General features: G+C 40.1%; 5 protein-coding genes and 1 pseudogene across 8 annotated transcripts in view; 5 read left to right on the top strand and 1 right to left on the bottom strand.

Annotated features, from left to right (window-relative positions):
• The first annotated feature begins 27,536 nt into the window (after positions 1-27,536).
• On the top strand, positions 27,537-33,734 carry CD8A (CD8 subunit alpha). The gene is made up of 6 exons (XM_081068963.1): positions 27,537-27,689; positions 27,787-28,152; positions 28,763-28,873; positions 29,092-29,196; positions 29,798-29,828; positions 31,976-33,734. The coding sequence occupies exons 1-6, from the start codon at positions 27,641-27,643 to the stop codon at positions 32,025-32,027; spliced, it is 714 nt and encodes a 237-aa protein (XP_080925089.1). The 5' UTR covers positions 27,537-27,640; the 3' UTR covers positions 32,028-33,734.
• Positions 33,735-41,235: 7,501 nt separating this feature from the next.
• Positions 41,236-106,556, bottom strand: RMND5A (required for meiotic nuclear division 5 homolog A). Of its 3 annotated transcripts, none has more exons than XM_081068964.1 (10): positions 105,909-106,556; positions 78,507-78,649; positions 64,508-64,642; positions 63,005-63,105; positions 52,182-52,348; positions 51,286-51,451; positions 48,960-49,062; positions 46,873-47,027; positions 45,648-45,735; positions 41,236-45,123 (listed from the first exon to the last, which is right to left on the bottom strand). In XM_081068964.1, the coding sequence occupies exons 1-9, from the start codon at positions 106,048-106,050 to the stop codon at positions 45,672-45,674; spliced, it is 1,176 nt and encodes a 391-aa protein (XP_080925090.1). In that variant the 5' UTR covers positions 106,051-106,556; the 3' UTR covers positions 41,236-45,123; positions 45,648-45,671. The 3 variants fall into 3 exon arrangements, with proteins under 3 accessions (XP_080925090.1, XP_080925091.1, XP_080925092.1); XM_081068965.1 differs by having other exon boundaries at positions 41,236-45,068; positions 105,909-106,547; XM_081068966.1 differs by having other exon boundaries at positions 41,236-45,119; positions 105,909-106,547.
• Positions 94,448-94,935, top strand: LOC308506075 (transcription factor BTF3-like; annotated as a pseudogene). The gene has a single exon. The product of its transcript is annotated as a transcription factor BTF3-like (transcript).
• A 17,272-nt stretch (positions 106,557-123,828) lies between the features above and the next one.
• On the top strand, positions 123,829-130,720 carry LOC308505764 (uncharacterized protein; the record flags this gene model as incomplete). The annotated part of the gene is made up of 3 exons (XM_081068439.1): positions 123,829-123,971; positions 129,594-130,417; positions 130,581-130,720. The coding sequence occupies 3 exons, from the start codon at positions 123,829-123,831 to the stop codon at positions 130,718-130,720; spliced, it is 1,107 nt and encodes a 368-aa protein (XP_080924565.1).
• Positions 130,613-140,652, top strand: part of LOC308506077 (charged multivesicular body protein 3) — a 71,245-nt gene continuing 61,205 nt past the window's right edge. Inside the window, exons 1-2 of the mRNA XM_081068972.1 lie at positions 130,613-130,978; positions 133,259-133,398. Of these exons, the coding sequence (XP_080925098.1) occupies positions 130,753-130,978; positions 133,259-133,398 (366 nt within the window). The 5' untranslated portion in view covers positions 130,613-130,752. The remainder of the gene's footprint in view (positions 130,979-133,258; positions 133,399-140,652) is intronic.
• LOC308506076 (E3 ubiquitin-protein ligase RNF103) overlaps positions 133,259-140,652 on the top strand; it is a 13,702-nt gene continuing 6,308 nt past the window's right edge. Inside the window, exon 1 of the mRNA XM_081068967.1 lies at positions 133,259-133,398. The gene's annotated coding sequence lies outside the window, so the exon portion shown is untranslated. The remainder of the gene's footprint in view (positions 133,399-140,652) is intronic.

Consider the following 140,652-nt stretch of genomic DNA (forward strand, 5'->3'; position numbering starts at 1 on the left):
TATCTCAGTGGGGTTTTGATTTGCATTTTTCTCATGATTTGTGATGTTGAACACCTTTTCACATATGTGTTGGTCATTTGTATATCTTCTTTGGGAAAATGTCTATTCAGTTCTCTGCCCATTTTTTAATAGGACTGTTTGGCTTTTCCTATTGAGTTGTATGAATTTTTCACATATTTTTTTGATACTAACCTCTTATCCGATATGATTTGCTTGACTATTTTTGAACAGCCTAAATCTCACCCTCAATCAAGGCCAGCAAAAGGATGTTTCGTTAACCTTATAAATTCAAATACTGTTGACCTTTGAACAAGGAAGGGAATAGGGACATCAACTTCCCATAGAGTTGAAAATCCAAGTATAACTAGACTTTACCATGCTAGGTACACAGAGGTACTCATTACATGTGATTATTGTATTAACCTTCTAAACAGGACAGTTTAAAAATTTTTGTTTTAAATTATGAAATATGTCAAATATAAAGAAAGTACTGAAAGTTATATAATAGATGTCCAGATATGCCCTGGCAGATTTAGAAATTTTAACATTTTGTCAAAATGTTTTCAGTTATTTATTTTTATTTCATAAAAAAATAAAATGTTAGTACTTATTTCACCCCCATTCTGTCTTCCACTACCACTCACCACCAAGGTAATTCCTAGCTTAAAGTCTGTGGATTATACATATTCAGGCTTTTATACTTTTATACTTGTAAAACTTTTATTAAATAAGTATGTACAAGGTATGACAATTAAGTTTGCAAACTCATCTTAGAAAAAGTGCTACATACTGCATGCTGAATATCACTATGGTCACCTTCGAAGTACTCCCCTTAGGAAGCTATGCACCAACGCCAGCACTTAGTCTACCTTTCAAAGCTATTTTGGAACTCTTTTTTTGAAATGGCCATCAGAGCTTGTATTACCCTTGATGTCCTGAATGTAATCAAAACGTCTTCCTTTCACTATTTCCTTTATCTTCGGGTAAAGAAAGAAGTCATTGGGGGCCAGATCAGGTGAGTAGGGAGAGTGTTCCAATACAGTTATTTGTTTACTGGCTAAAAACTCCCTCACAGACAGTGCTGTGTGAGCTGGTGCATTGTCGTGATGCAAGAGCTCCTTCAAGACCATTTTTGCATACACCTTTCTCATGCCAAGATTTTCAGTTAAGATTTTCCTAACTAAATCTCTAGTGATGTTTACTTGGTCTGTTGTGCTTCTCAAAGTCAGCTGACGATTTTGACGCACAATTCAACAAATTTTGGCAATGTTTTCATTATTTCTGTTAATTACTGACCACCCTGACCTTTCTTCATCAGTGACACGTTCTCTCCCCTCAGAAACATGTTTAATCCATTTGTACACTGCTGTTTTTTTCATGGCATTATTCATATCAGCTTGGACTAACATGTCCCTGAATTCACTTCCACTTTTGCCAAGTTTAATAGGAAATTTAATGTATATTTATTGCTCTAATTCAAGCTCAGACATTGTCCCAGTGGCACACAAAAACATGTGATAACAATAATGAATGCCACTCAGCAACACATTGAAACATGTCGACATGAACACAGCTGTGATACACTGATATACTAAGGCTATGAAACCTTACCGAGATGTTTGTACAGTGCTGACAATGTAAGCACACAGTGGTAAGTTCACGAACCTAATTGTCGGACTTCATATTATAAACAATGATATAATAATAAATATTATTCAGCATTACTTTGTATGTCATTTTATTTTTCATAAATGATATCAGATTGCATGTACACTTAAGAAATTTGCTGGCTACAGGTCAAGATGGTGGAATAGGTCACTGTTATGCTAGCCTCCACCCATGACTACATTAAATTACAACTAAACTACAGAACAACCATCATTGAGAATCACCTGAAATCTAGCCAAACAGAAGTCCTATAACTAAGGATATATAAAAGAAGCCATGCCAAGACTAGTAAAAGGGAAGGAGACACAAAACAAGCTGGTCACACCCACGTGTGGTGGTAAAAAATCTGGATAGATATCTCGGCTGCAGAGATCCCTCCTGAGGAGCGAAGGGTCCCAGCCCCACACGAGGCTCCCAAGCCCAGGGTTCCAGTCCCAGGAAGAGAAGTCTCCATAACTTATGGCTGTGAAAACCAGCAGAGACTGTGGCAGAGTGAGACAGAGAGCTGGTGTAGTTCCAGGTATTCCTTTTAAAGGGCCTGCATGAATTTACTCACTGACAGATTCACTTGTTCTGAGCTCCAGCACTGGGGCAGCAGCTCAAAAGTCACCAGGGACTTGTGGAAAGGAACTGCATTGTCTGGCTTCAGCACAAGGGCTGGAGTGGCAGCTTTCTCCCAGATAGAAGTGCCAGCAGAAGCCATTGTTCCTTTGTTGAGCCCTGCCCCACCCAGCCAGCATGCACAAGTGAGTACCATATCTGAGTCTCCATCAACTTAAATAATACCATTCACCCCACCTTGGTGATTCCCTGAGATCCTGCCCTGCCAACTTGTGGTCCCACCCAAGCCACTTCCGGTGGCTTTTCCATATAAATGGCCTGTCTTGGCTCATGCGAAAGACTTTCCTAAAATCTCCCTAAGGTTCACAAACCCCAAGCAAGCAGCATCTGGCCTTGGTGTGCCCTCTACCTCTTCCTAAGCAACCCCAAGCCCTGCACTAGTGGCAGCCAGCCTCAGTTTATAGCTTAGCCTCTCCAAGGCACCCTTAAGCCCAGCACAAGTGGCAAACATCTGTAGATAACTTTGTAGCTCATACCAAGTGACCCTGGGCAAGACACAGTTAGTAGCTGACCTTGACCTGCATCATAACCCCTACCAAGAGTCCCCAGAAACCAACACAAGTGGTAACCAGCTTTAGACCACACAAGAGCAGCACCCAACCACCTCCACAAATGATACATTCAAAACAAAGACTCAATAGGCTAAAGTGAATCCTGCTCTATAGAATTAGCCCACATGCAACAACTCCTCCACTACAGTCATGGCCAATCCTCACAACCAATCAGTCTCAGAGTCAATCCCTCCCATTAATGTGCCAACAGCAATCAAGGCTCAACTACAACAGGAGACCACACACAGCCCACACAAGGGAACCACCTGGAGCACCCAACTCAGAGGGCCAGGAAGACTGAGCCACTAAGACCCACATGACACCTACTACATAAAGACACTCTACTAAGACACCCTACTAGGACACTCTACATAAGGAAGCTCTACCTAATGCATAGAAACAAACACAGGGAAGCAGCCAAATTGGGAGACACAGAAACATGTCCCAAATGAAAGAACAGAACAAAGCTCCGGAAAAAGAACTAAACAAAATGGAGACAAGCAATCTACCAGACACAAAGTTCCAAACACTGGCTATACGCATGCTCAGTGATCTCAGTGAAAACTTCAGTAAAGAGATAGGAAACATAAAAATGGAGCTAGGAAACATAAAAAAGAGTCAATCAAAAATGAAGAATACAATAACTAAAATGAAGAATACATTAGGGGTTTTTTGTTTATTTGTTTGTCTTGTTCCTTTGTTGCTTTCAGTTTTATATCCCACGTATCAATGAAGTCATATGGTTCTTGACTTTTTCTGTGACTTATTTCACTCAGCATAATAATCTCAAGATCCATCTATTTTGTCGCAAATGGCACTATTTCATTTTTTCTTATGGCAGAGTAGTATTCCATTGTGTATATATACCACATCTTCTTTATCCAATCATCTGTCAAAGAACACTTTGGTTGTTTCCATGTCTTGGCCACCATAAATAAAGCTGCAATGAACATCGGAACACATATATCTTTATGGGTAAATGTTTTCAGATTTTTTGGGTAGATACCCAGGAGAGGGATTGCTGGGTATATGGTAATTCTATTCTTAATTTTTTAAAGAACCTCCACATTTTGAGGAACCTCCACTTTCCATTTTGGCTGCACTGATCTGCATTCCCACCAACAGTGTATGAGGTCCCTTTTTCTAATAAAGAAAAAAATTAGAGAGAATCAACAGTAGGTTAGATGAAGCAGAGGATCAAATCAGTGATCTAGAACACAAGGTAGCAGTAAACACCCAATCAGAACAGCAAAGAACAGAAAGAATCCAAAAAAACAACAGAAAAAAAGGAGAATAGTTTAAGGGGTCTCTGGGACAATATCAAGAGTTCCAACATTTGCATCATAACAGTACCAGAAGGAGAAGAAAGAGAGCAAGAAATGGAAAACCTAATTGAAGAAATAATGACTGAAAATTTCCCTAACCTAGTGAAAAAAAAAGACATTCAAGTCCAGGAAGTTTAGAAAGTCCCAAACAAGATGAACCCAAAGAGGTGCACACCAAGACACATCATAATTAAAATGCCAAAGGTTAAAGACAAAGAGAGAATATTAAAAGCAGCAGGAGAAAAGCAGTTAGTTACTTACAAGGGAGCTCCCATAAGATTGTCAGTTGATTTGTCAACAGAAACTTTGCAGGCCAAAAGGGATGGACACAAAATATTTAAAGTGATGAAAAGCAAGGACCTACAACTCGGATTACCCTTCCCAGCAAAGCTATCATTTAGAATCAAAGGACAGAAAAAGAGCTTTCCAAAGTAGAAGACACTAAAGTTCATCACCACCAAACCAGTATTACAAGGAATGTTAGGACTTCTTTAAGTAGAAAAAAGATCAGAAATATGAACAATAAAATGACAGCAGCTACATATCTAGCAATGATTGCTTTAAATGTAAATGGATTAAATGCTCCAGTTGAAAGATAGGGTGGGTAAATGGATAAGAAAATATGACCCTCACATATGCTGCCTACAAGAGTTTCACTTCAGATCGAAAGACACACACAGACTGAAAGTGAAGGGATGGAAAAAGATATTTCATGAAAATAGAAACAAAACGAAACAAAACAAAAGCTGAAGTAACAGTACTTATACCAGATAAAATAGACTTTAAAACAAAGGCCAAAAGGGATGGACTTTAAAACAAAGTTATATCAAGAGACAAAAAAGGACCCAGTAATTCCAATTCTGGATACTTATCCAGACAAACCCAAAACACTAATTCAAAAAGACATTTGCTCATTGCAGCATTATTTACAATAGCCAAGATTTGGAAGCAACCAAGACTTGGAAATAACCTAAGTGCATCTATTTATCAATAGATGAATAGATACAAAAGAAGTGGTACATATATACAATGGAATATTACTCAGCCATGAAAAAATGAAATCTTGCTATCTGCAACAACATGGATGAACCTAGAAGGTATTATGCTAAGTGAAATAAGTCAGACAGATAAATACCATATAATTTCACTCATATGTGGAATCTAAAAAAACAAAATAAATTAACAAACAAAACAGAAACAAACTCATAGATACAGAGAACAAACTGATGGATGCCAGATGGGAGGGGAGTTAGAAGTACAAATTGGTAGTTACAAAATAGTAACAAAAAATGGGGGTGTAAAGAATAGCATAAGGAATATAGTCAATAATATTGTAATAATTATGTATGGAGTCAGATGGATACTAAATTTATCAGGGTTATCCCTTTGCAAGTTATATAAATGTCTAATCACTATGTTGTACACCTGAAACTAATATAGCATTGTATGTCAACTGTTATTAAAAAATAACAAATTATTTTAAAAAGAAATTTGCTTATTTCATTGAACATCACACTTTCTAAATTTATCTGTTGATAAATTTAGCTCATTCATTGTGTTATTTAATTTATCACCATTTATCTATCTATTCTTCTATTATTCAATATTTAGGTTTTTTCCAATATTTATTATTACAAATTTCCAGTTTCTGTTCTTTGTACCTCCGTGAACATTCTTATGTGTCAAAGTTTCTCTGAGTAATGAACCTGAAAGTGGAAATTCTGGTGTTGGGGGGGAGGGGTTGGAGAAACAGTGAGAATCTTCATTTTTACTAGATATTGCCAAGTTGTCTCTAAAGTGGTTGTAACAATTTAAATTCACATGAACATTACATACAAGTTCTTTGGCCATTTCTCACTCAAGCTTGATATTATCAGTCTTATTAATTTTTGCTAATCTGGGTATGAAGTAATAGCCATTGTTTTAATTTGCATTTCCCTTACCCAAATAAGGTTTAGTGTCTTTTTATGTGGATATGGGCTGGTTTGTATAGTTTGCTCATTTTTACTTGAGTTATTTGTCTTTATCTTATTAATTTGTAATGGTCTTACGTATTATGGATAATGACATTTTGTTGTTTCTATGCATTGCAAATATCATTTCCTAACCTGAGACTTGGTCTTCAATTTTGTACTTACTGGTTTTTGTCCCACAGTCTTTTCTTTTTTTAACTAGATTACCGTATATTACAAAGGATGTTAAGGGGTACAAATAAACAGCCAGAGGAAGAGATACACAGGGTGAGGTTTGGAACAGAGGGCCTTCTGTCTTTATGGAGTTTGGGGCCAGACATGATGGCACATGGAAGTGTTCTAGTTTTCCAATGTGGAAGCTCCTCAAGCCTTCTTCTTTTGGGTTTCTTTAAAGCTTCATTGCATAGACACAATTGATTTATTCATTGGCCATAGGTAATTGATTCAACCTCCATTCCTCCTCTCCTCTTCTTGGAAATCAATTAGTGGGACTGGAAGTTCCAACCCTCTATTCATGGTTGGTTCCCCTGGCAACCATCTTCCATCCCTAAGTGCTTTCAGATAGTCACCTCATTAACATAAATCCAGTTGTGATAGAAAGGGAATTGTTATGAATAATAAGACACTCATCTTACCTTTATGTCTCGGAAGAGTTTTCAGGAATTGAGGACAAGAAACCAAATATTGTAACAAAACATGCTCGCATTGCTCTTATCACTCAGGAAATTCCAAGGGTTTGGGTTGCTGTGAGCCAGGAACCCAAGATGAAGACAAAATATATATGACAAATATATTTTGGTCATCTGAATGATTTAAGAGCCTAAAGTTATAACACTGTTATGTGAATTTATACCAACTCAACTTCAAGAACATAACATTTCTGCTTCTATACAGCTCTGACCCCACCCTTTTTCAGTTGTTGATGTCACAAAATTACATCTTTATGCATTGTGTTTCTAAAAAATAGACTAATAGTTGTTTTTTAAAAAAATACATTAGTCTCTTAAATCAAGTAGAAAAAAAAAGTGGCTTTAAACCAAAGTTACCATCGTACTAGCTTTTATAATCATCCATGTATTGACTTACACCAGGATCTTTCTTTCTTCATAAGGCTGTAAGCTGTTGTCCAGTGTTTTACCATTTCAACCTGAAGGACTCCCTTCATACAGGGCAGATCTAGGGGTAAAGAACTCTCTCAGCTTTGGTTTATCTGGGAATGTCTTAATATCGCCCCCATTTTTGAAGGACAGTTTTGTCAGATATAGAATTCTTGGTTGACAGCTTTATTCCTTTGATACTTTGAATACATCAACAACACTGCCCACTAGTCTCCAAGGTTTCTGATGAGAAATATGCTCATGATCTTATTGGTGAAAATATGATGAAAGTTATCTTCCTCTCAGCATTATAGATGTTGATAATATAAATGTACCTTAGAGAAATACGCTTGTGATCTTATTGGTGAAAATATGATGAAAGTTATCTTCCTCTCAGCCTTATAGAAGTTGATTACACAGATGTATCTTATTCTGTCTTATGCAGCAAAGCATTTTTCTGTAGTATCCTGATGTCAGTTAAGTTGTAGCATCATTTTGAGAACAATCAGTGTTTAAGGAAACAAAATTAATGTTCTAAGTGTAGACACTATGAGGTCTTTTATTAAAGGACAAAAACTTTTTACAGATTTTCAAATTATAAATGAAAAGGCCACTGAAGCATCCTACAGATTTTAATTTCTAATAAAGTAAATATCAATCTTTAATATCTCACATAAACAAAAACTCTTTAGGGTCTTCTTTCTTTATTATTCTAGGTTCTCTTTTCTCATCTTTATTTTTTTCCCCCTTTCTTCTGCATCTCCCCCACACTCTGGTTCAAGCCATTGTTTCTCAGTCTAGTTGTGTAGGACACAGCTCTCTGGCCCATGCTGGTATTATAAGCCTTGCGATCCCCCCTGGCTGAGGCAGTTGGTGGCCAGTCGTCCATCAGCCACTAACAGCAGCTCACTGCAGCTCTCACCAGATGCCGGCCACTCAATGGCTGCCGGCCACTCACAGCAGCCCACATTGGCTGTAGGTCACCGGCCACTCTTGGCGGCACATGGTAGCTCTCGGCAGAACTGAGCAGCCTGCAGCAGCCCGCAGGCAGCCCACAGCAACCCGCAGCAGCCTGCAGCAGCCGTCAGCAGCCCACACCAACTTCCGGCTGCTTATGGCAGCCCAGCTCCAGGGAGAGCCGTTGTTCACAATCTTAGCTGTAGAGAGCACAGCTCACTGGCCCATGTGGGAATCGAACTGGCAACCTCGGAGTTAGGAGTAAGGGGCTCCAACCACCAGAGTCACCAGGCCGGCCCCTCATCTTTCTTTATTTGTTCTTTTTGTCTTTTTCCTCACATTTTAAATTTTATTTTCCTCAATTTTTCTTTTCTCATTTTTTTCTTTTTTCTTTATTTTGTATTTTTTTCCATTTATTCTTTAATTTTTTTTAGCATTGTTAACATTGTTAGTACAGTTAGTATTCTTAGTTTTGTTGGTATAGTGTATTTAGTATAGTTAGTATAGTTTGTATTATTTATTAGCATAATTAGTAATCATAGTTAGCATTGTTAGTATTGGTTTGCACAGGATAGTTGATATTCTTTGTTAGCAGAGTTAGTAAGCATAGTTAGCATTGTTAGTGTTGTCAGTTAGTGTGGTCAGCAGGTCACCATGTAACATGACCTTGTAGCCATATCTGCTTTATGAGAAGCCACAGGAGATATACAGACAGCCATTACACATATGAAAAGATATTCAACCTCACTAACCACAAATGAAATGCAAATCAGAACCACAATGAGATATCACCTCACACCTGTTAGAATGGCTATTATCAAAAAGACAAGAAATAACAAGTGTTGGCATGGATGTGGAGAAAAGGGAACCCTCATACACTGTTGTTGGGCATGTAAACTGGAGTAGTCATTATGGAAAACTGTATGGAGTTTCCTCAAAAAATTAAGGCTAGAGCTCCCATACGATCCAGCAATTCCACTTCTGGGTATTTATTCGAAGAAACCCAAACACTAATTCAAAAAGACATATGCACCCCTATATTCATTGCAGTGTTATTGACAATTGTCAAGATCTGAAAGCAACCTAAGTGTCCATTAATAGGCGACTGGATAAAGAAGAAGTGGTACATATATACTCGTACAATGGAATACTACTCAGTCTCCCTCTGTCCTGCTGCTGGAAAGGTGACCTCTAAGGCTGGAAATTCATCCTGGCCCCTGTGGATGGGGGCAACACCTAGCTCCCAGAGGAGATGCTATGCCACACCACACACGACCACGTGGTGCTACCAGCATCGGTCAAGAGTCAGAGGGAGCAGAGAGAACGGTAAGCAGGAGCCTGTACTGTGGTTTCCAGTGCCCGTGTACTGAGGTGTTACTGCATGCCAGCGAGTGCTAGGCACCAGGGCACATCTGTGGGTAAAGCAGACAGAGGTCTCCACTCACATGCAGTTGACATCCAGTCTCGATGTGGCTTCTCCTTTATGTCCTTAGTTATGAGTTCTGTTCAGCTCGTCTTCAGGTGGTTCTCCAGGTTGGTTGTTCTATAGTTTAGTTGTGATTTTCATGGGGTCATGGGAGGATACAAGCAGAGTGTTTTCCCCACTCTACTATCTTGATTGGAAGTCTCCTCCACATTCTTTTCTTTAAAATTTTAATATGGTAACATATTATCAGACCTTTATGGTTTGTATTTTTATGTCTTGATCAAAAAATTCTGCCCTTATACTATGTCATTAAATTTTTTTCATAAAATTTTAAAGCTTTGCTTTTACATTCAGTCTCTATTCTCCCTGGAATACACCTTTGTAAATGGTTTGAGCTAGAAGTCAAGATTTAGATTTAACCCACATGAAAAGCTAATGGTTACAGTACCACAGACCAAATCCTTTACCCACTGATGTGGACAGCTACCTCTGACATTTTCCTACATATCTTCTGGGCCCTCTGCTCTCTTCTATTGGTCTATTATTGTTTAAATTACTACAATTTATAAATCATGATATTTGGAAAAGTAGGTGCCCCCTTACCCTTCAGCAAAATTATCTTAGGTATTTTTGGTCCTTTACTTCCACATAAGTTTTATAATCAGCTTGTCAAGAATATATTGTTGACATTTAGAGTACAATGAATCTGTATGTTACCTGGGGAAACTAAAATCTTGAAGCTGAGTCTTCATGTCCAATATAATGTACCTCTGAGAGGAAGTTCCCATGGGAACAAACTCAGTGACATTTGGGACAGACTGGCTTGTCTTCCAACCCGAGATGACAATATCAACCCACCTCACAACTCTGCTGGGAGAAATTTTAAATGCATGATGACATGGCCTGCAGCTATAGACCCTTCCATCCTTGATTCCAAACATCAGGGAACTAATTTGCAGGTTATGAAATTCACCTTGATTAACTCAGCAATAAAATCCAGAGTGATGCCCAAGAAGGAGGGTAAAACCCTCACCTCACTCCCCTAAGTGAGATTAACCCGCTTCCTTTGAGGGCATACTGACAATAAATGATTCGGTGTGTGCGATTTCCTCTTTCTGGGGAGAATTCAGAAAAAGAAACAGAAACAGAGTTTTCTGACTTCAAGGTCCTGAATTAAATGAGTTGGATCCCATTGTAATCCTAGGCCTATTGAGTGTTATAATCCTGGCTCTTTCTATGTGTAAGTTGACACAACATCTGACTGGTCAACTGAGTCACAGAGAAAATCATCTGTCATTCCTTAGCAAGTAACCAAGAGATTGCTGCCGATTTGGTGTATATATTGAAGCCCTCTTGTCTTTCACAGTGCCTCAAGGGGAAGATATTTCAATAATTTCTATCTCTTGATGCCTGCCTGGAAATTATCGCCATGCTGTGACCTCACCAAAGCTGTTTGGCCCCCAAGTCCCTGAGAAACAGGGAAGCAGGTCCTTGAGTGGGTCTTTCATGCTTTGCCCAACTTCCCTTTCTCTCCCATCAGGGATCCTCCAGCACCCCACCCCCAGAGCCTTGCCTGCCATCACCATCCCAAATCCTAGGAGGCTCTCATTCTGCCCTGGTGAGCCGTGCCCCCATCTTTGTGAGCTAGAGTATCCACCTTGAATAAATTTGCCCAAAGTTTTAGAAAATGGGGAAATGGATGGTGTTGGGATTGGCAAGCATTTGAGAACATCTTTGCTGCCTGCATCTCTGGCATTTAATCCCCACAAGTATGGTGCACTCATTTCAGATAAGCAGTGTTAACACTGAGGTTAGAAAGCTTACTTGGGGCTGGCATGGTGGCTTGGGTAGTTGGAGCACCGTGCTCCTGATGCTGAGGTTGGCAGCCAGCATGAGTGGGGGGGGGGGGGAAGAAAAGAAAAGCTTACTTATGTCAGGTGAACTTCTCCTTTTGATGAAAAGTACTTTTAAGTTCCTTTCATTTTTTTTAAAAAAGATTTTATTGGAGAAGGGGAAGGGGAACAGGACTTTATTGGGGAACAGTGTGCACTTCCAGGACTTTTTTCCAAGTCAAGTTGTCCTTTCAATCTTAGTTGTGGAGGGTGTCGTTTAGCTTCAGGTTGTTGTCCTTTCAGTCTTAGTTGTGGAGGGCGCAGCTGAGCTCCAGGTCCAGTTGCCGTTGCTAGTTGCACCATCCCCTGCAGGAGTCGAACCGGCAATCTTGTGGTTGAGAGGACGTGCTCCAACCAACTGAGCCATCCGGGAGCTCAGTGGCAGCTCAGGTCAAGGTGCCCTGGTCAATCTTAGTTTCAGGGGGCGCTGCCCACCATCCCTTGCGGGACTCGAGGAATCGAACTGGCAACCTTGTGGTTGAGAGCCCACTGGCCCATGTGGAAATCGAACCGGCAGCCTTCGGGGTTAGGAGCATGGAGCTCCAACCGCCTGAGCCACTGGGCCAGCCCCAAGTTCCTTTCATTTTTAAAAAAATCTTAATAAAAATCTGAATACAATTTTGTTGGGGAAATAATGTAACTAATAATTATTTGCTTTCCCAAACCAGAGCTTTTTCTGTGCATTTACACACACACACACACACACACACATATTTACATAAAAGAATCATAATGTACATATTGTTCTCACCTTGTTTCCCTTAACATATGTTAGAGTTCGTTTTATTCCAGGACATAAGAATGTATTGGCTTACTTTTAACTGCTGCGTGGTATTCCTTTAGGTCAGTGACCTTAATTTAAATTCCCAGTGCCCTATTGATGAATATTGGGTTTTCTCCCAAAATTTGCTTTATAGGCGGTGTTGCATGAACATTTCTCTACCTGCCTCATAGTGGACAAGTGCGCACAGATCTACACACGATGTTACTCAAGCAAGTGTTGTAAAAACATTGATAAATAATTATTTATATGAATGGGGCTGAGGGAAGAAAAAATAACAAGTGCAACAAATAAAAAACAGTTACAAACCTGATAGATATTAATCCAACTACATCAATAATCACTTTATTTTTCTAATATCTGATTTCTTTTTTTATTGTGGTAGAACAGGTATATAAGATTATAAATATTTCAGGTATATAACATTACAATTTGATATTTGCATACATTACATAGTGTTCACCATTGTAAATCTAGTTACCAGCCATCACCATACTGTTGATCCTCTTCCCCCATTTTGCCCAGCCCCGCCCTACCCCCCCTTCCCTACTGGTTACCGCCAATCTGTTCTCTATATCTCCGAGTTTGTTTTTGTTGTTGTTCAATCTTTATTTTTTTCACAAACAGCAAGATTTCCTTCTTTTTTATGACTGAGTAGTATTCCATTGTACGAGTATACATGTGCCACTTTGTCTTTATCCAATCGTCTATTGATGAACACTTAAGTTGCTTCCATATCTTAACAATTGTCAATAACACTGCAGTGAACATAGGGGTACATATATTAGGTGGATGCAAAAGTACTTGTGGTTTAGAAGGTTAAAAATAATTGCAAAAGTGCAATTACTTTTGCACCAACCTATCTTTTTTAAAAAAATTAAAGTTTATTGGGGTGACAATTGTTAGTAAAATTACATAGATTTCAGGTGTATAGATTCTGTATTACATCATCTATAAATCCCATTGTGTGTTCACCACTCAGAGTCAGTTCTTTTTCCATCACCATATATGATCCCCTTTACCCTCATCTACGACCCCCTTCCCCCAACCTATCTTTAATTAGTGTTTTGGGTTTCTTCAAATAAATACCCAGAAGTGGAATTGCTGGATCATATGGGAGCTCTAGTCTTAATTTTTTGAGGAAACTTCATACAGTTTTCTATAGTGACTGCAGCAGTTTACATGCCCAACAACAGTATATGAGTGTTCCCTTTTCTCCACATCCATGCCAACACTTGCTATTTCTTGTTTTTTTTATAATAGCTATTCTAACAGGTGTGAGGTGATAGCTCATTGTGGTTCTGATTTGCATTTCCCTGATAATTAGTGAGGCTGGATATCTTTTCATATGTCTAATGGCTATCTGTATATCTCCTTTGGAAAAATGTCTGTTTAGATCCTCTGCCCATTATTTAATCAGGTTTTTTGTTTTTATGTTGTTGAGTTGTCTGAGTTCTTTATATGTTTTGGATATTAACCACTTATCAGAAACATGATTTGCAAATATCTTCTGTCATTTATATGTTGCCTTTTCATTTCGTTGATGATTTCCTTCACTGTGCAGAAGATTTTTAGTTTGCTGTAGTCCCATTTGTTTATTTTTGCTTTGCTTACCTTGACTTTGGAGTCATATCCCCCCCCCAAAAAAAAAAAAAAAAAAAAACACCAGTAAGACTGATGTCAAGGAGATTACCACGTATGTTTTCTTCTAGTAATTTTATGGGTTCGGGTCTTATGTTCAAGTCTTTAATCCATTTGAGTTGATTTTTGTGTATAGTATAAGATACTGATCTAGTTTAACTCTTTTGCAGGTGGCTGTCCTTTCCCTGTTACATGTTCTTGGCTTTTTGTTGTAAATTAATTGTTCATATATGTGTGGGTATTTTGGGGCTCTCTATTCTGTTCCATTGATCTATGTGTCTCTTTTTATGCCAATATCATACTGTTTCTATTACACTATGTTTGTAGTATAATTTGATATCAAGTAGCATGATACCTCCAGCTTTGTTCTTCTTTCTGAAGATCACTGTGGCTCTTCAAGGTATTTTGTAGTTCTATACAAATTTCAGAATTATTTGTTCTAGTTCTGTGAAAAATGTCATTGAAATTTTGGTAGGGATTGCATTGAGTCTGTAGATTGCTTGAGGTAATATGAATCACCTTAAATTCTCGACACTCTAAAAGAAGAGTTAAAGAAATCCTCCCTTTCCAATTGTATAAGCTTTAGATCCCACAGGACCCCTACCTGCTTTGCGTGCCACACTGAAAGGTCTGCTCTGGTCCAGAGACAGTGGGCAGGCAGGTAGTCAGGGAGAATCTGAGGTATCTGGTTTGATGAGCTAATTTTGTTTTCTTTTTCAATAAGGTGTTTTGAGGTAGAAGAAACATAAACATAATTCCTGGAACGTAAGAAGTGGAAGAGATTAACCTCCTCAAATTAAAAGTTAGAAAACAGAAGCACAAAAGGACAAAAACTGACAATTCACATACAAAAAAAGAGAATTCAACTGATTATCAGACCTACAGGAGAAAAAAGTCAACTTCACTAAATATCAAAGACAAATTTCTTAAAAGTATCCCCATTTCTTACCTCTCTCAAAATAACACTGCCTACTTTTTGTTTTTGTTTTTGTTTTATACCTGCTGATGACCAGGGTTCAATAAAGCAAGAACTCTCATGTGGCAGCCAACAGTGTGCATTTGTCGAATCTTTAAAAGGCCAATTTGACTTCCAAGGCCATTTCCTTCTGAAAATCCAGTCCAAGAAAATAATTCAAAATTGCATAAAAAGATATATATGCCCCCCAAAAAAAGATATATATGCCAACGTGTTTGCTTATCATCTTAACAGCCAAGTGGTTTTTATACTTCATAATATCACTTTAAAATATGGAAATAAAATGGTCAAAGAGTACAAACTTCCAGTTTTAAGATGAAACACGTTTTGGGGATGTAATGTACAGCATAGTGACTATAGTCACTTTTTGAAAGTTGCTAAGAGAGTAGATCTTAAATGTTCTCAATTCACACAAACAGAAAAAAATATAACTTTGTGAGGTGATGCACATGTTAACTAACCTTATTATGGTAATCATTTTGCAATATATACCCCTGTAGCAAATCATCACACTGTACACCTCTTAAACTCACACAATGTTACATGCTAATTACATCTCAATAGAGCTGGAAATTTTTAATAAATAAATAAAATACGTAAAGCACAAACTGTTAGAAATATAAAAAGAAAATGGTAAACCCACAAACATATTCTGAAAACTTACAGTTCTTTCAGAAATTACCAGATCAAGTAGATAAAAATAAAGTACATAGCAGGCATGGATAATATATTTTACTAAGTTTGATCTAATGTATAGAATTTTATACTCAATCATTCATTCAAAACTATGCTTAAAGTTATTTATAAAATCAACTATCAATCCAAAATTCAATACATTCCAAAAAACATAAATACAATCCACATTCTCAGACCACAGGATAATAAAATTAAAAGCAAATGGAGAAAATCTATCCACTTACAAAACTGTAATACATTTTAAGAACTCTTAGGGTAATTAAGGAATAAAAATTAAAATTACGTTGTATTTAAGAATCACTGTATCACAATGAAAAAATTTGTAAACATGACCTAAATGCCTAACTAATTGGGGAATAAATGGGTAAAATATGAACAGAAAGGTATGCAGATATCAGGTGAGAGTCATGAAGAACATGTTACCTGTAAGAGAAATGTGTGTATGATGTAAGAAATTTTAAAAGCAGGCTGCCAACCTGAATAGGAAATATGATGACAATGATGGGAAAAAATTAAAAACTACTACCAGAGGGTAAGGGGGCGGGGGGTGGGAGATGAGGGTAAGGGGGATCAAATATATGGTGATGGAAGGAGAACTGACTCTGGGTGGTGAGCACACACACAATGGGGTTTATAGATGATGTAATACAGAATTGTGCACCTGAAATCTATGTGATTTTACTAACAATTGTCACCCCAATAAACTTTAAAAAACAAAGAAAAAGAAAAAATACGGATATGCTACACCAAAAAACAATAAATAAATAAATAAATAAATAAATAAATAAATAAATAAATAAAAATACATTAAGTATAGGATTGGAACAAAAAAGAAAAAACAAAACAAAATAAATACACGAAAATGTTAATTAATAGTGATTATAGTTCCATATTCGCACTACGAGCGATTATTTTTGCTTTTCTATTTTCTGTTTTCCAAAATATTTTTAACCAAAACAAGAAGGCAAACGTTTTTAGGTTAAATATTGATAGTACACATCGGAAGCAGTGAGGGATTTAGGGATTTGCTAAAATCACAAATTCAGCGCAGGGTCCACTCACCCACTGCACCCCCTGCACCCCACTCCCATTGTTGTGTCCAATCAGCTCAGGACTTGTGTGAACAACCAAAATCCATGATTCACATCAGAAGAAGAAAAAGTCTGGGCCTAATGACTTGTTGGTGAGTGGCTGAAGGCAGAACACGTTTTGACCAAGGGGCTTTGGTTCCAAGGACCACCACAGCGAGCACAAGAGCGGAGTGAAATCTGTGACTAGACCAAAGGAACCTCAGAGAAGCCCTGGTTCCTGTAACCTACCCCCTTAATGCTCCGAGGCTTTCCCCCCCTGCCAGGCCCGCCAGAGCTCAAAGCGCGAAGCTGGACCCGCGGCCCAAACCTTCCTCTTCACAGCGACCTCTGCGTCCTGTACAGGAGACCAGCAGACCGTCCATCTGCCCTAGAATATCCCCGAGCCCCCTGACCTCCTCCTTTTCCTGCCAGATGCTTCCCTCCTCCTCGCCGGGCCCAGAGCCCCTCTTGGTGCAGCAGGTCCGAATTGACAAGGGAGAGAACCTCCCTTCCCCCGGTCCGCGGCCGTGCAGCGCCTCAGCCCAGCCGTCTCCTCCAGGCAACCAGCGGGCAGCGACCAGGTCAGCCCGGGGCGGGGCTCCAGGCGTCCGAGAGGTCGGGTCCTCCTCCCCACACGGATCTCGAGTCTGTTCCACCTGGATCTCCAGCCTGGTCGCCCAGGAGCTGCAGTCGGTCCCATTTCAGTCTCTGACAAGTGAGGAAAGGGGAGTTGGGAGAACTCCCAGCCTGGCCCAAAGAAGAGAAGTTCTCAAACTGGGGACTCCTGTCCACCATTAAAGCGCTGACATTTTAGCTATTTCCACGGACGGTGCATTGCACAGGTGGTTTAGGACTAATGGGTAGATTCTGAGGGGGGCAGAGGAGCTTAGGCGTCTACCCGAAATATCCCCGGTCCTATCTTAGGCCAGAAATTGCATTTTTTATTAAAGTCGTTTGATCCTCCGTCAAAATGCAAATCCCGCCCTCCATCCTCTACCCCACACCCCAAATAGTAACTTGAGCTGCCAAAGAAAAGTAGGACTCGAAGGGCCAAGTAACTCTTGGGAATCGGGATCCTGAGAAAGGAAAGGGCCCGAGCCGCAGCCGTGGGGAGCCCGGGGCTAGGTGGGGACGTGAACGGGGCTGGCACCGGCGGGCTGCAGAGGACCGCGCACGTGCTTCAGTTTTGCGAGCGGTCCCGCGCCCTGAATTCGGATTCTCTCCGGGAGCCCAATGAAGCCCGAACTGGAGCGACGCCGCCACCTGCTGGACTGACGCGCGCTTTCATTTAATTCAGGGCGGGCCCCGCGGGACGTGGTAGGCAGTGTCGTGGGTAGCTAGTCCCAGCTCAGTCGGGGCCTCCTGAATTACGTGTGAAATGCTCCTCCTACCTGGGCCTCCGTTTTTCTTCCTCTATGAAATGAATGTGTTGAACAGAACCTTCTCTGAGTTTACTTCCAAGTCCGGATTCTAGATCTCTCCTCTCTTCTCACCTCCCATCCCCCCGCACCCCACTCCCACCCCCCCACCTCACTCCACCACCTCACCCCCATCTCACTCCACCCCCCCCCAGCCCCGCCAGGCGCCCTCAGGTGCTTCTTCCTCTTACCCCACCCCATGGCCCTGCCCACCGCGCTATGGGACCCCAGTTTCTGCCTCACTGCTGCAGGCGGAGCTCTGTGGCCTACGGGTGCAGCTGCTAAAGACCTGGACCGGGCCACTGTTTCCTGGGGTAAGAGAGGAAATGTGCTGGTGCTTGCTGGGGGCTTGCAATGCACAGAAAAATAACTCCCACTGAGACGTGTTGGGAGGGACCCAGGCCTTGCATCCACCAGGCTGGATATTTCAGACCTCTGCCAACGCTGGCCCAGAGAATTGTGCAGAATGAGCAACTGAACGGGAGAAGGAATGTAAGCGCCTTGCACCAGCTGCTGTGAGCTGGCCCCCACTGCCCTTCCAGTATCAACTCAGCCTCAATGGACAGTTTGTTGGAGCTGCTTCTCCAAACACACTGCACTGCAGCTGACCGTCCTGCCCTTGCAGCAATGCCGGCCTGCAGCCTGGCTCCCCACCCCTACTCCACCAGGCTTGCTTTTCCGGCTCCTTTAAGACTGACTTGGGGCTCAGTGGCCCTAGTCGTCCTGGTCGCCCTCCCCAGCCACCCTCCCCTCCCTTTGCTGAGGGTGTCGACCTGGGCTTGGCTCCTCACTGCACCCACCACATCCTAGCACCCCATAGAGGCTAGTATCATTGTCTGTCCCCACTGCTGGTACCCGCAGAACTGGAATCAGTACCCAGGGCAGCAGCAGGCCATGAAGTAGGGCACCGACTGAAAACCCCACTGGCATCCCAGCTCCATGTACTTCCTCTCAACTGCACAACCACGCGAGGGGTATGGAAACACACTCTCTACAGTCCAAGTAAGAAGCTGACTACGGGGGTAGGGGAGAACCTATTTCATGGCTCTGCCTCTGGACACATGTAGGAACATTCCCGATGAACAGGATACCTCAGCGTCTGAGGTATGGAGGAAGCAGCTCACTTCTCTCCTTTGCTAAATGGAAGAGGTGAAGACAATCCTGAGAACCCCTTTAATCCCCTTCACTCTACCCCCACCCAAAGACAGAGGGAAGAGGAGCTGGAGGACTAACCCTTGGTTTCTCTGTCTTCTTTCCTTCCCAATCTCTGCCTTTTCTGCCTTCCAGTCTGTCTTTGGGGCCACACCTGCCCTCCTCCTCTTCTAAGTGGGTCACTATGCTACAGAATGAGCTGGAGCTTTTTCAGCCACCCCCAGGCTCCGGTGGTTAGCTGGAGGAAACAACTGGCCTCCCCTCTTGCAGTGTTTCCATTGCTGCATCCTCCAGCTTCCACAGTTCACCCCACAGGCACCGGAAGAGAACCAGAGAACTGCTCAAATCCCGACGGAAAGTTGCTTGGGGGTGGGGAGGTGGGGTTTCCTACTGGCAAGGTCACAGTTAATAAAACGTGAGAGTGAAAAGCATGGTTGAGTTGAGGTGACTTCATGGATCCTCAGCCACGGCCTACTAAAGAATGAACCATTTTGAAAAAAAAATTTCCACTGACTTTTTAAAATTTCTGTTTGGGGTAAACTGTTTCAAGACAACTCTCTCTCTCCCCATCCCTTCCCTACCCCCTCGCCCCCACACACAAAGAAGACAAAAGAATGAGCCTTTTGACAGGCTTATTTTATTTTGTCTCACAATGTTTTTTTTGCCAGAGTCTTAACTGTCAATACACAGGACTCAGCATGGCCCATGAATTAAAAGAGCTGAAGGCTCATTTGGTTGCTGAAATTAGAAGTACACAATTTTTGGAAAGAAGTCGGCTTCTCTTAGCACCACCAAAATTTGTATTTTAAGTGATGGGAGTTCTGGAAAGCAGGGACGGTACTTGGTGTGTGGAAGTTACATGTTGACGCCCAACCGAGCGGTGGGCTAAGAATGCAAGCAGGCACTTTGCAGAAGAGGCAAGCTGAATGGCCAACACGTGACAAGATGTTCCTTCTCAACCTTAATTAGAGAAACGCAGGTTTAAACAAAGAGATACCAACTCACAGCTATCAGATTGGCAGAACTGAAAAAACTGACAAAGCCATGTGGGTAAATAGAAACATCCACAGCTGATGTAAGTATGAAATGGTACCACCACTTTGGAGAAAAAGTTGCAAAATAGCTCTGGGGTTGAAGAGAAGCATATGCTTTCAGTAAGTCATTCCTCACAAGGTCAATATCTTCCTTAAGTCATTCCTCCTCCAGGCCGACACCCTAGAGAAGATGTTGCACATGGACTCTAAGGAATATGTATAAGGATGTTCCCTGTAGCATCTGTTTATAACAACAAAAACTGAAACAGCCTAAAGGTCCATCAAGAAGAGGAATGGAAAAATTAACAGTGGCAGTTGTGATGAAATTTTCTCCTCCAAGACATGAAAGACTATGATGTACACCTATATTCACTAAAACGAAATTTTATTGTAGTAAAATACACATATTTATTATCTACTTTCTGTCTCTGATTTTGACTACGTACCTCATATAAGTAGAATCACACATTATTTGTCTTTTGTGACTGCCTTATTTCACTTAGCATAATGTCCTCAAGTTTCATTCATTTTGTAGTATATGTCAAAATTTCCTTCTGTGTTAAGGCTGCATAATATTCCGTTTTATGAAGATACCACATTTTGATTATTCATTCATTTCTCCATGAGCACCTGGGTAGCTTCCACGTTCTACTGTTGTGAATAAGTGCTGCTATGAATGGGGGTATGCTCCTTTATTCAGTTTTAGTTTGACCTTAAACACTTTTCATCATACATACTTGTAAAGCACATAATTTCCAATGTGTTGTAAATGTTGATATTTTAAAATTAAACATTTACATCACTCTTTCTAATTGTTCCTAATAGACTATAAATAAATAATATATCAATTTTATTTCAACTATCACCCATTTTAAAAATACAAGAACAAGTTCTTCTTTAACTTTTGGAAATATTTTATCATTCCTTTTTCTCCTCGAACTTATGAATTCTAAACCATTTCCTCCAAAGAAGTTTATTCTAATGTAATGGATTCTTATGCTTAAAGACATTTTACTGATCATTCTTTTCTGCCAAAAAAAGTATATGTTGAAATTTTAATTTTCTGTAACCATAAATTTCTAAGTATTAAAAATTTATTTAGATTACACCATCGTTACAACTATTAGTAATGCACAATTGTTCAAAAATAACATAAATAAATTATGAATCTTGAAAATTAATTTTTAAATATAAAAAGTAACCCTTGGAAATATTGTACTATAGTTAAGCAAGATATTACCATTGGGAGAAACCAGGTGAAGGGAATTCAGGATCTTTCTGTACAATTTTTATAACAGCAATATCAATCTACAATTATCTCAAAATAAGTTTCATTAAAAAGTAACTTTGAGGAGAAATTCAGCTCTTAGAGTTGAGTAGATCCAATTAGTTAATGAAGCCATAGGATAATGTTACTTATTGCTAGAATGAGACAACTTCTTATTCTCTCTACTCCATCCAAGTTTTGACTAAGGATCCCTGGAACATAATTCAAACATTGTCCCAGCTTCCTCTGGCATCTTGGGATGCCCTCCTCTTTTTGCTTTTGCTTTTGATATCTTGTGGTTCACTTTGGTATGCTCAGAGATGAATATACGAGGTCTGACAATTAAGTTCGTGAACTTGTTACAACGCTGTTGCTAACCTTTTTTGATATCACAGGGATTATTCATTATGAATTTGTACCAACTGGACAAACAGGTAACCAAGTTTACTATTTGAAAGTGCTGACAGCCTGCGTAAAAAAGTTAGACAACCTGAACTTTTCACCACCAATTTACGGCTCTTGCATCACGACAATGTACCAACTCACATGGCACTGCCTGTGAGGGAGTTTTTAGCCAATAAACAAATAACTGTATTGGAACACACCTCCCTACTCACCTGATCTGGCCCCCAATGACTGTTTTCTATACCTGAAGATAAAATAAATATTAAAAGGAAGACATTTTGATGACATTCAGGACATCAAGGGTAATATGATGACAGCTCTGATGGCCATTCCAGAAAAAGAGTTCCAAAATTGCTTTGAAGGGTGGACTAGGCTCTGGCATGAGTGCATAATTTCCCAAGGGGAGTACTTCAAAGGTGACTATAGTGATATTCAGCAATGAGGTATGGAGCACTTTTTCAAGGATGAGTTCACAAACTTAATTGTCAGACCTCGCACTTTTATTTATCTTATTTGGCACTCTGAGAGCACTTGTGTATTTAATTGTGGAAATTCTCAGTCATGATCTCTTCCAATATTCCTTCTCCACATTCCCTTTATTTTCCTCTTTCTGAAATCCTATTGAATATTTCACAGTGCTAAACATTCCACATGTCAACAGCTTTTCAAACTGCTTCTGTCCTTACTGCTTCTGTGTTTATCTCTGCTTTACACCGTCTGTGAATTCCTCAATGCTAGCTTCCATTTTACTAATTATCCCTTCAACTATATCCAATCTAGAATGTATCCTAGTTTATATCTAAAGTTTTCATTTCCAGTATGCTCAGTATTTATCTCTATTTAATTGTTCTTGTTTAATTTCTGCATTTTCTACATGTTCTTGTTCTCTTTATTTTAAACTGTCTTCTGACTGTTACATAATTTGTATCACTTCTGGAGTGAATTCACATCCCAATTTGAGTTAAATGTTCTTATATATACTTTGAATGCATCTACGTTCTCCCCTTCCTTCTTCATTTTCAGCCATACCATGACTATGTGTTAAAGAATGGTGTCAGCACCATCCTGACCACAAGTCCAATGCCTCATTCTAACCAAGCTCTCTCCTAATTCTAACCTCGTCTCCAAACCAGCCACTTTGTAAAGCCTCTCTTGACCACTCTTACCTGGTATGAACTCTCTCTACCTCCTCTGGTTTTTTCCACTCTGCTTTTGCCTTCATTTAGAATTTACCAAACAAGTGTTTCTTGAAGACCAAGTATATGCCACATCCACTATTAAGCCCTACAGTATAAACATGAGAAAGTCAAGGTTTCTTCCTCAAGGAACCAAGGGTCTGGGTCATCAAGCTGAATGAGCAAATAAACCAGTGCTGTGGACAGTAAGTGCTCCAGTCCAGGGATGCCCAAGATTCATGTGACACTGAGAAGGATGTGGTCTATGATGAGACAAATAAAGAGTTAATGGGAACAGGCTTGTGAGCTGGCAGGATGGGACAGGCAAAGAGCTAACAGGAGTGAGATTGCAGGCTAACAGGAACAAGCTTAAACATTAACTGCTTGGCTCTAACTCCCCTGGCTAGCACTGCACCTGCAAGCTCACAAGCACCTTACATCCATCATAGGTAGGAACAGAACAGTTCCCAATCACAACAGCAAACCCCCTGAAAGCTGACATTCATCACAGATGAGAACAGGACAATTCCCAGTAGAAGGGAATGGTAATAGAGTCCCCCAGCAAGATGGCAAGCACCCTACATCCTGCCTGGAAAAATATAAAACCCCAGCACTCCTTCTCATGGCGCAGTTGTCCCCCATCGGACTCTGCCCTGGCTAAACTCCACTTGCCAGTATCTCTCTCTTACCCCTCTGTCTCCACAGCTCTCCCTCTCAGACTGCCCACAAACCTTCTGCCAGTTCCAAACAGAACTCTCTCTCTCTCTTTCTCTCTCTGACTTTTCAATAAATCTTTGTTTATTCTTATAGAGTCTCATAAATTCTTTTACATTCTGCAAACGACCAGGAGTCAATTCTACACCAAGACAGTCTATACTGCACAGAAGTGGGAGGGGGCAAGACGCTGGGCCCCATAAGGAGGAAATCCTTAAGCTGGATTTTGAGAAAGAGGAGTTAACCAAGCAGAGCTAAGGACATCCCAGGTGGAGGGAATAGCATACTCAATGGCACTGAGGTGGAAAGGAGCAAGGACCCTTTCAAAAACAGAGACACCACACCTAGTACATGTGAAGCAGTCAAGCAGGAAAGGCTGGAGATGGGGCTGCAGGGCCTCAGGCAACATTTGGGACTCCCCAATGTTCTCCTAGGAACCGTGCAAAGCCCTTGTGGATTGAAGCACAGGGGTGGCAGGACAAGGTTTTCACTGGAAGGGACCAGAAGCAATGGAAAGGACCAGAGTAGAAGTGGGGCCAGTTAGGAGACCATTGCAAAAATCCAGGCAAGAGATGACAGCAGCCTAGACGAACTTGGATGTCCCAGAATGGAGGAAAGGGAGAGTGGCAGATGTGAGGTAGAACTCACAGGTACATATTCGTGATTAAGATAAAGCAAGGCCTGATAACTCCAGGCCTGGATAAGTTAACTCCTTAGTCAAGGGAAGACAGCAGGCAACTTCCACAGCCATGGTTCCAGGTTGTCCCTGAGTCAGCATCTTAGGAAATGTGGCACAGAGCCCTGATTTATTTCCTACTATGGCCCTGCCCAGTTATGCGTTCTAACTATGTCTTTAATTTGTGTAAACTAAAATTATTTTATTTCTATGTTTGAAGGACAAACACCTTGAAAAAAACAAAGACATGTTTAAAATCAGCATAGAAACCAATTATTCTCTTACCCTGTATCTCTCTGGATGTCTTTAAAAAGAAGGGGCTTGCTTGGCAGAGTGCAGTTGTTCTCATTTCTTCACATCATCCCGTGTGAGTGTTGTAGTGTGGGAGTTGGGAGCTTACCTGGAGGGGAGGGGCAGGCCCCATCTAGCCCTCTGCACACCTGGCCCTAGAGCAAGCAATCATCCCCAGAACTTTCGTAATTGCATCTGCTCTCCTGCCTGCTAGAGAGCGGATGTCATTGTGGTTACATTGAGAATCCACCACATTCTGTGAAAAATATCTTTGGGGTCACAGAGCCTCCTTGGTGGGTTAGACATGTTGCCTTGGCATCCCCCTCACCCTTGGTCGTGCTCTGTACAAAGGGACTGCCACGCCCATGGCTGATACTTTCTTAGCCACAAGGCTGGAAGGTCTCCAGGGCAACAGCAGCTCACTTCCAGGGGACTGAGATGAGGCTACTCTATTTGCAAACATTGGACCCCCAATCTGGTCATCATCATACTCAGAGGCATAGTTCCCAAGATCGAAATATCTACAGGTTGACTCTGGCTCCCGTCCATGCATCCTCTGCAAGGCGAGGTGTACTTTCATAGCCATCCATCCTCTTTACCACCGGCCTGATTTGCATCCTTTGACCAGCAATGTCATTTGACATGCTTTGCAATGGGAACAGAGGTGCAGCAAAATGGGCAGCTGCTGTTTAATATGACGCTGGCCATGTTGGCGGCCTGTTTGGGCTTGGCTGTTACCTTCATTTCTGTGAGTTAAGGCACAGCACTGTGTCTACACAACCAGGGACACACACACACACACACACACACACACACAACATGCCAGGATCCACTGCTGTGTGTCCCATTCATAACCATCATTACAAAGGGTTTCTTTGCTCAATCTCTCTCATCTTTCATTTGAAAGTGTTACATATACTGGTGCAAGTCCTCGGTGATACAGCTGTATTGTATCTACTAGAGCCTTGCTAGTAATTACAAAAATTGAGAAACTACTTAAATGAAAAGGCACCCACTTAGAAGAATGGGGTGGCTCCACATGTGCTGACACGAAAAGCTTCCCCTCTCCTGTTAGATAAGGAAGGTAGTTGCAAAAAACATACACATAGTACAACCACGTGTGCCCCAAATGGTGTACAAACATCTGTTTTGCACAATCCGAGGGACACATTCAACTGTAACAGTGATTTGCTCTGGAGAATGGATGACTATGAGGAAAGCTGAGACACAGAACTTTCCCTGTATTCTTTTTTGTATTGTCTGAAGTTTTTAAAGAATATGTAACTCTTGTAAGTTAAAAGACACTTAAAAAAACAACCTTAGATATAAAAAGTTAAACATTCGATGTTAGAGTAAGCTCCTTGGATGCTTCGAGGGGGGAGGGGAACATTGAAATCAAAGTAATTTTTTTTTAAAGCCCATTCAACACTTAAATTCGGACCTCACAAGGGGAGTGTAGTCTGAAAATACAGCTCAGCCCAAGCTGTGATGTGACATCCAGAGCGTGTCTGGGACACAGTCCCCACAGGGCAGAACTCACAGGTAGGGCAGACACATGGAACAGATACTGCCATGTGGCTTGACTGTAGAATCAAGCAGCAGTGTAAAGTGCATCCAATATAGGATTCAAAGAGGGAAGGCCCAGAAACTCTCAAGAAATGGGAGGAGAGCACTCACTGGCTCAGGAAGGTTTCAGGATAGCAATTGACAAAAAGGAAGGGGACATGAGCGTGCAGGGGCCAGACAGGGAAAACTGCCTTCACCCACGCATTCACCAGGACTGCCTAGCACCCAGAGCTGGGGGTACAGAGAAATGGGGTCCACGTCCCACAGCTCCGGAGCTGGCCGCAGGGCATAAGAAGAAAGCCTTCGAAGCAAAGGGAAGAGCAAAGGCAAGAGGAGTCCTCAAGCCCTGTGAGGATGCAGTGATGGGGGACTGAGTGGAGGCTGGGAGAAGCCAGCACCCAAACTAAGGCTCTGAGCCAAGCTGGGGTCCAGCATCCATCCAGTCCTGCAGGTCCTGGGAGGCAGCAGGAGTGACAGTTAGATCCTTTTATGAGACTAGTGTTTGCAGCCGGTGGTTGGAGGACCGTGCAGGAGAGACACTGGCGTGGAGGCTGTTGCCATGACCCTAAGAAGGAACGAGGCTGTGTGGCAAAGGTCTAGCGACTGAGAGAAGGCCCCGAGGTGGGATCAGCAGAGGACCACCCGCCCCACGCGAGGCTGAGCTGTGACTGCCTCGCGGAAGTCTCCCACGAGGAAGGGCGAAGGCCCTCCCTGAGGCAGCAGCGGACTCCCCCGACCGAGTTCCCAGAAGTGGGCAAGTCACTAACCTCCTCTCCCTTCTCAGCCCTCAATACACATTTTGCCGACAAAGCCCCAAGGTGACAATGCTAGAGACACTTTTTGAGCCAGGGCAAAGAAAGTGGACACTCCTCTCTGCTTTCCTGCTCACTGTCACCCTCAGGTCTTGAATCTCTAATCTCTCTTCATCCTCTGTCACCCCCACAAGAGCGCCATTTCTTAGATACTGTTCCCAACTGCTATTTGCAAGCCTTTTCCTTGGTCCTCAAAGCAGCAGTCCTCGAATCCCCCCGCCGCTGGCAAGGCTGCCCCGACGGCTGCCATTCGCGGGCCCCAGCTCCCTCCCTGGGCTGGAAGGTGACAACCGCGAGAAGGAGGGCGACCCTCCTCGCCTGGGCTTCGGATGACATCACATCCTCCCCACTCGAAATCGGGCTCGGCGGCCGTCGGAAGGGCGCAACTTCCCTGCTGGGCCGCTGTCTCCTGCGCCTCCACTCGGTCTGAGGCGCCAGCTGAGCCGCCGCGGAGCCATGGTCCTGCGGGTGACCCGGCTGTTCCTGCCGCTGGCCCTGCTGCTCTGTGAGTTTGCGACCCTCGTGGAAAGCGGGAGTGGGGTGGGGGCGGCGTGGGTGGGCGCGTGGGGCTCCCGGCTCAGCCTCTCCGCCTGTCCCCGCAGATGCCGCGGTGGCCCTGGGGTCGTCCGCGTTCCGGGTGAAGCCGCCGCAACAGCCCACGTACCCGGGCCAGGCAGTGAGGCTGGAATGTGAGGTGCTGCTGTCCAGCGCGGCGCCCGGCTGCTCGTGGCTCTATCTGCCGCCGGGACCCGCCACCAGCCCCCGCTTCCGAATGTACCTCTCCCAAAGCCGGGTCAGGTTGGCGGAGGGGCTGGACAGCAAGTGGATCTCGGGTGAGAGGACCCAGGAGAAGGCCTACCGCCTCACCCTGAAAAGCTTGCGAAAAGACGACGAAGGCCACTATTTCTGCGCGGTCCTGAGCAACTCCGTATGGCACTTCAGCCCCTTGATGCCGGTCTTCCTGCCAGGTCCGGGCGGCAGAGGGCGCGGCTCCTCTCGGAGTGGGGTTTGGGACTCATCTCGGAACCCATTTTTTCATATAGACGCCCCCCCCTTTTGAGCCTCTTAGCGCCCTTGGGGGTCCACTTAGATACTGTTCCCATTTCACAGACGAGGAAACTGAGGCTAAGCTGTGGCTAGATAGGGACTGAAGATGGCTTTTTAGGTCCGGCCCATCTGGGCTCGAGTTCAGGTGCTTGTGTGGTCCTGGGTACCCTATTTAAACTCTCTGAGTCTGTTTGCTCGTCAGTAAGGTGCGGGTATCAACACAAGCCCACAAGGGAGCGACCCCACCAGGGTCGAGCCCTGGAGCGAGGCTGATGGAGGGGACGTAGCTCCCGCGTTCCGGTCGGTGGCGCCGCGTGCGGTACGAGCCCGCCACAGAGGGGTCGTCGCAGAGCAGGAGACCCTCACCCTATGTCCCCCGCCTTGAGAGCAGAAGGAAGTGCGGCCGACGGGCTGTCCTCCGGTGGAACCCCCGAGGAGGAGGCCCCCGGCGCAGACGCGCGCGGAGCGGTGGGGAGGGCTAAGGTCCACATCCCCAGCCCGGCTCCCAACCGCGCTCTGTTGCTCCTGCAGCGAAGCCCACCCCGACGCCCGAGCGGCCGCCACCCACGCCGGCGCCCACCAACGCGTCTCAGCCCAGGACCGTGCGCCCGGAGGCGTGCCGGCCAGCCGCAGGGAGCGCAGGTGAGGCAGAGGCAGGGTCCGGAGGCGGGCACAGGCCGGGGCGGTGCAGCCCGCGTGGGGAGCCCTGCTGGGGCCGAGGCTGAGCCTGCAGGTAGCGCGAAGGCGGTCCGAGTGGTGGGGAAACCAAGACCCGGAGCCGGGAGACACGCCGGGCTGTCCGGGGTGGGGAGGGGCAGGACCCGGGCCCTCCTACATGTCGGTGTCCTCACTGTGGTCAGCAGACGCCACGCGGCTGCACTGCGTTACCTACATCTGGGCGCCTCTGGCTGGCACCTGCGCGGTCCTTCTCCTGTCGCTGCTCGTCGCCGGCATCTGTAGCCGCAGTAAGTCCTCGGGCATCGCGGCCGGGAGCGGTCCCTCGCGTCGCGCTGCTTGCTCCAGGCCGCCCGTGTGGGGCGACGGGGTTGAGATCTGGGACTCGGAGCTGCACCGCAGCGCCCGACACAGCCTATTTCTTCCTGGAGCCAGGACGCGGGAAAAGCCCTACCGCCCCCCTTCCTTTCTCGGAAGTTTTTTTTGGAAGGTAGAGCCCTATCTATCCCCAAGCGACAGCAGCGGGTAGTGAGGGCACAAGTCCGGGCTTATTACAGAAGGGGGGAGGGGACCTCTGGGACCCTGGGACCCACGAGCGCTGGGTCAAGGCGACCACGGGTTGCGGTTTATCCTTGGCACCCTCCCTGCGAAGCTTTGGGTCCCGCGCAGGTTGATTGTACCAACCGATGTTCACCCACGTCTGTATTTGCAGTGTCTTTGAAATTGATGTAGAAAGGGACGTTTAAAAAAAGCCCTCACTTGGGCTCTCAATAGTTATAACCCTAAAGAAACAGGAAAAGGGACGGAGAAACCGTACTTGGCGACTATTGGCGGAGGTGAGGGGAGAGGCGGAGGGGGCAATCACTTTACCCCTTCTTTTTCCTTACCCAGGAAACCGAAGACGCGTTTGCAAATGTCCCAGGTGAGTCTCTTATAACCGTCTGGGCTAACCCCCTGGACAGCCCTGGGCTCAGGTCTCAGCTTCCCAAGCAGCGGGTGGTGGGAACCTTTCCCAGAGAGAGGCCATGGCTGTGGAGTCCTGGGGACAGGGAGCCAGCATAGTGACGGCACAGGGAGGCAGAAGGCTGGCAACTGGAGAAAATGGAGGCCCAGGTTGGGCTGATGGGGGAGCAGTGTGACTTAAGTAAATCTGCATCTTATTTGGCAGAGCCCCAAAACACCCATCTGAAGGTTTCCCCTAAATAACCCTAGCTTCTCAAAAGACCTTAGGTCTCTTTATCTGGATGATTCCATCTGGGTTTTGCTGTTTTCTTAAGAAAAATTATTTTTGCTACTAACTTGATCTAGTTTTTTTGAGAGAGAGTTGATCTTTCATCACCGGAACTAAATAAGTAATGGCCTTGGTTCCTAATTTCCCTGTGCCGGTGCAGGGCCTTGATTTCCTGCCAAGGACAGGAGTGGAAGAAAGGGGGGACCAGAGGCAGGGACAGTTAGCTATCTGGCAGCTCCAGTGATTGCCCCATCCAGTTCCAGCCCAGGACCATTCTGAACTGAGCACGAAAACAAAAGCAAAAACAAAAACCAGGCCCTCAAGTCTCCTCTCTCCTCGATGAGGCTGAGGCGGTACTGGGCTAACATCCAACAAGCGCCCACCGTCGCCCCGCACTGTGATGGAGGTTCCTCTCAGGATCTGTCTTATCCTCACAGCAACCCCATGTGGTAGACACCATGGTCCCATCCCCCTCACAGATCAGCAGCTCAGAGATCAGGAAACCTACCCCAGAAGGCAGAGATATGATCACACTCAGATCATGCATAATAATGGCCACCATTTGATGAAAGCCTACAGTGTACCCGTTACTTGCTTTATATATATATATATATATATATATATATATATATATATATATATATATACACATATATATATATATAATTTTTAAAAGATATATATGTATATATTTTTTTAAATTTCACATTTCATAACAATCTTTAAAATCGTTACTGTGACCACTATTTTACAGAAGGGAAACTGATGCTTAGGACATGTAATAACGAGTTCAAGGCCATAATGCCAGCAGGTAGCAGAGCTGCAAGTTCTACCCAAAGCTCGGGCTCCTTCCTGTGGTTGGTGGCTAAGGGAGGAGAAGATTTCATCAGTAGATGAAAACATTTCAAATTTTATACCTGGGGTTTGCATTTCACATTTCTTGATATTTCTCTACAGGGATCCAAATTCAACATTTACACATCACTATTTTTAACAATGGAAATGTAATGCATTTCCAATGTGTGTACTATAGGTGATATACCAAAGGGTTAAAGACTCTAAAACCAGAAAAGGATTTTTAACCATTTCAATACTTGGGGTGCAGGGGGAGCTTTTGGAGAAGAATCATCCCTTATCTCATCTTTTCTGAATATTCTCGTTTTGAAATGAATAACTGAGAATAGACCTCTGCCCTGAAATACAAAGCTATGCAGACCAAACATATCCTAGGAATCTACAAACCTGAGTTAACACGCTCAGTGGTATTCGAGGGCAGCTCACCTTCAACAGAAGGTGTTTAGACACTCATGACACATTAGCCCACTTAGGAGGGGCTAGCCCGGTACTGAATTTTTAGTGTGGCGTCATATTTGGGTCACTTAGATAAAGTGGCTCTACTTGGCTGATGGTGGTGGTTTGCTCACATCCTCCCCTATCCCTGTGACCCTCCTGGGGGCTGAGAATCCGGTCAGCTGATGACTTTGGTTATCAGCCTCCTTCTCTCACCTCCATGGGGACCTTGACAAAGGCTCCACGAAATAGTCTAACTGGGTTCAGATCCCGGCTCCACCACCTCCTAGTTATGTGGCCGTGGGCACGTTGTCTAACCTCTCGTTACCAGTGCCTGTCCCTTAGGTTGCTGTGAGGATTCAACAAGATGGCACAAGCAAGGTAGTTGGCAGGTTGCTGATGTCATTCCGCCAATCCCATGCTGGTGCCTCAGGGATAAGTCCTCAGACCCTTAAAAGGCTGGGAGGCGGGGGAGGCTGGGGAGACTGAAATGAACACGGCATCGCATTGCAAGTTGTCTTGCTGCAATGACGGTTCCTCTCTTTTAGGCCCCTGGTCAGGCCGGGAGGCAAGCCCAGCCCTTCGGAGAGATATGTCTAACACGGCAACGGGCCCTGCGCGACAGCCACTACAAGACTCCATACTGAGAACTCGCCTTACAAGGAGAGCAACCGTCCTTCCTTTTTTTTTTTTTCATCCTTCCTTATGTGTTCATTCTCATTATTATTATCTTCATTGGTTGGTGGAGGAGGTGTTACTCTTTCTTTATGTCTTTACTTAAATTGACACAAAACAAAACTAGATAATGTCTAAGGTATACTGTAAAGGTTACAATACCACTGTGCGCACGTATTGGGGGAAAGGACAGGCTGTGTTCTCAGACCAGCCCGTTAGAGCTGGTGGGGGCCTTACAACCATTCAGTCCAAACCTCTCTTCCATCCATTTTACAGAGGAGGAGGCTGAAGTCCAGAGAGGGGAGAAGCTTGATCAGAGTCCCAGCAAGGCTGGGGCTCTTCCTCTACACCATTCAGGTCTTTCTTCTGGAGGCCTCTGCCTCAGCGTGGGGTTCTGTGTCTCAAAGCGCAACGGAACAAGTCATTTCTTGAGCACCTGTGATACACGCCCATTACTGCACCCAGCACCCTGAGAAGGTAATGAAATAAGAGAACTTCTTCTGCCTTTCGCACAACGTAGTTGAACAGTATCAGACTTTTCTATAAGCAAGCATGAAACTGTATAGACGGTAGGAATTCCTCAAATAAAGTGGATAGGGTGAACTGAATCCTAGAAAATGAATAACTTGATCTCTAAAGAAAATCTCTAAGTGGAAGCGAAACTACTGTCCCAACCCTTCATTGCAGAGGGACCCATGAAAGAGGAGAAACCATCCCTTTACAAATACGATCTGAGTATCAGTAAAGGTGAATGGAGGTCCTCTTGAATCTCTAAATTTGAGATGCCATATCTGAACATGCTCCTGGAATCATTGATGACTCTTTAGTTTGTAAAGGCAGAATTGTTAGAGAGCTGCCAGCACCTTCCGGTCTCCCTTCGACATGCAGTTTTGATGACGTGGCAGAACAGACTCTTCTGGCAAGGAAGCTAACTGCCTAAACTGCTGTCCTGCACATGCATTTCTTTTCTTATGGTGTCATCCAAGAAATGTCTGCTCACTGGAAGAAAAAGCTTAAATAGATAAGGAAATAAGAATCACCCATAATTCTTTAGGTATAAACCATTGTTAGTATGATGGTGTACATTCTTCCTGATTATTTTCTATGCATATATGTAAAATATATAGTGTGCTTTTAAAAACAAACAAACATGGGATTGCACGATGCTTTTTATAAAGGGCTTTAATAAACAAACATTTGTGACATATGCTTTTTAATGGTAAAATAACATTCCATTTTTGGTTGTGCCATCATTTATTTAACTATTACTCAGCAATTGTTTCCAATTTTTCACTACTATAATACTGCTAAAATTTAGCACACATCTTTATTTCTTTAAAATAAATACCCCAAAGTAAAATTACTGGTTCAGATCCCTTTCACCTTGGACTCCCCATTTTCACACCAATTAAACCAGATTAGCCTCTTCTTGCATCACCTTCCTTTCTTTTGTTCTTTCTGGTAACAGATGAGCTGATACTCTTCTCACACTAATTCATAGTCTTTATTCTTGTTGTTAGGGTAAAATGGCACAAATCATAAATGTACAGCTCCAAGACACCATTAAATGAACACAGCACCAGGTCAAACACAGAACTTTTCCTGCCCTCCAGAAACTGCCTTCCACAACCTTAATTTAAAAAACTCAGAAAGCAAGAGGAAAAAGTATCCCAAGTATGAAAAAGCAGAAGTGAAAGCTGGAAAACTTCTGATAAGAGAAAGATTCTGAGAGGTCCTAAATGGCACAGGCAGAAAAGTGAGAGAGACGAGTAAATCACCCAGTGAATAGCTGTGGGCCACCTCACAAGACTGCTCACATTCCTGAATGTATGTTACAGCTTTGAATCAACTTCTAGATGGCTGTCTAAACAGAAGTAGCAGGTCCCCAGATGCCACTGCATCCCGCTTACATGTGAACTTTTTGGACTGCTGCCCACAACCAATCAGTAGTAAATCTTTCTTCCTTACAGCCTGTGCACCTATCCTAGCACTGTGCCCACTCCACCTTTTCCTTTATCTATAGCCAATGTACATTCTTTCAAAACAACTTCCGTGTTTCTTCCCCAAAACAAAAAAGCCATCCACTGCAGGACAGCACACGTCTTCTCCATCTAGGCCAGTTGGTGGTGGTTCAGACTGCGTGCCCAAGACCTGCTCCCTTTTCTGGCTGGCATGTGACTCAAGAACCCTTTCTTTCAGAAAAGCTTTCAGCTGCGAAAGTTTTTAATACTTCCTATGAGACAAAATCTTGCTCTTGTCCCCTCCTCCCCCAATCTATCCAGCTGACCAGAACCAGGGCACACCCTCAGGGACGGAGGCTCGGCTTGGAGCAGGCGCCAGGTTCTGAGGCCTCACGTGGAAGCAGGGCCTGAGCTCTGGGCTGTCTCCGGGTTCCCTGCAAAGGGGGAGGAAAAATATCCTGCAACAGGCACTCCCCTCCTGTTGGGCACCAATGTCCGAGAACCTGGGCCAGGGCAAAGACCAAAAAAGGGCATTCCCATCACATGCAGCATTTCCTCTTTCACCTACAGCTAGGGAGCCACACTGAAAAGCCTTCAGAGATAGTGAAAGACTTACTGATTTGTTTTCATAGCCCCTAAAAAAGGGTTTCACTTACCACAAATAAAATGGTACACATGGAGATTAGAAATATCAACACAGGAAAAAGTGTTCATCAGATTGGCCTTCAGGACCAGGGGACTGAAAACCAATCTGCAGGCCGTGAGGTGTAAAGCATGCTAAATGTGGGCTGTGAAGGTGGGCTGGTGACCACAGATATTCAGCGCATTTGCTCGACACATGCAGAAAAGGCACCTAGCCTTTCCGAGCCAGCAGCCTCAAGTCCAACAGTAATATTTCACTTGCCAATCTCTAGCTTCAAGCATTGGTTATACAAACGTTGCTATGTGGAAGATGCCCACAACACATTTTTGGACGCTGAAAAACAGGAAGCAGAAAAACAACTTTTCTATTATGTGCTAAACATAGTATCAGCTGGGTGAAATCCAGCCACAGTGTGGTTCATTGAACAGTCATTCATTTAACAAAAACATATCCTATTTGTGGAAGAAATAAAACATAAATTCGTCATTTTTTTCTCCAGCCGTTAAAACCGTTTTTAAGAGAGCCCAACTTATGCCTGGAAATCTGCAACTCTTCAACCAGTGGGTCAAGAATAGGTCTCCCTTTTCTCCCAGCAAGTAGGCCCCCCGCCCTCCTGCCCTACGCCTGTGTGCAAATCCTTCTTCCCTGCACACAATTTTATGACCAACTAATTATCCAAAAAGCAGGTGTGAGCAATGTTTCTCCACCACAGGGAACTAAAGCAGGCTATGGTTGTCTTAGATTAGGTTAAACGCAGAGGCTGTGAAACCAGCTTCCAGGCTCTATTTATTAACTGTGTTCTCTGGCAAGTGACCTAATGTCTTGATACCTCAGTTTCCCCACTTGTAAAATGGGGGTAATAATAGTCCCTACCTCAAAGGTTGGTGGGAAGAATATATGTTTTATATATATTCTTTTAAGTGCTTAGAACAGCTTCTGGAACACAGTAACAAATAATGCTGAACAAATGAATTTGTACGGAATTTTTCAAAACCAGTGTCCTACCAATTACACTCTGAAGGCTGCGATCTGTGTCTGATTCTCCCTTATTTTGAGTCTCAAAAAGGGGTACATGGTAACCAGTCACAATGGATACAAGTGTTACTATGTAGGAGGTCAGACAATTAAGTTTGTAAACTTGTTGCAATGATGTTGCTAACCTTTTTTGATATCAGAGGGATTATTCATTATGAACTTGTACCAACTGGACACTTAACCAAATTTACTATTTGGAAGAGCTGAAAAGGCTGCGTGAAAAAGTTGGATGAAAACGACCTGAATTTTCACCAACAATTCATGGCTCTTGCATCATGACAATGCACCAGCTCACATGTCACTGTCTGTGAGAGAGGTTTTAGCCAGTAAACAAATAACTGTTGGAACACCCTCCCTACTCACCTGATCTGGCCTCCAATAACTTCTTTCTTTACCCGAAGATAAAGGAAATATTGAAAGGAAGACATTTTGATGACATTCAGGACATCAAGGGTAATAGAACGACAGCTCTGATGGCCATTCCGGAAAAAGAGTTCCAAAATTGCTTTGAAGGGTAGACTAGGCGCTGGCATCAGTGCATAGCTTCCCAAGGGGAGTACTTTGAAGGTGACCGTAGTGATAGTCAGCAGTGAGGTATGCAGCACTTTTCCTAGGATGAGTTCACGAACTTGTAAGAGCTCGTATACCCAGGGACCTGTGTCCCAGTGTGTGGGAGGACAACCCTTCCTCCACATCTCACAAGAGCTCGGTCCCATGCAGCCTCTGCACTATGTCATCTGAAGCTCCACTCAGCCTTGAGTCCTGAGTGCCACAACCCGCTGTACTATTGCTGGCTATGCCTATCCACAGCCCAAAAGAACTTGGCCGTCTTCAGAGCAGTTGGAGGCGTCTGGCAGAGCAGGAAACACGTGCTCGGTCATTTGCTGCCTCAGTCCCCATCCCTCTGGACATCTCTCACCTTTGCATGCCAGTTACTAATTCCCCTTTCCTGGTCTCCCTTAGCTGGTTATGATCTTCATATGTGATGTCTTAGGTTTTATTGACTTAATAAAATAATAGTTAACAGGTATTAACCACTCACCATGGGCCAGGTATCTCATTTCAGCCTCGTCAAAATTATGAGGTAGGAACTATTATCATTCTACTTTACAGATGAAGAAACTAAGACATAAGAAGTTTCTATCACTTGCCCAAGATCACACAACTAGAATGTGGTGGGATCAGGATTTGTACAGGTATAATCCTGTCGGCAAAAGAACACCCAGCCTAAAAATAAGTCTTGTAAGAGTCTATTTGAGCCAAACTTATGACAATTACCAGGAAACAAAATCTCAATGGACTCTGGAAATACTCTGGAGAATGGCAGTTTTGCAGCTTATTCTATACATTAGACTCAAGGGAGGAGCCGTAAGGAGGGTTCCATGAAACACATTGGGGTACATTAGGAAGGTGGGAGAAAGCAAAGCAGAGAAATCTCTGGGATTGGATAAAAAGCAAAATGCAGAAACACACACTTCTTTTACATGTGTGAGTACAAGATAGTTAACATTTACAGTACATAGAGATGGAATGTGGGCAACGATGTGTCCTTGTGCCTGGTGCCCATGGTTGTGCCTTTGAGGTGTCTGGGAAAGAAAGTTACTCTGACATTTCAAAGGTATGTTATCTCTGATGCACAACGACAATAGACAATTTCAAAGGTAAAGATTGACTTTTGTCAAGGAAGCTACTACAGGCCTATGATATGAGTACCCACCACGACCTGCTTTTAGTTAGAAACTTTGTTAAAACCACTGTGTGCGGTTACTTTTGGTCTCTGGATTTGTAAGGCCCATGCAGGTCTCCGAGCTCATCAGGGTAAGTATGTGTTCTTTTGCGTCCATACGCCCATCGCCCAAACTCTACACTGTTTTTCAATACAGCTTTGCTATATTATTTTAGTGTTTTTAATTTTTAAAATTAGGTGAATAAAACACTTTAAAATTCTCTAAAAATCTGTAAGCACCTGTAAGCCAAAGATACTTTTTACCTATGCAGCCCGAGATAGAAAACAAAGGTCACCACCTGCTGTGAAATGAAATAAATGGGAAAGAGAAGGTTCTAGAGCCAGAGGAGAACAGGGGTCTTGTGTCAAGTCAGGCCAAGGCTCTGGCTTCTAACAGGAATACCGCCAGGGTCTCAGAGATGTAGCTGGAGATTTATCAGGGAGCTGTTTAATATCTCAAAGTAGGTGAAAGGCTGCACCGATTGCTGCTGCTGATGGCTTAATTCCATCATGAGAATGTCATTTCATCAATTTCCTGGCTGAGATGCACAGTAAAGCATGGCAGAGAATGCAAGTTGCTTTCCTAACCATCATTCACCTCTTCTTCCTTACTAACAAAATCCTTATTTTATTATAGCTGGCTATGTGCCCAGTAAGACTACATTTCCCAGACTTCCTTGCAGTCAAGTGTGGCTATTAAATCACTGGGTGGAGCTTCCAGGAAAGACTCTTTAAAGGGACTACCTCAACTGAAATCTTATTCTTTTCCCGCCCCATTCTCCTTCATGCTTGGAACACAATTATAATTAGAAGATGAAATTGAGGCCACATATTAAGGCTGTGGAGCAGAAAGATGGGAACCTGGGTCCCCAATGGCATAAAGACACCATACACCCCTAGACTGCCTACTCCACACACACGCTACTAACTGGTACACGCTAGCAAAGACAGAGGCTCTTAGCCCAAATTTCCTGAACCACCTCTCAAAGCTTTCCTTACCTAAAATAACTAAAAGCAACAAGGTCTTGTGCTTAAGAATGAAAGAAAACCTAAAATGCATTTCTAAACTGTTTAGCAGGGGAAAGCTCTCGAAATGATTCAATTTGACTGCTACATTTTTGCTCTAGAAGGGAAATGACACCCAAGTTCTTTATTTGGATGACAGTACTTGCGCAGTCACTGAATGCAGTGTTTAGATGGAGTACAAATACCAATCCCGACTGAAAATTGGCAAAATACCACACAATGCACAGTGCAGGAGACCAATATGAGCAAGGAGAGTATTGTGAAGTTAGAAACCCACCCGCCTAGATAATAAACAGGAAAATACTTTAGAAGACTAGAGCAAGGAAGCCCATCACTTGAGAGAGACCACCTAATGCTTCTCTAAATTACAAAGGGTTCAGAGGACTGGATGTGACAAAAACATTAACGTGCTGTTCTTTTCATTCCATTTCTCACTCTCGGATTATCTTGATCTTCACCTGAGAGTAGAGACTAAGTCTGTGTTGCTCACCACTGTATCCCAGGACCTACACTGCTCACCAAACACTAGCACTCACCTTAATTGCCTCCCTGGCTCTAACCTCATCCCCTCCCCAACCACCTTTCACCCCACTGTAACCAGAGTGGGCCTTAAAAAAACAGCTTATTGCATCTCTCCCTTCTCTTCCCTCCCATCATTCCCAGTAGTTAGGTCACTGGAGGAATTAACCACACTACAGGGTCTTGGCACTCTGCTCTTATGTATCTCTCAACAATCCACAAGCCCCAGGAGGCCAGGGACCCTGTTTTTCTCAGTGCCTGGCACTTTAAAAATCCAGTTAAATCACTAAAGGTACTGTGACACGATGTTATTTTCTGCACTTGACACACGTTACTAAACGATTGTACTGCCAAGCCAATATTTAGCATGAAGCACTTTGCGTTTTTCTAAGCTGGAAGCATAGCTAAGCAAGCTCAACAGAACCTGACTGACAGGAGCTTACACAGACAATACTTCTAACGTTTAGATATATTTATTAGCAGAGAAGACTCACAGGAGTATAATACCCCACTGCAAGAAAAGCTGTTTTGGAATTTTTTTGGAAAAAGAAAAAATACTTTCCATCATACATATATTGACAGAGATTTCAAAGTAGCTTTATGAATGGATTGTTTTATTGTCCCTTAATGCAAGGTTTTTTAAATGGTGGATCTAGACCCATTAGTCATGAAATCAATTCAGTCTTGATGAGCATTAAACAAATAAAAAAGAGATGGAAAATACAACAGTGCATCACACATTGTAAGGATTACAGTTTTGTAAAACTTGTTTCTGAAATATAACTTTATGTGTATACAGAGTAATGATATTCATTTCTTACTGGGTGCCAGAAAAAATGTCAGGAAAGCATGTCCTCTGGGAAGTGACATTTGTTTGCCGGGATGTTTATCAAGCTTCTCTACTGGGAGGGTGAGGGGCATCCAGCTTACTGTTTTGTCTTAGGTGCATTTTCAGTATTTTGTCCTTATAAAATTCCATTATTTTACACTGCTGGTGCTTGTCCTTCCCCATTTTGGTGGGGTGGAAGTGGAAAATACACTTTATCATGCTGCAAATCTAACACTCTTTCAAGTATCTAGATGCTTAAAGAAATCCACTGATTTTTAAAATAACTGTGCACTAAAACAGAGTTCAAAGCACACTAAATTTAACCTTTTTGATGACTCAGAACTCAGTCATCAAGAAAAAGAAAATATGCACTCCTCATGTTCAGCACATGAGATCCTTTTCTGCCACATTTAAGAGGAAGGATACTTCATAAAATATAACCCAGGAGACTCCTTGTAAGGAAAGCCAGTTTCTTCATGAACATGCAAATTCTGACTCAGCAGATCTGGGCTGAGGCCCAAGATTCAGTATTTCTCACAAGCTCTCAGGGGGTGCCAATGGACCCATTGAGAGCCCCAAATGCTATTGGGGCTATGGACCCAGAGAGCCCCAAATGCTGCTGGGCTAGGTGGTGAGACCTTTGGCCCGACCTGTCAGGCCTTGTCTCTGCCATCTCGACCACAAGCTCCAAATGTGCCTGAGTGGTACCTGCAATGGTTCCCATAGGTAGGAAACCTAAAATCGGATGGATTTCTCTAAAAAATATATACAAAAGCACAAATAGATTCTTAGTCTCTGTTACCTTAGCTTGTTACTGAGTAAGAGACTCTCCAGCCTCTTCTCCTCCCTGGCAATGCCGGGTGTCAGCCCCTCCACTGGCAGCCTGGGCAGAACTGTACTGAGGGGTCTCTTCCCAGTCAGATACTATCACACTTGTCAGAATGCAGGACAGGGTCCTGGCCATCAAAGGATGGGTGTTACTGGAAACACTAAGGCAACCACCTACTTAGAAACGGGACTGTGCCCAGTCACTTTCTCTTCTCACACTGCTAGTGGCACAGAAACAGGAAAAGATGGTGACCAAGATATTTTCTTAAATTGTGTACATGCAGGCCCTTAGGCAAATGCATTCAGCAATGTTTTTACAACTGGCACCTCCCTCCTACCTCTGTCACATATTACAGACTGCTTCCACAAAACTTGTAAAATGTGCATTTCTTTAATTTTTAAAAATATACACAGAAGCCATGTGTTTGACATAGGAACACACATATTAACAAAGCACTTCTTTGTTTCCCCAAACTCTAATATATCAAAACTTTTAAAATTAAATCCCAGAAACTACTGAATAGTCTAGACTTTTTCCAAAATCAAATGAACAGAGAATATGAATATGGTGTGTGTTAAATAAGTTTTATTATTAGCTTTATTGCCTATAGTCTATAATATGCAACTTTATTGTGCCTTTGCAAACAGGATACATTTCTTAAAAAACTGATCAAAATTTTCCATACATATAGCTCTATATAATAGATTACAGTGCAACACTATTCTTGTTACATAATTATAGAAATACTATAGAACCCAAGAGCACAGGGTAAGCAAAAGAAACACAATCCTGAGCCATCTGAACAAGATGATTTGATGAATCCTTTTAGTGTAAGTCTAGAGAATGCGGAGGAGGAAAAAAAATGCACATGCACACTGCAGTCATGAGCAAAATACATTAAGTACCTGTTCCTTGCTAGACACAGGTGGGGGTGATGGTGAATTTCAGAGACATGCACGCTCACTCACACTCCCATGTTTTTCTCCTGCTTCCTTCCCATCCCCAAAACATTCACTCCTACCCCTTCCCCAAAAAAAGATCAGGCACTAAATCTTCATGAATCTCACATCTGCTTTGTTGGAGAATGTTAAGTGACTGCTAAAATAAGAGTGGAGGTCCTCACCCATAACATGAAACAAAGCATGTGCTATAAGTCGATTCCAGCTTCTTTTGCCTCTTTGGAAGTAAATGAAGCATATGCTTACTACAGTTTAAAACTGTAGAGGGTAATGTCTTGAAAACAAAACTTTGTTTTCTCTCCCTATGTCTTGAAGTAAAATCAACAGTGGCAAACTTGCCCTACAACTCGCTGTCTCATCTGCTACTAAAATACACTTGTCATTTGATTTTTGGTTTTATCTATTCAATTATAGTTTAATAAACAGTCCATGAAGTTTGTACCTGCGTATGGTAAACACTATTGTACCACAGAAAACCCAGCACAGCTGGACGGGCTTCTGAAGGAACGAGGGTGTGTGTTTCTTGCTAACATACTTAAGTATGCTAACATACTTAAGAATTCTTAAGACCACAGAATTCTAGTGTTACCAAAGATAATGTACGTAGTTATGAAAGGTATTTGGTTTGTCTTCACCTTATACATCCTAGTGACGAAACTAACCAGCCATGCCTCCATTCCTTCCCTGAAAATAACCTGAGTCTTCTGACTAAGCAGGCTGACCAGCCTGACTGGCAGTCCACTTAATCAGAGGTTGAGCTGGAAACCAGAGGGCTAATGTCTACCAGCAGCTCATCCTGTGCGGATAACCGAGAGTTCGTGGTTTTTGCACTATCTACTATCCCAAAGGCTGAAATCACTGAGGTGGAAATTACTCACAGCATAAAGGAGACTGAACGTAAACTGTATAACCTACAGCACTACCTAGAGAGAAAAAAAGTATCCTCATTCCCCACATAATGTGGCGTGGGTTTCAGTGTCTCTGTATACATCAGCTGCTACAGAAAAATCGAAAACAGAAGATTTAACTTTCTTATTTTCAATTAAATGCTCGTGCACTCACAAAATATACCAACACACCCTATGAATGTGAGGTGGCTCTTTTTTTCAAAAGCTCTAAAATCAAGAGGCACCAATACCCGTTCATTTATGCATTAGAAGTCTCATATAATCACCACTAAAACAACAGAAGTGGCGTCTCTGATCATCACACAAAGGAGGGAAAGTTGAAAAGACAAACCTTAGTCACTGTATTTCACACGGTACTTATCAGTACTGATTCTGTCGCTAAATCAGAACCAAAGAGTCAAGTAAGGTTTTACTGGTTCAGCAGAGCCCACGACTGATCAACGGAAATGTCCTAAACGAGTTTAAGAGACCATTCTGAAATTGTTTTCAACGTACGTACATTATTATAATTAGTCTGATGGCCAAAACCCTGGCTCTGGGCAGAGGACGATGATGAACACGCCCCCGATGGCTGCCATCCACAGCCGCAGTGACAATGTGGCCCTGACACCATCAGTGAAGGTGTTTCTCGAGCACTGTTATATTTCAGCATCTTTGGTTAAGGTATGGCCTCTTCAAACCTACCTCTCCTTCACATTTAGTCACCAATGAATTTTAGGTCCATGCATTTAGGTAAAGGTCATAACACATAATTTTCATGTTAAATTGTCAGATCAAGTTTCACATTTGTGGCCCTAACCCTGCCCAGCAGTACTACAAGGATCTTGTACAGGAAACTGTAAAATCAAATGCTTCAGTTAAAGTATGTTCCTTTTAAAGTTCGATGAGCTGCACAGAAAACTGTCAACAGATTCCCAGCACTGGGGCAGAGACAGAGCAGAGCTCTGGCTTTTATCCTTGAATGTGGCCTGAGACAAAACTATGTGGAGCTGCTGGCCACCAAAAATATTTTCCACCAGCCTCTAGAGCAATGTCTATGTTGTTCAAACCTTGTGTGAAGCCTAAATGCTGTGTAGGTGTTTGAGGTGAAAAGGTGAGAATAAGTTGTAAATAAAGCTAAATCTGGCCTAGTGAGAAAAAAGATTAAAAAGAAAAACAACACTCTAGGTTTTAATTCAAAGGGAAAATACGTAATAAACCAGTTTTACATCCTAGACCAGAGAGTACTGTCTTGAATTCTCTACCTTCTCTTTTGGAGTCCAAGGAGCTTCTCTCTGCTTTTTTCCTTCACTGCTTTCGTGGAGAGAAGGGGAACCTTAGAGGGTTCCAACAGGAAAGCAGAGACGGGGCAAAAGTCGCTGTGAGGCTGCCTGAGGTCGGACAAGGCGAGTCCTCTGAGCAGGCTAATCATGATCCCTGGTGAACGAACCCACACGGCACACAGTGGCCCGCAACATACGCCCGATCACACAGGAGTCAAGCAGGGCTCTCTGCAGTCCTGCTCTACTTAGAAACAAACCCAGCTCTCCCAGGTAAGCATTTCAGGATAAGCCATCCAGGCAGGCCCACTACTGCAAATGCTGCCACTTTCCAATTAGCACCAAATCTGTTCTCTCCCTCCCCCCCAAAATAAGTCAATCTGTAGTTTAAAATGTGAAGTGTCATGGTTCTCTTTGATTCTGCATTTTCTTCTTTTTTCATTTTCTTATGACAGTGATGTTCAGTTCCAAGTCAGATGAAATAAAGTTGCAAAATATTTGGTGATTTCCATAACATTCTTCTTATAATGAAGTTGACTTAATGGAATTAAGTCAGAATAACGTCCATAGAAGTCTTTTCCATGTAGTTCATCATACAGAGAAAGACTCTTACACATGGCTATTTCTGGATAGTGCATTAAACGAAGATACCTCACAAGAGAAAAGATCATTCATTATGTGTAGCCATTAGAATAATATACAGATTCACAGTCAATGAGATGACACACGCTGCAGGAGAGGCATGGAACAGGCTACTATTCAAATACAAAAACAGCAATAAACATATTCTGCACTACAGAAAATTTGCTAGGTCCTAACTATAAGGATTTAAAGTAATGAATCTGGTAACTGCATTTTAGGACTAGAACATGCTTCTTCCCTTCCAGATGCACAATGTCTGATGCTGGTGTACACACACACACACACACACACACACACACACACACGCACACACAACACCGTGTCTGCAATGATTACAAATGCAATAGACAGCCAACTCCTGAAGGCAAATTTCAGAGAATAGGGCTCCCAAGACCAAGAGAGCAAATATCAACTTATGAACACTTCTAACTTCAGAATTTCATTTTATTGAACACACTGTTAAAACAAGCACCTCTTGGCAATAAAAGCAAAGAAACACTAGTACTCCTTCTACTCTGTTCTGGCGGAAGACTTCTCACACCAACCTGCTAAGTTCATGATGGAATTTTAAAGAGGCAGCGAGGCTACCAGCAGAGCTCAAATGCAGGTCTGCTGACTTCTCAGTGAGAGCTGGAGCAGAGAAAAACATCAAAAAGCAAATTTGGAATCTATCACAGCTTTCTTCCTTAAGCAAAAAAAAAAAATGCAAATTAGTTTTATAACCACAATTCAGTTTTTCAAACTTTTTCTGAAGAATTTTCAGTAAATTATGTATATATATATGCATATATATATACATATATATATATAACAGGAAATAAAACTTTTTCACAAACATTCTCAAAGCTTACAATTATCAAGTAAATGACAACAGTAAAAGCAGAAGAAATACTAAACACATGGCAGACAGGTCATTTTCCGTTTCTGCTCTTAAAAAGTTAAAAAAAAAAATCACCATAGAATTAAGTACAAAAACCTGCATTGAATGACAACTGCTGGTGTATTTTATTTACTTGATCAGAAATGCAGACCAAGAATATAATAAAGCCCTATGATAATATTCATCTGGAGCACTCCCTCGGTGTGTGTGCACTAAAATGTTCGCCAAGGTTCTGGAGCGTTAGCTTATATAAACACGGGAGTCCTTGGTTAGCTGCATTAAATGGAACGTTCTCTTCTGAAATGCACCCACAATTCATTTTCACTTACAAACTGCAAACTAAAATCGTTTCTTCAGAAAAATATCTGTTTGGCATCTCCAGGACTTTGTTCCATTGGACAATATGGACATTTTAATCTAAAGACGAGGAAAAACAAATGAATCAAGGAACAGGATCAGTACTGAGCATTCAACTTCACCTAACAATTATACACACACAGACTTATACACAAACACTTACGCCTGTAATTTTGAGGGTTAGCTGTGCTTTCCCTCAACATAACAGGCAAGCTCTGAAGGGTCCCAAATAAATGCCACGTAAGCCAGACCCCAAACGAAAGGTCTCTCTGCAGTGGAAATCAGTAAAAATGGTTTTGTAAACAAAACAAAGACAACTGTTCTGAAAACTGCTTTTGGGGGTTTCGGAAGTAAATTCAGTTTTTCTTCTCCAAGGTTTAAGCTGCACTTGTCTCCAAATGAGTTTCAAATCAATGGGTCACAAAATTCACTCACGAACAGCAAATCAGATACCAGCTGCTGAGCCTACAAGACACACAACTTACCAAGAGCAGCCGACATGCCCTCTAGTGGGCACACGAAACCAGCCAGATTGGCACAAACACCTTCGTTACATGCCAAGGCCTCCTCTTAAACAAAAAGGCTTTACCATTAGGTCTGAAAGGAACTCCAGTGAAAAACTGTCTAGCTACCCCAGCTAGAAATAGGCTTTTGGGACTTTTTTTTTTAAGTTGGACTCATAATGTGTAAAAATTATAAATGTACATACCCTTTGAATTAGCAATTTCAAGTCTATGAGCTTACATATCACATATAAAGTAATTCACTTTACAATAACAAAAGTGAAATGCTCATCAATAAGAAACTGGCTAAATGATCATTATTTCCATATAGTAGAATTCTCTGCAGTTTTAAAAAGAGAATGAGGGCTCTTTCTGTAGCATATATTAAGACCTGTAAGATACATCACTGACAGAACAAGTAGCATGCTACATGCTACCACTTGTATAAAAAAGGCAGGGGGGGTGACATTGAACCGCCTAATCAACAGTTAAAGGTCACGCTTATAAACCTAACCACCAAATCCATGAACAAATTAAAAAGACTGACAAATAATCAGAAACTACCATGCCAAATGAATAGTTATGAAATCTATTTCTAAATTCTAGCAATATTTACTTATCCTCATTACTTCTTATCCTCCCACTAAGTTACAAAAGAAAATTTTTACTAACATTTAAAAAATCAGACACTTACTTGCTACCATTAAACATTTTATTCAGGGCATCTCTTGATATAATATGACCACAGACCAATTTCATGGGCGGATTGTTATCTGTTGTTTGCTGACGAAGAATGGGACAGGCAAATATAGAGTGATACCAGCACTTTTTACCAAGGTCCACTTCAATCTGTTAAAAAAAGTAAAAAGGCTCAAGTCCTATCTGGGAACACCATCACGTTCGTGTGCATAGTGCGGCAAAGGACATTTATCAAATCTGCTCATCTGAACGTACCTTTTTATAGCATTCTTCTGGCTCATTAGGGACGATCTTAGGGATTCGAACATTACTTCATAATTCTAAATCAACCTTCAAAATTATTTATAATGCTTCTTTCAAACCAAATTCTGATGTCTGAGAGTTAAGAGTCAAAGGCAAAAGCACACTCTAAAAATCAAACACTCCTGAAAATTCATCAGGATATACCAACAGCAAAACCCATCAGAAATCCTGACTGTTCTGCAGCACACTTAGCGAGGTGATACAGTTTGCTGTAATTATTAATCCCTTTAAAGGCAGCTGTACATGGTTTGCTTCCGTGTGAGCTTCAGATCTGAGTTTCCCATGTTTTGTGTGTCATGGTCCAGAGAAACCACCTAAAACAAGGGTTTTAAGCTAAAGTGCAGCAGGATCTTTCACAAGTTGTACATCAGAGCTCACGACACTTACATCAATTATTTCTCTTTGCAGGGAACAAAACAAGCAAAAGGTATGAAATCACCTGGCACAGCAGTTGGCACATGACAAGAGGCTCCACAAATGCCAATTCTGTTTTCTTTCCTTCTAAATCTAAAATGACTATCAATATAAAAGCTCTTACCAAGATTCTTTCAAGAACGTTGGCAAAGTGTAACAGAATAATTCTGAGAAGTAATGGCCAGACTGTCACTTCCAATTGCTTTATGACCCTGACACACAAGCTTTAGGTGAATTCAGATTTCCGTGTGCTCTCTCTAGTGCACAAGTGTCAGAGATGCTTACAACACAACCGGGAACTGCCAGACTTGCAGGCACGCGCCCCAGCAAAGCCCGTGAAGGCTCCAGTTCTCTTCACTTGCTCAAATACGCAGCCGCCCAGCAGGGGGGCCACAGGCCTGTGCCCTGACCACACTCCCACTGGGGATACACCTGCGCTTTGAGTCAGACCAGATCTCGGAGGAGAAGGGGGGGGGCAGCCAACAGACAGTTACCAGCTGCAAGAACAATGTAACTACAGATAAACTTGTGCACAGGGGTCGCAGAAAAGAAGCCAAAAGCCAAAAGTCAAAAGCAGAAAGCCCCTGAGCCTTTACGGTCTGTGACAAAACCGTGCAGCAGTAATTCGTCAAAGCTGCAGTGCCTGTTGTCAGAGGCCTGGTGGAAACAAACACACCTACAATGACTGTCACTAACATGACAGCAAAACTTGAGTACCTACTATGTGTCCCATATTATTCAAGCATTCCTATGTCATCTCTAGCCTTTAATAGTCCCAAAAGAGAAAGATGGTCTCCATTTTAGAGACGACAAGTGACTGGAGCTGATGTTTAAACACATGGCCAATTCCACAACAGCAAGAGGCACACGGCCCTGGAGGGCCACTGATGACTGCAGGTGTCACAAGGGCGACCTCTAATAGCTATGCACTTATTTTAATTGGTATTAGACAACTGTAACCAGCGGAAACGCATGAGCTCACAAATATCAATGCTTAAGATAAAACCCGACCCAATCATCCTAACTCACTGCTTTTACACCTTCAACAACTCAGTGTGAGTGGTTTGTCGACTGCACTGAGAACCCACTGCACGCTGCAGCACACACCCCCACTTCTGTTTTCCTTCATTAGCTTTCGCTGCCACCCTAAGTCAAAATTTTCAGAAAACTCCTGCAGTGCCTTCAAAATGTACTCGCTCCCCACTTCTATTACTTAACCACGTCACCATATACATAAAAGAAGCCCTGTCAAACAGCTATGATAATGTTTCCCAGTTAAAAGGCAAGACTGACACTGTAAACCCTTAACATCCGTGTTCTGCTAATGGCAGGAAAGGTAAGTAACCCATAGAAAACAGAACTCACAGGTAATTCATCTTTCTGGTTCCAAACTCCAGTGCACTGCCTCTGTTCAATCACAGCTTTAATGTTAATTAAAGCTGGCAGCGCCACACAACCTGCTGAGAAACTGGGAGAACAGAAGAGGAAATGTCAGTGTGGTCCTAGAAATATCCATTCCTCCAGACTCCGTGTGCAGAGGGCCCTGGACACTGGGCGGGGCACAGAGCCCTCTGCTCTGCTAAATCAGCACGTGCACACACACACGCACACACACACACATAGGTCTTAAATTTGATGAAACCACCAGATTTCATGGGCTCTGCATATCAGTCATTAATGACATTAACGTTAATGTATTCGGTAGCATTTTCTTGCATGGTTCCTGCCAGACCTGGATTCACCCGTCCAGGACACAAATACTCAGATCTAGAAGCTGGCAGTCAACTCTCAGCTGCAGAAAGCCACCTGACTAGGGTCACATCTGACTGATACTCCACGTGGATACAGAAGCCCAGCCCTGCCGTCCCAGGTGGGGACAACTCCACACGCCCATCATACGCCCCATCATACCAGTAGCTCCAGAGCTCCTGGGGGATGGGTTGAGGCCTTTGGCGAGACTGCATCACATTCCAGTTTTGCCCTCAGCCTAATCCTGCTGCTTTCATCCCACCACAGGGGCTCATTCCAATAAATGTCCTCCTGTCAATCTTCATCCATTTCAGTCTGTTCCCCAGGGAATCTGACCTGCAGCCTGGCCATGCATTCTAGTTAACTGCATGAGTCCTAAGCTCGAATGGAATGCAGATTGTACTTTATTTATCTTTGGATCCCACATGTTGCCTGGCACACAGCAGGGATTCAAAAACACTTAAGGAATTAAATGAAAAGAGCTAAAAATGTTATTTTCCTAAACTTCTTGGTTTCAGGACCCCTTTAACATATTTAAATATAAAGGATATCAAAGAGCATTTGTTTTTGTGGGTTATGTCTATCATCATTTATTGTATTAGATATTAAAATCACAAAAATTTTAATATATCGACTCATTTAAAAATAATAAAATATCACATTACCATAAATAACATTCTTACCAAAAACCCCGTATTTTCCACCAAACGTAATTATGTGAGAAGAGTGGCAATGCTTTACATTTTTACAAATCTCTTTAATCCCTGACTTAACAGAAGACAGCCGAATTCTTAAATATTCCTTTGCATTCAACCTGTTGCAATGTATTCTTTTGGTTGAAGTAAATGCTCTAGCCTCACAAAGATACACAGTAATTTAATTGCCTTTTCAGATAATTGTGAATATTTAACGCCACACCAAAACTCAACAAGTAGGGTTTCTTTAAGGTTAGTTGCACAGTGAAATCTGAATCTTCACCATTGAATTTTTTGTACCGATACATTAAAACCCAATGATCTGTCTAGTACTTTGAATGAATCTTTTTACTCATGCATGATTTTTAAAAATCATATTGAATTAGGATCTTCAAAGTGTAAACACAACTCATTATATACAATACCAAAAAAATCAAATTCATTAATTATAACCACAAATCTCATCAGAAAATCTTAAGTTTTAGGAAGCTGTCAAGCTCACAGCAGCCATACAAGTTTTCCAAAATTTCTATTTTATCTTAAAATCTTGAATTTTAACATTATAGCAAAAGACAATGTCAGTTGCTTTCCTAGATATGATAGGCTCACTCTGTTCATTTGAAAAAATGTCTGCCAAAGACCTGAGTATGAAAAACTGTAGTTTGTCTTTTAGTGATTCTTTCAAGTAAAAACTATGTTCCATAAAAAAAAAAAAAAAAAAAATCAACCAGCTTATTAGCTTTTTCTTGAGATAATAATACTTTGCCGTGAAGCTGAAGTGTTTTATAGGAACTTCCTATTCTGTGCCATAGAATATTAAAAAGATGTGTACTGCAAGGTCAAAATTTAATAAAACTACTCATTTTTAATGAGTAGTCAAGAACATTCTTGAGTGAAACTAGCATGCCTTAAACTACAAGTGTGATAGTCAGGAATACAGTGGATTTTGAGACCACTGCCCTGATCTGTGCTAAGGCTCAAGCAGTTTAACCCACCATTGTTTCTGCACCATCTGTGCAAATGTCAACCCAGTGGAAAAGGCTCTCGGAGAACATAGACTACACTTTGAGAACCACTGCTCTAAAATGGTGTCACTGTCAATTGTCACAATCTGTTGAAATACCAACTGCATTCATCTTCAGAAAGATAAACCTTCTCTGGACTTTAAACATCAAGAACTAGATAAATTAAGAAGAACCGACCAATGTGGTGCATATTTCAGTAATATACAGGACCTATTTCCATACCTGACACTGAGAGGGGACTCCACGGAGAGCCCCAGGAGGGCACAGGCATCCCGAGTAAAGATGTCACAGATGTCAGCCCACTGGTTTGCATCAAGCAGGTGAACATATGGTGAGTTCTCAATCCCTTGTCTCAGGTATACGAGGCTTCCCATCAAAACTTGAATGTCTAAACAAAAGCAGCAGCAACTTGGAGATGTGAATGACTATACCTGAAACTGAGCTGGCTTGCAGACAACAGGCTGAGAAAAGCAAGAATCCCCCCCACCCCCACCAACTGACAGAGCCTAAAATAATTTATTAACAATTCTTTCAAAATTCTGGTCCTCAAATTTGGTTTCTCCTTTCACACTAAATTAAAGAAACAGCATAGAGAAAAGGGAGAAGAAAAGGAAAGCGCTAAATATTGAACTTGCAGTTATTATATTCTTATGCACAGCACAGTATAATTACCAGTATCTTGAGCAGTAATAATTATGTTATAAATGGGGCCATCACATACTTTGGCTGTAGAACTAGCCACTACTCCCACACTGATACTGGGGGCTAACTGCTACAACCCTGGTGCACCCTGAAACACTTTGCTGTGGCAATAACAGCAGCATGGGTCAGGGTGGGGGACCCGGGTAAGCAAGGGCATACTCCACTCTTTCTCATGTCTCCTCTTAGTTTACTATGGAATCCCCCAAAATGCAATGTCTCTGACTTTTCACTTATGCGTCTTTAATATTTTATTTTTGTTCTTGATCCAGTCAAAGACTTTTCTGTTAGGTGATTATAATCTATAATTGTTTTAGTTTATTAGCAAATATGTATTAGATCTAGTTAAGATAAACTTAAATTCCAGGGGTGGCTACAGGCCTATTCCAAACATTAAAAATATCTGACTCTGGACTCACCTTTTTGATGATTTAGGGCAAATGGTTGAAAATTTTTAGCATATTGCAATGCTTCTCGCTGATTTGTAGTTCCACCCATTAATAAGCTAATAAAATACAGTCTGTGTAGCTTAAATTCCAAGGAGCTGTTTTGGGCTATAAGCATTTCTCGGTTTGATACCGCCCATCTAAAGAAAAAGCAAAAAAGATTTTAACAGTAATTAAGAGCATAGGCAAGGTGTGTTAAAAACTGTTTGAAACCTAATAATATGAAAAAAAAAAAAAAGGTTTGCTCTGCCATCTTGTGGAAGCCAGTAGTAACATCACTCTCTAGGCCCAGAGACTTGTAAAGAAAGTAAATCTAACTACTATTACACCTAAAGAGACTTTCCAGCCAGTAAGAAGAAGAAAAAAACATTGTTAGATGACAATTACATATTTAGTAAGGTTTTACACTAAGGCAAGACTGACCGATGAGCGCACGATAGATTTGGAATTGCACAAGGCCACACTCTGAAGCGGGGGTCAGCCATGAGATTCACTACGCAATGACTAGAGCCAATACTCTCCTGTTAAACTGGCATGTTTATAAATGAACCACAAGATTCCGCAGCACAAGATTCTGAAGAGGTATTATCTATCTTTAAACTTTTGTTAGGTGCAAGATTTTGCGCTACTCACTTTGGAATTAAAAACAGTAAACACTGGTCTTTACCCTCAAGGTGTGTTCAGTCTAATCAGGCAAATAAAGAAAGCTACATAAGCATCAAACTGGGCCAAAAAGATCTGTACAAACATAGTGCTCATGAGAGAAAGAACAATACTCAATTCTGAATGACCCGAAGTACAGTGACTCAGGCCTCTACAGTACAGCTGGAATACCCACTCTTGAGCTGGGACCCCCAGTTCAGGTGAGCACTAAAGCAGAAAAGAACACCGGCCAGCTGTTAAGTTCAATTTTGCAATCAAGTGATAAGAAGCATTACTTTATTTCTTTAAACATATTACGATGTAGAAGCTGTTAGTATCATATACTTCTTTAATCTGACCTTTAGTGGGACAACTATTCCCCCGCAACCCAATTCACCAAGGACCACTGGAATCTGAATTGGGTATGGATACAAACTGAGTCAGTCTACAACTACAAGAGTAAAATGCTTCAAGTTATTCATAGTGAAAGAGCTGTCAGAGATCAGACTTTACGGAGCATACATTTCACAGGATCCTCTCCTTCCCAAAAAGGCTGCACGTGCATATGAATATTTGTCAGTTTGTTCATGCATCCACATCTTAGGGTCAAATCATGAAGCTTCTCTGACCTCAAAATCAAAGTGATTTTTAAAACTATTAATTTCCTGAGTCTTAGAAATATTTACTTAAATTTAAGCCACCCTTGGATCCTTGCCTGGCACTCAGATGAATGCAGCTGAGTTGCAACACCAACTCTGATAAATCCGCTGACACCAACAAGGTACTTCAGCAGCTACTGTGTTTCCCCGAAAATAAGACCGGGTCTTACATTAATTTTTGCTCCTTAGAGCTTATTTTCAGGGGATGTCTTATTTTTTTCATGTACAACAATCTACATTTATTCAAATACAGTCATGTCATCTTCTGGAACATCGTCATAACGTAAGAAATGCATCCATCTGGCTGAAGAGCTTATTTTTGGGGTAGGTCTTATTTTCGGGGAAACACGGGCTAGCTACCTGTTGTGACTGCCCGACACGGATCATCAGCACCAAAAATACTGTGCTTTCGGCAGTCTCTACTCTTGCAGGCACCTTCTTGACTTCCAGGTCAAAGGCGTGCATATAAATCAGGTCACTTACTTAAAGCTGATCCTACCTCCTCTCTCTCATAAAAGCATGAGTATGTTTTCCCACTACCAAGTAAATGACAGGAAGCTTGTTCATTTTTTCTGTTTCTGATATGAGGTAGATATGCAAAAGCTTCTAGGGTCAAAGAAAAGAGTTAATAGAAAGTAACTCCAAATTTTAATAAATGATGAAAGCCAACAGAAAAAGGGCAAAGTCCACAGTGGGAAATTGACAAAAGAAAACATCTATTTTATTTTCATAGGCAAACGTTCATGGTATAATGTTAAAAAGGGTGTGGCATACAGGAAAAAGTAACTTCCAGTCACCAGCATTTTTAATAGTAATGACTCCCAGAAAGTTGGATTTCAAGCATTATGTATCAGTCACAACAGCATGGGCTATGATTAATCAGAACAGGACACCAATTGTTAGACCCGCACCAGGGGACACACCAATGAACAGCAGCTAACAGCGATCCAGATGACGGTGATTTTTGTAACAGTCTATGTGTCCTATGTTTTCTAATAATAAACACATATTACTTTTATAACTTCAAAAGATAATGAATTTTTAAGCTCATGCAAAAGTAAGCAAAATTTCTTCCCCTTTTCATCAAAAAGCTAACAGAGTAACTGCAAATTACATTTCCTAGAAGTAATTCAAGCTATGAATTGTGAATTCAAGCTTTTCAACTATAAATATCTGTGCCCCATTTTTTTTAACTTGGCGAGGCGTTTATTTAGACAATTCCTTAATTTACTATTTGAATTGATTTTTACACATTTTCAAATTCTGTTACAAACAAGGCTACAAAAGAATCAGAAAAAAAAAAAACACCCAAAATTAGCATTTCTAATTCCCACGCCCCCCCACACCAAAAAATTTTTGGAAAAGTGGATACCCACTACACAAAAAGGATCTGAGGGAGTCGAGGGAGAACGCAAAACCCAAATTCATAGAATACAAGTTTTCACGTTTCTTAAAGTTGTATTTCTTACCATTCTATTCTGAAACAACGTATTACATATTCATTTAACTTCTGAGAATTACAGTAAGCCTAAATAAATTTCACAAGGCAAGGGATTAGAGTAACCATTTCTAAGCTTCTCCCTCTCTGGCAAAATTTCATTTTCTAAACTAAGGATATATCCCATTTTTAACCCCCAAACATGTAAGCACATTTAAGCATTAAGGTGAAACCCTTGCCTGATAGGACTTCTCCATTATACCCCCCAGGATTGTACCCAGACAACCACATTTATATTTTCTTGACCTCAATTCCTTGGCCACCATTAACTGCCCAGATAAGCACAGGTTTTAAAGTCACTCTGCTGCCTCCTAATAAGAAAGTTCATTTATCTCTTTATCTCTCTTATGACCATTTGCTGATCCTACATCTTCTGTTGTATAATTTTTGATAGGGTTGCCTTCCTTGACAATCATCTTAACACCAACCTTAACTAATCTTTGGAATCTGGGTAAAAATTTCACAACAGAATTCTTACCCACACTAACAACCTCCAACAGATAACACCAGTCAATTCATGATGACTTCTGAAATGGTGAAACCATCTTTTATTGATTGGCATTAAAGTTCTTCCATCTCCTTGTAAATACTGTTTTCTATCAGTGAGGCAACTAACTTCATCAATACTTTGGCCTGAATGTTAGCCAAACTAATGGAGGTCTTTCTTTTTTTTTTTTAACAGTCTTCAATCAAAAGTAGAAGTAAATGTTCCATCACTTAAACCGTAAGCTTTCTATTCCCAGTGCAATTTAAATTAAAAGATGTTGAAGCAGCTTTACCTTAGTTTTTATATTCATAAAACTTTTTCAATATGCTTCGTATCATAGCTTTAGTAGGCCTAGGTCTCATCCTAGTTTCACTTTGCTGTCATCATTTTCAAATCTTCTTAAATCACATTCAATTCCATTTCTAGCAATTCATCTTTGTTGACCAAGTCCCTCTCTTTCAATTATCCATTTCTGTCATATGTCACGTGTGTTTATCACTGGGAGATGAGGGGCCAACACAACCACACACTTGCTGCCCAAGGGTGAAAAACAAGAAACAGATGCACAATGACCAATCACTGACAGGCGTGGCAAAAAGTGATGTGATTGGTTATGATCATGATGTACACCTGTTATTAATGTAGTGATTTGTGGATTGAGGAACTGGCAGAGAATTTTGTATTTTACGCAATTATTCACAGTTAATATATTGTGGTAGCTGAAACTTGAACCATGTTGTTGGGGTATTATTTAAACTGAGGTAAATGCAATTTGGGCATGTCGGAATTGTGCAGAGGACTGCCAAAAGGTTCAACAAAAACTGAGTAGGAGAAAAAGAACACAGGGCTCTTAGAGGCAGGAGGTTACTTTATAAAGACATGGAAGGCTCACAGTGGTACAACAAAGAAAGAATGTAAATTTGAGGAACTGAGCAAGTCAGAGTGTCTATGATCTATTATCACAAATCTTAAAGAATCAGAAAGAGAATGATTTTAGCTTTCTATTTTTCACCAAAACCTCTGCCCTCTACTCTTCTTTTTTAAGATGAGGGAAGGCTAGGCTGGAAAATCAAGGAATTTATGCCAGGAAGGGAAGTTATACAACCACTGGGTGAAGAAAGCAGTAGCTGGCCAATACATTAAATGAAACACATTTGTCATGTGGTATGAGGAATTAAAGGAGGAAAACAGGCCCACTGAGAATAGAGTGGAGGTAGAAAAAGGTGCAGGCCAAGAAAATCATGCAAACGTATTCAGATAATCTGATCTAGCAACTCACATTACCATCAATAGTGACGTGTCCAGGTTAACTAAAGCTAGTCCAGACAGAAGACTTGCTCCCTCCATGAAATTAGAAGCCTTTCTCCCAACGTAGGTGCTATTAATAGTTAACTTTTGCAAAAGTACAAACACAAATTGAGTACGTGAGAAGAGAGCTGAAAAATTCAAGGCTCAGGTTCAACTAGGCTAGTACTGTCTACAATTTTCCTAATAATCTCTCCATCCACTGAACTTTAGATGTTCTTTATTTGAACCGCTCACATGGATCATTGCACAATCTACCTGGTAAGATAGTTTCTGGTCTCCTAAGGTGGGGGCTGTGTCTTGTTCATCTTGGCATGCCCCCTACTTTGGGATATACAAATAAGTACAGGTTAGCAGTGTCAACTATGCATGGACTTAAATCCAGCTCTGCAGTGCAAATTTGGGCAGTCTGTTACTTAATTCTCCAAAAATCTGTCACCTTACTGTAAAATGGGGGCACCTCAAAGGTTGTGGACATTACTAGTTAAAGCACTGCACACAGAGACTGGCACAGACATTCAATAATAAGCTACTTAAGATGTGTTTACTGAATGGATAAACTGTGACTGCTCTTCAAAGTCATATTTTCAATAATTAAATTATACTTAAAAGAAGACTTACTTGGGCACTTCCATGTAATACTCAGTGCCACTTATTTTTACAGAAGCAGCTGGGTGAGAATATCACAGTATGCTTGTATCGATTAATCCTCTACAAAAAAATTTTAAGTTTCTTAGCTAGAAGTTCACACTGAATGTTTGGGTATTTGATTCGGAGCAGGAATAGGGGTACGAAGATAGTCACAGCCTTAATTCACCTGATAACAACCAAATCCAAAACCTACAAAGCACATGAAACTACAAAAGCACAAAACTAGAATCAGCACCAAAACCTTAACCCACTGTCTACAAAGCACTAGAAGATGTGTGACCAGAAAAAGAAAAACTAGTCAGAGATACTAGGGTATGAGATGCTGTATTCTGGATAATGGCATTTCTAGCAGAAAACTTTTAATTTTTAATTTTTAAAAAACCAACCACTGCTATATACTACTAGGAAGCTAACTAAACATTCAGTTAAATTATAACTTTACTGTGATTTTTTTAGAAGAAATTCTGCTCCCAAATCTCCAGTGTGGGCCATGAGAACACACCTGCCAGCTTTGGAATCATTCCTTGTTTCCAGACACTGTACACACACACACATACAAAACGACACAGTAAAGCCACCATTGTCACAATTATCTCTGTTCACTGCCACTGCCTCTTCCAGCCTTCCAAAACAATACTACTTACTGAGAAACAGCCCACTTCTACACAATTATCCCACAGAAACATTAAGCATTAATTATCCTAATTGTCAGGCCTCTGAAAAGACTTGGTACATTGTTAGTTCCATATTTAGAATATCCATGTTATTCCAAAAATAATTAAAACAAGATTCCACCTTCAAAGTTAGCTGTTTTCCCCCAGGAAGCTGACTAAATTAGTCTATCTCTCTCCTCCCAAAATCTTGCCAATCTGCATTAGTGTCTATTTCTGATAATACTGAAATAAAAATGCCTCTTGCCAATGCCCACAGCACACTCCACTACAACCTTTCATATTTTTAAAGGCTTACAATATCTTTTTCTAGTCTCCTTTAGGGCTGATCTATATTCTTGAGGGTAAAAGCTGAAGATCAGGGACGTGGGTGACTTTTATTTACTCCACAGGTGTGAACTTGGCTGTGTGTTATTGGTGACCGAATCAAGTACTTAATAAATTCAAAGAATGGCAAAAATAACAAAAATCAAAGTTCAGCCAAAAAAGTTAATTAAAAACTCTATATCTTTGCTTTAGAGACTGGAAAGGATAGCCAACATTTCATTTCTGAGATATTGTCAATTTCTCAGATATGGGTTGAGTCTATCAATGGAACTACTGACATTTTACTCATCTCAGAACTGGTATGAATCTTTGTCTTTCTGAGCATGGTATTTAAGAAATCATACAAACAGTAGTGTTACACATCTGAATCTACACACACACTTCCAGCTTTCCATGAGGTTCTCAGTAACGCAGTCTGGTAAGAGTGCCCAATAGCTCTGTGTGGTAGTGGCCAGCACCGTAGGCAGCACAATTCTACAGATTGGTGATTTTTCATAGAGTCCTTAAATATGCCACTGACTTAATACCTGCTAGTTTCCTACCACAAAACCAAGAATTTTATAAACCTAAATTAATAAAAGATCAGCATTTTACAAGCACAAACTCCAGAGTCTTTCCTCTTAGTTCCTCCCCTCCTGGCTCATTCTCGCTCCTCCTGTTGAACACAATCTCATGGATAGTTTATGAAGATTCTCAATTTACCTACAGTTATGGCTTGCCCACTCAATTCTTTGGTGAGGATGTATCCAGATAAGAGATTGCCATGTCTATTCTTCCTGAGGAATATCTACTGTCTTGCAACTTCATATAAACTTTACCAGCAACAAACATGAAACAGACAACAGAAAATGACAAAAAAAACAGACAACAGAATATTATCACCCCAAATATTTTTTCCTTTTTGTCCTTTAATATATTCCATTCTGTTATCTTCTCTGTATCCATTCCATTGGACACCTTTTTTCATTTTCAATTAGTTTCTCTACCAGACTTAGCCCAGGGGCTAAGAGTTAAAAATGTATCCCTCGTCTCACTTCTTCCACCTTTTCAGAATTAAGAACCCTAATAAAACAACAACAAACAAAAACTCAAACTCAGGGTCAAAATCCAACTTATTCAAACCTTGATTCCTTTTATCCAATGGTACATCTCTCAGAGCCGTCTGTCTTCTGTGATTCTATGCAGCTATTAAAAAATGTCTGAGTCAGCAAGACTTCTACCTCCAGGAAACCAAAACTGAGAACTAGACAAGAAGACACCAGACACTGCTTAATCATTGTCACCCTCACACAGTATCATACTCTCTCATGACGCTGAGCGGCAGCAACAAGATGATTTTGCCCAACTGTAGGCTAATGTAAGTGTTCTGAGCACGTTTAAGGTAGGCTAGGGCTAAGCTATGATGTTCGGTAGGTTAGGTGTATTAAATGCACTTTCAACTTACGATATTTTCAACTTATGATGGTTTATTGGGATATAACCCCATTAAATGCGAGGAGCATCCGTAGCTATTTTTGGCTTTGCTTCTATCTGCCATATGAAGGAGGAGGTCCTGTTTGTTCAAAGTTCTCCTTCAAACTATATCATCATGTATTGAATGCCTACTATGAAATAAGCACTATGCTAGGTGACAAAAGGAATTTTAAAAAACGGATAAAGTAATCTGGATTAAGAGAAAAACCTGTACAGAAACTCAAAAATAGAAGGGCAGGAAGGAACAAAGAGTACGCAGGGTCCTGACTAGATCTGTATTTGTAATTAGCTATTCCTCTGCCACTTCTCTCTGCCGTAGCACCATTCTTTTCGGCCCTCTTTCCATTGTCCATTGTCTATTATTTGCTAACACTCCCCAGACTTCCTTCTCATCTAGTCCCTCCACTGCTTCTGTCCATATTCACGTTTTTGGTTAGCCTCTGTCTCAACGGCCTAGGCTGCCTGGAGAAACTGGGGTAACCCCTCACCTTTCTCTTTCCCCTCATGGGTGGTTCCATGCTTCCTCCCAGCGTGTACAAACAGAAGATGCCACACAACTGAAAGATATTTTCCCCCTGGTATCTGAACCCAAATCCCCAAACTGATGTCCTACATTTTTCAACTTTTGCTGTCAGTTGAGTAGTGGATTTTCTGTACTTTGCCCATAAAAGATACTGAGTAAATATGTGCTTGCATCCACCAGTAAGAGGCAAGAACTGGAAAAGTATGAGTTGTTGTAATAGACATATCTATTAAATTATCACTTCCCAAACATCTCTACAGAACTAGTTTTGTGGGTTTTAATAGGTGTTATGGGGAGTCAGAGGGTGAACAAGGATTCTTTGATCAAATGTGCATGGGAAACACTGGGCTTTACAAAGGTAAATGAGTTTCTTTACTGTAGGACTGCTGATGGTCCATCTAACATGCTAAAGTAAATCTCGTAGAAGAGAGTATTAAGGAAATATGTGAAGTGTTTCTCATATAACCTTTTGACTCCATATCCTTTTTTTTTCACGGAGCATCTTCCAGACCTCAATTCCTCCTCTTCAAAATGAATACTTACTTTATAGGATTATTATAAGCATTATAAATTGATACATGTAAAATACGTATGTTAAAATGTTAAAATATGTTAATACATGCAAAATGCTTAGAACAATGCTAGAACAATAAATACTCAAAATATAATTACCACTACATTCCCCTGTGCTGATATTTAATATGGCAATATTCCCAGAAAAGTGAATAGAAAAATTTTTACTGTGTAAGTAATTTCCACTGTTACTACCTAGTGCATGGATCGCGTCCTCCCTTTGCCTGAAGGGCAGTGCTTGAAGCTACAAATAACAGAAAACATTTATGGAAATAATTGATATGTATGATATAGTTACCACTAAGAAATATAGATCTTAAAGAAAAAGAACAAAGTTTTAAGGGTGTTAGGAATTTTCTTCATTCCAAAAGGAAAAGGCCTTGAATACTTCAAGTGCTGAGGCAGTCCAAAAACTCAACCCAGTCTCTGGCACACAGTAAGCATTCAGGAAGTAGAAGTTTGATGAAAAACCTGATAAATTAATGTATACTACTTTGAATAACTCAAATATTATTTCTAAATCACTATAAATCAACTGGGAAACCCATTACATTCTTACTTAGGCTGCCTCACTCTCTTTTATAAATGTTTAATCTATATGGAATATAAAAATAGAAGAATGGTTGCCATACTTTGTTTAAGAGGTGTTAGAGGTATTGCATTGAGTTTAATCTTCCAGGTAAGTCACAATCTAAAATCTGCTAAAATAATTAAATAAATAAATAAAAACTGAAAAGAAAATTATAAAGGTACTATGCATCACATACAATGGTACTGTTTAAGTGACATCTATCCTTAAAAATATAGTACCTCTGTACCTCCTAATTTCTACGAGAATTTATAATTTATAAATGTACACAGGAATCTACCTCTACCTGTTCATCTGGGCTGTTTTTAGAACTCTACAAAATTCTTGAGAACTGAGAAATGATCAGAAACGGAAAACTAAGCTATAAGAATTAAATGGGTTAGTGGAAGAAAACAATGTGCATTTTATAAAAATCAACAAGGATCTTCCCAAAAATATTTTTTTCTGGTAACAATGATCTCAAATTCTGCCACTTTTTAAAGACCAAGATTCTAAGGTTCACAACAATATCACTGTTTCTATCATACAAATTTTCCCCTTTATTTTATGAGCTTCTCCTTCTTCTCCTTCTCTTTCTCTCTCTCAAATAACCCAGTAATCTCCACATTAAAAAATTCTAGGACGGGTCAGCAAACTATGGCCAAAAGCAAAATATATGGCTTGCTGCCTGTTTTGTATGCCAGATGGCCAAGATGGTTTTTTCACCATCTGTTGTAAAATAAAGCAAAGAAGAATATGCAATGAAGATTGCAATTGTGGCTTGCAATGCCTAAAACATTTACAATCTGGCCCTTTACAAACACTTTGCTGACTCTGCTCTAGGATGATCTTTATCACAGCTTACTCAGTAATTTCAGATAATTCGTAGTATCAATGACAATGTCACAATGAATCATTAAATTTTACAGTGGTAATTAGAATAAAACTCCACCATAACAATATTTGATCTCTTCATACATACCACTTAGTTCCAATGAACAATTAAATTGTTGTTGTTTTTTGGCTAGCACAGAACCCGGCACACTGGGAAACTCCAAATACCAAACTCAGCCCCCATGAACAACAGCACTTCAGTTAGAACGCTAGTCTAAAGTGATGGTACAGCCTAAATACAGGAAACCCTTTCTTTCATGGGAAGTCAGACCAATAATTACAATAAGTGAAGTAAGCTCTACCCATTTCCCATGTTATACAACCCCCATATTCACTTAGCTAAAAAAATAAAATAATTCTTCCTTAATTTCTCTGAAGTCTACCACTGGTGAGATATATATATATATATATATATATATATATATATATATATATATATCAAAATCTCTAATGTGTTTTCTAATTAAATTTCCTTACAGAGAATTCTCTCAAAGTATTCAAAAGAAAATAAACTCAGTAACTCACTCCAGAGCAGGTCTCAGAACTCTGACTTTTAATGCTTCTAATATCCGATTCAACTCCACAAATGGTTCTTTCTGACTGGGATCTACAGAAAGACCAGATTCCTAAAAAAATAGAAAGAACTTTCATTAGCAGTAATCAGGGTAAAGAGATATAGTAAAAGTATATTCAAAATTAAATATGGGACAGTCCATTAAAAATAATTTCTTTTTGGGGTGGTCGGTTAGCTCAGCTGGTTAGAGCATGGTGCTAATAGCACCATGGTTGCTGGTTCAATCTCCGCATGGGCCACTGTGAGCTGTGCCCTCCTCATTCTTTCTCCTCTTCCATAGTAGTAGAACCCCTCAATTTTTGCTGGGTCTATAACCATATAGAATAAAGCTGGGCATGACTGCAGTGTAAGTTCTGGCCAGTGAAATATAAGTATCTACTCTTTGCCCCTTCCTGGAATACCAGAAGGTATAGTTAAGAGTTCTCCCTGGTACCATGAGAACAGGGGACACCTTAGAAATAGCAGAGCTACAAGGTGCCCAGGTCCCTAAGATCTCCATGAAGCACAGCTACTACACATGCTGTGGATGACTTACTACCTCCTATTTCTAGAGAAATAAACTTCATTTTTGTTTAAGCCACTGGTATTTTGGGTCTTTGATACTTGTAAACAAACTTAACCCTAAATGACACAATTTATTTTAGGAAATTTATATGGACACCTACACAATTCCCATGTGGTACAGATAAAGACCTGAGTTATATCTGTTTAAAATAGAAAAGGCTTAGAGGTTTTGTTTGCAGACTAACTTTAAATCATTTAATCCCTATAGTCCTTAAACAGAAAATGCAATAGCACATGGTAGCTGACGACAGAATTTGAAGACGCAGGACTTTGGGCGTGAATCCTAGTTCCTTTATTAAGAATCTGTATGGCTTTGAGCAAGTTACTGCCCCAGACCTCAGATTCCTCATTTGGAGAATGGGAGCGATAATTTCCACTTCCCAGAATTGCAGTGAGGAATAAAGGCGGGGCTTGGCTGGGGTAAATACTTATGTAGGTGGTATTTGGTCAACTGTTCTGAGATCCCTACACTTATATCTAACAGACATAAAAGACAAGTGATGCTCACCTTAAGTAAATTTTAGTTTGAAATTCATTTGACAAACACAATCCTAAAGTTGGGCCAGAACAGAAGAACAAACATAAACCTCTTTGTCCTTCGCTGCTATACTAACCTTCTCTATCAAAAGAGGAAATGGAGAAAGTGGTATCACTACTGACTCGTTGGTTGAGGACCTGAAACCAACGTTATGGGGCAGGAATAAGGAAATAATTCAAATAAAAAGTGCTACGATTATAATTTTCACACACAAAAAAAAAGACTTTCTAGTAAAATGAGGTCAGCCCTGATCACTTAAATATTAAAAATCTATCTATGGCTAAAAAAAGACTCAAACCCTCTAAGGAGTTCCCTTGTTTCCTTTTCATCGTCTGGCCGTTGACACTGTTACCTGGCAGAGCTCCTCGGCCACATCCAGCATTCCTTGTCGAAAGAAGTGTTCCACCATCACCTCATTCAGAAGCCTCTGGCTGTCTGCCTGCCAGCAGCCATCTATTCCCACGCTGCTAATGTCAGAATCAAAATTCTGGAAAAAAAGAAAGGAACTCATGAATTAAGGTATGTGACTTTATATGATTTTTACTCCATGTAACAGAAAGAAAGGCCTTCGTTTCACCGAGATACCCCCAGTAAGACCCAATTCAAACTTATTGGTAGCTTATGACAGGAAGTAGTTTTTCCATCACTCCTTTCCAAAACGTATCACTCTCACTGATTATTGTTGGAAGAGTAAATAGGTAGTTTTTTCGAGGGCATTTTGTAAAACTATGTAAATTTAATAATGGTTTCTGTGAATAAATTGATTTCTAGGCATTATACAACAGCAATTATTTTCAGAGGTGTGCAGTGATACCAGTAAAAGCGTGTTCAATGCAGCATTGTCCAACAGGAAAAAAAGAGCGAAACCCCTATGTTCAACATAGGATTAGTTAAATTATCCATGGCACATCCCAACCACTGCAGTGCCAAGGCAGGGTGGGAGAACGGCCAGGTGCTTAAGAGAGCAGTTCTGGGGCCAATCCACCCAGGTTTGAATCCTGGTTCTCTCTCTTACTCGCTGGGTGATCTTGGCCAAATTACTTCAGATCTTTGAGCTTCAGCTTCCTTATCTTAAGAAGAGAAAATAACAGTACCTTCCTATTATGGGCTGAATTGAAACCTCTCAAAATTCCTATATTGAAGTCCTAACTCCCAGTACATCCCATTAAGTTAAAATAAGGTGTTTAGGGTGGGTCCTAATCCAATAGGACTGGTATCCTTATAAAAAAGAGGAAATTAGGACACAAACAGGTGGAAAGGGGAGACATGTGTAATGGACTGAATGTCTGTGTCCCCCCTCCCCAATTCCTACATTGAAGGCCTAACCACCAATATGACTATATTTGAAAATAAAGTCTGTAAGGAGGTAATAAAAGTTAAATAAAGTCATAAGGGCGGGGCCCTAACTAATCCAGTAGGGCTGGTGCTCTTAAAAGATAAAGGAGAAACACCAGAGTTCTCCCTCTCTCTCCGCCATGTGAGGACACAGTGAGAAGGAAAGAGGTTGTCCACCCTCTACAGGAAATGAATTGGCCAGAACCTTGATCTTGGACTTCCCAGTCTCCAGAACTGTCAGAAAAAATGTTGATGTTTAAGCCAACCACTTTACGATATTTTGTAATGGTAGCCTAAGGTCAGATACCACATGAAGACGCAGGGAGAAGACGGCAATCTACCAGCCAAGGAGAAGCCTCAGAAGAAAGCATCTCTACCAACACCTGGATCTCAAACTTCCAGTCTCCAGAAGCGTGTGAAAATAAACCTCTGTTTATGCCACCTAATCTGTGATACTTTGTTATAGCAGCCCTAGCAAATTAATACACTCCTTAATTGGTTAAATAAAATGGTAGTTGCTATTATTTCAGTATTATTACTTCTCACAAGCAGAAAGTGAGGTTCATTACTCTGTATCTACTAACATGGAAAAATGTCCCTAACACCTTAGGTGAAAATAAACAACTTCTATAAAATTGTGACCCCATTTTTTGGTTGTGGTTTTTAAAAAAGAATACCTACAAATGCTTAGGAAAAAAATCTGAAAGAATGTACACTAAAGTATTAGCAGAAGTTATCACGGGAGATTAGCATGTTCCATACAAATGACTTTTGTAATAAACTAATAAACTTACCCAGTTCTGGGTAAGATCAAGTAAGCATACTCCCCCACTGAATGCAGTTATAAAATCAGGACAGAATAAATGGAGCAGCTACTTGGGGACACTAAAAAGCAAATAGTAGTAAGTGGATTGAGGAAGAAGGTCACAGAATTGGTGTGTTTATTATTTTTCTTTCTCTAGTATCTGTCAGCCTGGATGCAATGCTGCCAAAACTTAGAACAGGGCACCAAGGACATAAAGAGAGCTCCAGAAGAAGCCCTTTAATTCTGCCACGAAGAACAGAAATGGGTTCTCCTACTACTCAGAGATTAGGAAAAAAATCTCTTTCCCCCTTCCATTTTCTTGCACCTCTAGGATAAGACATTCTGTAAGTATATACGTTTTCTACTGCCACTTACAACAACACAATTTTATTATCTCAGGTCCCTATAGCTCAGAAGTCAATAGGCTCAGGTGATTTCTCTACCCACAAAAGTGTATTCGGCATACAAAGAGTCAGGAAAATCTAAACTTGCATTGGAAAAGATGTTCAGCAGACACTAATGCCGAGATGACAGAAACGTTGGAATCATTAGACTTTAAAGTAGTTATAAAATGCTCCAAGAACAAAGGGCAAACACTTGAAAGACAAAAGCAAAGTCTTAGAAAAGAAACAGAAGATAACAATATTCAAAGTAAAAACTCATTGGATGGACTTAATATAACAGCAGATGCAGGTGACAATGCAGAAAGTCAGTGAAGATCAACAGAAATTATCTAATTTGAATAACACAAAAAAATGTTTGAAAAAAATGAACAGAGCTTCAGGGACCTGTGGGACAATAACAAAAGATCTAATATTCATATCATAGGAGTATCAGAAACAGAGATGATTGTAGTGTAGAAAAAAATACTTGAAAAATATTTCCCAACCTTGGTAAAAGACATAAACCTACAGATTCAAGAAGTTCAGCAGGCTCCTGAAAGGATCAACTCAAAAACATCCAACTGCTGACAACTAAAGACAAAGAAAATTATCTTCAAAAAAGCTAGAGAAAAGGGATGCATTCTTATAGGGGAAATATGATGCAAATGACTGCAGATTTCTGACAGAAACCATGGAGACCATAAGAAGTGGCAGAACATTTTTCAAGTACTAAAAGAACTGTCATCCCAGAATTTTATAAGTGAAAATATCATTTGGGAATGAAGATGAAATAAAGACATTCTCAGATGAAGGGAAGATGAATTTGCGGCCAGAAGATCTGCTCTGAAAGAACTGCTAAAGTATGTTCTTCAGATGGAAGTGAAATGGTACCAGAGGGCAACCTGAAATATTAAGAGTGAAGGAAGAACGAGTCTACTTTGTAGTCTGAAAGCTTTTCCTGTCCAATTTTACTTTCGGCCCCTTTATCTTTCATAGGCATTACCGCCTAATAAACCTCTTGCATTTTTTTTTCAGATTTGCTGAAATTACAGTCCTAGTCAATCAATCACTGCTTAAATACAGTCCAAGTAACACAGGAACGTTTTATAGTACTTACAAGAACAGGTAGAAGGTAACCTGCAGGAGAAACTACAAACCACTCACCATTTACATCACCACAATACAGGCGAGTTCTCTTCTCCAAAATTAAGCACATTTTTCTTTAAAGAGCTATGTACCCTGTTCTTAGATATCAAGTCAGTAGCTTAAAACTAAACATGTACATTAAGATTTGGAAATACTCAGACAAAAAAAAAAAAAACCAGCAAAATTACTGTCGGGGTCTTAATTTTTATTCATTTTCTTTTTATAGACATCTTTCTTGGTCTAGTACATACTTAAAGAATGGAAATAAGAAATAATACACAGTACCTAGATGCTAAAGACACAGCTTCCATGCACATACTGAACAGGCTATCCCCAGCCCTGAAAATAAGAGACGCAATTGCCTGGGTAAGGTTCTAAGTTAGCATCTGCCCACCAGATTCTGCCTGCTGAGAGATGATTTTATAATGGTTCATTAGTGCTTTTAAGCAAATTATTTTATCTTTATGCTATCTATGACAACTAGAACACGAAATGGAGATGCGGCTAATATTTTCCTCTTCTAGGCTAGGGTAGAGGCCTAGAAGGGTGACTGCTGTCACAGATGTTCTCATATTTACTCCCCTAGAGACAAATGATCACTCCAGTGAATAAAAGAACGGGTATGTGAAGATGACAGAATTTAATACAAACTCAGGAATCTGCCAACTCTAATGTCTAACTAAGTGCACCCCATAAGCAAGAATCACTGAGACTAATTAAGAAAGATTCCTCATAGACCTATCAACCTTATTCAATCCAAATACAACCTTCAGATTTCTACTCGTTTATTTAATGCTTATTCTTCAACCCCATCAATCCTGAACAAATTTATCAGGTATCTGTGCTGCAGGAACAACTTTGGAAGGCATTACTGCTCAGCTCAAAGCACAGACCTTGTTAAAACAGACAATTTTATTTGGCAGTATGTATTAAGTCAGAATTGTAATGGCTACACAACCAGAGAGTAACTGCTCAGATCGAACAGAAAAATTCTTTCAAATATTTCCTTAACATACATACCAAAAGGAAATTTTGACCATCTAGGAAACTTTAAAATATAAGAGTCTAATATTTCAACAAATTTAAACAGTTTACAATGATGCTTTTCATGTACCTTTATTTCCATAAGGTGTACATACCATGGCCACTACCATACAGGTAAGAAAAATCGAGTACCCTTAACACTCAGGATATCTCTATTACATTCAAATAATATAACTTACTTGCTAGCCTTGGAAAATATTTGTACAACTAAATATGAATAAGTAATGCATTCGATGAAAATTTCTGCGCTCTGTTCTACCATTCTGATTTTCCAGTTTAAATCACTGAGGTAGATAAGTAAACTTCTTTCATAGCTTATTTTCTGCTCACTTGTATAAAAATTAAATCAAAAATTATAAAAAGAGGTTGAGAAAATGTAATAGTGTCAGAACTCCTTTTGTTGTAACTGCCCGTTCTTACTATTGCATCAGAGAGAGCTAGGATCAGTTCCAGCTGTTGCTAGGCGACCAAACTCGTTTGCAAGGCTACCCAGGAAATCAGCAGCACTGCAAACCAGCCAAGAATCGGCTAATGAAGAGAAATACCTATCATTAGTACTTGTTTGACTATATCTTTTCCTTTTAAAAAAAGGAAAAGTGTTCTTAAATGTAAAAACAGGATTCTTTTTACAGAGAAGAATCAAAAGCAAAACACGCATTCAAGGGTCTCTCTGCCTGGAGGAGATGTTATGGTTTGGAAAGAAATCCAGGACACACTAATTCACACGCCATCTCTGTACTTTTAGTGTTATCCAAATTTTTAATTATTGAAAGTTTTAAAATCTGGAAGCTGAGGCAGAGGAGGAGTAAATTTATGAAACTATGAACTCTAAACAGACCACCCTATCACTTTTGCCACATGAACATGCTTACAAACTTGGTTAGACCTTAGGACTGGCTTTCATTGTTCACTATCCAAAACCAATCCATTTCTGAAACACATTTTCCAATCAATTTCTGAAATTATAATTATTGAGCACAGTGGTAACAGTACATGATAAAACCCAGTATTTATTTTAATTCCTAAGTGGCAATTCTTTAATACTGTTAATTTTTTCTAACCTTCCCCATCTACTTTTGAAAAAAAATTGTTATGTAAGTCTAACAATGGGCTACTGTTGCACCTACCAGGCATCAATTTCCCTTCTAAGCATCCAGTTAATCTGGTTTAGGAGTGAGAGGTATACTGCAAAGGATACTTGACATACAATAATAAGACCTGGATTCTAGTTCCACTCAGTCTAGGAAATGATATCTACTTCACGTATCATACAAAGAAGATTAGCATACAAGTTTTTTTGTTTTGTTTTTTTTAATCCTACCAATCAAAAATAAAGACAAACAACATAATAGAAAAAAAGAAAAGGTCCAAAAGTAAGAAAGAAACTCACAAAAGGGGCAAATTCTAATAAACATACGAAAAGATGCTCCACCTCAAAGATGAAGGGAATGCAAATTAATACAACTAGATACTATTTCATATCCATGTGATTAATTTAAAATTTTAGAAAAGCTGATCACACCAAGTGTACACAATAACTGAAGAAACAGAAACTGTTATACACGATTAGTAGGACTGCAAATTGGTATAAACCCTTTAGGGAAAAATTTAGCAAGCCTAGTAAAGTTGGTGAGGCACAGGCCAGGCCCTGTGATGAAACAATCCATATTTAGGCATATACCAGACAGCAATGCTTTGCAAACTATGGACTGGAAATTAAATCTAGTAGTGTGTCATAATCAGCATTTACAGATGCATTTTTAGATGTAGATACTACCTTTTAAGAATTCCATTATCTCCATTGTACGATATTCATACGTCTGGTTTTCAAAGCAAGAGAAAGGTAGACAGTGCCAGATCAAGGGGGGGGGGGGCGAGGGAGGGCAGAGAAAACCACACCAATTAAGTTTTTACTTTATAAACAAAGGGGGGTAATGTGGCATGGTCCGAGATATGCCAAATTACTCTGCTGGGCTTTAAAGATTCTTAAAATCCTCCAGTCACATTTGCGTCCATATCCCCTCACAGTATTTTGCATATTATTTTATATACCTTTAGGCTCTGGGCAACATGCTCTTCTGACTGCCTCATCTGAAAAGACTACAGAAATCTGAGTGACTACCGTGTTTCCCCGAAAATAAGACCTAATGGCACAGACACAATCAAAAGACTCTAATGTGTCTTTTGGAGCAAAAATTAATATAAGACCCGGTCTTATTTTACTATAAGACTGGGTCTTTAATATTATATTATATTACATTATAATATACGTTATACAATAATACATTACAATACAATATAATACAATACAATAATACATTATAATATAATACCCCGTCTTATTTTACTATTAGACCAGGTAAAACAAAATAAAATATAATACCGGGTCTTATATTAATTTTTGCTCCAAAAGACACAGGACAGCTGATTGTCCAGCTATGTCTTACTTTTGGGGAAACATGGTATTTTACCAATTCTCCCAAAGATGGCACATACTTACCATTCTAGATGCACAGCGGAGAAACTCATGCATACAGTGGGAGCCTTAGGGCACTAGGGATGGAGTTCCTCAAGGAAGTCCAGTTGAGAAAAAGTCTTCAAACTCTTAAAATTGGGATTTTTATCCCAGCTTTTCCAGTGGCTTTCTAGTTCTGTGATCTCAGGCAGGTTACTTAATCAAAGTCTTAGATGTGAAAACATCTGTATCTGTGGACAACCATCCCTACCTTACAAAGCGTTGGTAAAGACTAAATTAAATAATGTACACGAAAATATCTACAGGACCTATCCCTCAGTAAGCCTGCGACACACAGTATCTGAATCTCAGAGCCAGGCCTTGCCACCAAATCTTCCATTCTGCATTTAAAAGAATCATTTGAGAAAACACAAATAAAACAAAAATACAAAAGCACATTAACAGAGGCATTAATGATTCATTAATTTAAAATCACTGAGTACAATAACAGACTGGATTAATTGGCACAGCTTAATAGGGTATAAGGTCCTTTTCCTCTCTCAACCCAACCTGACTTTTGATGCTAACCCAAAGCAAGTTATTTCATTTTGTAGCCTCAGGCAAAAGTGGGTCTGCACCACCTTTATGTCCACTGGGGTCCTCTGATCCTGCACCCTAACATAAGATCTGATAGCAAAGATCCAGGCTTTCCTCTGAGGATTGGACTACAATTCAACAAATAATTATCATTAGCATTCTGCTCAGAATAGAAGTGGTAAGAACAATATAGGCCTATAGCTTAGAGCTAATGTAATGTAACAGATGGCAGAGAAACCAAAACTCATCTTCTGAGAATGCTCTTCAGACTAAAAAGGGCAAAACCAGTATTGTTTCACAGAAATTGAAGCCCACTATAAGTGAATAGACCCAGAGAGCATCCAGCTGCTTGAAGGAGTCAGGAGTCTTGGTTCCCACGAACAGAAAATCTCTTTTGCCCAAACAAGCTGGACTTAGAGAAAGGCTCAGGTAACCAGGGTCTCTCAGATTCTCTTAGGGGCCACTTGTAATCACTCCTAGGCTCACATTCCCAGCCCTCCTTTCAGTTTGCTCTAATGAGAAGAAATCCTAGGGAAGGACTTGGGGGTGCCCACCCACCCTACAGCAAACAGCTGTGGCCAAACCTGGGTAGATCAGGCCCATCCTCAGACCACGCAAAGTGAACAGTGTGCAGAATATGACTGCTCCGATTTAAACCCCATAATTTAAAAAGGAACATCTTCCATCTTGACCACAAAGATATGAGATTTTTGTAAAATGCTTTGCAAAAATTTAGACACGTCATCTACTATATTTTCTTAGATTACTTGCTAGTAATTCTTGGGGGAGAGGAGTTAGTTTGATATATTTCATTTTATATTTAGGGAACACGTTCTTGGCTTTTTACATCACTATTGTCTCTTTATAACTTTGTTAACTAATCCTTTTTAGTAATTCTTAAAATTCCACCCAAAATACGTATCAAATTATCTGTCTATATTTCAGAATTCAACTTAGCTCTATTTCTTCTTAAGCAGAGTGAACTTTGTCTTTTTAATTTTTTTCTTCATTAACAGTAACTTCTCTCTACTACATCAGGATTTATCCATTACATAACAGAGCTTTAGAGCTAGCACACATCTGACTTACCCACATACTCCATCTAAACTGCTATTTTAGGCTAAACCCAAGACATTATCTCCCACTGGTACCTTTTTTCCTCTCATACCCGTCATATCTACATGAAAGGCAGTTCCAGAATGCTCACCAAAACTGTCTTAAAATATTCTATATTTTACTTTTTATAGCATTAATTACTCCATTCTTTTAAAAACATAGTCAGCATTTGCCTCACCAATGTAGATGTGCCATCTAGTGGCAGATCAGTTCAGGCAATGTGGTTTAAAAAATGTCTGTAACCATTATTTTTATTCTCCTCCTCAAAACATTACCAGCCCTGCAATGGCCTCATTTCCTATTATAACACAGTGTTTAAAAACAGGCTGTTGAAATTTTTTGCCATATCTTGATCCATCACTTCCAAGCTGTACACCTGGAGTGTGTTACTTAGTATCTGTGAGTCTTGGTTTCCTCAGGTGTAAAATGGGAACAATGTACCTGCAGCATGACAGAAAAATTACGCCAAGCGATTGGCTCAGTGTCTGGAACATGGTCAACAGTGAATAAGTGACAGCTATTACCTTCCTACTCCTGACTTCTCCTTAGTCTAATATCACCCTATTTAATGAGGCCCGCAAATCCTCAACTGCTTTTTTTTTTTTAATTTATTTATTAGTTTCAGGTGTACAAAACAAGGCAATACTTAGACGTTCATCATCCACATTCCTCACACTGTGAACCCCCCCCCCATCCACTATCCCTCCGACCTCACACTGAACCATCACATTATATATATAAAATTATAGTTGGCATTCATTAATGTTTAGCTTCTGGTGTACAATGCCATGATCAGGTATCCACAGTATCCCTGAGGTGGTCTCCCAAATAGGACGCATGTCCATCGGATACCCAACAAAATCTTTACAACATTATAGAATACCTTCCCCAAATTAATTTTCAAAAAAACCCTGAGGCCGTCTTGTGGTTACCAGCTGCTTCCAAATCCCTTCACCTTTCCCCTTATCCCCAACCCCCTCCCACACACCCATCTAACCACTCTCGGTTTTTTCTCTGCGTCCCCAAAACTGTCTCTGATTAGTTCATTCACATAGTCTTTTCTTTAGATTCCATATATAAGTGAGATCATATGGTACTTGTCTTTCTCTTTCTGACTTATTTCACTTAACATAATGTTCTCTAGGTCCATCCATGTTGCTGCAAATGATAAGATTTCTTTCTTCTTTATGGCTGCGTAATACTCCATTGTATAAATGTACCACAGCTTCTTAATCCAGTCATCTACCGATGGGCATTTCGGTTGTTTCCATATCTTGGCTATTGTGTAAAGTGCTGCAATAAACATAGGAGTGCATACAGATTTTTGAATTGGAGTTTTGGATTTCTCCGGGTAGATGCCTAGGAGTGGAATTACTGGATCATAGGGTAGTTCCATTTTCAGATTCCTGAGATACCTCCATACTGTTTTCCATAGTGGCTGCACTAATCTGCAGTCCCACCAACAGTGCACTAGCGTTCCCTTTTCTCCACATCCGCGCCAGCATTTGTTGTTTGTTGATTTATTGATGATAGCCATTTTGACTGGAGTGAGGTGGTATCTCATTGTGGTTTTTATTTGCATTTCTCTGATGGTCAGTGAGGTTGAGCATTTCTTCATATGTCTTCTTGCCTTCTGTATGTCCTTTTTAGAGAAATGTCTCCCCAAGTCCTCTGCCCATTTTTTAATTGGGTTGTTTGTTTTTTTGGAGCTCAACTGCTTTTATCATTCACTCCCTTTTCCCCCAGTCTCCTCCGATCAAATCCTTTAGCCTTCCATCAAGTCCTTTAGCCTTCCATCTGCCGTCCCCCTACCCCATCTTGCCCTCTTCCCAACAGGGACAGCTACTCTAATCAAATCAGTCCCTGAGTGTTTAACAGGAGTCAAGCATATTCTCAGGTGTTGTTCAGCACCTTTCCTGGCCCCACAGAAAACCACACCTCACTGCTCTACGCTAAATCCTACCCATTCTTCCAAGTCAAAATTAAGATACCAACTCCACAAACCTTAGATTAATCAAGAACACTATGATTTTCCCTTTACTTTATAGTAAGCAGAGTCCATCCCATGCAAACTTTATTTTATGTTGCCTCAGAATTTTTCTCAGTTCTTCTATATATTTACAAAAAGCACTCTTACATCACCAAACTAGACCAGAATCTTCTAAAGAATGTGTACTATGTTTCACTTTCAACTGTCCCACAGCAAATTTTAAACACCTTAAAATCTTAGCACTATTTAAATATACACAAGTCTAAAGCAGTAATCATTTCATTGACTTTTCTTACTTAGGAAGTAAACTGAAGAAAAAAAAAAGTCAAGTAAAAGACTGAATAAAACACCCTAAACAGGAGAGAATTCTAGATATTCTTAAAATGGGGAAGTTAAAAATAGGCCAACATACACACACAAAAATAGACTAACAAATTATTTGTTTAAAAAAAAAGCCACAGAACCCAAAGGCTGATATTATATATTTTAAATAGCGATCATAATACTATGGACATCTGAAAATAGTCAACACATTAAAGCAGAAATCTTCAACAACATTTTACCTTTACAATAATTAAAAGCCACAAAATACCTTAGCTAATACCACAAACTTTTCTGCTTACATTTTCAGAGAAGTATGACTAGAGAACTTTAAAACCCAAGAAGCATTAAAACACTAAAGGAAAAAAAATCACCTAGCATGTCAACAATGTACGAAGTTCCTCGCGCAAAACCAGCCTACTCATAAAGGAGTCACCAGCTACTCTGACTGCCCTGCCCTGGGGGGGAGGGCTGGGAACAAGTGGCCATAAAATGGTGCTCACAGGCTGCGGGACAGCATTCCAGTTTATTACTCAAGTCTATTTGACTCAAGTCTTAAAGACTTGTGCCACAGCGGCGTCAGATTCATCCTGTTTGTTCACCACCAATGCCTGAGTCCACCAAACCAATACAACAGGTGGCCCTGGAAGCTTGTACAAATGTACCAGATCCAAACTATTTTTTAAAAAAAGGACTTTACAAGTCAATGGAGTCTCGTGTGACAACAGCCTACACAGAAGTCCTCGTACACGTGAGAAGCCTGTGCAGTGTCTAGGTAGTTCTAGTGGGGTTGGCAGCTTTCTCTACAGCTGAGGCCAAGTAGATGCCAAACAAAACTGGGAGGGAATGCACTGAAAGATGTTAGAGAACTGGGCTAAAAGATTCAGGCTTTGTGTGTGTGTGTGTGTGTGTGTGACCCAGGGCTATAATTCAACAAATACTTAGCTGTATCAAGTCAGTAACATAATTTCATATGATAGATCAGAAGAATCCAAGGCACCTGGAACCTAAACTACTTTCACAAGAACATAAAACTATTTAAAAAATTACTTGAAAAAGCCCTTATAACTTCCAAGTACATAAAAAATGTTCTCAAAAGAGAAATGAGTAAATGAGCCAGAATTTAATTACTCACGACTACGTGTTTCCTTGGTATCCATTCTCAAGGATATTGCCATTTCTAGCACCAAATACATTTAAATGCTTTGTCTCAAAGATTAGCCAAGATAACTGACAACCCTTAACCGATATTTGTAAAGACTTGCTAGATCCGGTGGAAGACACGCTCAACAAGTTACCAGTAGCTAGAGAGACAAGGTAAAAGAGGGTCCTCATGACAAATACAATAGGACAACATACATGAACCAGGAAACGGGGAAATCAGTGATAAGTGCAAAGCGGGTGAGTTATTTGCCCAAATACTCCTGATCCTGGTGGCCAGTAGCCCACACACTTAAGATATGGTTGCTGAGGCCGTCCCCACCTATTCCCATCTGGGATTTCTTCTCAGATATTTTCTGATTGGCTGCTTTGGAAGCTTCAGCTCTTCTCATTGTCATGGCATCTTCTGGTTCTAATTTCCCACCCTCTGCCATAACTGCAAGCAGCCTCATAGTCAATCAAATGCCTCCAGGAACCTTCTGGGGTTGGAACCACCAGAAACACTAGAATGCCTTCGTCACTACCAGCCACCAAAATCTGAAGCATCACCAGTAGTTACACCACCCTAGAGAAACCAAAATCCTAAACATCACCAGTAGTTACACCACCCTAGAGAAACTGAGGGTTTCTCGCTCACAGTAATGTAAGATCAACTCTAAAGTGCCCCACTACCATTCCACTCAGTCCTTAAACTAGTCCACACCAACAACCACTTCAGGTACCAAATGAAGACTTCCAATGCTATGGCCGCAAAAAGTTTGATGCCAAAGCCTCTTCCAAAGCTGTGTTTACTCCCTGGGTGTTACCAAACAGGTGTCACAACCTCAAAGCTATTCCAAAGCTATGCTTTGCTGGCAATGGCCATCACTGATCCAAAAATGGGGCTGCTGCTGCCAACACCGCTTCTCTGGCCTGTCGCTGAGTTGAAGCCCTCAGCACTACGGGAGAGGTCAGAGCTCTCTGAAAGGTGACTTACACTTCTGTAAGCCACAGCCACCCAGTCCCAAGCCGCTGCCACTCACGGCCCTGACATACACACCTACCAGCTAATGATACCTCCTTAGAAGCATATAGTTCTGGCTTAGGCCGCCTCCACTGTAGCCTTTCAATACTGCTGTTCCATAGGATAATTTCTAACAGGCTTTCATCCACGAGTTAGAGCCACTCTCTAGATTCCAGGAGTTTTTATCTACATTCGAGTTATCGCTCTTGTGTGTACAGACTAGACAACTCATAGGACTGATTAGGGGATGCCTTTGCTACACCCAGAATTTTACAGTGTGCAAACAAAAATGTCCATAACCAGTCACAAACTCCCCAGTGGCTGAAGTGGTCAGAAGTAACCTTAGGCCACTTCTCTTAGGCCCCAGTAGGGCTATGAATTCCAAGGGCAAAACTGGCCCAGCACAACAAACGATAGCTCTTCTATGTAAGCCACGAAGTCAAAGCTTCAAGAGACGTTTTGAGAAAAATCACCCACCACAACTGACTGGCCTTGCTGACTAGCAACTAACCCCCTCACACATAAAACAGCTCTGGAGAAAAGCTACTAGCATGCCGACGGGAAGACAGAGCTAGGATAACGTGGGGCAGATGGATACAAGGGTGTTTTCTTAATCGTTCTGTAACAGACAGAGGCACAGCCAGGGAATTACTCAGGAAGCAGGAAAACTTACTTCTGTAAGCCAACCCCTTCACGGCAGGTTAAAATTTCTTGGGAAATTTACTCATCATGACAGTGGGAGCTGTACTCATATAAGCAAATGGATAAATAACAAGGCTGTAAAAAAAGTTTTTTTGGTTTGTTTTTAATTTTTTAAATAATAGCAATAGGAAATGTTAAGAATAACACAGTAAAACCAGATCTGCAAAAGTTATTAAAAGCAGGAATGAAAGGAACAGCATAAAATAAGTTGAGAAAGCCAATGTTATCAAAGCAGTGACAGGAGATGGAGGATGCTGCTTAACAATAACCGAACACTTCCTGAGACACCATACCTTATCGATGGCTTTTCCAACCCGAGAAACGCTGCTGTGGATGTCTTTGTGGTCAGAGGCCAATTTCTGAACAGTGTCCTTTATTCTTTTACAGCACTGGGTCAAAACAAGTGAAAGTGTCCCTGATAATTCAGTATCTTGGCCTATAAAAAAAAAAAGAAAGAAAAAAAAGATTCGTTACTTACAAAAGCAATCCCAAAGATGGCAAGTTTCAAATAGGCTCTTTAGAATAAGAAAGATGGAAGAAAAGTGAAGAAAAATCAGCATCTGCTTTGAAGCAGATGGTCACATTCATGATAATGTTTTTCAAGTGAAAACTAAGAAAGTTATCTTAATATTTTTTTATTGGGGGGAAGAAATAAGAAAATTTTATTAAGAAAAAAACCCACTTTTGTAATTACTAAAATCAGCATAGACTGAATAATACTGTCAACGCATCTTTCAGAAAATGTCTCAGCAAATAAACTCACTTACTCAATTCACTTAAACTGTTCAAGTCATTCTCAAAACATTTTGATTATTACTAAATTTCCTAAAGAGAGAGTATTTAGTCTAGATATTTTATATTCTATATAAAGTAGAAGGAAAAAAAATAACTTCTTTGGTTATTTGCAAAATAACCACATTCTTTGGACGTGCAAAAATGAGTTAACATAACAGGTCTGAGCCCATCTTGAGAAAGGCCTGCTTGCAAGGCTGACCCTTTGGCTAGTTATCTGGGAACCTGGATTTCACCACCCTACCTGAAAAGCATGGTTCACTGTGCCTAAACTGTTCGTACAGTGCAGTTTATGCTGAACTCCTGCTTTCCTTCTGAGTCTGGAATCTTGGTACATGCTAGGCAGAGGGTGCCCATATGACCAGTACCCAGTAAAACACCCTGAGTTCAATGTCTATAATGAGCTTTCCAGGTAGAAGACACTTCGTTCATGGTATAATTTGATGCAGAAGGAATTAAACGTGTCCTATGGACTCCACTGGGAGAGGACTCATAGATTCACATGATAAATCAACTGAAAGTTACTACCGTGTTTCCCTGAAAATAAGACCGGGTCTTATATTAATTTTTGCTCCAAAAGACGCGTTAGGGCTTATGCTCAGGGCATGTCATCCTGAAAAATCATGCTGGGGCTTATTTTCCGGTTAGGTCTTATTTTGGGGGAAACAGGTAGTTACAATGCTCCCTGTCCCCCTGCTTGCCGATTACAATCTCTATGGCCTAGAATTCTTTCCAGGTTACTGTCATCACTGCTCCTGGGTTGATGAACACGTTGGAGCCACAATGCCAGAGGGAAGGCTCTATGCAGACCCCTGGAACCATCACACCACCCAGTGTGCCTTAGATATCCCAGGCTGGTCTGAGAATAGTAAGGCAGGTTTTGGAGATGTTAACCCCCTGCCTTCTCAGACCACCGATGCTCTAATCATAAACGCTTATTCTATGACCCATGTCCTGTGTGGGTCTACTGGCTGAGCGGCACAGGCAGCACGAGCCCTGGACTGGTTTGACCTCCTGTTTCAGGACAGGGCCCAAGAATCTGAACAAGCCCAGAAGTACAGTAGCCCTAGTATATTCATTCATTCAACAAGTATCTCTTGAGCACTCATTACGTGATAGGTGTAACACTGAAACAAACCACCAAAAATCCCTACCCTAACACCTGCTGTCGAACAAGATGAACAACACACAAAGTAAGTCAATTATATAGTATGACAAAAGATGACACATGCTGGGGGTGGGGAAGGAGAGTAAAAGAGACGGGAGCATATGTGGATTTAAGTAATTGCAATCTGAAAATGGGTAGACATGGTAGGCTTCACTGAGCAAATGACATGAGCAAAGGCTTGAAAGAAGGGAATCAGCCATGTGGCTACCTTAAGGGTGAAGGGTAGCAGAATATGCCACTCCAAAATATGCTTCTTTAGCATAAGGTTTACTTTGAGAAACAGCAGACAGAGGAAAACCTCTGAAAACAAAGAAGTTACTCTTTTTAAGTGAAATGTACGTCTATAAAAGAAATCTCCATTTGTAAGGTGTCTCCCTCTCTGCACCAGGAAGAGAAGGATGGCTCTAAATCACAAGAAACTTTTACCAATGGAGAAGGCACGACTTAGCTGTATAACAAATCATACTTTTGTTTATGAAGCGTTTCCTGGTAACCTACCCTTAGCTGCACTCCCCATACCTTTCTTTCATGTTTAGCTGAAGATGGTATTGAAGCCTCAATTTTAAGCCACTTCTCTGAGTCACTCATTTTTCCCTAGGTATCTCCCTGTATACATGAGGTATACAGGTTCATAAATTTGTTTTTCTCTCGTTAATCTATCTTTTATTACAGGGGTTGCAGCCAAAAACTCACAAGGATAGAGGGAAAATTATTTTCCTCCCCTACAGGAGAACGCATTCCAACCTGAGGGGACAAAAGCCCTACTGCAGAAATACACCAGACCATTCATGGAATAGTGAGGAGGCCAGTGCGGCTCAAGTTGATCTCCTGCAAAGGAAAATAGGAGGACAGAAGCCCAAGAGATAATGGGGTCCTGATCTTGTAGGGCCTTTGTGCACTGTAAAGACTTTGGCTGTTACTTTGAGTGAAAGGGATATCCACTGCCAGCTTCTGAGCACAGCAGGCACATACACTGATGGAACACTTAATATGGTCATGCTGGCTGGTGACAGGAGTGTAAGAACAGAAGCAGGAAGGTAAGTCAGGAGGTGGTGGTAGCAACCCAGATGAGATGACAGGGGCTCAGCCCAGGATGTTAGATGGGAAGCTGGTGAGAAGTGGTGGGTTCTGGATACATTCTGACAGCAAAGCCAGCAGGCAGCCCCGACTGGATGTGAGGGAACAGAAGGACTCACTGATGACTCCAACGTTTTCACCCTGAGTCAGCTAGAAAGATGCAGTTGTCTTCAAGTAAGATGAAAAAGACTCTAGGCTAAGCAGGTACAAGGGGAATGGAAAGATAATGAGTTCAGTGTGTGGTTTGTTGTTATATGTGAGGTGTTGAGTGACAGTCACCCCAGTGTATCCGTGGAAAAGTCAGCTATGAGTTAACATAACAGGTCTGAGCCCATCTTGAGAAAGGCCTGCTTGCAAGGCTGACCCTTTGGCTAGTTATCTGGGAACCTGGATTTCACCACCCTACCTGAAAAGCATGGTTCACTGTGCCTGAACTGTTCGTACAGTGCGGTTTATGCTGAACTCCTGCTTTCCTTCTTTGAGTCTGGAATCTTGGTACATGCTAGGCAGAGGGTGCCCATATGACCAGTACCCAGTAAAACACCCTGAGTTCAATGTCTATAATGAGCTTTCCAGGTAGAAGACACTTCGTTCATGGTATACTCCTTTGTTCATGTTAACGCCTCCTGGAGTTCAGGAGGAAGGGCAGGGCGGGATGTACAAACTGGTGAGCCGTGGCACACAGGTGATAGTTGAAGCCATAAGACTAAATGAAATTACCTCGAAAGCCAGTGTAGACACAAAGAAGTGATGAAAGGAGAGTCCTGGGAACTCCAAGTTTACGAGCCCAATATGAAGGAGAACTGGAAAAGGAGACTAACAGAGACTACGGCAATACTGCGACATAAAAGGAAAATCAAGGAAGCATGGTTTGGGGAAGGCAAGTGATGAAAATGAGTCAAGGAGGAGGGAGTTACCAACTGTGTTACATATGCTGCCATGTCAGTAAGAGTTGGACTGAGAACAGACCACTGGATTTACAATGTGGAATTATCAGCGACCATGTCAAGAACAGGTTTTCTAGGGTTTCAAGAAAAGAAATCCTAGAAGGTTGCAGGGCCTGTGAAGACAGAATATAGAAACTCTGGCTCAAAGACAAACACTGAGAAAGTAACAAAATAAGCAAACACAAGACAAGACCCACAGGTAACCAATCCAATACGGGGTGACCAAAATAGAAACTGCCCTTATCTCTAAGTATAATTGCACAAACTATGTATCAGGTGCTTCCAACTTCTAACAACATAATTTAGGCTAAGTGAAGACTTGATAATTTAGGACAATCTCAAAATCTGTCTAAAAGGTATTCCATAGATACTTTGGGCCAAACAACAAAAAAAATCTAAGTGCTCCAGTAGCTCTGCTCTGACCATTTGTGGTCTTTCTGTATCTAAACCTTACCTAACCTGATGGCTTCATCTCCACTATGAAACTCTCTGCCCATAGACTTACTCAGTCTTCTCAATTCCTAATGAATTCTGCTCTCTCCACCACTCTTCTGGCACTGAATTGTATACCATTTAACAACCTCATGTATCTATCCTATCAGCCTCAACTAGATGTAAGTCCTGAAGGGAAGACAAGGTTCTTATTGAAACTGTATACTCCACATTCTTATCACATGTCTTGCCCATTTGCAGGCACTGTTAACATAAGTATTTGGATTGATGGTGAATAAAGGGAAAAAATTTAAAAAAGAAAGCCATATTCAACAAATAGCGCTGGGATAACTAACTAGATATCCACATACAAAGATTCACAGCATACATGAAAATTAACCCAAAATGGAATAAGGAACCAAATTTAAAAGCTGAAATCAAATTAGAAGAAAATGGGTGTATTCATGACTTTGGATTACGCAGATATGAAACCACAAGCACAAGCAAGCAAAGAAAAAAATAATTAAATTGGACTTCATCAAAACAAAACTTTTGAACTTCAAACATTATCAAGAAAGTGAAAAGACAACCTACAGAGTGGGAGAAAATATTTGCAAATCATTTACCAGATAAGGGTCTAATATCCAGAACATATAAGTAACTCTTACAACTCAACAACAGGAGAAATAACTCAACAAATGAACAATGGATTTGAATAAACATTTTTTTCCAAATAACTTATACAAGTAAACAATAAGCATGGGGAAGATGTTCCACATCATTAGTCAACTGGGAAATGCAAATCAAAACTATAATAAGAGGGGGAAAAGGTGGTAAAAATGAGGTCAAATATATGGTGATGGAAGGAGGACTGGGTGCTGATAACAATGTGATACACAGATGATGTATCATATTACAGAATTGTACACTTGAAACCTATGTAATTTTACTAACCATTGTCACCCCAATAAATTTTTATTTTAAAAAAAAGAACTACAATAAGTTACTTCAGATCCACTGGGATAGCTATAATGAAAAAGATAAATGACAACAAGAAGTGTTGGCAAGGATGTGGAGAATTTAGACCCCTCATACACTGCCGGTGTCATGTAAAGTGGTGCAGGTGCTGTAGAAAACACTTTGACAGTTCCTCAGAAAGTTAAACAGAGTTACCGTATGACCCAGGAATGCCACTCCTAGGTAGGTATATAACCAAGATAACTGAAAACATGTCCACACACAAACTCGTACGTGAAGCATTATTCATACTAGCCAAAAGTACAATCTAAATGATGAATGGTTAAACAAAATGAAGTATTCCACACAACGGAATATAATTTCAACCATTTAAAAAAAATGAAGCACTGATACACGCTACAACATGGATGAACTTTGAAAACATTATGTTAAGTGAAGGAAGCCAGACACAAAAGGCCACATATTATGTGATCCTATATATGAAATGTCCAGAATAGGCAAATCTACAGACAGAAGTAGATTCATGGTTGCCAGGGGCTGAGGGGATGGGGGAAATGGAGAGTGACTGTCAGGATGAGGTTTCTTTGGGGAGTAATGAAAATGTTCTGTTTATAGCTAAACAACTCTGAATACACTAAAAGCTGGTTAACGTGTACTTTTAAAGGGTGAATTTTATGGTATGTGAACTATAGCTCAACTTAAACAAGAAGCTTTAAAAAGCAAGCCATAACTCCTACTCATCCAGACATGTTTGTTTCTACAGTCAACAGACAACAAACAACAGCTTAGAGAAAAAAAAGCAGAGACCAAACTCAAGAAGAGAGGTTCTTTGAAATTTACCAACTGAATTTCTATGTCCTGACCTTGAAATCCATAGATATTTTCAAATCTTAGCAACGTATATATCTGGAGTCTGATCCTGCTGTTATCTCTTCTTCCTTTACTATCTACAAATCCCTATACTTTTTGGTTTTCAAGTTTATAAATGATAGATATTAGTAGTATAAGGTCAATTAATTACCTTTGAGAGTTCTCAGTATGCCCCAAGGAAAAATAATTTTACAAAGTATTTGGAAGCACAAGGAAAGTATAATGGAATAATCTGAAAGAGAACCCTGGGAAAGCCCTGTTCAGAGAGAAAGACTCCACTAATGCATTTTCAAATGGATTCAGTGGAAAAGAGCCAAAGGTAAAACCAGGTTTGAAAATCACTATAATAACCAAACTGAGTAAAACCAAACTTCTAAGTCCTAAAGGGAGAGTTCCAATGTTCTTTTGTCTTCTCTGTCTGAAAACAAAACCTGCTTCTAGGGGAAACTTTCTGTGAAAGAAATCTAACTGGATTCAATTCCTAGAAGTAAAGCTGGGAGGAATTCCCGTGACAGTCATCTTTCCCGTAACGACACATGATCTGAAGGTGAATGCTTGAATCCAGGATGATGGCCACTGTGGTGGTCACTTTTCCCAGGATGAAGTCCTGTGCCCACTGTGTCTTTCAATGCAATAAACCTCCCTGGACTCGGGACCTATACACAATTCTGAATGAAACGATTCTGAGGCAATGCTCATCATTTATAGTCACCATTAAGTACTTTTTTTTTCAGTACTTTATTTTTTTTCAAAGCAGTTTTAGGTTTGCAACAAACAGAGGGAGGTACAGAGGTTTCCCATATCCCCCCAGCCCCCACACATGCACAGCCCGCCCCCATATCAACATCACTCAACACCATTGTAAAGTTGGGGAGGGGGGTTATTTTTTTGCTAAGGACGAACCTACATTGCCACATCATACTAACCCAAAGCCCTAGTTTCCATTAGGGTTCACTCTTGTTGTCGCATATTCTGTGGGGTTTGACAAATGTGTAATACATATCCATCCGTATAATATCATGCAGAGCATTTTCACTGCCCTAAAAACCCTCTGTGGCTCTGCCTATTCATCTCTCTCTCCTCCGCCCTACCCCTGGCAACCACTAATTCTTTTTATTGTCTCCCCAGTTCTGCCTTTCTCAGAATGTCACATGGTTGGAATCATACAGCCTTTTCAGATTGGTTTCTCTCACTAACATACATTCAAGCTTCCTCTACATCTTTGCATGTCTTGATAGCTCATTTCTTCATAATGCTGAATTCCATTGTCTGGATATGCTGCAGTCACCTACGGAAGGACATCCTGGTTGCTTCCCAGCTTTGGCAATTATGACTAAAGCTGTTACAAATGCCCATGTGCAGCTTTCTCTGTGGACACAAGCTTTCAACTCCTTAGGGTAAATACCAAGAAGTTTGATCACTGCATATTATCCTGCTAAGAGCAGGATCAGTGCTGTAAGAAACCACCAAACTGTTTCTCAAAGTGGCTGCACCACACAAGTAAGGTCCCTTTTATTATGACTTGATTCAACAGGTAAAACAATTACCATGTCAATAAAAGATTTTAATTCCAAGCAAAAAACCAACACACATGGTTGGTCTAAGTTAAGTTCCTTCCAATAAATAGAATAGGAACTTTTATTTTATAAACAGGTTTTAAGGGTGATATTCTCAGATACTGGAATAGCCATGGCTCCCTCCAAAATCAGACATTTGCCAAACTGAATTAAACATATCTGAGTTAAATCCCAAACTGTTCTTACAGAGTTTAGCTAAGACTTGAAGCTCTGCCCTTGGGCTTCCCTGCAGAGCCATTTCAGCATTTATATCCATAAGTTTCAATGAAACAACAAATTAGAAAAATTATCTGTTTCCATAGCATCCTGCACCTCTCTGTCAGGGCTTCCCATTTCATTATAAATACTTCCTTAACAGGGCTTCACATTTCATTGTAAATAATTATTTGTCTATCACCTCCCACATATTAATTAAAGATAGGAAATACGATTTTTAATCCCCATGTTTAACATGGTAACTAGAACATATTAGGCTTTCGGTAACTACTAACTGAATGAATAAAAAAGTAGTAAGTTGTGTACGACACATTTTCAATTTCAAGGCCAGCACTGGACACTGGCACTGCCGACGCACTCCGAACCAACACCCTCTGAAACTGCCGACAGTTTCACACTCAGCAGCTCCTTGAGCCTTCACTCTTACGTGGATGTTTACTGAGCATTACACAACAGCACTGCAGCCTAAATTTTCCCAAAAGCAAACAAATACATTAGTCAACATACACACACACCAATTTTCAAATAAAACATACTCACAAAATAGAGTTACCCCAGTTATAAGTTCCTTTTCTCTTCTAAATAACAACTCCCCGCAAAAAGAAAAGAACGACTTTAAACACACAGGTAAAGATTTGGAATAAAAATTCACAGGCTTGTATTTTGAGCCAGTTTCCTTGTTGTGTAAAAGAAGATTATCCCAACAATTGTCAAAGAAATGAAATACATCTCAACTTTAATACACAGTGTGTTCCTGTAAAAGTGTATCCCAAGCCAGAATGTAGGAAGGTAAAACAAACTTACACGTTAAAGGGGGTGTCTGGAATCATAAAGTTGGATGGCATGTGGTGGCAATACCTAAAAGGAACATGGTTCTAAAAGTGAATTAAACATCATGGGAATGGCGGCAGCGAGGCGCACTTTTTGAGTTCTCCGGATCTTATCACAAACGGGACATATGACCCATCAAAGAACTCTGCTCATCACACAGAACAGCTAAGAGACTAATGGAAGGATTACTTAAAGAACAATATATACAACACAAGAGTCACCTTTGGAGCACATGCAGAGGAGAAGAACAAAGTAGTGCAAGTCAAATATAAAGGACACATATTACATAAGATAACCCAGCAAGAACTAAGAACTCTAGGGGATCTACCTAATACATCAAAGCAAACACAGAGTCAGACAGAATGGGGAAACAAAAAAACATGTCCCAAATAAAAGAACAGAAGTAACCTCCACAAATGGAACCAAATGAAACAGAGGTAACCAACCTATCAGAGACAGAGTTCAGAACACTGGTGATAACAATGTTTAAGGAGCTTAGAGAAGACATAAAGAAGGATATAGAAATCATAAAGAACAACCAGTTAGAACTAAAAAAGATGTGGAAATCTTAACAAACAACCAGCTAGAACTAAAGAACACAATTACCGAAATTAAGAACTTACTTGAAAGAATGACCAGCAGGTTAGATGAAGCAGAGGATCGAATCAGCGACGTAGAAGACAAGTTAGCAGAGATCACCCAAACAGAACAGAAAGAAAAAAGAATAAAAAACAATGAAGATGGTTTAAGAGACCTCTGGGATAACATCAAGCGCAACAACATGTGCATCATAGGAATACCAGAAGGTAAAGAGAAGGAGCAAGATATTGAGAACATATTTGAAGTAATACTGTCTGAAATTTTCCTTAACCTGATGAAAGAAACCAACATACAAGCCCAGGAAGTGCAGAGAGTTCGAACCAGGATAAACCCAAATAGGTCCACACCAAGACACATTATAGTTAAAATGGCAAAGCTTAAAGACAAAGAGAGAATCTGAAAAGCAGCAAGAGAAAGACAGAGGGTTACATACAAGGGAACTCCCATAAGACTATCAAATGACTTTTCTACAGAAACATTGAAGGCCAGGAAGGAGTGGCAGGAGATACTCAAAGTGATGGAAAACAAAGGCCAACAACCTAGATTGCTTTATCCAGCAAGGCTATCATTTAAAGTTGATGGAGAGATAAAGAGCTTCCCAGAAAAGAATAAGCTAAAGGAATTTATTACCACCAAGCCAGCATTGCAAGAAATACTAAAAGGACTTCTGTAAATAGAAGATGAAAACAATCTAACTACAAATTTAAAAAGGGCACTAACTACGTACCTATCAATAATCACTTTAAATGTAAACAGATTAAATGCTCCAATCAAGAGACATTGGGTGGGGCGGCCCGGTGGCTCAGGCGGTTAGAGGTCCATGCTCCTAACTCCTAAGGCTGCCGGTTCGATTCCCACATGGGCCAGTGGGCTCTCAACCACAAGGTTGCCAGTTCAATTCCTCGAGTCATGTAAGGGATGGTGGGCTCTGCCCCCTGCAACTAAAATTGAATACAGCACCTTGAGCTGACCGGCCTGCCGGATGGCTCAGTTGGTTGGAGTGCGGGCTGTCAACCACAAGGTTGCCCGTTCGACTCCCATAAGGGATGGTGGGCTGCACCCCCTGCAACTAACAACAGCAAATGGACCTGGAGCTGAGCTGCGCCTTCCACAACCAAGATTCAAAGGACAACAACTCGACTTGGAAAAAAGTCCTGGAAGTACACACTGTTCCCCAATAAAGTCCTGTACCCCTTCCCCAATGAAAAAAAAAATCTTAAAAAAAAAAAAGAGACATAGGGTGGCTGAGTGGATAAGGAAGCAAGACCCTTGTATATGCTGCATACAAGAGACTCACCTCAGATCAAAAGACACACACAGGCTGAAAGTGAAGGGTTGGAGTAACATATTGCATGCAAATGGAAATGAGAAAAAAACTGGAGTTGCAATACTTATATCTGACAAAATAGACTTTAAAATGAAGAACATGTTAAAAGATAAAGATGGGCACTATATAATAATAAAGGGATCGATTCGACAAGAGGACATAACCCTAGTAAATATTTATGCACCCAACATAGGAGCATCTAAATACATAAAACAGATACTGACTGACATAAAGACAGAGATCAACAGTAACACTATCATAGTAGCGGACTTCAACACACCTCTGACAACTAGGGACAGGTCTTCCACACAGAAAATCAATACGGAAACAACAGCCTTAAATGGAACATTGGACCACATGGATTTAATAGGTATTTTCAGAGCATTTCACCCCAATGCTGCAAAATACACATTTCTCTCAAGTGCACATGGAACATTTTCCAAGACAGACCATATGTTAGGCCACAAAACAAGTCTTGATAAATTTAAGAAAATTGAAATCATACCAACTGTCTTCTCTGGCTACAGGAAAAAACTGGAAGACACACCAATTCATGGAGGCTGAATCACTTATTACTAAATAATGAATGGGTTAAGCGGGAGATCAAGGAAGAAATCAAAAGATATCTCGAGACAAACAAAAATGAAAACACGACGGCCCCAAATCTATAGGATGCCGCAAAAGCAGTCTTAAGAGGGAAATTCATAGCATTGCAGGCCTACCTGAAGAAACAAGAAACATCACTAATCAACAGTTTATCTTCACACTTAAGGGATCTGGAAAAAAAAAAACAGCAAAATAAGCCCAAAGGGAGCACGAGGAAGGAGATAATAAAGATCAGAGCAGAAATAAATGAAATAGAAACCAGAAAAACAATACAAAAGATCAATGAATCCAAGAATTGGTTCTTAGAGAAGATAAAATTGATAAACCTTTAGCCAGACTCATTAAAAAAAAGATAGGACCCAAATTAATAAAATCAGAAATGAAAGAGAAGTGACAACAGACACGACAGAAATACAAAAAATTTTAAGAAATTACTATGAGCAACTATATGCCAACAAATTTGACAATCTGGAAGAAATGGACAATTTTCTAGAGGCGTACAGCCTTCCAAGGCTAACTCAAGAAGAAACAGAAAACCTGAATAGACTGATTACCACCAGGGAAATTGAATCAGTAATCAACAATCTCCCAAAAAACAAAAGCCCTGGACCAGAGGGCTTTACAGGGGAATTTTACAAAACGTTCAAAAAAGAATTATCACCTATTCTCCTCAAGATCTTCCAAAAAATCCAGAAGAAGGGAAGACTCCCAAACACTTTTTACGAAGCCACTATCAGCCTGATCCCAAAATCAGACAAAGACACCACAAAAAAAGAAAACTACAGGCTGATATCTCTAATGAACATAAATGCAAAAATCCTCAATAAAACATTAGCGAACAGAATTCAGCAATACATTAAAAAGATCATACACCATGATCAAGTGGGATTCATCCCTGGTATGCAAGGGTAGTTCAACATCCGCAAAGCAATTAATGTGATACACCACATTAACAAAATGAAAAATAAAAATCACATGATCATATTAATAGATGCAGAAACAGCATTTGATAAAATCCAGCAGCCATTTATGATAACAACTCTTAAGAAAGTGGGAATAGAGGGATCATATCTCAACATAGTAAAGGCCATATATGATAAACCCACAGCTAACATCATACTCAATGGGGAAAAACTAAAACCATTCCCCCTAAGATCAGGAACAAGGCAAGGTTGCCCACTATCTCCACTTCTATTCAACATAGTGCTGGAAGTTCTAGCCACAGCAATCAGCCAAGAAAAAGAAATAAAAGGCATCCAAATTGGTAAGGAGGAAGTGAAATTATCATTATATGCAGATGCTATGATACTATATATAGAGAACCCTAAAGACTCCACCAAGAAACTATTAGAGCTGATAGGTGAATTTAGTAAAGTAGCAGGATACAAAATTAATATTCAGAAATCATTTCCATTTGTATATACCAATAATAAAACATCAGAAGGAGAAATTAAAAAAACAATCCCATTTACAATTGCTCCAAAGACTATAAAATACCAGGGAATAAAATTAACCAAAGATTAAAAGATTTCTACTCAGAAAATTATGAGACACTGAAGAAAGAAATGAAAGAAGATATAAATAAATGGAAACACATACCATGTTCATGGATAGGAAGAATTAATATAGTTAAAATGTCCATACTGCCTAAGGAAATATACATATTCAACGCAATTCCTATCAAACTACCAATGACGTTTTTCACAGAAATAGAACATATAATCCTAAAATTTATATGGGACCATAAAAGACCCCGGATAGCCTCAGCAATCTTGAGAAATAAGAACAAAGTGGGAGGTATAATGATACCTGACTTCAAATTATACTAATAGGCTACAGTAATCAAAATAGCATGGTACTGGCATAAAAACAGATACATAGATCAATGGAACAGAATAGAGAGTCCAGAAATAAATCCATGCCTATATGGCCATTTAATCTACGACAATGGAAGCAAGAATGTACGATGGTGTAAAGACAGTCTATTCAATAAATGGTTCTGGGAAACCTGGACAGACACATGCCAAAAAATGAAGCTGGACCACCTCCTTACGCCATATACAAAAATAAATTTAAAATGACTTAAATACTTAAATGTAAGATCTGAAACCATAAAATACCTAGAAGAAAATATAGGAAGAAGCTTCACAGACATTACCCGGAGTAAGATTTTTACTGATATATCCCCTCGTGCGAGGGAAATAAGAGAAAAAATAAACGTGGGATTACATCAAACTAAAAAGATTTTTCAAAGCAAAGGAAACCGTCAATAAAACAAAAAGGGATCCTACTGAATGGGAAAAGATATTTGCCAATGATATATCTGATAAGGGGTTAATATCACAAATCTATAAAAAAACTCACTCAACAACTCCAAAAAAACAAACAACCCAATTAAAAAATGGGCAGAGGACTTGAAGAGACATTTTTCTAAAAAGGATACACAGATGGCAAACAGACATATGAAGAAATGCTCAACCTCACTAACCATCAGAGAAATGCAAATAAAAACCACAATGAGATACCACCTCACCCCAGTCAAAATGGCTATCATCAATAAATCAACAAATAACAAGTGTTGGCGAGGACGTGGAGAAAAGGGAACGCTTGTGCACTGTTGGTGGGATTGCAGATTAGTGCAGCCACTATGGAAAACAGTATGGAGGTATCTCAAAAGTGGAACCACCTTATGATCCAGCAATTCCACTCGTAGGTATCTATTCGGAAAAATCCAAAACTCCAATTCAAACATCTTTATGCACTCCTATGTTTATTGCAGCACTATACACAATAGCCAAGACATGGAAACAACCGAAATGCCCATCAGTAGATGACTGGATTAAGAAACTGTGGTACATTTATACAATGGAGTATTACGCAGCCATAAAGTAGAAAGAAATCTTACCATTTGCAACAACATGGATGGACCTAGAGAACATTATGTTAAGTGAAATACGTCAGACAGAGAAAGACAAATACCATATGATCTCACTTATGTGCGGAATCTAAAGAAGAGAGTAAGTGAATGAACTAATCAGAAATAGTTTTGGAGACAAAGAGGAAAAACTGAGGGTTGTTAGATGGGCGGGGGAGTGGGGATAAGAGGGAAGGTGAGGGAATTAGAAAACAATTGGTAACCACAAGATGGCCACGGGATTTTGAAAATTAATTTGGGGAACGTAATCAATAATGTTGTAAAGATTTTATAGGGTATCGATGGACACGTGTCCCATTTGGGAGACCATCTCAGGGAAGATGTAGATGCCTGATCAATGCACTGTACACCTGAAGCTGAGCAATAATGAATGCCAACTATAGTTTTTTTTTATATATATACATACATGTATATATCTATATATATGTAGGTATATACTTACATGAAGCGGAGTACAGCATTAGGAATAGAGACAGTGGAAATGTAATGGCTCGGTGCGATGTCAGAGCGATAGTGGATGCGGGGAGGGGGGTCCACACAGTGTGAGGGATATAAATGATAAACGTCTAAGTATTACTTTGTCTTGTGCACCTGAAACTAATTTAAAAAAAAAGGGGGGGGGGGTGTCTGGTTCTCATAATGTGAAAAATCATGAAATTCCTAGTTATACACTGGTTTTATAAACAACCTTCAAATAACAGTTTAGCATTTTGTACATATGTCTGTTCAATTATTTTCCTATATTACTGATCACACTGACAAGATAATCACATGTCCAACTATGTGACAAGATTTATTCATTATTTTGGGCCATCTAATATAAGCAAGACAAAGAAATCACTAACATTAAAAACAGTTTCTCATCCTTACTCAGTAGTTGCGTTTTTAATTTTAATGCTTATTTTTATGAAATGGGAGGGAACCCTCAAATGATTGTGCACACACTGTTAAAGAAAGATAACACTGCTAAAACTAAACAGCTGTTTGATAGGCAGCTGATACAGTTCAGCTACAACACTGATATGTCTGCTCATTGGCAGATAATCCTAAATTCTAATTTGGTCTATAAAAGGCAATTTAAAGGTGTGAATTACACCATGAAGTAATGGTGTCCAAGAGTCAAACACATGAGAGATGAGACGCACTATAATTAAGAGCACCCTATAAAAAAATATTGAGGAACAAGAGAGAAACATATTGCTATGACGATAATTATTCAGATTTCCAAAAGGGCTGAAAACCTCACTCTCTAAGACTAGAGAATTTTGGTAGAAATAAATAGCAGGAGTCTCCAGAAATCAAAAAGACCTGATTTTACATTATTATGAATATTCTGGAGGCAGGAAAAATTATAAATATACTAGTTTATAAATATTACACATACTGCGTTTTAGCTCTCTTGAGTTATTAAAAGCTAACTCCATTTTGAGAAAATGGACAGAGAACTTAAATTTGGAGTTAAGTGGAAAGAAAAATGGCACACAGCTTTGATGTAGATAAATACAAAGAAATCCATTTAGTAAAGATAATCCTAACTGTACCTAAAAAAACTCAGATCTCATAGAGCTATATCCAGAGTCCATTCTAGTTAATCCCTTTAAAAAAATTAAAATAGAAAAAGCCAAACGATTAGGCATCACTACGGGGGAAAAAAACATCTACCTTATCCCACTCCTATAAAAAGAAAAGTCTTAATATCTTAAACAAAATAGAAGACAAAGACAAAACAGAGAAAAAAAACCCTAAGGTCAAAAGGAAGGGAGAGCTCTAGCTGCCATCCTGTGTCCCTGCATGTGTGCTTTTATTCTCAGCTGGTCTGCTCAGGACCCCGAGTGCCAACGCTAGTCCCCTGCGCCGCCCCGTTTCCTCTCCAACAAGATGAAAGCAACTATCATGAACCAGGAGAAACTTGCCAAACTGCAGGCACAAGTGTACATTGGTGGGAAAGGAACTGCTCGCAGAAAGACGTTGGTTCACAGAACAGCTACAGCAGAGAGACGATAAATAAACTTCAGTTCTCCTTAAAGAAGTTAGGGGTCAACGATATCTCTCGTATTGAAGATGTGACTATGTTCACAAACCGAGGAACAGTGATCCACTTTCACAACCCTGAAGTTCAAGCCTCTCTGGCAGCGAACTTTGACCATCACAGGCCACCCTGAGACCAAGCAGCTGACAGAAATGCTACCTGGCATCTTAAACTAGCTTGGTGCAGACAGTCTAACCAGTTTAAGAAGGCTGGCCGCAGCTCTGCCCAACCCATCTGGGGATGGAAAAGCACCACTTGCTCCGGGAGAGGATGACAATGGTGAAGTTCCAGACATGTGGAGAATTTTGGTGAGGCTTCCAAGAATGAAGCAAACTGAACTGAGTCAACTTCTGAAGAAGATAAAACTTGAAGAAGTTACTGGGAGCTGCTATTTTATATTATGACTGCTTTTTAAAATTTTGTTCATGGATCTGATAAAATCTTGATCTCTAATATTTTTAAGCCCAAGCCCCTTGGACAACTGCAGCTCTTTTCAGTTTTTGCTTATACACAAATCATTCTTTGCATCTAATTAACGTGAAGAAACTCTGGAGTGAAGTTTAAAACAAAGGTTAATAAAGTTCTTTGCCTAGTTAAGGGGGAAAAAAAGAAAGGAAAGGAGAACCATGACACTTAAGATTCAATTAACACTGAATTGAGCATAAATGCCTGTGTTCAGGGTGCAGATTGTATTCTAGACAGATTAAGCAATTTAGGATAGGAGTAAAATTATAAAAGGGTCTAAGATTGAGTCTAAAGAAGTAGTTGACAAGGTGGACATGGATATGCTTGTAAAATATTAAAATAGAAAAACTTGAAACTTTAAAAGGTAAGGTTAGTATTTAAAAAAAAATACAAGAACTATTTCATACTGTGATTAGCAAACTAAACTGGCTTATTAGTTTCATGCTTCTTATGAGCTACCTCATAAGGACACAGCAGCTGCTCAACTGAGATTTATTCAGAGGAAGGAAAAGGCACAAATAGAACATACTCATTTTTCTACAGGCAACACACACTGAAAACAAACTTTTTTATGTTTTTTTTCAGTATGTTAATAACTAAATTTTTTTTAGTAAGTTAATAGCTAGTAAATCTGCAAAGTATAGTATTTGTTGGTCAACTCCTAACAGAACAGTGGATTCAGATGAGTATTCTGATCTACTGCACCAAATCACAGCCTAGTGTGCTGCAAAACCAAGCACGAGAAAGAAAAGTTTGTATTTAAGAGCGAAATTACATGGTACAGATTAACAGTGCTCCTGGAGCAGAACGCGAGACCAAAGTGACTGGTGCTGGGAGCCTTCAAAAAAGTCGGCTATGAGGCAAGAACTGGAGAGAGAGAAGAAAAAGATGTAGGTGCAAAGTTTTTAAATGTCTGTAGGATAGTCCACTTTAGAGAACCTATTCACTCCCTTCAAATTCAAAATGGAGAGAATTATCTCTAGGTATCTATCTCTTTATCTTTGAAGTGAATGGCTGAACTGCATAAGGTTTTAGCACTGAAATGTGGATTTCGTATTTAAAAATCAAACTCAAATTTCTACCTTCCCCTCTCCTAAACTTCCTATTTCTTTCCTGGTTCCATAACTGTCTACTCATGTTTAAAACCTTAGATTATCAACCTTTGGTTTTTCAAGCCTTTCTCTACCACTCCAGCAGACTCCATCCATTCCAGGCACAAGTCCCGGTATTACCTCCCTCAGGAGGAAGTCTATGCGTGGGTTCCCTTTACATCTCTACCCCGACTACCCAAAGACAGGTCCCTATTGTACCAGATCTACGTTGACATTTGACCTTACCTTAACTAGTTTTCTTGCCAAACCTCACTCCCAACTCCAACCAGCTTAAATGCTGCTGACAACTGGTCTCTAATCAAAAAGCACTCCCCCAACCTCAGTCATTCAGTATCTTCCCAGCCTAACTTTCTCTGGTATCCATAACTATATAAAACCTGACTTCAATTTAATTTTAATTCTCTTACCCCATTTCTCCCTACCCTGGTCTTCCACTGTTCCCTGAATGTCTCTTGTACTCCCAGTCCCCTGCACCTTTGTTCTTACCAACCTCCTCTCCTGCCACCCCATCCTATCTTCCTACTATCCACATTCAATCTGTTGTTGAAACTTACCACAGTTTGGAAGTCTCTCCCTGTCTCAATTCCTACCCCGCTTAGTCTGTACCACTCAATGAACATTTGGCTTATATACAGAGGCTCCTCAACTTACAATGGGGTTATTTCCAGATAACCCCCATCGTAAGTTGAAAATATCGTAAGTCGAAAATGCATTTAATGCACCTAACCGACCGAAAGCCATAGCTTAGCCTAGCCTACCTTAAACGTGCTCAGAACACTTATATTAGCATACAGGTGGGTAAAATTATCTAACACAATGAATACACTGTGGAGTATCAATTGTTTACCCTCGTGATCGCATGGCTGACTGAAACTGCGGCTTGCTGCTGCTGTCCAGCATCTTGTATCTTAACACATATCACCAACCCAGGGAAAGATCAAAATTCAAAACTCAAAACTTGAAGTACAGTTGCTACTGAATGTATATCGCTTTCGCACCATTGTAAAGTCAAAAAAATCCTAAGCTGAACCATTGTAAGTCGGGGACTGTCTGTTTATGGCCTTGCATTACAGGGCATTGTTTGTTTGTGTTTGTTAAAAACATACCAGTCTCAGATCCCTAACTAGATAGAAAGTTTTTAAAGCATGAGAAAAATTGCCTGTCCTTTTTATTAGGTTGGTGCAAAAGTAACTGCGGTTTAAAAGGTTAAAAATTGCAAAAACCACAATTACTTTTGTACCAACCTAATAACTCTCAAAAGACTTCATCTAGTTTCACCTATAACTGGTGATTACTGTTGACCAGGTGCCCCATGTAGTTCTTCCTAAAGGCTACTTCTCTTCCCATTTCTCTGAACTGCTAGTATTTGTGCCAAACAAAAGCACTGTTATATATGCTGTGCCGCGGCCTTGGTTTTTCCCCCCCTCAAATGTAAGTCTGGTCTCATTATCCAACTGAAGTTTCTTGAAGATTCTGTTTCTTATACATTTTGAGTATTCCTTACAATGTTAAGCAGGTACATTCCCTGGGCACAGAATGGTATTTAACATACACCAGTAATAAATATACCTGAAGAGTCAAAGTGTTTCAATTAAAACAATGCTTAACACTGATTAAAGGCACAGACCTTAAAAATAACAAATACATTTGTTTTACAGATTTCAAAGCCAGTTCACATCTATTACCCACTTAATTCCCCTAACTGTGTTATAAGTTATCAGTTGACTGAAAAGGAAACAGGTTAAGCAAGATTGTAGAACCAGTAAACGGCAGAGCAAGGACTCAAACCCAGATCTCCTGAGCTCAAGGACAAAATTGTATTTTATTCCACAAGTGCAAACTCATCTTCTTATCTCCTCAATTAGTCTCCAAGTTCTCTAAGGTCCTAATTTCTTTTACAAGAAGTCTCTCCTATCTCATCCCAAATGTCTTCATATATCAATGATGATATTAAATCCATATGGATTCCACAGACACAGCAAACTCATCAAAGATAACACACCAGATTGTACCCCAGTACAAGAAGAAATTACTACTCAGGCCTCAATCTTAAATGGAGAAAAACTTGGCAATATAAGCCTTATTATGGACTCCCCGGTGTTCCCAAAGAACAATTTTGAGCTCAGCCATACAATCACCAAATCCAAATAAGATGAAAGTATAATTCTAAAAGACTCAAGTCCTACTGGAAATTCTAATCCCAGTTCTTTAAGGCTTTAGACTAGCACCTAATCTAAGAGAAAGGCCAGAAGTTTCCATCACTCTTCAACAAATTCGTGGAGCTTTCAAAGAAATGTCCAGTTAGAGATCATCACTTCCCTGGTACGTATCAACTTCTGGGAGTCATACAGAGTATCATGGGGCTCCAAGTACGTACGTCAAGCCAGGACCTTCCACAATTCTCCCCCAAACTGCATTTTCGGGTTATTTTCAAAGATGAAGAAGCAGGGCCCTAAATAAAAAGTTTTAATATCCCAAGTGAATAGTTTGCTTAAACACCATTTTCATCATTCTAATAATAGATTAAGACACAAAAAACAATGGACATTTCTCTATAAGCCCTAGTGTGATAGTATCACGAAAGTGCTGGCAAGTTTCTCCCTATTATCTACAATTAGAAATTACTTAAAAGATAAAATAACCTTAGGACAATGATTTTATTATGTCAAGCATTAAAGCAATTTCAAATAAGTTCCCAAAGGTAACATGAATCAAATCGTTTTCTCTATTCTACAGATTAAGTCATACTAACAATTCAGTATTTAAATTATACAAACATTACAATTAGGAGGCAAGACAAAAACTGAGAAATAAAGGTTAGACTAGTCAAGAAAACATCTCAAAGAACAATGCTATTAATGTACCTCAATTATAATATATATACATACATATATGTTTATATATGTGTATATATATGTGTGTGTGTGTGTGTGTGTGTGTATATATATATGTATATATATATATATATATATATATACACCTAAAGTAGACTTTTATCCTAGGTACAAGTTTTCCTTTCTCTAGAACTCTCCTGTCTATCTGATCAATAGTGGATCACAGGACCATACATCTACTGACACAGGGTAAGCATAGACCAAGATGGCTCATGAACGCCAAGCTCTGGTCCCAGTTACTGATTCAGGGAGAGGCTTACATCACCCAAACCAAGACAATAAGGGTAGTCCTTGGTACTTTTGTTGGAAATGCAGACGAAAGGCATGTTCCTGTCTTTGAGGTCCCTAACAGTAAGGATGACATGAACTCCACTGGCCATCTTCACATCCATATGGAGAAAGCTCCTTTGAGAATGAGCCAACAATGGTGAGAAAAGAAGAAGACCATCACATCACATCCTCATCACATCCCTGGAGCCAGCCTGGCCTAACCTCAGCCTATTTAGTTATGAGTCAACAAATTCCATTTTAATTAAAACTATTCTGCCACCTTCAACCAAAAGAATCCCAAGTACCATACTAGTCTGAATTAATAAGGTGCCAAATAACAAAGAAATATCTCTTAAATGAGCCTGGAAAGGAATGGCTGAAAAAGTTAAATCTACTTCTAAACCCAACTGGAAACACCAACAATGGCCTATTATTCTCACCATCTAAAATAACTCTAATTTGGTTACTAGTCTATTCTCCTCTTAAAGGAGTATTTGAACAATGGCTTCTGTTACCCATGCAAACTTTTCTGACCTATTTACCTGCTACTTTCCAGACTAGACATTAAACGTAGATATCAAATTTTATTCAATTCAAAACTTAGTCATTATTCTTGCAACAGTGTCTTGTTAGTATTTAGCAAAAAGTACTTAGCAAAACGTTAACAAACAGGAGACCAGACTATGTACCCTACCCCAAGTACATCAAAGAATAAGCCTGAATAAGTAAACAAACCACTAGTCCACAAAACCCTGATCCTTTTACATTCATTCAACACTGGTAGGCTCTGGAAAGCACAAAGAATATATATATATAAGCATACTTTTCAATACATATGTATAATATATACAACCCAAATTCTAGAATGAAAAGTTACACCTAACATGTGACCCTGGACCTTTGCTTTCTGTCTGCTGATAATACAAGCCCACATCACAGAAATTTAAAATGTGACCACCATAATTTGTTTTTTTCTTTCATACTTAATTGCCTACTTACCTTCTCATTTGTCACCCTCCAATTTTTTAAAATATTTTTTCAATTATAGCTGACATACAGTATTGTATTAGCTTCAGATGTACAACACCGTGACTAGACATTTATGTAACTTACAAAGTGATCACCCCAATAAATCCTGTACCCATCTGACACCATAGCTATTACAATACTACTGACTATATTCCCCATGCTATAGTCTACAGCCCCATGACTATTTTGTAACTATCAATTTGTACCACTTAATCCCTTCTTCCCTTCTTCCATCCTCCCAAACCAACCCCCCAGTCTGGCAACCATCAAAATGCTCTATGAGCTTTTTCCGTTTTGCTTGTTTGTTTATCCTTTGTTCTCTACAATCCACATATAAGTGAAATCATGACATTTGTCTTTCTCTGTCTGACTTACTCCACTCAGCACAATACCCTCTAGGTCCATCTATGTTGTTGCAGATGGCAAGAATTCATTCATTATGGTTGAGTAATATTCCCTTGTATATATATACCACCTCTTCTTTATCCATTCATACATTGATGGACACCCAGGTTGCCTCCATATCTTGGCTACTGTAAATAATGCTGCAATGAACATATGGATACACATATCTCTTCAAAGTAATGTTTGGGATTCTTCAAATAAACACCCGGAAGTGGGATTATTGGGCCCTCCTTTGTCTCTTGTTATAACCCTTGTTTTAAAGTCTATTTTGTCTCATGTAAGTATTGCTACCTCAACTTTTTCTTTTGTTTCCATTTCCATGATACATTTTTCTCCATCCCTTTACTTTCAGTCTGTGGTCTTTTCGATCTGAAGTGAGTCTCTTGTAGGCAGCACATATATGGGTCTTGTTTTCTTATCCATCCAGCCCCCGTGTCTTTTGAGTGTAGCATCATTTTATCCACTTACATTTAAATGTTGATATGTAGTTATTGCCATTTTATTATTCATCTTTTTGATCTGTTTTTTTCCTTCTTGTTCTTAAAGAAGTCCCTTTAACATTTCTTGTAATACTGGTTTGGTAGTGATAAACTCCTTTAGTTTTTTTGCTGTCTGGGAAGCTCTATCTGTCTGATCTAAATGATAGCTTTACTGAGTAATCTTGATTGTAGGTTCTTGGTTATAGGTCCTTGCTTTTCATGACTCTGAATATTTCCTGCCAATCCCTTCTGGCCTGCAGTTTGTGTTGAGAAATCATCTGACAGTCTTATAGGAGCTCCCTTGCTTTTCTCTTGCTGCTTTTCAGATTTTCTCTGTCTTTAACCTTTGGCGTTTTAATTATGATATATCTTGGTGTGGGCCTCTTTGAGTTCATCTTGTTTGGGACTCTGCACTTCCTGGGCTTGTATGTCTATTTCCTTCACAAGGTTAGGGAAGTTTTCCATCATTATTTCTTCAAATAGGTTTTCCATTCCTTGCTCTCTCTCTTCTCCTTCTGGTACCCTAATGATGTGAAAGTTGGTATGCGTGATGTTGTCCCACAGCCCCTTAAACTATCCTCATTCTTTTCTCTTTTTGCTGTTCTGACTGGGTATTTTCTGCTTCCTTATCTTCCAAATCTCTGATTCAATTCTCTGCTTCATCTAATCTACTGTTGATTTCCTCCAATGTATTCTTCATTTCAGTTATTGAATTCTTCATTTCTGACTTTTTTGTTTTCTACCTCCATTTTTGTATCTCTTATCTTTATTGAAATTCTCACTGAGATCACTGAACATCCTTATAACCAGTGTTTTAAACCAGTGTCTGATAGATTGTCTCCATTTCAGTTTAGTTGTTTTTCTGGAGCTTTGTTCTGTTCTTTCATTTGGCACATGTTTGTCTCCCCATTTTGGCTGACTCTTTGTGTTTGTTTCTATGTATTAGGTAGAGCTGCTAAGTCTCCCGGTGTTAGCAGAGTGGCCTTATGTAGTAGGTGTCCTGGAGGGCCCAAGCTGTGAAGCTAGGCCAGCTGCCATTAGTGTCGGGATCGGGGCTGCTCAGCAAGTGGTACAGGGGATGCCAAGGCCAAATGCTGCTGGCTTGGGGCCTGCGAACCTTTGAGAGATTTTAGCAGTCGGCAGCGTGAGTCAAGACAGGCTGTTTGTATGAAAAAGCCACTGGAAGAGGCGTGGGTGGACCCACAAGTTGAACGGGTCCCACAGGTTGGGTGGGAATCACCAAGGGCAAGGAGAACGGTGTCAGGTTGATAGACTCAGATATGGAGGCCACCTGTGTGTGCAGGCTGGATGGGGGAGAGCTCAACAAAGGAACAATGGCTTCTGCTAGTATTTCTGTCTGGGAGAAAGCTGCCCCTCCAGCACTTGTCCTGAAGCCAAACAATTCAGTTCTTTCCCCTAAGTCCCTGCTGCTTTTCAAGCTGCTGCCCCAGTGCTGGAGCTCAGACCAAGTGAGTCGGTCAGCGAGTAGGTCAGAGAGTAAGTCCGTGTGTGGGCCCCTGAAGAGAAATGCCTGGGATTCCAGTCACCACAATGTCTGCTAGTTTTCACAGCCAGAAGTTATAGAGACCTCCTTTCCTGGCACTGGAGCCCTGGGCTGGAAAGCCTGAAGTGGGGTTGGAACCCCTCACTCCTGCAGGAGTGCAGGGATTGGAGGGCGCCTCTTCAGCTGAGATATACCTCCCGATTCTTAACTACCATACACCAGTGTGGGACCAACTTGTTCTAGGTCTCTGCCCCTCCTACCAGTCTCGAAATGGCTTCTGTATATCCTTAGATATAGGACTTCTGTTCAACTAGACTTCAAGCAATTATCAATGATGGTTGTTCCATAGTTTAGTTGTGATTTTGATGTGGTCGTGAGAGGAGGGAAGTTACGGCCTTGACTTTCTCTACCATCTTGGCCAGAAGTCCCTATCACCCACAAATTTTTAAGAAAGAAAACAGTTCTGCAACAATTCTCTTTGATTCACCAAAGAGATAAATAAAGGTTGAGGATCATGATTTAAATGAATTTAACTACCAGGAGTACACACAAAAAAGGAGTTTTAGAAGCTTCCCACAATTGAAGCTGTTTTTACCAACTTCCAAATTGAGATGATACTAAGCCTAAATCACAGCAAGTAGAATTACATGTCCAGTGTTTCAAAGTAAAAATGAATAGTGACAAATTATTATTATTATTTTCCTGAATTCCCTTAAATTTTTCCTGGAAATCAGCGTCTTTGTCTGTGAGGTGGCCAATTAAGTCATCCAAGAATAAGAAAGAGTGGGAGAAAGATTTTTTTTTTTTACTGGTTATCCTTTTTATCATTTGAATTCATACCATTTGAATGTATTATCTACTCAAAATAAATAAAATTTAAATTTAGAAAATTCCTTGAGAATTACTTTCAGAAACCACATTAGAACTCTTTTGGAAAATAATAAAAAATACTGTACACACTTTACTCTTACAAAAATTGTAATTTTCCCAAGTACACTTCAAACATGTCATAAAACTGTTTCAGTCTACTCTTCTTTCACCAATATTGCTGATACTTAGAATATCAGCAGTACTATATAGTTTTCTGTTGTCCCTTCCACCACAAAAGGAAATATATAAATATATTTGCCAGTAGGAAAGAAAAACATGCTAAAAGGTATATAATCACAAGTCAAGTCACCAAAATTTATCCATACTATTTATCTTAATCAAGGGTTGTCCAAAATGTGGTTCCCACAACCACTGATGTGAATGGTGATTTTACCTGTATGTGAAATAATACTTTAATGGTTATGAATTTATTTTTCACATGTAACTTATACTATCACACCAAACCTATGACTTCACAAATATTGTTTAGAATGAGGACAAATCTACTTAAGTAAAATCATAAATCCATCTGAAAAATAACAGTGCACATGTGTGAGTGAAGTTTGAGAAACAGCAGTGCATTATCCAAATTAGGTCAAGGGCACACTGGGAATGAAACAGCATCAACCATACTGAATTTTAAATTAGACCAATTTTCATGCTTACAGGGAAACTCTCATTGAAAGCCTGGTACAACTAAATGACAGCAGTGTCTTCTCTTCCCTCAAGTTGGGGAAATTAAGTGAATCTAAAGTTTAATCCAAATGATTAAGGATAAGAATCAGAGCTCAGTACAATCCTTGAACTTCTGGCAAATTTTTTAAGGTAAAAAATGATATTTCTCTCCCAGACCAACACCTTTTCTCCTGAACACCATTTATGCATCATCTCCCGCCACCAGTAAACATTAATCACTTGACTCTATATCCTCGTTGACCCTTCCCTTTATCTCACATGTCCAAAACCAAATTCATCAGAGCCTTCCCAGGATTCCCAGACCACTTCACCTCCATTCCCCTTCACAGGCAACCACCTAGGTCTGCTAATTTTCCCATATTAATATTTCAACTCCTTCCCCCACTATGGTTGCAAGTTTGCTTCTTCCCTGGAGTTCAAAAATGACGATGAAGTCCAGAATGAGATGATGTTATGTTATAAGGCTCCCTTACCATGGACTAGCACTTACTCTAAACTGAAAGCCATCGGGAAAGGTAGGTGTAGAAGAATGGAGAGGAGGAGAGAGAAGCTCAGCTCGTGCCTTCATCTCCCCTGCCACAAGTATCAGCATTTCACCCCAGCTACTAAATCTTCCTTTACATAAATTTCTGTTCAGCCTACAAGTTTGAAAAGACCCCCCCTATGAACCTTCTGAATAAACCTACTAAATAAAAAGTCCCCTACTTCTTGATCAAAAGGAATCATCACAGTGAATATTTTAATGTAAGGATACCAGACCTTTAATGTCACTGAAAAAAAAACAAAAAACCTTCCCAACCAGCTTCCACAAGTTAACTTTGGCGAAGTGTCTGCTCCAGGCTCCGGGGCAAGAATGAAACAACCTAGGTAAAATACCTTCTAAAGAAAACATGTTTTCTAAAAGGAAAACAAGTAAACACTTGACCAAGTAAGGCAAGTGACTAACAACTTGTGCCACAATTTGCTTCAGGAAGAATTCCCAATTGTTCCCATCTCATCATAAGCTACACTACAAGAGCTGACCAGTTTGGTTCAGCTAATCCCCTTGCAATCAAGTCAGCGCTGTCGCGGAGTTGAAGAGCTGCTTCCACACAGCAAATTCTGAAGTTGCAGAAACGGCTGTTCTGTTAACCCACAGCTAAGAATAACACCCGACTTTCTAATTTAAAAAAAAAAAAAAAAGTCAATCCCCCGAAAAAGGATTTGAACCAGGGGAGGAGGAAAGGGCTTCCCGCAGTTATCCTCATCACCTAGACCCTCCCGGTCGGTCGGGGTAAGGGGCACCCACCCGGAGGGCGGCGACTTGCAGGTGCGGCGGACCGACCCCCCACGCAGGTTTAACATGGCTGGAGCACGCGGCTCCGGGATGGGTTTCCGGGTGGGATCGCGCTCACTCTTAATTAACCACCAGGTCGGACAGGTTCGAGTCAAATCCAGAAGAGAAGGCAAAGTCACGGGGCTCTGAGGATCTCCGCGCCTCGTGGAGGCGGGAAACGGCCCTCCGAGGGCAGCCCTCCCGGCCAGCCATGGCTTCAGGGACGCGGACCGGTGGGCCCGGCCCCGCGCGCCCAACGCGGCCGCCCTACCGTGGCTCTGCAGGATCTCGTGCTTGAGGCCGCCCGTGTAGTCGATGAGCTCCTCCAGGCCGCGCTCGCACAGCTGCCCGTAGCCCGAGAACTTGTGCAGCACCTTCTCCAGCTCGCGCTCCACGGTCACGCACTGATCCATCTCGGAGGCGGCGGCGGCGCTCGGCTCCTCGGCGCCCGGGTGTCCGCAGCCGTTCGTCCCGGGCCCGGCCGAGGCCGCGTCCTGCTCCTCGTCCCCCAGGCGGGCGGCGCGGGCTGCTGAAGCGGCGGGCAAGCTAGCCCCGGCGCCGGCGGAGCCCCGTGCAGCCTGTGCCCGCCTGCCCCATGGCGCCCGGCGCCCCGCGCGTAGCCTACGCTCTGGGTTGCTCGCCCCACCCGGCCCCGCGTCCCTGTTCCCCGCTTGCCGCGTTCGGGAGCCCGCGGCCGCGCGGCCGATTGTTTTTGTTTTCACGGGAACCGGCCGATGACCTGGTTCTCCAGGGCGGCACCAACAGCCGCGGACCCGCGAGGGGAGGAGCCACCCCAGCGAAGGAAGGAGGCGGCGCGGGCCGTACCAAGCGCAGCCGCGAGGGGAAGCAGCCCAGCAAGCGCGGGCGGAGGAACGCGGCGGGCGGGCGTTCGCGCCGCCGCTCTAAAGGTGAGGGCCGCACCACGCGAGAGGCGTGCAAGGGAGAGGTGGAGGGTGGAGCAGAGACCCAATTGGTCCGAGGAGCTAAACAGGGAACTTTGGAGGCAGCCCCAGCTCTCAGGGAGCGCTACAACTACGGGCTCCGTAAACAAGAGGGTGGAAACCGTCCCTAACCACTCCTCCCAGAAACCGGGAAAACGAACCAATGGGCGCGGTGCATACGTAAGGAACCAACGTCCTCCAATCCCTGGCCTAGGCGTAAACCTTCAGCCAATCCGAGTCTAGGGGCCAAACCAATAGTCTCGCTGTTGGAGGGGGTGACTTGGAGAGCAAACTGGGATGCAAGTTATTTCTGGAAAACCGTGCGGAAAAACAAGACAGGAAGGAAAAGGTCTACGTTCCATAGGACTTCGCCCTCGCCATAAATTATCTTATCTCCCTGTCACTCGGGGGTACTGTCATTCCTAAGTTTTGGAACACGGACTCGTCGCCGGGGTGGAAAAACCAAGTCAGGCCGGGCGGGGGTCACTAACGGGAATTAAAGGCGGGTTGAGCTACTTGCTAGTGGAGCGGGGCCCGGGTCAGGGAGAGCGTCAGTGCTACCTAGACGCCTGCAATGCCAGTAGCAGGTCGCAGTCGGCGTCCCTCACGCCCATCACACCTCGCGGGCCTCTGCACTTTGGCGCCTGGTCCTGGACCCTTTCTTGACCGGTTGCTTCACCCAGGTGCCACGTGCTGGCAGTTTCGCGGAATGGAAACTCGTTGCAGAGCCGGACAGCGTGGTCCCTGCCTCTCAGGCGCCTTATTCCATTGATTGGGACTGAGTTCCTCCCTTTGCATAAACCCTTCCCGACTTGCGGTTGGCGCCTCCAACCTTGACCTGTGTACCCTTCCTCACTAAGCTTCATTCAGCCACATTAACCTTAGTGTTGCTTCAGTGGCCAAGCCTGTATTGCCCGAGGGCCTTTACACTTAGCCTTTTCGTTGGCCTGGAAAACTCTTCCACTTTTCTTGTCCTAAAGTGCTCAGCTCACTTGTCACCTCAGAGGGTCCCCGCCTGACTACACTGATGTAGCCTCTACGTGCCAGCACGCCTTCCTCCATGGCTGGATTATCTTTATTACGATATCAATTACATCACTAGTTTTATTATTTTCTCACCACTTATTAAATCTGATTCGTGTACTTTTCTGTCTGTACAACCATCAATAAAAGTTCCACGAAAGCAGGCCCCTGGCCTCTGGTTCTGTGCCCAGAACAGAACATAGTAGGCAACTTTTTTTTTTTTTTTTTTTTTTAATAATAAGGCAAAACCTTTTTGAGCCCCAATTTCCTTCTTTATAATTGGAATTAATAGTACTTCATTAGATTCTTAGGAAAATTAAATGAGATGATATATGTAAATGCCCATAATAAGCACATGATAGGCACGTGATAAATGGTGGTGGTCCAGGTTATTACTATTGTCAGTTGCCAGCAGTGTATCTGGGTTGACAATGTAGTCATGAAGTCACACTGGTCTAGTTCCTAATCCTTTCATTCATTTCTTGATGATTCTCAAGGGCAGTCCCAGCTGTTCTGTTACATATCTCCTTTGTCCTCTGCATTTAATCCACTTTCCTTTCTCTCCTCTTTCTTGGCCAATGGCCCTGATTCGTGAGAAGATAAAAAAACAACATCCAGCTCCAGCACCCTCTGCCACTCATTTCTGTCCGTGCCATCCACTTTGTGAACTATTGTCAAGAACCCAAAGGAACAGGAGTCCCTTGTCCCTTCCAAAGCTGCCAACGCTGGGGCCTGCTGGCTACGTCTCACCTCTATCCAGATTTTCCTTCCCTCCTTTGCACTAGGTTCTTACTTTGTCCTTTCAGGGTGAATGGGTCTGAGCTACCTAAGTGGTCGGGTGAGGGAAGAATCTTCATTTAATCCTCCTCAAGCTTCACCCAGTTTCCTCAGTTCTTCTACTGAGGACAAATCCTCTACACTTGTTCCTCCCTTTTCTCCAGAGATCTCCTTGATAAACTCAGTCACCTTTTTCTCACTCTTTTGTGTTCTTTGACCTCACTGCAACACATGAAAATTCTGACTCTCCTTCATGTTTAACATTCTACCTTGACCTCTAGGGTATTGCTCTGGTATGGTTCAGTCACCCCTTCTCCCTTGCTCGCTCTTCTTTCTCAGCTTTCTTATGTGGATGGGCATTCACCCCAGGTTCTATCCTCAGCCTCTTTTCCTTTTACCTGCTGTCCTGGGAAAACATATGACAATTGCCCCTCTCCAGCCCTGATCTGCCTAATAAACTCTAGTTCCACATTCCCTCCAACCCACAAGACATTATAATCCAGAGGACTCATTATCTCTAACCAACATGCCAAAAACAGAATTTATATTTTCCTTCCAAAACCAACTTTCCTCCCTTTGCTCAATTTTTATCAACATTACCTTAACTCTCCCAGGTTCCTCTGCCACTTCTCCATCCTCATCTTTAACTTACCTGTAGGATTCTTGAAAAACTTTTCTATCAGATTCCTCGACTCCCACCAAATTATTTCCATTGCCACCCATTTACATCCCTCTCAAGATCCCTTTCCTTTGAGAAGTCAACTGCCTTGATTCACCCCAGAATCATCAGTGTTCCCCAGGATTTTGTCCTCCTCAGTATCCCTAGGGATAAAGATTGTCTCGCTCCCTTTTTCATTCACCCTCTACATGTAGTCAGACATCAAGTTCTGTTAAGTCTAACTTCCTAATGTCTTAAGCGAGACTTTTTAATTTCTGCATCCTCACCTTCATTAGTATCTTTGACATGTTAACAAGATTGTAATTGCTTCACTTACCTGCCTTTGATCTCTTACCCTTACAAAGCCACCAAATGAATCTTCATTCCCCTCAAAAGGTTGTTATAATAATTAAATGAGATGATACATGTAAGACACTCAACATAATGCCTGGCACATGGTAAGAGCTATTATCCACTGATCAGAAATAATTGTACAAATATCAAATCATGTTATATACCTGAAACTAGTGTAATGTTATATATCAATTGACATTATACCTCAATTAAAAAAACAAAAAACAATGACTACCTATTACCTACGGCTTCAAATCCTAACTCGCAGATACATAGTCTGCCCAGTATAGCAACCGATCATAATTCCCCATTCAAACACTTTCATAATTTCAGTGTTAATTGAGCACAACGTGTTCATTTTTATTCTCCTGGAATGCTTTTCTTTATTAGCTATTCAAATCCTCCCTTTTCTTCAAGTACCAGGCCACATCCTGTTTTAACTATTGATACCTTCTAGAGCTTTGCCTATCTTCTTCAATGTGGTAATACCAATTATAGATAGCCATTTAAATTAAATAAAATTAAAAATTCAATTCCTCAATCATACTAACTACATTTCAAGTATTCAGTAATAACATGTGGCTAGTGGCTACTGTGCTAATGAGCACAAAAGGAATATTTCCAGCTCTGTAGAAAGTTCTATTAAACACTGCTAATCTAGACCATAACTATACAGTAAATTACCAGCCACTCCTTGAACTTCTCTAGGACTTCTCTGTGTAAGTCAAATCACTTAATGCCTAGGTATACACTGCCCTTCTATTTTTGGTTAACTTTTTAAATATTTGCCTTATTTGCTCAGATTGTTAGCTCTTAGGTCAGAGCTGACTTCTTTTTCTCTCCCACGATTTAAGGAGCATAGAAAAAGTACTCTAGGTATTTGTGAAAGGAAAGAGAATTAACAAACAGGAGGAGAAGAGGCCTCAAATTCAAACAAGGAGAGAATAGTACTTGTATGGGCAGAGATCTTTATGTTCTTTCTTTACTTTGAATTGGCCTTTCCTACCCAATGCATAATTGCTTTAAGCCTAAAACTTGATTTCTCAGAGAAAGGGCTCTAGAAGCAAGAGGGGGAAAATTCAATTTTCAGAACAACTACAAATTATTTTTCTATGATTGTATTTCACACAACAAAAAAGAATTAACACACACAAACAAACACCACTCCAGTATCAAATGGACTCCTGCCCCACATTCTGTTCAGTCTGAAGAAACTTCCACTCCAAATTCGATTCTCTGTAACACTTAAGTAAACATTTAAAAAAGGAAAAAGGAAACCCTTTGTCTTCTGTCCAATATACACATTCATTGTAAGAAAATTAAAAAATGCAAATAAGTAAAAATAATCCCATGAAATCTCAAGACCCAGAAAAAAATCATTTTTAACATTTGGGGTGAATTTCCAGAGTTTTTCCTGTGTATACACATAAACGTACATCTATACAGGCATTTTTATAAAAGATAATTGTCATTATATATAACTAGTTTGTAAACTGCTTTTGTTGTCCACTTAAACATTTCTCTGACCAAGAAAACAAAAGTTTATAGAGCTGCTTTTGACATGTTTTTGAAACGTTTAATAGCTATTACGCGTAACTATAGCTTAGCACTCATCCTTATTCAACATATCTTATATATGCTTTTCACTTTGATTTATTTTTAGGGGCAAGATAGAACATCAAAACTTCATCTTTCAGATTTCACAATCTGTTAAAAATTGCTTTAGAAATGTACTTTTATGGAAAATATACTTTCCAAAAAGGGTAAGAAAGACTATGTTTATAATTATAATTGTAAAAAAAAAAAAAAGATCTCATAGAAAAGATCTTGCTAATTTACTGACTATTCCAGCTGAGGGCCAATATAAAAAAGTAAGGGTAAAATGACAAAATGTGTTATGAAATACTGAGTTATGAAAAATAATCATTCCTTGTCATCATTTTTTTAAAAATCTAATTTTCATTATTTTCAAGCAAAAAATAAATATCCATATGAGACATTTCTGGAAACTGCTGCTAAGACCAGTTTAAGAAATGGGTTAAAGCACCACAAACATCAAAAAATATTAATCTGAATATTTTCTACTTCTTTTATTATATCTCCAGTATAGTTTTGGGCACATAGAGGCTTAAAGGCCTGTTTGCTGGCTGGTGGGATGACACTTTCCCACCATTATGACCTACTGTTAGGAATTGTATAGACAGTGTTGACAATGATAACTTTTCTTCTATATCCACTACCCCTTTCCTTCAGCCCCACTAATGTTTGTTGAAGTCAGCCTCTCTCATCTGCAAAACCCTTCCTATGTAGCCTTCACCACTTCTAATTGGTTGCCTACCAGTTGAGCTACCCCCTTATATACCTCTATGAGGATAGTATGCGGGCATTGCCCTGTACGCTGTAGGACAATTAAGATCACGAACTCATCATAGAAAAAGTGCTACATACCTCATTGCTGAATATCACTACCATCACCTTTGAAGTATGTACTTGGGAAGCTATGTACCTACGCCAGAGCCTAGTCCACCCTTCGAAGCAATTTTGGAACTCTTTTTCTGGGATGGCCATCAGAGCTGTCGTCGTATTACCCTTGATGTCCTGAATATAATAAAAATGTCTTCCTTTCAATGTTTCCTTTATCTTCAGGTAAAGAAAAAAGTCATTGGGAACCAGATCAGGTGAGTAGGGAGGGTGTTCCAATACAGTTACTTGTTTCCTGGCTAAAAACTCCCTCACGGACAGTGCGGTGTGATCTGGTGCATTGTCGTGATGCAAGAACCATGAATTGTTGGCAAAAAGTTCAGGTCATTTTCTTCTAACTTTTCACACAGCCTTTTCAGCACTTCCAAGTAGTAAACTTGGCTAACTATTAGTCCAGTTGGTACAAATTCATAGTGAATAATCCTTCTGATATCAAAAATGTTTAGCAACATCATTGCAACAAGTTCACGAACTTAATTGTCCAACCTCGTATATGGTACCCAGCCTGTAAAGGGGTAGTATTTATACTTTTTGAAGCTGCTCCCTCAGGTTTTATTGGTCTGAATCTTTTCTTTTTCTGGAATCTGGTGTGTCTTTCTATACTTTGTTTCCTCCTCACTCATTTGTGTGGTTTACTAGGTGGAGCAGGAAGGGTGCCAGCACCGTAACCCTAAAATAATTCATTCAACCCCACCCAGCTTTAGTTTTTTTATCTATAAAATGAGAAGCTTGAAATAGATGACCTTTAAGTCCCTTCCAGTTCTAACATTACAGAGATGCCAGTGTTTATTAAGCAACATGTGAGGTGCTACACAACCAAACAGGAATGGACAGATGAACCCTTCCTGCTTTCAGAAGCTTTGGGTCTGAATCATTACTTCCTCATGGAATGCAGTAGGTTTTTTATGCTTTGTTTATCTTTATAATCATAATAGCTACCTTTTATTCAGCCAGGCACTTTGCTTTAAATCTGTGATTATCCAAAGCAACCTTTTGAAGGGTTAATTAATATTGTTATCCTCACTTTACAAAATGAAGAAACGGAGGCACAGAGTGGTTAAGTAATTTTTTAAACGATTACACAACTAATACATGGTGGAGTTGGAATTTGTATTTGTCTGACTTCAAAACCCGTAAGCTCCTGTATCTCATAAAGACAAACTTATTCTGCATGATTTCTTATTAAGCATGGTATTTCTAATAGAACAAAGGATCGTTTACCCTAGATAGTGTGTTTTGGTAACAGGAACCCAGGGCTAAAATTCACAAAAATCATAACACTTCTACTTAACCAGCTTTTCAACCTTTGGCGAGAATTTTAACCAAACAGGCCTTTTTAAAAAAAAAAAAATAACAATACCTACTCCACCTATCTTGCAACATTGTTGAGAGTAATATGTACACAATATACACATATACACACATATGTATATATGTCTAGTAGTAAACTATAATTTAATTAGTAAATGTATATGAGTATATGTACATATAAAGTGTTCTGTAAACCCTGAAACCCTATAGAAATTTAGGGTGCTTTCATTTTCTCTTGTTAGGTGTGCATTTGACTCATCAGTTTATGTCTGTTACTATGCATCTGCTCAGGATAGAGTCTAGGCTGTAAATCTGTGAAATACAAGATTCATAACTTTTGACAACCTGGGGGGAGACTCCAGGTAGTAAATTAAGCAAATTTTTAAAAATGGCCTATTGAAGACAATATCAGTTCCACTAAAATGAAGTACTCCCATTCCTCCAGGTCATTATCCCTAAAAACACCAGACATAGCACAAAAAAAGTGGGAATATTTTGAAAGGCAGAAAGAAGTTGGGCTACGTACATAGGGTTCTCGGTACTTAAGAATATCACAGTGGTAAAGTTCCCAGGTTTCTTTATTTTCTTTCATATCTCAGACAGGGCACTATAAAAGCCTCCCACCCAGCACCACAAACAGGGACAGATAATAAGGGCTCCAAAATAAGCCTGTTTTCCCTAGCCACAGGATGGGGGTAAAGGGTAGCCTTACAAAGTAAAACTTTAGCTGTCTCACTCCAGCCAAACACAGAAAAACTGCACCCTCTCCCCCAGCATGGTTTCAGCAGAGCTGAGCAAAGAGTTATGTTTCTACTCAATCCCCCTAATCCGTGGATGGGGGAGGCAGCACTCCAATTCCACTGCAGACTGGTTTTGGAAGAGGTTACCTTCCTCTCCTGCCTGACAAAAGCAGGTGGTGCTCCAATTCCCCCATAAGGTGGAATCAGCAGATTGAGCAGGGAGCTAACTTTAGACCCCTACTCGGGCAACAAGATAGTGGGAACTGGTGCCTCACTTTCACTGGGAAGTTATCAGTGGAGCAAATGGAGAACTGAACTTCAACCTCATTCATTTGCTACAAGACAGTGTGACTCAGTGCTCCACTTTGCTAAGGTGGTATTGGCAGGACCCAGAGAGAATCTAAACACACATCCAACAGCCCATGTGCTTAATCTCAACAGGGGCTGCCTACTAAAAAAACAGAAGATTAAACAGGATTCAGAGCCTTAGACTATACTATCCACAATGTTCAGGATACAGTTAAAAACAAACAAACAAACGAAAAAAACCTCTGTTCCAAGAACCAGGAAAATCACAACATGAATGAGAAAAGACATTCGATGGATGCCAACAATGAGATAAATCAAATGTTGGAATTATAATTATGTTAAAACAGCTATCATAAAAAAACTTTACCAATCATATACAAATTCTCTTGAAACAAATTAAAGGTAAATAATTCAGCAAAGAAATAGAAATTATCAAAAAAAACTAAATGGAAATTATAGAACTGAAAAATACATAAGTAAAATATTGCTGAATGGGCTCAATAATAGAGTGAAGATAACAGAAATAGAATCAGTGAACTTGAGGAATAGACCAATAGAACTTACCCAACCTGAACAACATAGAAAATATAGCCTGAAGTAAAATGAACAGTCTCAGGGACTATGCGATTTTTTTTAAGGTAACAAACATATCATTGTAGTCACAGAAGGAGAGGACTATGAGAGGAGGACTGAAAATGAATTCAAAGAAATGATAGCTGAAAATTTCCCTAACTTGGCAAAAGACATAAACCTACAAATTCAAGAAGTTGATCAAATCTCAAATAAAATGAATTAAAAAAAAATCTACTCCAAGACATATGACAATTAAACTTCTAAAAACTAAAGATGGAGCAGCCAGTTAGCTCAGTTGGTTAGAGCACAGTGCTCTTAACAACAAGGTAGCCAGTTCATTCCCCACATGGGCCACTGTGCGCTGCACCCTCCACAACTAGATTGAAACAACGACTTGACTTGGAGCTGATTGGTCCTGGAAAAACACATTTAAATAAATAGAAGTTAAAAAAAAACAACACTAAAGACAGAGAAAATATCTTGAAAGCAACCAGAGAGAAATGACTCATTACTTAAAGGGGAACACAAATATGAATTACAGCACCTGAATGTTGGGGAACCAGAAGGAAGTAGTGTAACACTTCAAGTACTAACAGAAAAGAATTGTCAATCCAGTATCTTATGTCCAGTAAAAATACTCTTTAATAATTAAAAGGAAATTAAGATATCCTCAGATGAAGGAAAACTAAGAGAATTTGTCACCAGCAGACCTACCCAAAAGAATGTTTTCTAAACAGAAAGAAAATAATACAAGAAGGAAACTTGGAACATTGAGAAGAAAGAAATAACACTATAATAACACAAAAGTATTATTATGTACAATGGACTTTCTTTCTCTTGAATTTTCTAAACTACTAAATTGACAGTGGAAATAAAAAACGTAATAATGTGGTTTTAAATGTATGTGGAAGTAAGTATGTTCATGTAAGAATGTCCAATCCTGTAGAGACTATTTATAAACCTTTATTTGAATCAGAGGATATGCAGGGAATCAAGATCTCGACAGACTGAGATAAATGCTTCCAACAAAATGACAGCTTCTTTTATGCATTTGGAATTAAGAAGGGAATGGAAAGAAGATTATATGAAAAGCAATTTTATACATATATATAGTTACAAGAAGCGGAGTACAGCATTAGGAATAGAGACCATGGAAATGTAATGGCTGTGTGCAATGTGAGAGGGATAGTGGATGGGGTGAGGGGGGTTGTCACTGTGTGAGGGATATAAATGATAAATGTCTAACTATTACATTGTTTTGTGCACCTGAAACTAATAAAAAAAATTTTTAAAGCTAATCACAAAAGAAAAAAATATTATAGATAAGGGGGAAATGGGTAGTTATTGTTTAAGGAGTACAGAGTTTATGTTTGGGATGATGGAAAAGTTCTGGAAAGGATAGTGGTGATGGTTGCACAACATTGTGAATATAGTTAATGCCAATGAATTGTATATTAAAAATGGTAAATTTTATGTTATGTATATTTTACCAAAAATTTTAAAGTAGGTAATAAAAATGGTAATTATTTTGCAATATATAAATTTACAAATCAACACTTATGCATCTTACACTTACACAATATTATATGTCAATCATTTCTCAATACAGTGAATAAAAAAACACTAGTGGGGATGAAAAAAGGGGTTTCTGTTGAAAGTAACCTCACAGGGCGACCTGATCATTAATTCCTAACTGAGTGGGTCACGGAGGGTAGTCACACCCCAGGCACATAACTTTTTAGTAAAAAGGTATCTTTGCCTTAAGTAAACCCTATCCATTGTTTCTGTGCATCTAAGTTAACACACCTTTGAAAGAACCACATTCAAAAGAGCACATAATCTTGTTAACTATCCTTTAAGCCAGTTCCGGACTTGCTTTCTCCCTCTTCCATGTAATCTTTACATTCCCTCCTTAATTTTAAATGCATAAAAGAAACTGCAAAACTGTTATTCTCTGGTGCATTTGAGATCTTGCTCCCTGGCATATGTAATCAGTTTGGCTCAAATAAACTCTTATAAAAAATCTCTATGGGTTTGAACATTTGTTATGTCAACAATAGATAAATCAAAATAGGATTCTTCAAAAATGTTCAAGTAACTCACATGATGGCAGAAAAAAAGAAACTAGAGAAATGGGAAACAAAGAAAACACATAGAAAGCAAAAAATATAACGGGCGACAACTCTAACATATTAATAATTACATTAATTGAAAGATGAGATTTGCATAGTGTATTAAAAACATGACCTAACTACCTGATGTCTACAATAAGATCATTTCAAATATAATGAAAAAGCATGTTGAATGTAAAATAATTTTTAAAGACTTACCATACAAATATTAATCAAAAGAAAGCAGAAGAGGCTATAGTAATATCACATAAGGACTTCAGGGAAGGAAAATTACCAAAGATAAAGATAGCCGTTATATGATTATAAGAGAGTCAGTCCACCAAAAAGACATAATATTTCAAAATACGTATGCACTAGACAACAGAGCTTCACAATATGTGAAATAAAAACTGATAGAACTAGAAGAAGAAACAGACAAATTCACAATAATAGTTGGACTTCAACACCCCTCTCTCAACAATTGATAGAACTAGACAGAAAATCAGCAAGGATATAAAAAAACCCAATATCACTAACAGCCAGCAGGATCTGATCAACATTTATAGAATACTCCACCCAATAACAGCAAAATACACATTCTTATCAAGTGTCTGTGGAACATGTACCAAGATTGATCACATCCTGGGTCATAAAACAATTCTCACTAAATTTAAAAGAATTGAAGTCATACTGAGTTTGTTGTTCAAGCATAATGAAACAAACCTAGAAATAAATAACAGAAAGATAACAGGAAAATCCCAGAACATTTGGAAACTGAACAACACACTTCTAAATAACTCATGAGTCAAGGAAGTCTCACCTCAAGAAACCAGGAAATGAAGTGTAAAATAAATTCAGAGCAAGCAGAAGGAAACAAATAATAAATATAAAAGCAGATATCAATAAAATTAATAAACAACTGAGAAAATCAGTAAAAGAAAACTAATAAAAAAAAAAAGAAAACTAATAAACTACTAGCAAGACTGACAAAGAATAAAAGAGAGAAGACACTGATTTTCCAGTCAAGATGGTGGAGTAGGTAAACACTGTGCTTGCATCTCACAACCACATCAAAATTACAACTAAACTATAGAACAACCATCACTGACAATTGCCTGAAGTCTAACTGAGCAAAAGTCCTGTAAGTTAGAAAAATAGATCAATGGGACAAAGTAGAAAGTCCAGAAATAAACCCAAACATATATCTGGGCAACTTCTTTTGACTAAGTCACAACGGTAATGCAGTGGAGAAAGGATAGTCTTTTTAACTAGTCTTTAATTGTGCTGGAACAGTTACATATAGATATGAAAAAATGAACTTAGATCCACATCTCACACCATATGCAAAATTTAACTCAAAATGGGTCATAGATTTAAATGTAAAACATGTCTATAAAACTGTTGGGAGGAAATAGAAGTAAATCTTTGTGACTATGAGTTAAGCTGAGATTTCTTAGATATAACATCAAAAGTACAATTCAGAAAAGAACAACTTGATTAATTGGGCTTGGTTAAAATTAAAAACTTATACTCTTTAAATGGCACTCTTAGGATAATGAAAAGAAAAGACAGACTGGGAAAGAAGTCTTTGCAAAACATATATTTGATAAAAAAAAAACAAAAAACTTGTATCCAGAATACATATTCTCAAAAGTCAACAATGAGCTAACAAACAAATCAAGACAGAATTGAGTAAAAGATCTGAAAAGAAAATTTAAGATACAGAGATGGCAAACAAACATAAGAAAAGATGTTCAAAATCAGTCAATAGGAAAATGCTAATTAAAACCACAAAGACATAACACTACATAGCTATTAGAATGGCTAAAATTTTAAAAAACCATTCTAAGTGTTGATGAGCATGTGGAGGAATGAAATGCTTGTGAACTGCTGGTGACAATGTCAATATTACAACTATTTTTGAAAACAATTTGGCAGTTTCTTAAGTTGAACATACAAGGGACATATGATCCACTCAATCCACTCCTAGGTATATACTCAAGAGAAAAATAATTTTTGTCTATGCAAAGATTTGGACACAAATGTTTACAGGTGCTTCCTTTGTAAGAACCCCAAGCTGGAAACAGCTCAACTGTGCATCAATAAGTGAAAGGATAAACAAATTATGGCATATTTATAAGAGAATACCACTCAGCAATAAAAAAGGATAAACTATTGCTACTTATAACAACATGGATGATTCTTAAAATTATCATGCTGAGTGAAAGACGCCAGCCAAAGAAAGAGTACATATTGTAAGATTAAACTATAGAGAATTCAAAACTAATCTGTAGTAACAGAAAGGAGATTGGTGGCTGCATGGAGATAGAGACTGGGAGTTTTGGAAAGGAGGGATTACAAAAGTACAAATGAAAACTTTTGAAGGTGATATGTTTGCTATCTTGATTGTAGTGATGATTTCATGGGTGTATACACACATAAAATTGTACACTTTAAACATGTGCAGTTATTATAAACTTTATATATAAACTTTAGTAAAATTTATATGCATATAAACTTTGTGTATAAAATTATACCTCTTTATTAAAGTATAATTGACATACAATAAACTATATATAAAACTTAAATAAAAAAAAACAAACACTTGGTCCCAGAAGTGAAAATGTCATTTCCTGTCATGTTTCATTGGCCAGTGAAAGTCATATGTCCACACCTCATTCCGAGGGACCAGAAAAGTGCATTCTTACCACATGCCTGGAAAGAGTTAAATATTTGTGTATACCGGTAGGCCTAAATGACTGCCATACTCAGCAGTAAGCATGCTGGTTTTTTTATAAATGTAACACTTATCCCAGTTGTTATGTAATATAATTCACATTTATTTGCAGAACCACTAAACAACAGTAGACTTAGCAGCCCTCATTTAAAAGGCCTGCAAAGATTCAATTGTTTTGCTTATAATAGTGAGAAATACAAGTTAAATCAAATTGGCCACATAACCCAGACCTTTCCCTACTAATTATGAAATTAGTGCTTCTTAGAATTGAAGAAAATAAATAGAAGTAGGAGAAAACATGAACAACCATTTGGTCTAGCTCCTGTCTCCTAGATTATCAAGTATATTGGAAACCATAGAAGACAGATTTCATAATGATAAATTCCTTTTCCAGAATTTATTCTCTTTATGGTCAAGAAATTGTTTCTCATGTCCAACTAAAATACATATATATTTTTTCACTAATCTCTTTTTGTTCTGTTCTTATCAGTCACTTTGATGAATTGGTCAGAAATATTAAAGCAAAAGCGCTATGGCATAGCGTCCTTATTGTAGAGAAAAACTCTTGATATCAGTATGGAAAAAAAAGACAAAACGTTTTACTTCTTTTTCTAGCAACATGGCAAATTGTGTTACTACAGCCTGTAACTCACCCCTAGCAGGCCTTCTTTCTGAAAAACACATAGAAATGCTGTGTCTGTTCTATTATTGTCTGTATTTTTTATATGTAATTTTAAATATTTCTAATTTTTAAAAAGAAAAACAAATATCTTAACTAAAAATAGTTTATGGACAAAGGCTATTCAAAAAGGAAAATTTATATGACCAATAAGTACATGAGTATAAGATGAGGAAAGAATTTATTATTCAAAGAAGTAATTTAAATAAAAATCGCAATGAGATGCCATCTTAGCTGTAAAATTGGCAAACAGATTTTTAAAATGAAAATGTCCAATATCATCAAGGGTATCAAACCTCTATTTACAGTAGGATAATCAATTGACACAAACTTGTTCATTGTGGGAGTGTGCATATTTTTAATTTTTTCTTTTTGCTAATATGTATTTTCTAAGTTTTCTATAATAAACATGTACTACTTTTGTAACAAAATGTACACTTTCAATTGAAAGCAATATTGCTACTTTAAAGTTCTTTCTTATCCTTCTCTTTTCTGTATTAACCCACTCCAATTTCTTCCATCTTTTTTTTTTTTTTAAAGATTTTATTGGGGAAGGGGAACAGGACTTTATGGGGGAACAAGTGTGTACTTCCAGGACTTTTCTCCAAGTCAAGTTGTTGTCCTTTCAATTTTAGTTGTGGAGGGTGCCGTTCAGCTTCAAGTTGTTGTCTTTTCAGTCTTAGTTGTGGAGGGCGCAGCTCAGCTCCAGGTCCAGTTGCCGTTGCTAGTTGCAGGGGGCGCAGCCCACCATCCCTAGTGGGAGTCGAAACTGGCAACCTTGTGTTTGAGAGGACATGCTCCAACCAACTGAGCCATCCGGGAGGCAGCTCAACTTAAGGTGCCGTGTTCAATCTTAGTTGCAGGGGGCAGAGCCCACCATCCCTTGTGGGACTTGAACTGGCAGCCTTGTGGTTGAGAGCCCACTGGCCCATGTGGGAATCGAACCGGCAGCCTTCAGAGTTAGGAGCACAGAGTTCCAACAGCCTGAGCCACCGGGCCGGCCCTCATCTTTCTTTACAAAGCCTGTTTTCATTATGAAATCATATTTATCAGGGTGATGACATGGAAATCAGTTGAGCTGATTTTTTCCATGTCATCAAATCAGTTGAGCTTCCTTCCTGAATTATTCTATCACAACAGGTTTGAATTTTTGAAAAATGCTTTCCTGGTTTCTCTTTTAAATCGTAAAGTAACATTTGCATCACATTTCACCTAAAACATTCATTACCTAGACTGACATTTAAAAGAATATTTATATTAACTGTATTCTTTTGTCCAAAAAATACTTCTTAAGTACAATTTATGTACTCTGTTACTGTCCCTATGTGTCTAGCTGAGGTGTCTGGGTATCCATGTGTGTGGGTAAATACTACCTATATACAAGGTCTGACCATTAAGTTCTTGAACTTGCTGCAACAATGTTGCTAACCATTTTTTTTAATATCAGAGGGATTATTCATTGTGAATTTGTACCAACTGGACAAACAGTTAACCAAGTTTACTATTTGGAAGTGCTGAAAAGACTGTGTGAAAAAGTTAGATGAAAACAACCTGAACTTTTCGCCACCAATTCATGGCTCTTGCATCACGACAATGCACCAGCTCACAGGGAACTGTCTGTGAGGGAGTTTTTAGCCAGTAAACAAATAACTGTATTGGAACACTCTCCCTACTCACCTGATCTGGCCCCCAGTGACTTCTTTCTTTACCCCAAAATAAATGAAATATTGAAAGGAAGACATTTTGATGACATTCAGGACATCAAGAGTAATATGATGACAGCTCTGATGGCCACTCCAGAAAAAGTTCCAAAATTGCTTCGAAGGGTGGACTAGGTGCAGGCATCAGTGCATAGCTTCCCAAGGGGAGGACTTCGAAGGTGAATCTAGTGATATTCAGCGATGAGGTATATAGCACTTTTTTTAGGATGAGTTTGTGAACTTAATTGTCCAATCTCATATGTGTATGTCTATTTGTATAAAAGATGCGCCAGTCACTGGGCTTATAGTACCATATTAGCTTTAATTCATTAAGTCCTCACAAGAATCTTATGTGATCATTGTGTTATTTCTATTTCATGGATAAGGTTTAGAGAGGGCTGTACTATGCCAGAGAATAGTTGGAAAGAGTGGGAGTTAAGCCTTGCAGATGGCATCCAGGCATGGGAGAAGACAGAGAAATGAAACTGTGTACGAAGCCATATAATAAATGCCACAAATGTAATAAAAAAAACTTTCTGGACTCTCATTGATTTCAATAATTTTATCCCACAGGGCCAGCTTCATGGGTGTGTGGACAGAGCAGTGGCATAGGATCCCACGTTCAGATGGACCCTCTGCTTGTCGTTTAATACTCTGCAGTTGCCGTCTTGAAATTCGAAATATTTTTTCTTTGAATTTGCGTTTTGTAAATAAAGTCTGACGAACATTGCAAATGAAGTCTTGCTCATCGGCGGTCTGCCTGCTGTTAGCTCCCTACTTCCCGGCAGGTGGCTCTCCATGGCCTGGTGCCCCAGGGCTCTGCCCAGCCTCACCCTCTCCACACCTACCCTCCCCACTGTGACCACTGCTGCCTTCCACTGGTGGTGGCAATCGGGTTGTTTCTCCAGTGCGGACGCGAGAAGGCCCAGGTTTTGCTGTGACCCTCTATACCCAGTGGGGCCCTGGGCTTAAGCCCGGGGATGCTTTGCAGCAAGGTGTAGGTGACAGCAGCGGTCCCTGCCAGGACTGGCAGCAACATTGCTGTTTTGGGGGGTATTCATCAGGGGCAGGTCTCTCGCCCATCCCCAATCTAAGTTCTGAGCATGTCCTGAGATTGCAATCTTTTCCGGGACCCACTGTCTGTTGCACGGCTCTGTGGCCCGAGGATTGGGGTCTAGGTGCCTGTCAGGACCTGCACTTACCCTGCAAGTATCCCCCGCCTAAGGGAGAGTTGTATTAAGTAGCAAATTAAAAAACACCATGATAGGTCAAGAGAGCTACCGTGAAAGAAAGAAAAAGCTTCATATAATACCTTTAATGGTATTTTCCCCCTGCTTTTTAAACAAGGGGAGTGTGCTTTCATTTTGTACTGGGCAGGACAATTATGTAGCCAGTCGCACTGGTCAGACAAAATGTCATTGTAGCTGCAGGTGATCAGAGGAGGGAAATGTTTACTCCAAGAGGAAAAGTGACTTATTTGCTTACTCCACCCTTATTCACCTTTGTCTTCAAAGTGTTTATACAGAGTCCTACTGCTTGCTGTTCCTGGTGTTGGAAGATGAAAGCACTGGTGACTGCTATCTGGCTGACTGGCCAGAGGAGAAGGGTTGTTTATTATATGGAGGGCAATGTACAAAGCAGAGCTGTCCCAGGGTGCATTCCTTTCAGTTTTATTGAAAGCTACTTTCTGCAGGGATTGCTCTGGTGAAAAGAGGTTCCCACTTTTGAAGATTCCTGCTTGAGTGACAAATAGGTCTCTGAACACTGCTTTCTGGATATCACTTATTCCTGCAGGTAATGGCCTTAATGCACTGGAAAAAGCAACTTGATACCAATGCTGTGGTGATAGTCAGTGAACAGGGTCATCTCCACACAGAAAGGACAGGACACACAGTTCTCACAATCACAACAGGGCACGTTCCTGGAGAAGGCACTCTTGGGTAAGTCTGATTTTCTCACACAAACACTGTAGTTAGGTCGCTACATGCCTAAGGAAACCCTTAATCTGAACTCTTCTCTTTTAACAACCATAAATGCCATATTCAAATCAGCTATAAATTATATAACTGTATAATAGTAAGCTTTCAAAAATGTAAATCAGTTAGTCTGGTAATAAGGAAATAGATCATGTAAATTTTCAGTGAACTTTGTTTAATTGTTTGGGAGATTCCTCAGGAAGGGAGCTTGTGCAAGGATGGGAAGTATGGGGAGGACAGGGCCAAAAAAGGCAGAGAGGGGAGAAGACAGGGGGACAGTAGGCGTCAAGGGTGGTACGTATGCACTGCCTGGCATTACTTCCTAACAGCGTGTATCTGGCCAAGAGCTCCCTGGGGAAACTGCTGAAGGGTGAGCTGCTCTAAGGCAAGAGCTGCCCTATCACCCTTTTATCATTAGTTACTAATGAAATGAACATTTCTGTCCTTGAAATGGGAAACATCAAATATGTTTCTATGCTGGAGACAGACTTTACCTACCTCAGATCTATGCTTCGCTGTGTATAACCAGACATAAGATGATAAACACCTAACTTTTCTACATGGGTCTTAGATTTTGAGCCATTTTTTAACCATTTCCCACCATTTTAACCATTTTTTCCAAAATGTGTTCTTGATAATGGGGTAAGAGAACAAAGTGAAGACAATGGTGTTATTTCCTTTCCATTTATCTGCCACTCTCTTTGTTCCTACCAGAAAACAAAGTAGCAAATGTTTGGATTCCTTTTCCTATGCTCCCTGTCTATCATTTTAAGGTCCTTGCAAGTCCCACCCTTGCTCCTCTGGCTGTGTGGAAGTGACTGTGTCTTAGATGCAGAGAGCCTTACAGTTAAAAAATGGAGGCAGAAGGTCAAAACAAATCCCAGGGGCCCCAGGACCTGCTATAGCACAAAGTTCTCAGGACTGTTCTCTGGTCCACCTCCTGGCTATCCAATCTGGAGAGGGCCGGCCTGTTTACATGGGCCATGCCTGAAAGAGCTGCACATCACTACTTGCCTCCCACTGGCCATGATTCAGTCACTTACAGAACCTAACTGCAAGAAGGCCAGAAGCTGTGGTCTGTGGCACTACCTCTGCCACACTAAAAAAACAGTTGGTGTCACAGAATCTAGCAAATGTTTAGAAATTGGAAGCACACCACTTTGGAAGCCCAGGATGCTGGGTGGGACTGAAAACTGGAAGATTTGCTAGAAGTTTCATAAAGTACAGTTGCACCCTATGGAGCCAGGCACTTGCCCCTCTCCCACCCCAGAAGAAGACGGGAGGTTTATCGTTTGAAGTGGATAGGCAGACTCTGGACTTAGAAATACCAGTATAGTTATGTCAGGGAGATGAGGAACCCTACTGAAAACTATGGTATTAAGCTCAAGCCTGATGGTTGAGATGTGATAGTCCCAGCCTCCTTCTCCCACTCAGTCCCAGGATGCTGACACCATATTTGAAATTTCAGGCAGAATTCCTCTTCGACAAAAGCAAACAACCCAGCAGAAAGGACTTACAGACCCTCCTAGTGAAATGCATGGGCCCTGACCATTCATTGTACAGTGAGCCGCATTCACTTTCAGAGAACTTCAATGAGCTTTTCAGTGCCTCACATTTATGAAACTATGAACAAGGAGAAAGCCAAGAATCACCTGGTAATTGAAGACAGCCTCTAACATGAAAGACAAAGTCCAAAATACACAAATAGAAAATGAATCCAGATCTAAGAGGCAATAGAAAGAGCAAAAGAAACCTCAGGAGGAAAACCATTATTAATTAATATCTTCAGAGAGATATGAGAATGTACTACATACACAAAACAAAAACAAGGCTGCTATAGAAAAGGTACATCCCTATGACAAGCAAGAGCTTTTGGAAGCTAAAAACTAGGATAGACAAAATAAAGAATTCAGTAGAAGGGGTGAAAGATAAAGTTGAAGAAATCTTTCAGAGAGTAGAACAAAAGGCAAAGAGAGGAAAACTAGAGAAATAAGAGAATAAAATTGTAGGATCAATTTAGGAGTTTCAACATCTCACTGATGGGAGTTCCAGAAAAGTGAGATAATGGACACGGGAAATTATAAAGAATTTCCAGAACTGAAGGACATGAGTTGTCCTAGTGAAAGGGCCCAGTGGGCACTGAACACAACGAAGGAAAAGAGACTTGCCCTGATGCACAGCATTGCAAAAGTTCAGAACACCAAGGAAAAAAAGAAGAGTTGAAAAAAACAAAAAAGAAGAGTTCAAGAGCTAACAGAGAGAACAAACAAGTCACAACAGAAGATGGAAGATAATGGATTGACATTTTCAAAATTCTGAGGGGAAATGATTTCCAATTTAGAATTCCATACTTGGCCAAACTATCATTCGAATATGAAGGATGATTGCAACTAACTCTTAAATGGTTCAAGAAAAAATATGCATATACAATATAGAGAAAAGACATGATAAAGCAAATACAGCAAAAATGTTAACTGGCAAATTGGTGAAGGGTATTAAGGAGGTTTTGGTAATATTCTCGCAGGTTGTTAAGTTAGGGGGGGAAAAAGAATGAGGGTTGGATAAAGGGAGTTTTAGATATGTAAGGTCTCTAAAGTTTATCTCCATGTTTACTTTCTTACTAAACCACTGTAGAATGGGATATGTTCCATGCAAACAAGGAAGTGAAAGAACAAAGTGCAACCATGGGATCAAGAAAACAGAATCCAACATAGAAGAGAAGTGAAGGGATGACAGCTGTGTAGTTGGTCTGAAGAATAACCAGTGTAGCCTGGAGCAGGAGGCCAGGACAGAGGTTTATTTCCAATAAAATATAGAATTGATAGATTAGTCATCAGAATAGTTTTATAGTTCAGACAGGGCCCTAGAAAATAGAACAAACCAAAATTTGAGTTAATTGTTAACTCCAGGAAAAATGAACAATTGCATAAAAAAGGAAATATAAATGATGTGCCTCAGCCATGAATAAGATTTGTATGGTCATATTAATACAAAAATGAATATATCATATAATCACATTGGGGATAAGTGAAGGGAAATGGTGTGTGAATGGGTGATATAAAAGAGATCATTCTTCATATTCCATGGTAAGAAATCAATAAATAATGTATAAAAATGAAAAAATCAAGAAAAGCAGTATAAACCTATTATTGGAAATACATGGGTATACATGAGAAATATGCTTAAAGAATAGTCTTTGAGGAATAGGAATCAGATTGGGTAGGGATAAGAAGAGGATCTATTTTATAATAAGTAGGGTTTGTCTGGGACAAAGTTTATCCTTGTTAGTCTGGCATACTTTTATTACCATTGTTCTTGCCACAATATCAAATGATAAGGCATTTAAGCCATCCCACAAACTAACAGAATCTGAGATGGAAAATCAAGAAACCAGATTAATAGCTTAGCTATTAGAAAAACAGATTATGAAAAACAATAAATAATTCATCCTTTTGTCAGCCTTGTCTTTGAACAAAAGTTGTAATGGTCTGCCCAATTAGGCATAGTGGAAACTGAAATCACCCTCATGGAAGGACAGGCCATACCTTCCTCGGAATCCCAAAGGATGAATCTCTGCAGCTAAACCTCCAGACCAGGGAAACAGTTCTAATGGTCTTATTTTTTAAAACACATCTTAAAATTACAAAAATAATGTATAATTAGTTCAGAAAAGTAATAAAGATAAAGCACAAAAGAAAAATTTAAATCATCTAAATTCCATCACCTAAAGATGAATATGATTAACATTTTAGTGTATGTATATCTTTTTTTCTTATACAAATACAAAAGTGCCATCATTTATCATGCAAACTTCTCAGTCACCTGCTTCTTCCCTGCACTTTGGACATGGTTCCATGTCCATGGCCATATGTCTACATTTTTCTTTTTAGAAGCTGCCTAATCGTTCATCATTTGGATTACTGTATTTGACCAATCTCTGTTGCCAGATACTTGGGTTGTTTTCATTTTCTTTATTTCTTTTTTCCTATTATTAACTTTACACCAACAAAACTCTGCACACACATCCCTACACACACGTGACCAGTTATTTCTTCAGGATAGCTTCCCTGAAGTGAGATTACTTTGCCAAAGAGCATGTATTTCAGGGGGCCTTCTAACTCACATTGTAAATTGCCCTCCGAAAGGTTGTACATTCCCATCAATAGAAGATATAATTTTTTTTTTTAAAATCAGTCAGTGCTGTTACTTTTTCTAAGTGTTAAACCTTGAGGGAATAAGGCGAGGTGGTGGGATGGGAGTCAATTGAAACAAACAAGTATATCAAAGAATTACTTAATCGCTTCTTTAATATTTTTCCAATTTGAAACTCTGGCCTGACTGGTTTCATGTTCATCTCACACCCCAACTCTCCCCACAAGACCCTCTTTTACCTTATTTGAGTTTGGGTCAGTCTTTCCTCACTAGTGAGTACATTCCTTTGAAGAGAAGGACTTCACCCTAAATGTCAAGGTTTGGACAGCAATATCACCCAATAATAGGATCACTGTGACATACCCATGGATTCTGACATTTCAGAACTAAGCTTGTTAGAATGAACTATTTAATACAATCTCCCACATTGATCTGCCAGTTGTGGAAACAAAGCCACATTGAAGCTAGTTAAAACACAGAAGCAGAGGTCAAGAGCTAGGTTGTACATTCCTACACCTCCTCCTCTGATTCTTTCTCCCTGCTCCAGAGGCGTTCCCTTCTAAGTCCTCCTCCTCCAGCTGTGTACTGACATGCTTTTATTTGCTTTAATTTAAAGGGGTACCATTTGGAGGCTACATTCTCACAGTTCATTGTTTGTTTTCCATTCCTCATTCACTCCAAGATTGAGGGTCATGTCCCCATTCTTCCTAAAACGTCCACCCCTAGTTTAAGACATTTGACAGTTTTGCAAACGGCGAACGTTTCTCTTGTAATTCTCAGGTCTTTTCCTTCCTGATCAAGGGGGCTGGTAAAAGCCAGCCTTGTTTAATTTATGTACGTAATCCCTTTCTCCCTAAGGACTGGCACAGAGATTTTCATAAAGAGTATTCGCCACTGGTGTTAAACAAATATACAACTATGTACTGCGTGCTCACCCACACCACTCATTTTATCTAAGTTCTTGCTGGCGGAGCCCACACTCAGGGAGGGGAATGAAAGAAAACACAGATAAACTTTGCACTGGGACACATCAACATTCAACAACCTTTGTCCTGGGAACTCAGCGCTTCATTACTTGACTTTTAACACCCCTCAGACTGAAGGGGACGAAAGACTCTAACGTGCTGGGACCAGTGGGCCTAGTTCTAACTGCCCTTTCAGTCAAACCTCTCCAACGCACAATGCACAAACTACATTCTCACCGAGAGATGGAAAAAAATCATTGTTTTCTGGGTTTCACCTTCTACCACCTCAAACCAACTGTGCCCAAAATTTCCCAATTCACCAGGACCTAACATAAACGTACTCTTGTATTTTTATCGATTTTAAGAAGATAATTAACTATCCTATTTTTACCAAAAAAAAAAAAAATACACAAAATGACACAGTCCAAAGTCCAACCCTTGAACAAAATCAATTACTAAATATCTGCAGGGCAAAAGGAAAGAGAGCGGAGAAGACACTGGAGGAGCACGTTTGGGAGCTGTCTGGAAGCCCAGCCAGTCAAGCCTGCGGCTTCGCACTTCTTCGCCGCCTCCCTCCGCAGCCACTGCTCCAGCAGGGCCACCCCTGCCTCCTCCGGCCCCGCGGGCGCCCAGTCCCGGCCCCGCCTGTGGCCCCGCCCCGCCGCCGACGTCAGTTGTTATGTCTCTGTTCGGGCTGCGGTCGCTGCCGCTCCCCTGCTACGGAGGCGACTGTCGCGGCCTCGCGAGGTGCCGGGGACGGCGGCCCGGGTCCGCAGCGCCCATCCGAGCGGGGCGGGCCCCGAGTGGCCAGGAGGCAGCCGGATAGCCGCCCAGGGAGCCGTCCTGAGCCTATTTTTTCCTTTTTTCCCTCCGGGACCTTCGCTCCGCGCGCCCCATTTCCCTTTGCAGAGATCGCGACGCCCCCTCCCGGGCCGGGCCGCGGTGCCCGTCCCCCCGGAAAGGCGCCGCCCGCTGGCGGGAGAGAACCTGGAGCCGCCGCCGCCGCCGCCGCCCAGCCGGCCCGGCTTCTCGCGGATCCTGGGCGGCCGGCGGGGCCTGGGCCCTGGGCGCCGGGCGCGGCGCTGCGGCGCCCGCTTCTTCTCGCGCTGGGCCCCGGGCCTTGCCGGGCCGGGCGTCGCGTCCTCTTGACCCGCCGCCGCGGATTCCCGATCGGCCGCTGCGCCCCCCGCCTGCAGCCCGGACCCCGCTTCCTTTGTGGGTCGGAATTATTTTTTTTTCGTTTCCCCGTCGCCCTTGAGATTACGGTGCTGGAAGGCCGACCCCGCCACTTCGGTCAGTGCCCCCTGCCTGGGGAGCGTCCCTCGGTTTCATCCCCGCGGGCTCCCCCGGGGTTTAATGGGGCTTTTTAAGTTTTTTCTGTTTATTTTTCTTGCCTCTTGACCGGAAGGCCCCGCGTGAAGCTCTGCGCCTCCTCGTCTGTTCCCTGTCCTCACAGGTACCCAAATCCACCTGCCTCCGGGCCCGGGATGGTCCACCCGTGACCGCGGCGTGGGCCGGACCGCACGCGCAGATCGTGCCCTCGCCCAGGCCGGCGTGGACGCACAGTCCCCGCACCTCCTCTCTGTCGTATTCTGAGCTCTCTGGAAAGAGAGAAGACGTAGGGGAAGATGTGGCTGAAGCTGTTTTTCTTGCTCCTCTATTTTCTGGTCTTGTTCGTCCTGGCTAGGTTTTTTGAGGCCATTGTGTGGTATGAAACGGGCATTTTTGCCACCCAGCTAGTGGATCCGGTGGCGCTGAGCTTCAAGAAGCTGAAGACCATTTTGGAGTGCCGGGGCCTGGGGTACGCGGGGCTGCCGGAGAAGAAGGATGTGCGGGAGCTGGTGGAAAAGTCAGGCGAGTATCGGGCTCCGCCGCGCTCCCCTCCGCCCCGGGTAGTGGCGACCTGTACTTCCTCGGACCTGGTGGCCCCCAGAATTAGGCCTTACCTGGCAGAGTTAAGCCGACTCCTCCGACAGCGGCCCGGTTTTCCATTGTCCAGGTTTTCTACAAAAATGTGAATCCCCGTTTTGAGAAGGGGTCTGGAATTATGTGTAGGGGTAGATGTGTGTCTTTTTAAGGTTATTTTAAAATAACAGTTTAAAAGTGCAGCTTCTTGGCATTGTTTACTAAGTTGAGTGATTTTCTCAAAATATGGCAGTGTCACAAACTAGAAAGCGTTATTTGTCAGTTAAAATTCACAAGGATAGAAGAAAAAACCCAAAACGTTGTCTGGAGATAGCCGTATTTGTCACGGTAATAACAGCAAGTTACCCAGAGAGAAAAATGTCATTGGAATATTTAATATCAAAGAGACATAAAAGCCTAAGGTTTAAGTTTAAAATAATGAATAAAATAATGAGTTTAAATATGGAGAAAGTGTACACTGTACAGTACTAACTTTTCATATTTCAAGTTTGATGAAAATGAGGTGAACATTTTTTTTGGTGAATGCCTACCTTGTTTGTTTTCTATTTCTTTCAGGATTTAAAAAAAAATCCTTGTATGTAAACGTTTCTTTTCCTTCTGTGTCACAGACACTGCTGCATCAAATTAAGTGGATTGTGAAATAAAATTCGAAATAGTGCTAAGAGAGTAACTTTTTAAAGAATGCATTTTCAATAACTGTTGGTTTTGGGGTAGGATTGGGTGAAAAATATGGGTTTTTTTTTCACCCCTGCACAAAATGTGTCTTTGTTTAGATATACTTCCTGGAAGGGGAATGTACTGTCCTTTGAGAAAGGCATTCTGGGTTGCTGTAGGAAGCAGTAGAAACTGATGGTTATCTTTTTTATTGTTTCAAGTATATCTGTCGGCTGTGTCTTTTACAAGAGAAGTATTTTCCTTATTTAGTATCCTATAGCCATATAGCATGACAGACAAGAATATTAACTCCAGAGGATTTAGCACTCACATATTTGCAAGTTAAGGGTTATCAAATTCACGTATGGTTACTGAGATAGAGAAGGGAACCCTCTTTGTAAAAGTGATACATTTTCTTTAAAGGAAACATAAAATTGTGTATTATTCTTGACTCTTGTTTGCTGACTGGTTTATGGTGACTTTTATTTTGGGGTGCAGGGATGCAATGGAGTAAAATAGAAGATATCTAATAAACTCTCTAGGTTTAGCAATGGGAAGTATCTTAACTGCCAAAGCCAAAATATTTTCCATGGTAAAATAGTTTGATAACACATTTTTTTCTTTCGACTTTTATATAGTATTGCCTTCCTTTCGGCCTAAAAGTACTTGTCACTTGGAGTGTACAGGAGTGTACATATCACTTAAAGAATATATATAGCCCATAAAAATATGACTCAGATCACACATTCTATAGCAGCGAAGTCTTGGTATAGCAATTTAACTTTATAATTTAAATATTCATTGTGAATGGCTTTGCTGCTATCATGATAAAGTGCTTGTTTTCTCATTGTTTGACATTTAAGGCAAAAGTTAAAATAATTTGACATTAGTGTTTTTTTCCTTTACTTTTTACAAGCTCCAAATTCACACTGTTAATTTGTATTTGAATATGGAGTTTGTTCTTATAGGTGATCTTTTATATCTAACCTCGAAGTCATATAAACTCTGTTGCTATTTTAAGCATGCAGTGATGGCAAATTCTGTAAGCCTATTTCTAAATCGTATAAGTCAGTAGTATATAAATCATACTGTTTAAAAATTATTTGAAGCCTGAACATGTTATACACAAAACTAGATAATGTGGTGGCTTTTGGACTGGTATAAATTCACTTATTTTCTAATAAATTATGTGATGACTCCCGCCCTCCCCTCCCAGCATATAAACCCCATGAGGAAACAGATTTTTGTCTGTTTTCATTTTTACCTGACACATAATAGGTTCTTATATATTCTTATATACTATAATATATATACTATATATTCTTATATATATAAGAAGTGTATATATATAAGAAGTATATATAAGAAGTATATTCTTATATACTATATATTTCCTGGATGTATGAATCTTAAATGGGTATATTCAGGTTCTACTCTTCTGTATGTGCAATGAAAGTACAAGACGATTTTTAACAGTGTAAAATGGAATTAATTATTGAAGTTGGGAATGAGGAAATTTTGAAATCTTGCTAATTTTTTTTTTCTTGCCTTCAGGTGACTTAATGGAAGGTGAACTCTATTCTGCACTCAAGGAAGAAGAAGCATCTGAATCTGTTTCTAGTACCAATTTTAGTGGTGAAATGCACTTCTATGAGCTTGTAGAAGACACAAAAGATGGCATCTGGCTGGTTCAGGTATCAGAAACTGATTGAACTGAATTTTTTTTTATCATAATAGTATTCGCCACTGTGTACTTATGTCATATTTCTTAGCCATAACTCAGTTCTCATAGGAAGGCTCCAGTGTCCTCTAAAAGAGGTTTTACAGACAGGGAAAATGAAAATTGAAGAGTGCGAGAGGGGAGTTGTTGGGGAAAGAGGGTTGACTGCTTTGTTTAGTGTCAACAGAAGCAAATCCATTTTACTTGTCCGCTCTTCATTAAAGTAAGAAGCACACATATATATTCCTTTCTTTCAGTTTTTGTTAACTCCAGTTTTTAATTCAGTGATCCAAATAATTTTTGTATCTAGAGGAAGAACACTAAAGTAAAAGTAAAGGAATCCTTCCATAGGAAGATAGCCAACTCTGGCTATAGAAGAGCTATTGTAGCAAATGGTGGGGAGTGCTCATTACTTTGCTTATGAAATTGATGAGATTATAATTTAAAGCCCAAGCTCTTATCAAAACTGTGAGATTTAATTAGCATATTAGAATTTTAGAGCTATGAAGGACTTTAAAAATCATCTTTTATGCTTCCCAGAGTGTAGTTTATATACCATTTATGGTAAACGAGTGGGCCCACATTATCATCTATGTATTTTAATGTAAGTTAAAAATATCAATATATCAAACATGTAATTTCATAAATATCTCTTACGACAAGGCTAAAGTTATTTGAATTTTTAAAAAGGTAAGTTCACTTAAAGTAACCTATTAAGTAAATTAACAGCTCAAAGTATGATTATTAAACCAGGATCAAATCCCAGGTCCCCTCATTTCTTGTCCAGTGCTCTTGTGATTTCACCCTGGGGTTGGCAAAGTTTGGTCAGGGTATAAAAATCAAAATAGCTGCTGCTTCATATTTCTTTCAATATAACTTTCTTTCAATATGACAACAATAACTGCAAAATATGGTAGAAAAAGCTAAGTTCAGAGGTCTTAGTTACAGCTCTGGTCCTGTCACTGATTTATATTATGATAGTGGCTAGATAGATTGTCTGTTGCACATGGCCTTAAATAAATACACATACATCTAAAAAGGATAGAATAATACGGTACTTCGCTGGATTAAAGGGATAAGGTTTGGGAATTCTTCAGATTATTGCACTGGATATCCATGACCTTTCCTTTACTTGGAATTTTCCTATTGTGTTTGACTTACTACCTTCCAGATATCTAATTCAGTAATTTAAAAAATTAATTTATTTTCTAATTACAGTTGACATACAACATAACATTAGTTACAGGTGTACAGCATAGTGATTAGGCATCTATATAACTTACAAAGTGATCACCCCAAGTCTGCTACCCATCTGACACCATACATAGATTTTACAATTTACTGTATCCTTAGGCTGTACTTCACATCCCTGTGACTATTTTGTAATGACCAATTTGTACTTCTTAATCCCTTCTTCCCCTTTTGCACCCTGCTTCCATCTTGTGACCATTAATTTCTTCTCTGTAGCTATGTGTTTGTTTCTGTAGTAGTACCTCGGTTTTCGAACATCTCCATTGACAAACATTTTGGTTTATGAATGTGGTAAATTTTACAGATCTGTGGTATCATTAGATAGTAAAATTCATGCTAAATTGTTGTTTTAGGGTTTGCTTTTAAAGGTCTAGAACGGATTAATCCATTTTACATTACATTCTATGGGGAAACCGTGCCTCAGTTTTTGAACGTGTCAGAACTCGAATGGTCTTCCGGAACGGATTATGTTAGAAAACTGAGGTACCACTGTATTATAAATGAAATCATATGGTATTTGTCTTTCTCTGTCGGACTTATTTCACTTAGTATAATACCCTCTAGGTCCATCTATGTTGATTGCAAATGGTAAGTTTTCATTCTATTTTATGGCTGAATAATATTCCATTTTATATATGTACCACATCTTTATCCAGTCATCTAATGATGGACACTTCAGTTGTTTCCATATCTTGGTTATTGTAAATAGTGCTGCAGTGAACATAGGGGGTATACATATATTTTCAAATTAGTGTTTTGGATTTCTTCAGATAAATGCCCAGAAGTGGAATTGCCAGGTCATATGATAGTTTTATTTTTAATTTTTTGAGGAACCTCCATACTGTTTTCCATGGTGGCTGCACCAATTTACAATCCCACCAAGAGTGCACAAGGTTTCCTGTTTCTCCACATCCTGGCCAACACTTATTGTTTGTTGACTTACTGATGCTGGCCATTCTCATAGGTGTGAAGTGATATCTCATTGTGGTTTTGTTTTGCATTTCTCTGATGATTAGTGACGTTGAGCATTTTCGTGTCTGTTGGCCATTTGTATGTCCTTTTTGGAGAAATGTCTGTTGAGGTCCTCTGCACATTTTTTAATCGGATTTTTTGGTGGTAAGGTTTTATGAGTTCTTTATACATTTTGGCTATTAACCCCTTATTGGATGTATCATTGGTGAATATCTTCTCCCATTCAGTAGGTTGTCATTTCATTTTATTAATGGTTTCCTTCACTATGCAGAACCTTTTTAGTTTGACGTAGTCCCACTTGTTTATTTTTTCTTTTGTTTCCCTTGCCCAAGGAGACATATTCAAAAAAATATTACTAAGCTAAATGTCAAAGAGTTTACTGCCTGTGTTTTCTTTTAGAAGTTTTATGGTTTGGGGTCTTACCTTTAGGTCTTTAATTCATGTTGTGTTTATTCTTGTATATGAAACAAGAAAGTGTCTTGTTTTGTTTTTATGCCTGTCCAATTTTCCCAATACCACTTGTTGAAAATACTGTCATTACTTCACTGTATAATCTTGCCTCCTTGTCATAGATTAATTGACCGTATAGGTGTGGGTTTATTTCTGGGCTCTCTATTCTGTTCCACTGATCTGTGTGTCTGTTTTTATGCCAGTACCATGCTGTTTTGATTACTATTGACTTCTAGTATAGTTTGATAGCAGGTAGCATGATACCTCCAGCTTTGTTCTTCATTCTCAAGATTACTGTTGCTGTTTGGTCTTTTGTGTTTCCACATAAATTTTAGGATTATTTTTTCTAGTTCTGAGAAAAATGCCATTGGTGTTTTTGATAGGGATTACATTAAATCTGTAGATATCTTTGTAATTCAGTGATTTTTAAGTTCAGCAAAGGGAGAACCCAGGAGGGTATAGTCTATACCTTATCCATAAAATTCTAGTTTCTTTCTCTGTTAATTAGTTGGTATTGAAAAATAAACTATCATCTTTAAACCTTTATAAGTAAATTGTTACTCCATTTCTTTTCCCAGGTATTTATTTCTGATAGTCTGATTGAAGAAGAATTACTGGTTTTGATAATTTTAGTTTTATTAGTGAGATTGAGTTGAATAGCCAGTCCCAGTGCACTGTGTTCTGTGTCAAAATGTTTGTCCACACATTGAATGATCCCATAGAGATGAATGGTAAAGATGCTGATCACCTTCCAAATTTGGAAAAGCCATATCAAAAGTCTGGAAATCTTTTGATATATAGGGGGCTACCTATAGACAGCAAACATACTCTGATTAACTAATTAGCAATAAATTCTTGGTTTATAAATGATTTAGTATTTTTTGATGTCCTGCTGAAGATAACCATGGATTTACTCCCTTGTTATATGACAAAATTGAAACAGTTTAATCAGTATATGCCAGACCCTGGAGATATACCAGGAGCAACCACCCGGCTGTCCTTGCTCTCTCAGGCAGCTCGTGTTCCATCTGGGAGAGGGAGGCACTAAATAACTAAAGGTTTACTATAATGGCAGGTAGTGGAAAGTGCTAAGAAGAAAAGTAAGCTAGGTATGTTAGGTAAGTAGACAGAGAGTGGCAAGGAATTCTCGGATAAGGTGACCCTTGAATGAAGGGAAGAACAAATAATGGTAGTGAATGTTAGCATTATAAATTCTAATCACTAAATTATTTTTCTCTGAAAATATTTTTTAAACCTCATAAGTATTTATAGTTGAAAAATGTCTCCTAAGAAAATGGAACGTATTTATATGGTTTTCTGTGTGTTAATGGTGCAGTAGGATACACATACTTGATTTTTCCAGGGACCTTCAAGATTTACACTGGTCCCCACTGTCTGGCTTGTACTGCTTGGGGCTAGTGGCTTACAGCTGTCAAATGGCTGGCTGTGGTTGGAAGAACAGTCTGTGGCAGGACAGCTGAGAAGACTGGTGTTGAAACCCTGTCCTAGGCACTCTGAACTCACCTAATCAGAACAGACACTTTGGCTTAAGCTCTTAAAAGAGGGGTTTTTGTTGTATGTTTTTTTAATTGAAATCGTCTGCTAGAAATGAGAGAAATAGTCTCTTGGTTGTTTGTCATTCTAATCTCTTATAAAAGATAACTTTCAAGAATTAGTTTTTAATAATTTATTTGAATTATCGTTCTTTTCTAATTATCTTTATTTTAAAAGAAGCTAATTTCAGTTTGCTCTTTTTTTTTTTTTTTAAATCTGTGAGGGTACATAAATCCTGGCCAATTCAATCCTCTTCAAATTACCTTTCTTTTAGATATCCTATGCAAGAAATATTTAAGCCCATCCAAGTTCTTTCTTCTTTTCCTCCCAGTTTTCTAATACCATTTTCTTACTCAGATGAACTATAGTTTCATTTTGTATTTACTGAGAAAAAAATGTAGTTAGGTGGTATATATAACTTCTAATTAGCACTTTGGACTTCAAATATCATTTTACTGAAGGATGTCTGGATTTACTTATTTAGGGAAAATGTGATTTTAATAAACGGGTATAGATGACTTAGCTATTCCATCACTTGATCAGTCCATTATTTTTCTGAAATGGATTGACTGGCAATCGAGGTTGATTATGTTTTTTGGTGACACTGCATGTGGAAGTTGACGCTATGAAAGGAAAAATGAATTTCTATTATTAATTTATCCTATATTCCTTATGATTTCTGTCTTCTCTACAACTCTTGAGTTTATTTTCTAAATAATACGTTAATGGTCCATATATTTTTCTCCTCTTACTTGTTTGAAGATTTAATAGTGTTTATGAATTATCCTTATGTTAAAATAGAGTACTAGGATATTCATTTGCATGTCAAGCTTTTCTATGTCTATTTTACATTCACTGTAATATGAGGTGGAAAGAACTAACAGCTTCTTTCTCTAACAGTTCTTTCTAACATTCTGAGTTTTTCTGCTTGGTTCCTAGCCTGGTTGGTTCCTGTCCCAGACGTGGAACTCAGGCTGTCCTTTTATCTAGTTGTTGTTTTTTTTTCCAGTCTCTGAAAATATTCCCCACAGAGAACACAACATCCTTCCTGAACTCCCTAGGAATATGTTTCCCCTCTTAATAAGACCAACAGCGTGACTGTATCTCAGAATCATCGTGTGTACTCTTGGGAGTGAGCTATAAGTTGAGAACTCTTTTTTATTTTATTTTATTTTTTTATTAAATTTATTGGGGTGACAATTGTTAGTAAATTTACATAGATTTCAGGTGTACAATTCTGTATTACATCATCTATAAATCCCACTGTGTGTTCACCACCCAGAGTCAGTTCTCCTTCCATCACCACATATTTGTTCCCCTTTACCCTCATCACCCACCCCCCCCATCCCCTTACCCTCTGGTAACCACTAAACTATTGTCTGTGTCTATGAGTTTTTCTTTCGTTGAGAACTCTTATTGGTGTGACACAGTAGTAATAGGCTTAGAGTATTTTGTTGTGCCATGTGACTTAGCCAAATTAGTTATTTTGTGAAAATATTAACATTTTTAGTCATTGTTTAATTTAGCCTCCACCAAATTTAATTGATGCTAAACCTTCAGTTGAATAATATAACTATTTAGGACATTGGACAAAGCAATTTCTAATTGCATAAACATAACTATAGAGTCAAATAAAATGCTTACACAAAATGCCTAGGGCATTTTTCATTTTTGTGTGGCTCTCTCACTGATCATTAAACTCTTCAAAGGCAGGTGTTGGAACAGCTTGCTGAATATATAAGGCTCTGGGGTTAAACATTGTCATGTACTTGCGACAGGGGTATTCCCACCTCTGTCTTCACACACTTGTGTTGTCTGCTATAACCTGGGTGTCTGGGAACAACTCTCTCGTTTGTACTTCTTTTCCTAGCGTTGGAGCTCTTACAAGTCTGAAGGATACCTGTGTAATGATCAGGATCTCACGGGAAGATGCCCCTAGACTTAAGGCATATCTGACATACATTAACGCAACCTCTTGATTAATCCCTTGATGCAATGTCATTATAAACACAGACCCAAAATGTGTGGGTTATTTGCAGCCTTGATAAGGAAATGGGGAGTGAAAGTGAGTTCTTTTAAAAAGAAGGCAGAACAGGGAATATGGTGATTGTGCACAGACACTTCTTAATCCTGAGTTATCTGAAAAATAAGTTCAGTATTTCTTTGATTACTTGACAGAAAGAAGAACTACTATATTGACTCTTGAGAGGTAGGAAAAAAAGGAAAGAAAATAATTGCCTTGCTTGATCTCCCTTATTCTTGAAGTACATTTTATACAGCACTTTTAGACCATGGAAAAGTGCAAAAGCTAGGGACCTACTGGGTGATGTGAGCGATGTGAACTTCCTCCGAAAGAGCTTCCATCTACTAAGACCATGTCCTCAAGTTGCCCTCTTCCTGGTTAACTCAGCCAGCTGAGCATTTGAATAATAACTTCTGTCTCCCACAGTGAGGCCATTTATTTTCACTAAAAAGTACTATTAAAACATTTAGTTAATGCCCTAAATTGTATGTGCATGTGTATTTATTAAGCATCAAAGTTATGTTACGGAAAGTTACATATGCATGTTTATCTCTGTAGGTATGAGATGATATAATCTGTGGTATATGGCAAGGGGCTACTGGACTGTAGGGACATCAAGTGTCACTTGTCACCACCTTGCAGTATCTCTTCTTCTGCTGCCTTTGAAATTTATTAGACTGTTGTATAAGGACCACTCGTGATGTAGCTGTACCATCTCCTGCTTCCCTGGTTCTTGACTGTTGGCATTCATTTCACATACACCCCTGGAATTTGACTTCCTGGAGCTTTGTGAACATGAAAATAGCCCTTCCTCCCAGAAAGATTAGAGGCCTCCAATGTATTGTGTTGTAATTTGGAATAAAATAGTATCGGTAATGTAGCATTCATGGAAAAAATAAATTGGCCTATATGCCCTGGGCTTAAATAAATCAGATGTTTTCATGAAAACGTTTTTGACTTTACTTTTTTTTTTTTTTT

This window comes from Rhinolophus hipposideros, assembly GCF_964194185.1.
Source record: "Rhinolophus hipposideros genome assembly, chromosome: 12".
NCBI classification, from domain to species: Eukaryota; Metazoa; Chordata; class Mammalia; order Chiroptera; family Rhinolophidae; genus Rhinolophus; species Rhinolophus hipposideros.

What these genes read in the sequence shown, in the direction of transcription:
- CD8A (XM_081068963.1), top strand. Translation starts at nt 27,641, where the DNA reads ATGGTCCTGCGGGTGACCCGGCTGTTCCTGCCGCTGGCCCTGCTGCTC. An exon ending in GCCGCTGGCCCTGCTGCTCT is followed by an intron (nt 27,690 to 27,786) that starts GTGAGTTTGCGA and finishes CTGTCCCCGCAG; the next exon opens with ATGCCGCGGTGGCCCTGGGG. An exon ending in GATGCCGGTCTTCCTGCCAG is followed by an intron (nt 28,153 to 28,762) that starts GTCCGGGCGGCA and finishes TTGCTCCTGCAG; the next exon opens with CGAAGCCCACCCCGACGCCC.
- RMND5A (XM_081068964.1), bottom strand. Translation starts at nt 106,050, where the DNA reads ATGGATCAGTGCGTGACCGTGGAGCGCGAGCTGGAGAAGGTGCTGCAC. An exon ending in CGAGATCCTGCAGAGCCACG is followed by an intron (nt 78,650 to 105,908) that starts GTAGGGCGGCCG and finishes TTTTTTTTATAG; the next exon opens with GCCAAGATACTGAATTATCA. An exon ending in TTGGAAAAGCCATCGATAAG is followed by an intron (nt 64,643 to 78,506) that starts GTATGGTGTCTC and finishes CTTTTTTTCCAG; the next exon opens with AATTTTGATTCTGACATTAG.